The sequence below is a fragment of the Paramisgurnus dabryanus genome, chromosome 7 (assembly GCF_030506205.2).
Source record: "Paramisgurnus dabryanus chromosome 7, PD_genome_1.1, whole genome shotgun sequence".
NCBI classification, from domain to species: domain Eukaryota; kingdom Metazoa; phylum Chordata; class Actinopteri; order Cypriniformes; family Cobitidae; genus Paramisgurnus; species Paramisgurnus dabryanus.
In genome coordinates, this window is record NC_133343.1 from 9,380,495 (window position 1) to 9,488,829 (window position 108,335).

The 108,335-nt window shown below is 37.3% G+C and overlaps 6 protein-coding genes across 10 annotated transcripts; 3 read left to right on the plus strand and 3 right to left on the minus strand.

Annotated features, from left to right (window-relative positions):
* The first annotated feature begins 268 nt into the window (after nucleotides 1-268).
* On the plus strand, nucleotides 269-1,874 carry rprmb (reprimo, TP53 dependent G2 arrest mediator candidate b). The gene has a single exon (XM_065240331.2). The coding sequence runs from the start codon at nucleotides 509-511 to the stop codon at nucleotides 800-802; it is 294 nt and encodes a 97-aa protein (XP_065096403.1). The 5' UTR covers nucleotides 269-508; the 3' UTR covers nucleotides 803-1,874.
* A 2,412-nt stretch (nucleotides 1,875-4,286) lies between these two features.
* Nucleotides 4,287-21,685, minus strand: arl6ip6 (ADP-ribosylation factor-like 6 interacting protein 6). Its single transcript, XM_065240117.2, has 4 exons — nucleotides 21,147-21,685; nucleotides 20,991-21,044; nucleotides 20,765-20,897; nucleotides 4,287-10,383 (listed from the first exon to the last, which is right to left on the minus strand). The coding sequence occupies exons 1-4, from the start codon at nucleotides 21,418-21,420 to the stop codon at nucleotides 10,290-10,292; spliced, it is 555 nt and encodes a 184-aa protein (XP_065096189.1). The 5' UTR covers nucleotides 21,421-21,685; the 3' UTR covers nucleotides 4,287-10,289.
* Nucleotides 21,686-21,987: 302 nt separating this feature from the next.
* LOC135717858 (uncharacterized) lies at nucleotides 21,988-26,642 on the plus strand. The gene is made up of 5 exons (XM_065240116.2): nucleotides 21,988-22,096; nucleotides 22,686-22,836; nucleotides 23,004-23,566; nucleotides 25,323-25,473; nucleotides 25,648-26,642. Exons 1-5 carry the CDS (start codon nucleotides 22,073-22,075, stop codon nucleotides 26,187-26,189), a joined length of 1,431 nt encoding a protein of 476 aa, XP_065096188.1. The 5' UTR covers nucleotides 21,988-22,072; the 3' UTR covers nucleotides 26,190-26,642.
* Nucleotides 26,643-28,673: 2,031 nt separating this feature from the next.
* Nucleotides 28,674-50,582, minus strand: fmnl2b (formin-like 2b). 5 transcript variants are annotated; one of them, XM_065240111.2, is made up of 28 exons: nucleotides 49,755-50,579; nucleotides 47,895-47,978; nucleotides 44,827-44,907; nucleotides 41,842-41,918; nucleotides 41,655-41,738; nucleotides 38,676-38,825; nucleotides 38,479-38,587; nucleotides 38,309-38,385; nucleotides 37,705-37,798; nucleotides 37,465-37,539; nucleotides 37,237-37,347; nucleotides 36,993-37,142; nucleotides 36,780-36,881; nucleotides 36,171-36,519; nucleotides 35,296-35,484; nucleotides 35,136-35,156; nucleotides 34,838-34,962; nucleotides 34,268-34,470; nucleotides 33,936-34,170; nucleotides 33,783-33,851; nucleotides 33,610-33,690; nucleotides 33,400-33,529; nucleotides 33,157-33,320; nucleotides 31,527-31,628; nucleotides 31,341-31,442; nucleotides 30,546-30,669; nucleotides 30,223-30,338; nucleotides 28,674-29,866 (listed from the first exon to the last, which is right to left on the minus strand). In XM_065240111.2, the coding sequence occupies exons 1-27, from the start codon at nucleotides 49,872-49,874 to the stop codon at nucleotides 30,247-30,249; spliced, it is 3,300 nt and encodes a 1,099-aa protein (XP_065096183.1). In that variant the 5' UTR covers nucleotides 49,875-50,579; the 3' UTR covers nucleotides 28,674-29,866; nucleotides 30,223-30,246. The 5 variants fall into 5 exon arrangements, with proteins under 5 accessions (XP_065096183.1, XP_065096186.1, XP_065096184.1 ...); XM_065240114.2 differs by lacking the exon at nucleotides 30,223-30,338 and having other exon boundaries at nucleotides 49,755-50,582; XM_065240112.2 differs by lacking the exon at nucleotides 35,136-35,156 and having other exon boundaries at nucleotides 49,755-50,580.
* Nucleotides 50,583-53,794: 3,212 nt separating this feature from the next.
* On the minus strand, nucleotides 53,795-69,965 carry mylkb (myosin light chain kinase b). Its single transcript, XM_065240110.2, has 17 exons — nucleotides 69,106-69,965; nucleotides 67,770-67,886; nucleotides 67,597-67,662; nucleotides 61,461-61,502; nucleotides 60,821-60,948; nucleotides 60,449-60,605; nucleotides 60,012-60,317; nucleotides 59,867-59,908; nucleotides 59,664-59,754; nucleotides 58,972-59,175; nucleotides 57,551-57,768; nucleotides 57,344-57,467; nucleotides 56,899-57,051; nucleotides 56,519-56,642; nucleotides 56,347-56,437; nucleotides 56,065-56,199; nucleotides 53,795-55,946 (listed from the first exon to the last, which is right to left on the minus strand). Exons 1-17 carry the CDS (start codon nucleotides 69,737-69,739, stop codon nucleotides 55,699-55,701), a joined length of 2,880 nt encoding a protein of 959 aa, XP_065096182.1. The 5' UTR covers nucleotides 69,740-69,965; the 3' UTR covers nucleotides 53,795-55,698.
* A 2,733-nt stretch (nucleotides 69,966-72,698) lies between these two features.
* On the plus strand, nucleotides 72,699-77,570 carry gmppab (GDP-mannose pyrophosphorylase Ab). Its single transcript, XM_065240109.1, has 12 exons — nucleotides 72,699-72,968; nucleotides 73,204-73,301; nucleotides 73,382-73,485; nucleotides 73,816-74,008; nucleotides 74,143-74,202; nucleotides 74,331-74,461; nucleotides 74,643-74,777; nucleotides 74,860-74,957; nucleotides 75,378-75,424; nucleotides 75,514-75,606; nucleotides 75,688-75,856; nucleotides 76,413-77,570. The coding sequence occupies exons 1-12, from the start codon at nucleotides 72,908-72,910 to the stop codon at nucleotides 76,511-76,513; spliced, it is 1,290 nt and encodes a 429-aa protein (XP_065096181.1). The 5' UTR covers nucleotides 72,699-72,907; the 3' UTR covers nucleotides 76,514-77,570.
* Nucleotides 77,571-108,335: the final 30,765 nt, after the last annotated feature.

Below are 108,335 nucleotides of genomic sequence, written 5' to 3' on the forward strand. Positions count from 1 at the left end.
TTACATACTTTTTTTCACAAGCACTATGAGGTTTTTTGGTTGTTCTCAATAAAGACATGAAAGATCAGATATTTTTGTGTTATTATTTTTAGACACATTATGTTTGTCAAAACCCTTAACTTAGATGAAGATCAGATAACATTTTATGACAGTTTGATTGAGAAAACTATGAAATTCCTAAAGGTTCACATACTTTTCCCCGCCACTGTATTACCTCAGCACTGGTTATAAGGACACTTATTTTCGTTTGTGTCAAAGGGGGCGCAATGTGAACAAAAACGTCAGTAAGCAGCTGTGTGAGTTTGGAGTCATACCCCTGCAAACCCGAACCCCTAATAACCTTCACAACAGGTCCGACAAGAACTCATCTTTCTACCGCATGTCTGCCTTTAAAATCTTTCGAGATCTCTTTTGCTTTTGTGACTTTACAAAACCGAAGAAAACTTCGGCCGTTGTTTTTCCACGCACCTGCTCCTGTTATCCAAAGGACCCCGGAGAGTAATTCAAAATGAATTCAACAGTTTTCAACAGCACAGACAGCGGTTTGTTTTCCAACAGAAGCAACGGGAGCTTTCTTTCGTCCTCTGTGGTGACTGACAGCGGGGTCGAGGACGAGCGGAGCGCCTTCGTCATGCGCGCGGTGCAGATCGCCGTGATGTGCGTGCTCGCTCTCACAGTGGTTTTCGGCATTTTCTTTTTAGGCTGTAACTTGCTCATTAAGTCCGAGGGTATGATCAACTTTCTGGTTACGGACAGAAGACCGTCGAAGGATGTTGAAGCGGTTATCGTGGGACCGTACTAGTGCGCAAAAGTTGGATATAGGCACGAGACAGGTGGGACGCGCGCGCTGGAGATGAAAGACTATCCGTATTGCTCTTCAGAAATGTTTGAAAAGTTGCGCTTGAAAATCTGGGACATTGCTTTGATTCATTCATTTTCTTTTAATTAAAGAGAATCCGCCTGGAACAACATACAATTCATTCTGGATTTAAATCTTGCAGACAAAATATATTTACCACTAAAACTACACAACCCCAAGATGAGGGCATTACTGTACTATCGCAAGTTTTGTGGTTTTAGTGAGTTCACTAATGAAAAGATAAGGACACTTTACGAGAAAAGGTTAAAATGAAGATCTGTTGACTGAAACTTAACATAGAATATTCACTAAATGGACACCATTTTTAGGATAAACGGATTATGGGATTGTTTTGAACCACCCCATTTGCCACGAGTAATAAATGAATATTCATGTGATTAATACGCTTGGAACAAACTGCTGCTTTTCTGCCCGTTGAAATTCACGTGGCTGAAAATTGCATGCGTTTTGGATAATGCACGTGGACATTGAAAAGTACGCAATTCAACGTTTAAATAAAATCTTTTACACGGTGTAGCAAAATAAGTAATTTCGTTGGATGCATATTTGTGTTTAGTGCAAAACATTTAGTCAAATGTGATATTTTTGTCCCGTGTTTAAACGTGAGGAGCATTATATTTAAAACTGTATTTTTTGAAGAATAACAAAGTTTTATATTTTATCAAGAAAACGTGAAGTATATTGTTTTACAATTATGTCATGCTATATGTTATGGGCGAATTCTGTATAACGCTGAATAGTTGAACAATTCCAGTGACATAAACTGGCCACTGATAAATGCAATGCTGATATCCATGTGTCAATGTGACCTCAAAACTTCTATCTACACTTTTTTTCAAAGAACTAATGATAATTATATAAAACACCATGTGGCAAGTCCCAAAATATCATATATATCATTAATACACACTCATTTTAATCTTCAGATGTGTGTGTGAAGATTAGTTAAGATAGTGAATCCACGAAAGAGGAAATATGGCCAAATATAGTTATGTTTGCAAGTCTTTGCTGAATGATTACTTAAAACAACAAAAATACGATAAATAGTCAGTTCATGGGGTCATCTGTATAATGTAACATAGGTTTAGACCCCTCTTTTGTAAACTTCCAGGTAACACACACTAACATGACGGGATGTGCTTTCAAATATGTCTTAACACACAAAAAACAAACCTCAAGAATTAATTGAAACTCTTACAAGGACAGAACAACTCAATAATTTACTTCATAATGTAAACTAAGATAACATTCCCACTACCACCATGACGCACGTCCATTAAGCAGTATAGACCATCCTGTTACCGTAACCCTATAAGTTCAGGGCAGTGTTTATATACCTTCAGCATATTTTCCTTACACAGCTGTGCAAATGATAAACACCAGAACCGAAAGTGTCATAAATGTACAAACTTCTGTATATATATGCACACAGACAGTATGTAGACAGCACAGACACAAAGTCTATTCTGCCTTTTTAACATTTAACTACTGTAAAAGTAAGTCAGTCATACTATAAATATTGTTCTGAATGTGCTCTTCAGAATAGTAAATGCAAATTTTAATTATAATTATTATTATTTACACACTAACATTCAGAAATGTACACAATGGGAATTGTGTCTTTGCATTTTATTTACCTTCCTAAGGTATCATCCTGGGATGTTTTTAAAACAGTACTAAAGGGCATCCTATTTATTCTGTGCTTTTATTGACTGCTTATTCATTGTGAATAAATCGTAAAAAATTTAATTACACATAAAATATACACGTCACGAAGAGAAATATGAATGGTGTGTCTTAAATGTGACCCTGGACCATAAAACCAGGTCAATTTGAAACAGATTTATACATAATCGGAAATATAGCAAGCTTTCCATTGAAACGGTTTGTTAGGAAAATTTTCGAAAATATTAAAAAACTGGAATCCGAGGGTGCAATAATCTTAGCAACACACATTTTTATATATTTATGGTAGGAAATTTACAAAATATATTCATGATTTTAAGCATTAAAAATCTTTCATTTGGACCCATACAATGTATTTTTGGCTAGTGCTTTTATTGCTAATATAGCATGATTGGTTTTTGTTTCTGGGTCACATATAAAGCATTGACGATAGCCCCCCCCCCCAAAAAAAAACTTACTTTAGTCTCACTCTAATATTTACTCCCTCTGAGCTTTTTATGTGGAGTCAAGGCTAACATCAGATATTTTTATCTCATTGTAGCCAGTATCCAAGCAACACCCATTATCTTATTCAGCTTGTTCAACACCATATCCAACACAAAGCCAAAACGAGGCAGATTCTAGGCTGCTGTTTATTGAGAAAACGTACTATGTGTTTGGTTTAGTTTTGTGACGATAGCAGATAACCAAGATGATTGTGACGAAGTCTGGTTTAACACAATCGCCAGATCAGTGGGCAAGAAAGACAGATGGAAAGCATTAAGTGAGGGGAAAAAGGTCAAACACAGAGCTGGCCCATTAACTGTCTTGATGGATTTGCTTAGTAAAAATTGCCAGAGCATCAGCTTTATTTTGTTTGAGTTTTTTTTATCAAAGTCAGCCAGACTGACCTGACATTATATACTTTTTTTCTCATCCAATCAGTTTTCTTATGTCAGTTTTGCAATAAATTAATTTGCCTGTTATGTTTAAGGGCAGGGTATAGGTGCTTCAAAATATATTTTAAAGGTACATTGTGTAACTTTCAGAAGGACCTCTTGACAGAAATGCAATATAATATACATAACTATATTATCAGTGGTGTATAAATATCTAAAAAAAAAATTGAGTTTGATTGATAATATTTTTACATAAAAAACAAACACATATCTGCTACGAATGACAATTTAAAGTTTGTTTCTAGTACTTACCATTCTTGGACAATTACACCAAACATGACAGAAGTGCAAATGTTACAACTTACCCCATAAATGGGGTTAATTTTAACAGGCAGGGGGTTAGTTGTAACACTTTGCAGTTTGCAGTCAAATATTTCAATACAATTTTGTCTATATACTAGAAGTGGATATTGTTTATATATCTGTCTATAATAGACGGGTGTCTACACTTTTCATCACTCATCTAACCATAGTTCAATTATAAATGCACACAAAATGTCTAAATATGTGAGAAAAAGCCGCACAATAATGACAAAAAAATATATATATATATGTGATCCAGTCTGTAAAACAATACTAAGTTTCAAAATCAAATTCTGAGATAATGATCATCAAAGTCTGATTTTAGCCATTCATTTCATTATGATTTCAATCTTCTTTGACGTGACCTTATATTCAATCAACATTAAAGATATGAGCAAAAAGAAATTTTGACACACAATTTTTGATAAGACAGGCACATTTATTTTGTTTTCAGCCAGCAATCATTCGTGTGTAGCCTATTTAAAACAACAGCAAGAATTACGATAATGTTAGCGGTTTTCATATCGTAAGTACTAAGGGGTTAGTTGTAACACAGCGTTACAACTAATCCCACTGGGTGAAAATATTTTTAAGCCTACAAAAAAAAAAAATTGGTAAGAGCTGCAGACATATTTCCAAATTATGCTTTTTTAGTCAACAAGACACTGATTAAGATGACATACCATTGGATTTGGTATCTTACACACCCAACTGGTAAACAAAAAAAACAAAAAATGTACTTACATGCCACCAAAACGCTCATTCATCAATAACTCTCTGGAAAAACATTATACCTTTCCATGAATTTTGGGAGCGTCTTTTGGCACTGTGAAAAAAATACTGAAAAAACAAATTGCTCAACCCTGTGCAACAATGTAAACAAGGGCTATTCAAATCTTACCCTGGAGGGCCGGGCACTTAACCACCTGTGATTGCCTGATGATCATGAACAAAGATATATACACTAGAGCCGTTTCTCAATGTCAAGGATCGACGTCCGTCGAACGACTGTTCCAATGTCGAGAATCCTCGAAACTTCAGCCAAGGACTGAGTCCTTCGTTCGAGAAATATCCCATATACAGGAAAGGATGCATATGCGTATCCTTCACGCGCTGAAATCACCCACAATCCTATGCGCGCAGCACCGAAAGCACACCTTTCAATCACGCAATGACGTGCACTTGCTAGCCTGTTCCATTTAACATCTTCTCCGAATGCTTAAGAGGAGCCTCGCCTAGCCTCTGAAGGAAGTGACTTGTAAGGACTAGTCCTGCCAAAGAAGTATCCTTGACATTGAGAAACGGCTTAGATGTCGCCTTGGGGTTCTAAGTATGCGTCAAAACCACCGCCATCTTGGAACAGGGGTCTTGTCATAGGAAGCAGCTAGGTAATGCTACTATCTCCGTCTGTACTTCGAATTCATGGACGATGCCGGACTACGTATGGATGTTAGGCCTGCTAGCACTATGCATTACATTTAGAAAAAGTAGATTTTCTTAATATGAAAACTTTACATTTTCTCTGGACTCCATGCTTAATACAAGTCTGACCATTGAAACGAAAAAAGAAAAAAAAACTAAAACAAAAAACACTGGAAAAGCCTACAATGACACTGATGCACGGCTACCCTGTTTCAAGATGGCGGCTCCGTTTGATGCATTCGTTCCAATGAACTGCCATAGCCAAGGCGACATCTAGTGTAAATATCTATGGATCATGGAGACCTTGATTACATTCAAGTTGCGATTTCGCTCCGGCATGTTTGTACAGTAGCCCTGAACGGACACACTCTACTACAGAGCGTGTTTTGTCACTATATATGTGCTGTGTTTGTCCTGGTGCGGCTACCGTAGCTTCTCTATGCGTTTCGAAAGGGAGTGTGGAGTGAGGCATTGGTTGCCATTCACAATCTCAATGAAAACAAAGCAAATAAGAACAATGAAGAGCTTTAAAAAACAGGTACCCTGTGTATTAAAAAGTAACAATGAAGGTTGCTGACCAAAAATTGGGGACTGAGAATGTGTTGATATGGATATTGCAAATTTCAATTAACAAAATTGCACATTTAAGGGTTGATGCTTCTTGTATATAGCTTAGGGCTTGAGATAAACTTCAACATATACATTTCTTACAATGGGAAAACAGTTGATGGTTTCGCGTATTTTGGTACATTACTAGCCATTTGTATCTTACGGCTCTGTATTGCCATCTCAATTTGGAATGCAAAAATTGCAGGGTGCTTTAGGTTGATTGAGAAATATTTTGTAATATTTTCCTGTGAAATCTGACCTGAGAGCTCAAATGATAAATGATTAATGATAAGCTTAGTGTTGCATTCATGGTAATGCAAGATATACTTTTCTTATATACTTGCCCAGTAATGGATTTTTGTTGAATTTTTACCAAAAAAGAGTTACAAATTGCAGCTAACATAGCTTATATAGTGCATAGCTATTAAATAAGAATGATTAGTTCCATTGAAGCATACAGTTGTGAGGTTTTACAAAAAGTAACAAACAATTTACTTTGTGTTTGATTTGTACTCATTTTTGTCTTCACATCTATGACTATCAGACGGATTTGGAGTCAATTTTGTGAGGGCAAACAGCGAGACGTGGGCGTAATTTTTATTCCGAAAAATGATTACATGTCTCGCTGCCCTTTTGGAAAATCTAGCCTTAGGGTGACAAGTAGAAAGGCTTCATAGCAAATGCTTTCATATCGACTGGCACGCACAATGATGTCTGAACTCTGCATCTGAACTACTGCACCCTTAGGCCTCCACAGAGATCTCTATAAGCACTCAGCCACAAACTGCAAAACAGACGTTTCTATTAGCTTTTATGTCGGTGTGAATTGCAACGCATTAGGATTTTATGTGGAGGCATTTTTCCATCTTATTGGAAATGATCCTGGCAAACACACATGCTGGGGAGACGGGGAAAAATAAAGCAAGCACCAAAGCAGAAAAACTATTCAAATACCAAATTTATTGTTTTTTGCAAAAATATATTTATGCTAGCGTTATTTGACATGATGTTCCACCTTTAGAGTAAGCAATGAACATTCCAGTGTTTTATCATCCCTGATTTTTTATAAATGACAGTAAACAGGAAAACAAACCAGCAAATCTGGTTTTAGGATGAGATATTGTATGCGACAGCCTAAATACGTGAGTGTTTTGCACAGATAAGGGCTGAAAAACAATATAATATGAATCTTTAATACATAGTGTGCCAATATAACTAAAATAATACTTAACCATTTAACCAAATACCCAAACAAACAATCTATAAGCAACAGGTTATCGGGTGGGTAATTTGCCATCACCAAAAATAATTTTAGCAAACGCCAATACTAAAAATAGAGACATGTTCACAGAAAAACAACCATTGGAAATGAATACGTACACACCGGCAGTACATTAATACTCCATAGATGAGACAGACCAGTGCATTAGCGCTAGCTAAAATGAGTCGCTACAGGGCCTGCTAATGTAATGAAAAAGAAAAATAATAATGGCCTGGGAGAGTCGACATCAAATAATTAAAGTCATAAATTAAATCCACACTTGTACACTTCTGACCTTCTCCCAGGCTCTCCACAAAGCTTTAACACGGCTATTCTCCATCAACCCCAAAACAGCTATTGTATTAATGATTTTCCCCATTAAAATGCTCAATAGAGCAGCAACATGCAGCTTTAATAAAGCACAATTCCAAAGGGACCCTGATCTTTGCTGAGCAGAGGTCCTAAAAAGCACATGCAATTTTAGAAACAGCTGGACGACATCTATGTAATGATTCACTGATGAGCAACATCAAAAGAACAGAAGGCAAAGAGTAATGCACTGCTATTGTAATGGTAAAATGTAACAGCAATAATAACAGAAAGCCTTTTAAAATACAATAATAGGGTAACAAAGAGTCCCCGACTATGCCACTGTTATTCCAAATGATATGTAGTCCATTAAGAGTCATTTTGTATCTAAATTAGGAAAAGAGACGAAAGTGGTAAAAAATACTCTTCATGAAATTCTTTTGTTTGTAACATTTTTATATAAAACAAGAAATTAATTTTTGCTATTTTTTAATATTTAAAAAAATATTTTTATATTTAAATTTTTAAAAGAATAGGTCACCCAAAAGTGAAAATTCTGAAATAATTTCCCACAGTATAAAACATAAGTGATGGCGCTTTTCCATTGCATAGTACTCATAGACTGTAAAAAAAAGATGGACGACGCCTGTTCGCTCTCTTCCATTGGTGAAAAGTGAAGCCGCCAGGGTCCCGATATGACGCTGACATCTTGGGTCTTGAGTCTGCGCAATAGCGATTTCGGGACCAGTCATGCGCAGTAGTGAGCAGGTAGGGAAGCCGCGAAGTCAAAACCCCGCCCTCGCTCTCGTAGAATGCGCATATCACACGATATCACAGCTGTCAATCATGACGTTACACCACCGTTTTTATATCATTAAATAACTAACTAAACACAAACCTATTTTAAAAACAAACATTTGAATTTACATCAGCGTGATAAAAACTACAGTAAATGACAGAAACCAGCTTCGGAAAAAAGATAATTGAAGTGTAATTAATTTTTTTAGTTGGTCTCAAGTCCCATTGAATAACATGGGGAGGCGGGGTTTATGACCTATACTGGGACCAGTCACTGGGGGGCGATCGAGACGTTTTGGCTTCACTTTTCAGGGCTTGTGCGGCACGCTTGATAGTACCCCATGGGTTGGGTCGGGTCAGCCTACTTTTGGGGCTTTTCCACTGGGTACAGTACGTTGTACCCAATACTTTTTTAGTACCACCTAGGTTGAGGTTCCAAGCGAGCTGAGCTGATATTAAAATGTGACGTGAAACCACTGTAGATCGCTGATTGGTCTGAGAGAATCGTCACTACCAGCGGTAGAGGTGAGCAATACAGCCTCAAAATTATATTGTGATATTTTAAGAATTTTTGTGGTAATGATATTTATGATGAAGCAGCACTAAGGTGTGATGGTAATGACACAATCACACAGCATGGGTCAAATTTAAACAAAGGAAAAACTAGAGATGAAATGGTATAAAAATTTACATCACTATGACACTACTACCACAGATTTTCAGTAATTTTCACAGATCCCAGTAACTTACGTCATTAGCTTACAATTTAAAATTTTATTATAAAATAATTTTACATGTACGTGCACTTTTGTTCGCATAAACATCAAACAAATAACATAAACATTAATCATGGCACATTTGGGGTCGTGAAATAAATGTTAATCCAGTTAAGATAAAACACAAGTGAATAATTCAGAATTTCATAAAAAACACAGGAGAAATCAGCAAGTCAATGTCTGTGTCTATGGTCTGTATGTTGTGAGAAATCGGGTGTACTTTAGGACCTAGTGGCGGACGATGCGCTTGCGCCTCGCGTCACTCGCTGAAGAACAGTGTTGGGGGTAGCGCATTACAAGTAACGTGCATAACGTAATAATATTACTTTTTTGAAGTAATGAGTAAAGTAACGCATTACTTTTTAAATGTACATGTTAATATTTGAGTTCCTTTTTTTGCAACTTTGCGACTGGTGCTGCCTGTGTTTGTACAGAACTGTCGTGTGACACAGAGGTAAGAATAAACATAATGTGCAAACATCTATTTGTGGTGGTCAATTTTGATTTTGTGGCGGACTGACAAATAAATGAATGTACGGGAAACACTGCATTCCAACGATGCTCGCTCCCACTTATTGAATGATGTCACAGCAGTAGGCAGCGCAAATATAACGACACGCCTATAATCCCTCCCACTCTGAAGCGGTACTGAACTTAATTAAAAAGCTTACCAAGCCAAAGTAAGATGAGCTGACACGACCTGACCCATGACAATGGATTTTCCTATGCAATGGAAAAGCAACATAAGTTACCTGGTTGCCTTAATTGCTGCTAAATCAGCTTAAAAATATTATTTAACCCAATATTTTTACTAATTTACTTATATTTTTGATTCAAAATGTTTAAAGCAATCAGGTAACTAAGTTTAACCAATAAATCTTTGGTTTTCACAGATGTTTTATATAGGGTTTTTTGGGGGGTGGGGGCTTTAGGGTCAGATGAAAAACAAGCAATTCTTTTGTATTTCAAAGAAGAAAGTCATAAAAATCAGTAAAAAAAGCAAATACGTAAATTTTTTTCAGTGGCCCTAAATAGTTTAATTTTAAAAGTTTAAACATTCTTTCTATTGGTAGAGCAAACTCAAACCATTGGTTGAGCCAATAAGGTCAGCCTAGTCTAGTCTAATGTTCAAGGATGAGGTCACCCCAAAGTGAAAAGTGTGTCATCATTTTATGTTTTATGTTTTTTTTGTTTCTACTGACAACCCCCCCGCTCCAGATATTTAAGCAATTTCTTTATTTCTTGTGACGTTTTCAGGATCGCCCATTGATAAAAGGTGAGGTCAGTTGAGGCGTGTGTGTCTGGCGTCAGATGAGATACCATATAAGAGTGAGCGCAGCCACTACGCCGTTGAGTATAGCCATGCTGTAGCCCATGTGGAAGGAGTGTCCGGTCATTCGCCTGCAAAACACACACACAAGCAAATGCCATTACTACACACACAATACTTCAAGCCACAGCTGCCTAATGTACTGCCACTTTTCTTTAGCACTCAGTTTACTATTCCCTGGACTCCAATGTATCCAATGGGGTTTAAAAGCACCACAAACAAAACTGAGGACATGTATGGAGCATGGACCAGTGTATTGATCTTATCAGTTGGTAAATTGTGTGCTTTACTAAAGCATAGATGGTCATAAAAGATCCATTATAAGTCATCCGGATGACCCATGTTACACCTGGGAGTCCTTTTTAATGGATAATATAGTGGTGGTTTTCCGGACAGGGTTTGGATCAAGCCAGGACTAGGCCTTAGTTATATTAAGACATTTAAGTAGTTTTTACAAACAAGATGCACACCATTATTGTTTTTTGTAAGGTTTGAGACACTGATCTTAAGTGAGTGCTTAACTTATACCTCAATACATTAAAGGGATAGTTCGGCCAAAAATGATATTAAACCCATGATTTACTCACCCCCAAGCTGTCCGAGTTGCGTATGTCCATCGTTTTTCAGACAAACACATTTTCGGATATTTTAGAAAATATTTTATATCTTTCAGTTGATTAAATGTAATGTTACGGGGTCCAGCAATAGTCCACGACCTTCAAGTCCAAAAAAGTGCGTCCATCCTTCACAAATTAAATCCAAACGGCTCCAGGATGATAAACAAAGGTCTTCTGTGGGTAATCCGTGCGGTGTTGTTGTAGAAATATCCATATTTAAAATGTTATTAACGTTATAAACTACCTTCCGGTAGCGCCGCCATCTTAGACTCAGGAGAGAGTATTAGCGTAGTGTACGCACTTTTCTTAGTGACATATGACAAATTCGGAGGGCGGGGGCACAGAGCAGCAGCAGAGAAACTCTGTACGCTGCGTAAGCTCTCATCCTGAATGCGGATCACTCTAAGATGGCGGCGCTACCGGAAGGTAGTTTATAACGTTAATAACATTTTAAATATGGATATTTCTACAACAACACCGCACGGATTACCCACAGAAGACCTTTGTTTATCATCCTGGAGCCGTTTGGATTTAATTTGTGAAGGATGGACGCACTTTTTTTGGACTTGAAGGTCGTGGACTATTGCTGGACCCCGTAACATTACATTTAATCAACTGAAAGATATAAAATATTTTCTAAAATATCCGAAAATGTGTTTGTCTGAAAAACGATGGACATATGCAACTCGGACAGCTTGGGGGTGAGTAAATCATGGGTTTAATATCGTTTTTGTCCGAACTATCCCTTTAAGTATGGCAACATTAAAAACATCACATGGGATCTCAACACTCTTGGTTATCACATCAACTAGACTCAATGTCCATAACTTGATATTAAGCATCTCCTGCCTCATTGTTACAGAACAGATATGTTCAAACCAGAACGCCACATCCTCAGATAGGACGGCACAGTATTAGTTTGTGTCTATTAAACCCTTTCTTCTTCCTAAAAGCAAGTTAATGCAAGGTTCATTTATCTTAAAGACAAAACCCACACATTAACAACACACTTTAAACAGACTTGATACAAAACATTAGGACATCAGGCCTTTCCCATGTATCTATGAGAAAAACGGTTTGGGGACAGCTTATAATTAAGGCCATCCATTCGGATAATTTACCGGCGTGAGATCTAATCAGGGAATGACGAGACTAAAAACCCAATGCACCAGAAGAGACTAAACTAATTAGTATTAGCCAGTTCATTCAGCGAATCAATTTCGTGGCGTCAACTCCCTGAACCTCACCTCCGACGGAAGAAGAAAATGTAAAGCTTATCTACTGAAGACAGCCACAAACAACTGACTGTGACCATACATACCCACTGATGGAAAGGTTGGGTTTCTATGGAAACAAATCGATGGGTGCATTATAATAATGTGTGTGCATTTCTGCTCGGAGAAGCAAAACAAAAGTGTCAAAGCGTCTGTGAGCGCACAAGTCATTTGAGGATAAAATGCCAAAAGTCTAATTGTTAGGACCGCCACTGCAGTGCAATGCGAACAGGCATCGAGACAACGCTCGGGGAAGATGATGTGTGTCTACCCCTGCTGTTTTGTTGTGTTGTAACGGAGCCATGCAAGCTAGAAAGAACAAGCGGACCCAGTCACAGTTCTGTAAAGCTATGGCAGGGGTCAGTCAATACCGCCCCATCCGGCTGCGAGCTGGTCGATAGTCTGTTTGCGATCCGAGCTGGCTGTGCAAGTTGGGTTCAGGGCAGGCATCATCAGACCGCTGCTGCGCGATTAGATAACCAACTCGCACAGTGATGGAGTGACCCTGGGTTTTATCGCAAAGCCTCCAGACACAATCAATAACAGTCCTCCCAGCAGCCAATCAGGAGTCTGGTTATGGATTCATAAAGCGAAGCAGAGCTTAAACTCATTTTTGAACTCATAGGAGAGATATTTCAGCTGGCTTCAACGGGCCAAGTCTGTCTCAGGATGCGAGATCTGTCCGAGCAATCTGTTGAGAGCACAAAATTACTTTGTGCATGTAAAACTTCACATAGTACATGATGTACAGTATGGTCAACAGTGATTTCCATAAGGGAGATTTGGGGAATGGGGACAATCATGCTCAGGCACGTTTCAAGGCAACCGTGCATAATTGTGAGAGCCTTATACTATAAACACACCAATGCAACATGCATGCATACAAAATATTTAATGCAACTTTAGGAAAACATGCCATCAGCTCAACCTAGACAAATCATAAAAAGGGTGTTAACAGACTCTATCAAATTCACCATTTCAAATGTCATGAGTATACATTACTTACAGTTAAATGTCAACTGCTGCTGTAAGTCTTTCTGCAAGCAAGTTGTTTTATTCCACAAAATCATCACTTTATCATATTTAGTTCTGTTTTAGGTCACAATGCAAAAATTTATTAGATGCTTTTAGCATTCAGGTCCCCTTTAAACTCAATTTAAAAGCTCTCGTCATGACCGAATCATAAAATCACTGAAATAACTTTTAAAAATGGCAACAGCCCGTCAGCTTTTTGTACTGTACACGTCTCTACCCCTCCTTCCTTCGGTACACAAACTCCAGGTAATAAATGTCAGGAGTACTAAGGTCAATAGAAACATAACAAAACTCACGGTCTGAAGGGCTCACGGGGCAGCTTAGACCTTCACAACACATCCTTCATTTATTCAGTGGGTTGTCACTGAAACCACTAAGGGAGTGTGACTAACGTTGTCATGGCAACTTCTTCCTGCATCTACACTCATTATTTTACCGCAGTGTCATTTGGTTTACTTAGTTACCATAGCGATGGAAAACAATTTTTGCGGTGCCCAAATGATGGATGTGTTAACTGGATGCCAGGTTTTGATGTTGTGTGGGTGCAGGATAGAGAGTACAATCATTATAAAAATGAAAGAACGGGCATTCTTGAAAACTTGTTTGTAGCACAGCGGCAAACTTGTGCACAGTGAGGTAAAGACAACATGTATAAGCCAGATAAGACAAGTCTGGTTTTCAGCACTCAGCAAGACCATCTATTATCACGACTCGCCAGAAAGCAAAAATGTGTGAAATTAAGATGGATAGAAGAGGGCTTGGATTTTGTGTGTCCAAGCTGGAAACTTTCCAAAACATAACTGTAGCACAATTAGAGTGAAAATCTATGGTGTTCTGTAGATCAATGGGCAATTGTCAATTGGTTCAATGTAAATGAGAAATATTGTGATTTTACCTTTATTTTGAGAATGTATAGTGCTTTCCAAATACATGTAAGACATTTATCATGTTACAGCAGGATGAAATTTAACGAGAATAGTTCACCCCAAAAATAAAATCGGTTCACCTTCAAGCCATTCAAGGGCTATATGATCTTCTTTTAGCAGAACACAGTTATTGTTTTAATAATATCCTGGTCCTTTTCGGCTTTATAATAGCATTGGATAGTGCCCCAATTTTACAGCTTCTGAGCTATCGGAGTTTATTCTAGATCATTAGACACGGCTTTGAAGTCATATGTAAGTAGATTTCTTTGAAAGAGAGACCATCAGACAGTAACACAGTATGTTAAGTCTTTGACTGTCTAGCAGCTGCTGTGCTTTCAAACATAGCCAGAAATGGCACAGTCTTTTGATCACTTCCCAAGCCACACAGCTTCCCCTTTTTGGTGATTCCAAAACTGATAATTTGCAAATGAGCTTATGTTTGTCTGTATCCATGTTTAATACAATATGATGATATTTTTGTCAACATGGACCACAAAACCAGTCATTGGGTAATTTTTTGAATTTGAGATTTATACATAATCGGATAGTTTAATAAATACGTTTTTCATTGGTGTTTTGGGATAGGACAATATTTGGCCGAGGTACAACTATTTGAAATATTAAGAAGCCAGAATATTATTTAACATAACTCCAATTGTGTTCATCTGTAAGAAATATGTAATTTTTTATGAATTTTTTTACAATTTCTTTTAATAGGCTAACCTGATTGTGGTGCCTTTTTTGTGGTTGACACTTCCTGAACACATCAGCTATAGAAGTAATCCTATTCACACAGCAAGTCGCAAACACGTCCCAGTAATTGTTTCTGTGATTGCCCTGGTAAAGGGGACCTAATAACATTGCCGTAACATTTACGAAACAAATCCTTTGTGAACCAAAGTCAAAAACAATGTTGTGTGTTTTTGCGTGTTGTAGTGAGGAAGCATGTGTCACCGCAACAAAAAGTTGTCCTTCAGCTCTTTGACACAGGGATTTTAAATACAAATCTACATTCATGACAAGAAATGTCTGTGTCTGGAATAAAGCGGAGGTCAGGGAACTCATCAATAACCACGCTGAAGCAGATATCATTAACCAGCATAATAGAACAGCACGTCATGCGCTAGTTATGATCAAATCATAAACAAAAATGTACACGCGTGGTTTCTCGAGATAGAAATCGCAGATAAGCAGCAAACTTAAGATGCTGAATATAAAATCCACCAAGTGCACGACTGCAAATATAATTTTTGTCACGTGTCTTTGTGTGAACGCAGGCACAGATTCTGGAAAATTGTTGTCAGCGTGAATAAACCAAAATAAGACAATCCCCGGACAAATCACGGATATATTTTCCGTAATCTGTGTGATGGTTTGGATAAAACAATACAAAAAAAGATTAGGAAACTTTTCCCCTCTGTTAGGACATTAGCAGCGGGGGCAAAGAACATTTAGACATATTTGATAGGACTTAGAGCCACACAAAATCCCGGTGGACCAATTGCGGGGCATTTTTTGAATGTTCCGCTTGGTGCTAGTATTCAGGTCTGAAGATGAAAACCAATTACAGGAAAATTGCTTTTCTGTTCTCCCCGAGCTTGTGCTCTCGCCTGGCCAAGTCGAACCAGCGCAAAGAGATGAGAACAATTTTCTATTTTACCAGCTGACAAGCTGCTCAAGCCCTGACAGCTTAAAACAAAATAGGAAAAATGGACGAATAACCCCAGAATAAAGAAACAGCCTTGATAACATGTTTCTATAACTCTTCTACTCTTTCAGGGTATTACACTGCTGAGCCAAACTGGAAAACCGAGCCACTTGTAAAGACGGCCTTACATCAATAACATCAACATTTGATTGATCACCAAACCTTTGAACTTGAGTTGATCAGCCAACTGCCGCATGTAAATTTGCATTAAATGTGACCCTGGACCACAAAACCAGTCTAAGAGGCACTCCACTGTTTTTTTGAAATAGGTTCATTTTCCAGCTCCCCTAGAGTTAAACATTTAATTTTTACAGTTTTGGAATCCATTCAGCTGATCTCCAGGTCTGGCAGTACCACTTTTAGCATAGCTTAGCATAATTCATTTATTCTGATTAGACCATAAGCATTGCGCACAAAAGAAACTAACGATTTTCCTTATTTTTTCCCATTTAAAACTTGACTTTTCTGTAGTTACATCGCATACTAAGACTGACGGAAAATTAAAAGTTGCGATTTTCTAGGAAGATATATCTAGGAACTATACTCTCATTCTGGTGTAATAATCAAGGACTTTGCTGCCGTACCATGGCTGCAGGAGGTGCAATGATATTACGCAGCACCCAAAAATAGTCCCCTTGGTCACTTTCAATAGCAGGGGACTATTTTCAGGCACAGCGTAATATCATTGCGCCTGCTGCAGTCAAAACTCTTTGGTTATTTTTGAGCGCGATGCTAATGTTCTAATCAGATTCAATGGATTATGCTAAGCTATGCTAAAAGTGGTACCGCCAGACCTGGAGATCGGCCAAATGGATTCCAAAATGGTAGAAATTAAATGTTTAACTCTAGGGGAGCTGGAAAATGAGCATATTTTCCAAAAAAGTGGAGTGTCCCTTTACGTCACACAGGTATATTTGTAGCAATAGCCAATAATACATTGTATGAGTCAAATTATCAATTTTTCTTTTATGCTAAAATTCATTAGGATATTATGTAAAGATCATATTTTACAGTGGCTAATGACTTCATTTGGACAACTTCAAAAGGCATTTTTCTCAACATTTTGATTTGTTTGCAGTTCAACCCTCAGATTTGAGATTTTCAAATATATCCCAACAAACAATAAACCAAAGGAAAGCTTATTTATTCAACCATCAGAAAATGTACCCTTATGACTGGTGTTGTGGTCTAGGGTCACAAATCATATCATCGTATTTTATTAAACACAGATACATAAAAACATAAGCTCATTTGCAAATGATCCGTTTTGGAATCACTGAAAAGAAGAAACTGGCTTGGGAAGTGATCAAAAGATGGTGCCATTTCTGTCTGTGTTTGAAAGCACAGCAGCTGCTAGACAAGCTGAAAGACTTAACAGGCTGTGTTTTTGTCTGATGAAAACTACTTACATACCCGCTTCAAAGCCATGCCTAATGATCTAATAAACTCAGACAGAGCGGCAAATATTGAAATTACTACAGTATTTATTTTAGGAAAGAATAAAAATAAAAACCATTGGGGTTTATCCCTTCTACTTAATCCTAAAGCACACGCACAGGGTGAAGCATCAACAATCATCCAGATGGAATAAATCTTACTAAAGAATGAAATGACAGAACCCAAACATTAGATTCAGCTGTACAGTGAAGTATTTTCTTTTGGTTATAAGCTTTTGGTTAGTCATAAAAAAAGATAAAAACAGCATTGGCTATTAAAGCAAGATTATTGAGCACTAGCTTTCATGTGGTGTGAAAGGCGCGTTTCAATAATTTACAACAATTTGACTAATTATTGTGTAATTGCATGCATTTAACATGCATTTTTATTACTGACTACAAATTAAAAGGCTTAAATACTGATCAAATCTAGTAACTAAAATATAAAATGCTGTAATACCAATTAAATAATAGCAATAAATGTTATCATGTAATTGTTCAAGGACATGGACCAGCTTCCTTTTCAACCAGTTACGAAGTGCAGCTGTAGTGTGCCATAGGAGAACTGGCTAAACAAGTGAATTTTTGGTTCTTTGCTGCTAACGCACTGTTGGCTTGCTTTACTGGGAGACTGCTGGGATCAACTTAAGGTTTTGTAAATCTGTTAAACTCGCGTCATTGTTTACTTTGGGGTATGTACCTTTTGCATATCGTTAAAATGTACTAAATCACACCTACACACCAAAGGAAATGTAAAATCGTGAATAGGATAATTGGTGCTCTTAAATATAGCTTTTCTTGTAATTGTCCTGCTAAAAGATGTCACTGTTTTAATTTTATAGGTGTGTGGTGCTTTGGTGCACTTGATACTGATGTTGATACTATTTTTCTATGCCATGATGCTTTAGAGATGTTGATAATATTTCTCTATGCTGTTCACAATGCTGTTCAAGGTGTTAAGGGCTGCATAATTAATCAAAAATTAATCAGGAATACAATTAGAGGGGAAACAATTACATAAATCGCAAAAAGCCTTAATTACAGTTGTCCATTTGTGCTCATTTATGTGGCTTTCAGCAGTATGTTTGGGCAACAAATACAGTTTTAAATCAGAGATTTTAAAGGGGACATTTCACAACTTTTTTAAGATGTAAAATAAATCTTTGGTGTCCCAAGAGTATGTATGTGAAGTTCTAGCTCAAAATATCCTATAGATAATTTATTATAGATTGTTAAAATTGCCCCTTTTGTAGGTGTGAGCAAAAATGTTCCGTTTTTGGGTGGGGGGGTGTTCTTTAAAATGCAAATGAGTTGATCTCTGCACTAAATGGCAGTGCCGCAGTTGGATAGTGCAGATTAAGGGGCGGTATTATTCATTTCTGACATCACAAGGGGATCTAAATTTCTAATTACCTATTTTTTGACATGCTTGCAGAGCGTGGTTTACCAAAACTTGGTAACTTGAGTTGTTCTTTTTCACATTTTCTAGGTTGATAGAAGCACTGGGGACCCAATTATAGCACTTAAACATGGAAAATGTCAGATTTTCATGATATGTCCCCTTTAAAAATGGATAAGTTGATGTGTCTTCTAGACATTCGTTTCAGATTTTTTAGTAACAACATAACAAATAATTATGGGAGTTATTTACATAATAATATGTGACCCGTCACGGAAACCAGTGACACAAGCCTGCAGCACAACTTTCGAGAAAATGAGAAAGAAAGGTTTTTTTTTAAATTTGTGATTTTCGTTTTTTTGCAGAATCTGTTAGTTGAGATCACGAAGAAGCCTCTCCATGTTTGAGATAGCAGTTTTTGTATATTTAAAAGCATGCATTTTGCTGTTGAAATCCACTTGTTTTTCCGGAGATTCTAGCGTGCAGCGGGGGCCGTCATTGTCTGTGTATACTTACTTACTAAGTAGGGGTGTCACGATTCTCCAAATCCTCGATTCGATTACATTTTCGATTCTAAGGTCACGATTCAATTCAGATCGCGTTCCGCCGGACCGATGTTTTTAAAGGCATCTCTGAGAGTTTTTGTCCCTCGCCGACCGGACGTGACATGGGGGCGTGGTAGCATCGACGATCCCATTTTTTAATTCGAAGTTCGAAGCTGTGACTTAATTTAGATCGATTTCGATTTAAAATCGAAATCGTGACACCCTTATTACTAAGGGGCTTGTGTTTTCGCCCAGACCCCCAAAGGGAACAGCGTGACTCTAGCGTTTAAGATGTTTTAACGTTAGATTTAGTCCGAGAGCTTTTGTCCCAACCATTGAACATCTATGTATGGTTTCCATGTCCAGAAACTTAATAAAAATATCATCAAAGTAGTCCATGTGACATCAGTGGGTCAGCTTGAATGTGTTGAAGCATCAAAAATACATTTGCTCGACTTTATGCGGCGCTGCAGTCGGATGACGTCAAGGTACCGCAAGAGCTTTTCAAGAAATCCTACGGAGTAGTTTAATTTCAACTTGCTCTTGCGGTACTTTGACGTCATCTGTCTGTCAGTTCTTGCAGCGCAGCATGAAGTCCAACACATATAAGTTACACAGAGATCGCTGAGAATACTTTATATAATTGGCTACATGTTTTGTCTATCAATCTTTTCCATGGGGAAACGAGCGAGCATTTGGTAACATGTCTAAATATCACATTTTAAATTACCGGAGTGTAACCTCATATACCCTTACATGTTACGATGCGAAATCTGATGTAAACAATAGACTATATATAAATATTTCACGGATTATACACATTTGTGGAAAAAAATGGCTATTGGATGAAACAGACTGGATTGGACTTGTGATCCCCACAAAGGGGGGTAAAACGTTCTGTTTATTTTTGCATGTTGTCATCCAGACTCCTGTCATACAATACATATGATGCTAGAACATCTGTATCTCAAAACGGCTTTACAGGGGGTATGGTTTAGCTAAATGAGATGTAAATGAGCCATATTGTCTCTTTAGGCAGGGAAAAGTGCCAACTCTTCTTTCTCAATTTTCTCGGCATTCTCTTTCTTGAACGTGTTATATTCAAATGGCCACAACTTCTCCAAATCTTATCAGATTTCCATGTGTTACACATCGTTACGCATCGTGTTTTTTCATCGTTTTAAAGATGCTGAACCATAACTTCATGTTGCCATGACAGTGACACACGCGTCCTCACTACGACATGCTCCTTACTGCATTGTTCCTGCTTCTTATTCACACTGAGGGTTTTCCGGGTATCTTAAGGGTTTTCCATGTATCGATCTTATCTATGTTACTAGGTCCTCTTTCTGAGAGCGATCCCAGAACATTTACGAAACGTGTTTGCATTCACACAGGAGCTTGCCTGCCAATTTTACAAGTATTTTCTGGGACCAAAGTGCTCTGTGAATGAGGTTTTAGTTTGATTATGTGGTATGGTGTTTAAGTGTACAATATAATAAAAAGGCTTACTTGAATCTGGCCGAGGAAAGAGGGGTTGGAGGAAACATCCCTGGCTCAAATGAGTCAAAGTAGGTTAGAGTCCATGAGAAACTGCAACACAGAAGTCCAGCAACAGAAGACAGGATCAAAATACTCCAAAACCCTGCAGAAACAGTCAACATGCAACTTTTACAACATGCAGCAGAAATCAGTATCAATGGTATTTTTTTTTAACTTGGACTAAATGAGCACCAACCCATAAGTCTCACTTCTGCTCCATCTTCAGTGGTAACCCTTTCAGCTCTTAAATCTATAAATTAGATAATTACGAATAAAGTTACTTTCATAAAGTATTGCACAACCTAGAAACTCCAGAAATCTCTTAAACAAAAGTGAGAAATGAAATGCTCACCTTTTAATATGATGTACAAAAAGGAGATAAGCACGGCGATGAATGAGACAACGGCAATGCTGCAAAGCATAGAAACAATTCGAGCGGGCCACAGGTGTGTGTCTCTATACAGCTGCTGCCGCCGCCCGTGCGTTACCCTGCGGCTCGTGCTGCTCTCATCTAAAGCTGCATTTATATCCCCAAATGCATTTCTTCGTTCCCTTAATACATTATTATCATCGTCGTCCGAATAAATATCTAAAGGCTGGTCTGTATCCTCAGAAGAATGTAACATTCTGGCTTATTCAAGTTTCTAAAAATTGTTGGCAAGTGAGTCACATCCTGGGTTTTACGACAGTGTAGTGCGTTTCCGTTTCCTAGACAACACGGGAACATGCTAGTGAGTTAGCGAGATAGTTACAAAAACTTTTCTTAACGTTATCATATTATAAGTTCAAATGGTGTGGTGTATGTAAAACATTTATGTTTCAAACAATGACGAATAAATGCCACCGAAAAATAACATGTCTAAGCTCAACTTGTTTTATATACATAAATATAAGCCAGTGAAGTTTCAAAACATCGCGGTTTGTGCTTCCGTTTTGCGAAGCACCGCCTTCTGCAACCATTTTATCCAGTCGAAAGAGTTTACCCACGCAATTCGACGCTACGATTGGATGAAAGTTATTAAGTAATATTAAGCGTTAGACACGTTGTAAATGTTCAAAATCAAAATGAGCTTTATTTTATAGTTTGCTCAGCTCACGGACACAAGGTATTTGTGATTTTGTTGTGTGAGTTTTTACAGGGACTCTGAGAAAGGTCTGTTTGCGGACAGCAAGAGAGAAATGAATAACGGGGTCGTACCTCGAAGCAGGGGGCATAACTTGAAGTTGTCTAATCACACAAAACCACGCGAGATCTCAAAACGAGATGTTGTATGCAAGATGGCAGCTCGCATGGAGGCAGCGGTAAGAATATTTTCCCGAGAAAAGAGTTTAAATAATTGTTTATAATTCATTTATAAATATCATTTTTTAAATACAGTAGTAACACACATCGGTGTTGTGTCTAGAGTTGATAAATTATTAAACCTTAACATTAGTCGCTCTGCGTTGGTAAATAAGCAATATTTTTATAAGGCGTAAAAAAACAAATGACCTAGCTAGCCCGATGAATGTTATTAAAAGAACACATACATCCAACGATACATTAAATAAAGACGGTACGTTTTAGTGTCACCTAGCCAGCAAATGGGGGAAACGGGGGACTTGAATGTTGTGGAGTGTTTCTGATCAAATGTTGAATAAAGTTTGCTGATGAGCCTATTAAAATGAAATCACGTGCTCCAAGTTAGTTTTGGCTGGAATGAACACTGCATGGTCCCCTTAATCATAAAAGTGAAACTTGTGCCACTCTTCAGCCTGAATAGGACAGACTACTTACTGAAATGATGTGGATGAATTAACATTACAACTTTAAAAAACATTACTCTTTTGGAAAGTGTAAATTGTTTTTGATGGAATGCTGATGTTTGTAAATGTTTTAATTTTCTCTCAGCTTCACCCAACAGTTTGTAAGGAAGGCATATTAAAAAAACCCATTTCTGAAGGACAGTACTACAAATGCCAATTCTGTAGCAAAACGGGAGAGTATGCATATGTTGTGGCACATATGCAAACACACGAGAAGACAACTGTTAAACATGGAGGTATTTGTCATTTGTTTATCAGTAAATGTTGCAGATCTTGTAAAATCTACTAATTGTCCACTAGTAATGTTAAGAATTTTATTTCGATGTTAATTTGTGATTTAAACATTGCTATAAGAATAAAGTATTTTAGTTTTTTGTAAACCTGCATTTCTCTTTGATTGTAGGGTATAAAATGTACAGATGCCACTGTGGACGTTACAAAAGCCATCATTATCACTGCTGCTACTGTGCGAGGATTTTAACTCGGCAAAATTTATTTCTGAACCATCTGAAAAAATGTGGGGTAAATAACCCATCAATAGTTTCCTGTGTTTCTGCGCCCTCCGTTGTCTGTGCATCATCAAGCATCTCTGCAGCCTCCAAAGCTTCCGTACCCTCCAGCACCATCTCTGCATCCTCCAGCGCCATTGCAACCTTCAGCTTCTGTGCTCCCTCCAACGGCGTCGTTGCACCTTCCAATGTTTCTGCAGTTTCCAGCGTGTGCGCATCCTCAAGCGTCTCTGCAACCTCCAACATCTCTGCACGCCCCAGTGTCCAGTTCCTTGCAGCTTGCAGGACACCAATTTCCTATCTAACGGTCATAACACTGTCTAAAAGTGATGACACACCTGCCTCATCAGCTCCTACCCAAACCACCTGTATGAGTAACCAAAAAATACTCAAGTCAAGGCCCAAAGGAACTACATGTGCATCCTATAATTTGATTGTGAACAAGAAAAACATTGAGGTACATATTTAAAGATGTCACTGATCGGCAAATACAGCTGTAATAGCAAATCAACATCTTCCATTACTATGAATAAACTAGGGATGTCACAATTCTCAATATAATATTGAACCATTCGGTACGACCTCCACGCTACAATATACACTACAGGCGCTTAATTGTGCTTGCGATGCTGGTGTCATTGTACACACACAATGCAAATTCAACGATTTGCGCGAGTAGATTACGTATGCAAGTCAATGCAAAGACGCACTCACAGAGGGCGATGCTTTTCGCCTCAAAATCGCCAAAGAAATTCAACTTTAAAAATTTTAATCCTGCAAGTAATCTAGAGTGAGGAACGAGATGCTTTGCGTTTGGTGGGTAGACAGCATCAGATTTCACTGCCGTCTTTTAAATCTATAGTTTGTATTCATTATTAGCGCGAGTAGATTACATACAAAGTCTGCGATGGCGCAATTTTGCGTGGGGCGATGCAAATGTGTGCTATTCGCATCAAACACATTAAGCCATTTAATACAAAAAACTAATTTTAAAAAATTGGATACTATTTAAGGCCTGTTCTGTTTATATCTTAAGAAGAATTTTCAGTTTTTGAAAGATAAATTCATTAAATAATTACTTTGGAAAATGTGTTGTGTATTAATATTCACTGCCAGTAAAACCTTGCAAAAGATTTCATTTAAATAATTTAATTTAAAATTATTTCATGAACAAACAAAAAATGTTTAAGTATTAAATGTAAACTAGTCAATTCATCTTCATATTCAGCACAATTTATTAGGCAATTGCCAGTCAGCCAAATTTCATAACCGTGACAGCCCTAGTGAACACAGCATAAAGTGATGTTGCACTTTATGTTTTAAATGAAGGCTACTGTACTGCAGTACGGTTTAGTTTTATTTATAGGTTTAATTATTTAAAATGGCTAATGTAAGTTCATGTTTGTTTATTGTCAGAATTTATCAAGTTTATTTTTGGTTTTACATAAAATAAAAATTATTTAACATCTCACTGTTCCGCTTAAGCATAGACTAATGTAAGTACACTTATGGGTTGTGTCATCCAAACCGAAAACATGGCATAAAACTAAGGTATGTTTTGTACCATGGCCTAACTGTATTGTCGCATCCCTAGTACTTACTGAAATTACGTGGATGTGTTACACATTTACATTGTAAAAGGTCAAAACTTGGATCAACCTAAAGAGAAACACCACAGTTTTTCAACATTTACTATGTTTTTACCTTAACTTAGACGAATTAATACATGCCTGTTTTTTTCAATGCGTGCAATAAATCTTTGTACAGCACGCATTTAGCCTAGCCCAATTCATTCCTTAGGATCCAAACGAATGAATTTAGAAGCCACCAAACACTTCCATGTTTTTCATATTTAAAGACTGTTACATAAGTAGTTACACAAGTAAGTATGGTGGCACAAAACAAGGCAAATTTTTTTTAAGCCAATAAAAATGAGAACTATATGGCACTTAGTTTGCAGCACATTCACGATGCGCTGTACAAAAATTAAAAGTGCACACATTAAAAAAAGATGGGTATGTATTAATTAGTCTAAGTTGAGGTAAGAACACGTTAATATATTGAATAAATATTTAGTTGATAACACTTAAAACTTGAATGAAACACTTAATTTTTTTAAGTTGATACAACTTTTTACAGTGTAAAGAAAGTGTTTGTAAAGTGTTTTTGATGAAATGTTGATATAAAAATACATTTTTTTAATTTTCTCTCAGCTTCACCCAACAGTTTGTAAGGAAGGGATATTAAAAAAACCCATTTCTGAAGGCCCGTACTACAAATGTCAGTTCTGTTGCAAAAGGGGAGAGTATGCATATGTGGTGGCACATATGCAAACCCACGAGAAGACAGCTGTTAAACATGGAGGTATTTGTCAGTTGTCAGTAAATGTTGCAGATCTTGTAAAATGTACAAATTGCCTGTTAGTACTGTTAAGCATTTTATTCCAGTGGTAATTCGTGTACGGTTTTGATTTTGAAAATTGCAATAAAAATAAAGTATAGGAGTATTTTGTTAACCTGCATTTTTCTTTAATTGTAGGGTATAAAATTTACAGATGCCACTGTGGATTTTGCAAAAGCCATCATTATCACTGCTGCTACTGTGCGAGGACTTTAACTCAGCAAAATGTATTTCGGAACCATTTGCAAAAATGTGGGTTAGCTAACGCATCAATAGTTCCTTGTGTCTCTGCACCCTCCAGGGTTTCCGCACCCTCCAGCTCTGTCTGTACACCCTCCAGTGTTTCTGCAGCTTCCAGCGTGAGAGCACCCTCTAGGGTTGCTGCGTCCTCCAGTGTTTCTGTACGCTCCAGTGACCAGTGCTTGACAGCCTGCAGGACAACAACTTCCAATCCAACAGTCATTACTCTGTCTAAAAGTGACGACAAACAGGTCACATCAACTTCTACCCAAACGAGTAACCCAAAAATACTCAAGTCAATCCCCAAAAGAACTACATGCCCATTCTGTAATTTAATTATGAACAAGAAAAACATCAAGGTACACATTCAAAGACGTCACTCATCAGCAAATACAGATGGAAAAGCAAATCCCCATCTTCCATCCCAGAGCATGGACTAGGGATGTCACAATTTCATATCTTATCATACTCCATAAATTGGTCCAGTTACTTAGCTATACAGCCACTTTAATTGTATTGCCTAGGACAATTTCCCCATTGAGGAACAATAAAGTATTTATGATATTATTTAATCTCCTTTTTAATTTAGTGTCATTTACTACACGGAACAGAGAGGATTCTACTTGGAAAATGAATTTACTGCAGCACTGACTGTTTTTAGGAGGCTTTAGGCACTTTATAAGATCTTATTTTTTTTTATCGGATTTAATGTTGCAGCAGTTGCCAGAAACTGACAATTAGTGCCAAAACATATTAGACTGTTTAAATAAAACTTCATTTTGTTGCACTTCAATTTAGCATTTCTCACAATTATTTGTTGTGCTACATTTGCTATTACTTTGTAGCCTAAATAAGGCCGTAATGTTCTTAAAGGCAAACACCACAATTTTTCAATATTTACCATGTTCTTACCTCAACTTAGACAAATTAACACATACCTATCTTTTTTTTAAATGCGTCCACTTAATCTTTGTACAGCGCGTTGTGAATGTGTTAGCATTTAGCCTAGCCCCATTCATTCCTTAGGATCCAAACCGGGATGAATTTAGAAACCACCAAACACTTCAGTGTTTTCCCTATTTAAAGACTGTTACATGAGTAGTTACATGAGTAAGTATGGTGCCACAAAACAAAACGAATTGTTTTTTTTAAGCTGATAAAAATGAGATCTTTATTGTATGGCGTTAGAGAACTTATCACTTCTGACTACTTTTCCCCACGCTCAAACTTCCGTCAATATTACTGCACCCGAAGTCGAAGTGCTGCAAACTAAGTGCCATATAGTTCTCATTTTCATCCGCTTAAAAATCGTCTTGTTTTCTGCCACCATACTTACTCATGTATCTACTCATGTAACAGACTTTAAATATGAGAAACATGGAAGTGTTTGGTGGCTTCTAAATTCATCCCTGTTTGGATCCTAAGGAATGAATAGGGCTAGGCTAAATGCTAACACATTCACAACGCGATGTACAAAGATTAAGTGCACGCATTGAAAAAAGACAGAGATGCATGTATTCGTCAAGTTGAGGTAAGAACATAGTAAAATATTGAAAACTGTGGTGTTTTCCTTTAAGCCTTAAATGTTTACAGTGAGTGAACTTGTTTGATGATGTGTTTCTGCAGATTTTTTGAGAAAATGATGACAGAATTTTCATTTTTGGTAAACTATCCCTTTGAAGTTGTCCAAGTGAAGTTTTTAGAAATACATTATTGACAAAATTTTGATATATTAACAGTAGGAAATTTACAAAATATCTTCTTTGAACATGATCTTTGAAAACCATAGTCTAGTAATTCAAAAAACAATTAAGTCTTAATGTTATAGTTTTGACATATATTAAATTAACCATATTAAAACTCAACTTCCTAAAATTGTGAAACAATGTAGGTTTTACCAATAGCAAATTAGTTACTCTAACTACAATGACTGTTCTGAACCAGTAAAAAAACAAAAAGGGCGAGGGAGACTGTTAAGGATCATGGTACTCTGGGGGTTGCTACCACCTTGTGGCAGTATTACACTGCAAAAAATGACTTTCTTGCTTAGTATTTTTGTCTTGTTTTCAGTAGAAATATCTAAAAATTCTTAAATTAAGATGCTTTTTGTTGATGAGCAAAATGACCCAAGTAAATAAGTCTAGTTTTAAGACAAATAATATACAATTTAAGTGAAATTGTCCTTAAAACAAGCAAAATTATCTGCCAATGGGGTGAGAAAAAAAATTGTGAAATAAGATTTCTTTTTTCTTAAACACTTAATTCAAGTAAAAATGTCTCACCCCATTGGCAGATATTTTTACTTGTTTTAAGCACAAATTCACTTAAATTGTATATTTCTTTCTAAAAACTAGTATTATTTTCTTAGGTCATTTTGCTCATCAAGAAAATACATCTTGATTTAAGAATTTTTAGATATTTCTACTGAAAACAAGACAAAAAGACTAAGTAAGAAAGTCATTTTTTGTAGTGTAGGTTACCAATGTCCATGCAATGTTCATTTCTGAATGTACCAAAGATGTTGAAGACAATTAGAAGTATTTATTTATCAATCCAGATATGTAACCAGGTCTGTGAAAACCCATCTGAAGTCTTTTTTTTAAAACCTAAAATCATGCTAAATAACGTAAATGGTAAATGGACTGCATTTATATAGCGCTTTTAACAGACCTATGGCCATCCAAAGCGCTGTACATGTTGCCTCACATTCACCCATTCACTCACACATTCATACACCGACGGCGGTGTCAGCCATGCAAGGCGCCATCCAGCTCGTCGGGAGCAGTAGGTAAAGAACATTCTGTGAAAATATATCCTTGATATCTTTAATATCGACTGAGTAAGACTATAAGACTTAAGCCTGGATTTCACAGAAAGAGTCACGTATAAAATTCAATTGCAAAAACTTCAATCACAAAGAATGGTCGATTTTAACGGTGCTGGTGTCAGTTTATTTGCACACAACCATTGATTCCAGTTTTAAGAGATCGAAGTACAAAAAAAAGTTATATGTGCCACTAGTGTCTGTTCAAGCTTTCAAGTGTTACGTGCAACCACAGACATTTACCATATGCAACAACAGTGATGAGAGCAATTCAGGTCACAGATTAAGTTGTCTTCACCATCAAATTAAATAATACTGTCATACTAAACAACATAAAAGTTAATAACAATTCAGTGATATTGCAGAAGATGTCGGTTTGTTTCAACAATATGTACAGCACCACAATGGATGAACAATGTAAAAAATAAGAGGCTCAATTTTGTAGCAAAATATCTGTACATTTAAAAAAAACACTTTTTGTCCAATGAAATGTCTTCGTTTTAAAAAAACGGCAAATTCTTTTTCCACAGCTCACAAATGTCACATGAGATAAAACCAGCGGGGAGAGAAAATCTGAATTTAAAATGAGATGTACTGTACATACAATGTCACATCGGTTGTGAACACCTATTAGTAAACATTTTAATCGAAACATTTCATGGGATGTTTCAGTCAACAAAGAGGAGATAATAGTATCAAGTCCAGCTCATGTTCGAACCATCCTCTCGTTCTTCTCCACATTTTTTTTTAAAAGTCAAAGTTCAGTTTTAAAACCACCCAAGTTCAATATTTAAAAAAGAAAAAAAAGTGCATCTTGTTAGTCCTTCATAAAAAGCTGCTCAGCTTGGAGTTTGTACCACACGACTGCTATCTCAAATTGAAACTAGATGTTATTGGTAAATACCAGACCAATTCAACGAGTCCATTCGCCATTTCTGCATTTCTTGTATTTATAATACAATCTAATCTCTCAAACTGAACAGAAAGCAATAAAAAAGATTATATCGCCACATCCACCTTCACTAGACGATGGTAACCTAATAAAAAAAAAACTTCAGTCGATTGAATAGCAGAAATGTAGAATGCCTCTCAACAAAACATTATCCATCCTTTCCTAATTAGAGATTAAATGAAGGAGTTGTGCTTATTTTTATCTTTTCTTTGTATTGGCCTCGAAAGCTGACTAGCAGGTGCTGATCTCCACGTTGAGCAGCTGAAGGTGCTGACCCTCGAAGTTCCTTCTCGCACTTCTCCTCAAAGCGTCGGCCCGTCGAAAGGGTTGACTGCGCAGGTCTGAGGGCAAACAGGTAAATGGTTAGACACTGAACACATGCAGTATGTGGAGATGGATGAGATAGGGCCTGGGTAGTATTTGGGTATTGCTTAGTTTTAGATCTTTCTGAAATGTTTAAGGTGTTTTGCAAGACCATATATGTAAGTTAAAACTGTACTGACAATACACACTGTGGGATTTTTTTGACTAGATTGTGTGCCGAAAACCTCAGTGTCATGCAGAATAAAGGAAGTGTCGAAGGAAGGCATGCCATGCTCGCAATTGTGTATGATGGGGTTACACAGGTTAAAAGAAGAAGTAAATAAAAGAAGGATGAATGAACAGGAGGCGAGTGAAGAGGCGGACATAAAAGCACCTTTCTGAGGGGGGAGAATTTAGTTTAATAATGGAAGTCCTCGGAGAGGGCGGGGTCACAGAAGAACCGCGAGCCACGTTTGGCTGACCGCGCGGTAAAGGGGACGGTCTTCAGCACTGCAGCAAAACAATAGCCAATCACAACACAGAAACACTCAAGCTAGAAGCTCTAAAAGCACAGAATCAAACAAACCTCTAAAAAAGCCTCTAAACTACATCACATGTAACGATACTATAAAAATTTGCACAAATACACACATATTCATTTGTATAAAGCAAAATCAAATTAATCCCTGTGGGTTTAGCGTTCGGCCGCTTGCTTACCCGTGATGATGTCCTCGATGGCTCCATCTTTGCCTTCGTAGACGAGGCGGGTGTCTTTGCCTTGCCTCTTTCGCAACTCGGTTATCAGCTCCTGCTGTTGCCGCTTGCCCTTGTGAGACGGTGACTGGTATTTGTAAAAAAAAAAGTCAGTTAAATGGGGATAAAACATGGGTAAGAGAAAAAATTTATTTTGCTATTTAATAATAAAATAAGTCGCTTGGAGTATAAGTCGCATCATTTAAAAATGCGTTTTGAAGAGGAAAAACATATACAAGTCGCACTGGACTATACGTTACGTTTATTTAGAAAATGATTTCACAAAATCCAAGCCGAGGACCAGACATTTAATCTGGAATGGCAAGTTATTCAACTAAACAATAGCACAGAACAGCAGGCTGAATAGGTGTCCGTACATGTTAAAGTAACATAAACGGTTATTTACACGATAAACAATAGCATACAGAACATACCTGGAAGGCTGAATAGGCAAAATTTACATAAAAAGCCAAATCAATTTCATAAAGGTCCCGAAATCATTCCGCATCACTGAATCCATTGAATTACATAAATACAGGAGCAGCACATAGCGGACTCTCGCGGCTGTAGCCGGTAATGGTTTCTCTTGGTTCATATGAAATAATTTTGACGTATAAGTCGCACCTGACTATAAGTTCCAGTACCCGCCAAACTATGGAAAAAAGTGTGATTTATAGTCCGGAAAATACGGTAAATACCTATTAATTCTATCCGACAATAATGCACTGTAGCAAACAGTATTTCTTTAGTGCATTCTACCTGTTGATTTTCCTGCTCCTCCATCATGGCCTCCTGTTCCAAAAGTTTCTCCATCATGAGCTGCTCCTGTCTCTTCTTCTGCTCGTTCTCCTCATTCGCTTGCTGGGAATAACAGTGGATAAATTAGATCTGTGAAATGAGTGACGCGGAAGAGCCATCTCTACTGTTTACTGACAAGAGACTCACCCTGTAGGCCTTGATGAAGCGAACGAACACAGGGAAGAATACAGAGGGTGGCATGGTCTTGGCGCCCTCCCCGAAAAACTTGACTACCTCGTCATAGGCGTCCTGTAATTACATGCAAGTCAAGTGACCATGGTGTTGCACACTGCAATGCACAATGATGGTAGTTCATGAATCACAGCTTGTGGGATTCAAACCTACAACCTTGTGACTGAGTCAGTCTGGGATTAAATGCTCAAAAATAACATGAAAACGTATAAAAAAAATAAATGTAAAACTGATCAGGGGCCAGTTGTACAAGCTAGACATAAAATAAGTTGGGTGTAAGCACTACGTCAGCTTAAACTACATCTGGCTTTGTGAAAAGATTTTCCTCCTGTTGCACCACGACCAGGCAGCTACGCTCAATGTAGACGACGCGCGTTTCCCTGTGTTTACAGTTAACCAAATTAATAGTTGAGATGCTATTTGCGTCGTTATGGTTACAAACTCACATTAAATGCTGCCACCCAACAGAAGACAAATAAGAGCTTTCCCTCCTATCACACATTTACAAGTGCAATGTCCCTCAAGATGACTGCTAAAGCCCGATTTATAGTCGTGCGTAGGTTCTACGCCGTAACTACAGATCTACGCGGAGCGCAAGCGCTGTGATTGGTCCACCAGAACCCCTCCCGTCAGATAAAAAAAAACTGCGTCAAAGGTATTTCCGTTTGTGACGGTGAAAACAAAGATGAGCCAAGCTGAGGAGTGATTTAACTCAAACTGCATCAAAAGTCGCTGTTTATTTACTTCCATCATTGCTGGTCTTCTCAAATTATACACAACAAGTTGCTGTTTCTTCCTCGTTTGTGGGTTAACTTGCTAAGCTTCTTCTTCTTCGACGTTTCCGCTGCTACTGTGGTTACACGTGTGGTTACTGCCTACCAGCGGTCTGCGTGTGTGTTTGCACGTCGACGACGCAAAAGTATAAATGAAAACCGACGCGGAACCTACGCCGTTCGCGGCTACGCCGTAGGACCTACGCACGACTATAACGAGCCCTTAACTCTTTCACCGCCAGCGTTTTAAAAAAAAGTTGCCAGCCAGCGCCAGCGTTTTTCATGATTTTCACCAAAGTTTAATGCCTTCCAGAAAATGTTCTTCTATAAATATATAAACATACAATATACCAAATGAAAGAACAGACCCTCTGCTTTCAAACAAAAAAAAAACTGTTTCATCCTACCTTCAGTGGTTCTTTTGTAATCAGCTTTTGAATATGGATAGGTTTCTGCAAAAACACCACATTTTGAGCAAAAAGCTGAGATAATTCCATTTTTGTGACGGACTTTTCATAGAGATCCCATTCAGAGCGATCTTTAAAACAGACACGGACATGCAGCCGGTTGCCATATGGCAATACTTCCAGGTTTAAAAAGTTGCGGAAGGGCACCACCTGGTGGATAATAGCGGTATTGCGGAAAGACGGAAAATCTCGTCATTGGCGGTGAAGCGTTTTCTCTTAATTGAGGAGATATCTCGTCAATGGCGGTGAAAGAGTTAAGTGTTAGCGTTTCTGTTAGCGTAGCGTGTTTGTTAGCTTCTGTCAATGACAACCAATTCGAGCCCTACAATTTTCTTTTTCGTCTACCTGTGCAATCCGAGCATCATCTAGGAGTTTCTTCAGCCTGGCCTCATTATGATGGATGAAGTCTTTGAGCAGAGAGTTGTGACCGTGCATGCTGTACTCTCTTTTGGTGAGATCCATTCCCCTCTGTAGCTCCTTCACATCCAGTAGGACATTGTCCAGGGAGACTGCAACAACAGATGAATGAGGCCAAGTGCAGATAACATTTGCATATCAGGGACATTTCAAGGGTCAAAGGTGACATACCTGCAGCAGCTTTCTCAATGTAGTGTAGCTCATTGTAAAAAATGCTCACAATGGGATATTTCTCCTTGACCACATTGGCTATGTAGTGCAAAAGTGTCTGCTTCCTGTCTGTGGACTTGGTTTCCAACAGCTGAAACAGAATACCATTAAAGTGAAAAACTAAGCAGAAGGAATGATGGAAGAAAACAGTTTTGAGAAATTATCATTTACCAGATCCAAGCTCTGAAGCTTAAAGCCATAGACAGCTCCTCTTTTACTGCTGTTCATGTAGTTCCCCAACGCCAAAATAATCTGAGATGAGAAACGACACATGTAGGCACATATTTATTATTAGATCAGATTTAAAAAAGAGACTGCTATCAAAGGTAGGGTGGGTGTCTTACCTCAAGGATTTTTTTCAATTTCTGTGATGATTTGATGGATACAGATGCTGCTATGATAGCATGAAGTTGCTGTAAATAAACAGACAAACAAATAAAGTAATAACTTGATCATTGTTGTTAAAATGATTGGGTTACTCAATACTCTCATCTTACCGGCGTTAGCATCTGCAAGCTGTCATTGAAGTTGCCCATGAAGGCCATGATGGTCATCCGCTGTGGCAGTCTCTCCATTTTGCTGAAGAGCATCATGAAGCGGTCCTCATCGGTGAGACCATCCATCGGCCGCCGCTCCCGTTCGTACTGCCGGAGCGCTTTCACTTCGTTCTCGGTAGGCATGAACCGCATCAAACACTCCGCAAAATCAACCGGTACTGTGCGCAAGTCGAACCTGAGGGGGAAATTAGTAACAATCTTTATGACAGAACCACAAATGAATGAACAGTTATCCTATACAAGTCATCTCTTACATCATCCAAGTAACTTACGTCTGGATTGCTTTGCAGATCTCCTCTGGGCTCTTTCCTGCCTTGCGGAGCGTGATGGCGAGGTTTTTGGCCCTGTTGGCCTCCAATAGTGACACTTTATTTGGACCCTTCTGAGGAGCTTTCTGCTTTTGCATTGTCATGTCGACGGCGGGGCCCTGGGCTTTCGTCTTGAACATTTCCTCAAACTCATCCACATTCAGGTCCTACAAATGAAAATTTGTTAAGCTCTTGAACTGGGTGTCAAGTCAAGATGAAATTAAATGAACCCTTTTCACTTTCTTATAAAGATAGTCCAATCAAAACTTGCCCCAATTGTCTTCCTTTGTATGGACAATATACATTTCTGTGTTTTGCTGAACACAAAGGGATATATTTGTAATCAAGCAGGAAACTGGCCTTATTAATAGGAAAGAAAAATACTTTGGAAGCCAATGGTGCTCAAAAATGGTTTAGGTACAAACATTGCTCAAAATATCTTCCTTTGTGTTCAGTAAGTAATTACATAATTAACATTTTTGGTTGAACTATCCCTTTAAGTTGTCAGAGATCACATATTTCATATGTTCATACCTCCAGGATCCTCTCGTCATCAATTTCATTGAAGACAGTTCCATTGATCTGATTGGGTTTCAGAGCCACCCAATTGAACACTGGCATTCGGAACTTGGTTTTGATTGGCTTTTTAATTTTTACAGCTGTAAACGGAAAAAGATGTCCGTGACTACAAAACAACTACAAAACTGATCAATGAGGTATAAAAAAACAAATACAAACACAGGAACACTTAATTATATGCACAGACACACAACACAAAACGTGATCACGACGGTATGCAAATAAGGGTGATGGCAAATATCAGAAAACCTACAGAAGAGTTTGATTGGTCCATCTTTGAGGGCAGGAAAGAAAGGGGGTAGATCAAAACGTTTAAAAAGCAGAAAATGTGCCAACAGGTACACACTAAAAACTCACAGACGGAGAAAAGTCATATTACACTGACAGATCCACCCTAAAAACACTCAACGCACCTGTCAAGCCCGAGTTGAATATGACAGTGGGAGTACCGCATCCTGGGAGGGGAGGAGCACAAGGAGGCGGAGGTGGGGGTAAGGGAGTAGACATCTCAAAAGATTGACCAGGAGGGGGAGGAGGTGGTGGTGGTGGGGGAGGTGGAGGGGGCGCAGGAGGAGCGATAGCTTCAGAAGGTCCATTAGGAACTAAAGGAGTAAGAGAGAGAGGTATTGACCACAAAGATCACAGTGACAAGCTTGAGCACATCCATATACACTTAACAGAATTACAACCATTACTAAGTAGTCAATTAACTAAATAACTTATTAGAGCCATGGGAGGAGATGCCTATATGAAAAAGGTTTGGCCAATATAACATGCCCCTACTGAAAAATCCAGCTAAGGCCAGCATAAGCTGGTAGCTGGCTTTAGCTGGTTTAAGGTGGCAGTAGCTGGTTTAAGCGGATTCTCCCACCCTGGCAAAACTGGTCAAGCTGGCGAGTCAGCTGGTCTTCCAGCCTGACCAGCCAAGTCCAGCTAGTTCAGCTTAAAATGTTACCAAAACACAGCCTGACAAGCTAAGTCCAGCTAAACAAGCTTAAAAAGTGACCAAAACGCAGTTAGACCTGCTTGCTACACCAGCAAACCCAGCTAAAATCAAGTTCGGAGACCAGCTAAAACCAGCCTTTGCTGGTCATTTAAAAAAAGTTCACATTTAACCCCACTCTTCTATTTTTGTGGGAAATTATTTCTTTAAGCACATGTAAACACAAACATTTGGGCTACCACCCAAGATCTATAATTATTACCAACCCAAAGACAATTAATTTGATAAAACCAAACATGACCCTATCAATTGTCTTATGTGAGATCTGCTGGAAGTGTTACCCACCAGAGGAAACTGTCATAGGTGGCGGTGGTGGGGGCGGAGGGGGAGGCGTTGCAATTGGCCGAAGGGTGCTTGTATGAGAAGGGCTGCCAGAGGCGTATGCTGCACCTGCACAGGCTCCAGCCAGAGCATCGGGGCAGGGAGAAAGAGCCATGGGCTGTGGAGGCGACGGCAGTGGAGACACATCTCCTTCCCCGTCTCCCTCACCCCTCACCTGGATCTGGAGACTGCCACGGCGCTCCAGCTCATGGAGTTTCTTCTCAAGCTTGGTTTGCTTTTGAATGGCCTCGTCTTTCTCTCGAACTATCCGCCGGAGCGTGTGAACCTGAGAGCTGGCGTCCCGGTACACAGCCTGTACACAGAGAACATAACATGTTATGCAAGTGCATTAAAAATTCAAAGGGAATTTTATTGTTAGCAATTCAACCAACTTTGTTATTTTAGACATTTTTAGCCTAGTACAATGCAGTGTAATGGCCAGCTAGCTACTTGAAAGGTAATCGATCCAAGCTATAGAAGCTATTAGGGTTGTGGGTTCAATACCCAGGGAAACTACATAATAATATAAAATGTAGATCTATAAATCTATTGTAATGTTAATGTGAAACTGACCCGTGTGGCATCCAGCTCTTTGTTCTTCTGCATCAACTGTTTCTCGAGCTCCACGATTTTAGACATTGCCTCATTCTCCGTTTCCAAGAGTTTATCGTTCATCTGTGAACATGAGAAACAGACAAAAATCTGATGAAAATAATGAGAAAGATAGAAAGTAAATTATGCTGAACCATTCCAACGTCATATGTGGTAGTATCAATGCGTTCTTACATGCGAGAGATTCTCCTCCAGTTCTTCCACCCGTTCCAGGGCAGCATTTTTGGTCTCTGCATCCTCCAGAAGTGTCCCAACATCAAACAGGTTATCCAAGTAGGCCTGGATCTGCACTTTGAGTTTATCACTCTCAGTGTGTTTCAGCCTCTGTGCAAACAAACACACAAGCAGTGTACATCCAAATGAATTTAAAGATCAAAATATCCTCTGAGCAGCACCTGAACCTTTCCAACGTTTGTACCTCTAAATAGTCATCCAAGGCGAGTTTGGTGAAGTCATACTGAAGATGAACCCTAAAGTTCATGTCCTCTACTGAATGCACCACGATATTGATAAACTGCATACAAGCCACCTGAGTCAAACAGAGAAATGGTGAAATATGACCGGAAGGTTTCAGTTCAGCTGACAGCCTTTCGGTTTGTAAGGCGCTCCGGAGGAGACCAACAAAGCTCTGTAATATAAAACTCACCATGAAATCAATATTGTTGTCTTCGTTTTTAAAGTGTTCCATCAATTTCTCAAACCTTTGGGATTCTGAGCAGACCTGAAAATACGCAAGACAGAATTTATATTTTTATAGCATGCAGGCAGTACAATGATTTTTGAGACATGACGATTTAAACAGAACAACATGACAATACGCTCTTCTTAAAGTCACTTTTTTTGTGATTACTACAAGTTATGCAAGGCAGACTATTTGTTTCTTTACCTCTTTAAAATGGTCAAAAGCAGCAAGGATGATCTCGTGTCCTCCTCTGACCAGACACACAGCGGCCAACAGCTCCAGAACCAGGGCTTTGGTCCTGCACAATGAAGACAAAAGGACACTATAACAAGAAACCAACCGTAATGTTTAATCCTACGAGCTCTGATAACACATTCCTTGTACAACCAACCAAGGTATGCCTAAAAGGGAAGGTCAGATGGTCCTATTGGTTTATAGCCGACAAATTACAGAGGGAATTATCCCACCAATAAAAGAAGCTATTCATAAACATTTTGTTTAGGAGCTTACAAAGTTTTTTTTAGGGAAGCATCTCAGTTACAACAGTTATCTCCTGTTGACTTTAATCGGCACAGCTCATTCACAATTCATCTATTTACAGCTAAAGTTACCAAAGTACAGTCCTCTAAAAAGGCTTTGATCAAATTTAACAGCTAGAGGTTTAATGAAAGCCCTGACTGATCAGAGACCTTAGCTTAGATTAACCATTCCAAAGGATTTGAAAGAAACTGGAAAAACTTTTGTAGGAAATTATTAATTGTTCTTGCAGATACTGGCTAAGGGAAAGGCAGTGTATATTTGTGCTTACCTGGGATTTTTGTTGTTAAGGCTCAGAGCGATTTCATTGACAGCGTGGGGATGGGACATGACCATGTTGAAGCCATACTACAGACAAAAATAAACAAAGAAAAAAACATATTTAATGAAGCAATCAAGCACAGATACTTTTTTCCTGTTTTAATTTGATAATCTGTTCACCTGATAGTTCATAATGGCTCTAAGACACATGATGCAGACATGAACGTCATCCTTCTTACAAACCAAACGGGAATTTTTCAAAGTTCTGCGACTGGGTAAAGTATTAGACCTGTGAAAGCATTACAATGTTAAGGGCTGTTTTAGATATACATACAAAGTAAAAACATGTAAGGATTTGTGTTTGTATTTGTGTCTACCTCATAGAGTGTCGTGTGGATCGTGGTATGCTGCTGCCACTGACCGGTGAGGGAAGATTACTGTCGCCATGGAGATCTTCTATAGACCTGCTCCACGGGGTCTCCACAGAAATCTCACCTGTGGTGCTCTCAGTTACATCTCCATCAAAGCTAATAAGAGAAAGAGAGAGGGAATAAGACTTTAAAGCTTAAGCATACTCCCATGATTTTACTTTTGTCATAGAGGAGGATTAACATTAGGACCATAGAGGAATTGTGCACCCCAGCACTAAATACCCACAAAATTAAAAATATCTTTATAATTGTACTCAGACTATTTTAATAAAAGCTATATTATATTAATTTGTGTATGTATATTTAATAAAATTTGTTTGAAAATTGTCCCAGGCAGAGAAGGACAAGCTTTCATGCTTTCTTCAACATTTGATATATTTAATCATATTTTATTCCAGGGCAACCTAGTAATGGATTTTGCGTTTCTGCTGGCACATCAATGACCTGAAGCTGTCATATTAGTTCTGCACTGGCTGTCACAGAGGTAAGTGATGTTTTATGTGGATCAGACACAAAATCAGGTCTGACAACACTGAAAACACTCTCAATCACTTAAAAAACAGCCATATAAACATCTATTATTATATGAGAGTTAGAGAGAGCTATATTATAGTAATAATCTAACAAAAACCTGATCAGTTTTCAAGTATTGTAGTGTTTATTGTATTAAGATATGGTGTTTCTGCTCATTTGGCGAGTTTTACATTCATTGGTTGTCAAAACGCGATGTCACACAACGCATGACAGGAAATCAATGAGACACATCTAAGGAACCCATTTAATTGATTAGCCCTCTTCCATGTCTAAGAAGTGAATGTTGAAAGTTGTGACATTATAAACGTGGTTGGAGATGCAAAGCGCACACTACGTCTTCAGCTTTTCAACTTTAATGTTTGAAGTCTTCAGTCGTAGAACCCACGCATTCCTGTCACCTTTTCCGATACACTTCTGTGTGCACACCACTTCTGAGACACAGTCCAACTAGTCGCAGATGTGATGGCAGATTTCAAACCAGTTTAAAATCTTCAAGTGAAATTGCGCACAATCTATATTTTTAGATCTTTTCCTGCCCTTGTGTGCAAATCAGAGCTGTTGTTTAAATGCTGTTATAAATGTTTCTGTTGCTATGTGCACAAGATTTTATAAGAACAAGCTTGGTGATTGTAGCTTCAGTTGGGGAGAAACACCTATCCTGCGATCTGTTGGATAGTATTCGCGCCAACAGCATTTATTACAACAGACCAGAGAATGTGAGCAAGGAGTGGAGTGGCATGATTTTGCCTGGAGCATGGAGTTCTTTGAAAGTCTGAGGTTTGTGGTTTTCTCTCACTCCGAGGGCACTCCACTACCGCTCCATCAGGAGCATAAATCATGTTAACGGCCCCTAATGCAACCATGTGCTTAAATCTCATCTAACAATTGAAGGGGACAAAAACACAAAATTTCTGATCAAAATATTGCCTTGATATTTTTCTTCTAGTATTGTGTATTTATTTTACACGGAATGCATCTTCTGCACAGAGGTTTGTGATATACATTTTTTTTACATACATTTAAAAATTCAGTAGTTAAAGGAATAGTCTACTCATTTTCAATATTAAAATATGTTATTACCTTAACTAAGAACTGTTGAATCATCCCTCTATCATCTGTGTGTGTGCACGTAAGCGCTGGAGCGCGCTGCGACGCTACGATAGCATTTAGCTTAGCCCCATTCATTCAATGCTGCCATTTAGAGATAAAGTTAGAAGTGACCAAACACATCAACGGTTTTCCTATTTAAGACGAGTAGTTATACGAGCAAGTTTGGTGGTACAAAATAAAACGTAGCGCTTTTCTAAGCGGATTTAATAGAGGAACTATATTTTATGGCGTAATAGCACTTTTGGGAGTACTTCGACTCGCCTGAAAAGTCCGCTCCCCTTCTCACTCTCATAAAGGGAGAGGGAGGGTGTTACTGCGCCAAGTCGAAGTACTCCTAAAAGTGCTATTACGCCATAAAATATAGTTACTCTTTTAAATCCGCTTAGAAAAGCGCTATGTTTTATTTTGTACCACCAAACTTGCTCGTATAACTACTCGTCTTAAATAGGAAAAACGTTGATGTGTAGCTGGCCATCCGAGAAACAAACTCGGGGGCCCTCTAGTGGCTCGGGGCTCCAAGCAGTTGCCTGCCTTGCCTGTTGACAAGGTGCGCCTCTGCAGACAGACATTCATGTAGCATGCACAGGGTGAAAAGCTAATCTAGGGCATGCTTGGCTATAGGGGGCAACTTGCTTAAAGCCACCTATTTCATTTCTAAAAACGTTATTTTGTTTATTTGGTATAATACAATGCGTTTGTGTGGTTTATGGTTTAAAAAACACATTATTTTTCACATACTGTACATTTTTGTAGCTTCAGATTTCGCTCTCTTCCTGAAACGCACAATTTTTTTACAAAATTCATCGATTTGAAAAGCGCGGTGTCCCCAAGTAGCCAGCTAATGTGTACGTTGTAATTGGCCTGAATACCTCTGATGTCAGCCGGAAATGTGACGCTCCTTACCATGTTTGAAAGATTCGGTCAAAATGCAATGCTAACAGGAGTTAACTTACAGGCTGAGTCCGAAGCGGGAGGAAATTATGATCATGTCGTTCTTGTCTACATCACCAATCCCATGAAATTTACTGTTGCCCACAATCAGTGTGTTTGTTGTATTTCAAGAAAAAAGATTTACATTGGAGACGAGTCATCTTTTTTTTGAGGTATGTATCTTTTGCATATTGTTAACATGTACTAATACACACTTACACACCAAAATAAATGTAAAATCGTTAATCGGACCATTGGGGCTCTTTATAGCAAACATAAACATTACAGGGAAAAGGAAACAAATGGCAGCTAGACAGACAAATATAAAGATTAACAGGGAAAACATCTTACGTGACGGCATACTGGGCAAAGGACAGATACTCCACCAGAACATCAAGCCCTTTGTTCTCCTCATTGAGAAACTCTCTCACCCAGCTAAACAAACAAAAACATTTGATTACGATAAGAATCTTTATTAAGGAATTGAAAAGAAATAGTTCTCCTTTAATAAAACTTATTCATGAATTAGGCCACTCACCCAATGTGATTGGTCCTAAGAGATATCTCAAGTTCTCTTAGCACTTGAGTCGACTCCTGAACTCGCCTCCTAAATTTCTGTGAAGAACAATTGCAGATGTTTAGTTCAGGCCAAATATGAAGCACAAAAAACACGGGAGTTCTTGAGCTGCATGGGATGACAGTTTAAGGATTCTGCATTAAAAAAAAGCTAAATTATGCAGAAAACTTTTCTCATTGTTTGCATACACGCATTCCAACTTTAGGGTTCCTCTACTCATTAAATATATGACACATGCCATCTGGCGAAAGCATGTTTTTTCAAAAATTGACATAATTCTACACAAAACTGAATAAATTTACTATTACAGTTAACTTTAAACTTTAAAACTGACGTGTGCACAGTTAAACTTGTGCCCCTGAATAGCATTGCATTGGCATCACAAAACGTCATGGGTTAAAACCCAGGGAACACACATACTGGAAAAATGTATACCTTGTAATGAAGTCGCTTTGGAAAAAGCATAAAGGTAAATGCAAATATTTCAGCAGACATCATTAAAAGGGCAGCATTGTTATGCAAAAACAGAAGTTTTATAACCAAACAGATTTACAGTTTGTATTAAGTTTAAGCTTACTACCAGGGGCCCGCTTCAGAAAGAAGTTTAAGTAAAACTCTGAGTATGGGCGCACTCATATCCTGCCTAACCAAACCATGCCCTGCACGATTATCATTATGCATCCCTAATCGCGTTAGTTCATTTAGTAAATTAATTAATTGTGCACATTTTATTACGTACACTGTAAAACATTTTTATCTGTCTTGAAGTTATAAAGTCATTTTAACTACATCTTTAAATATTTTATATTTTACACTAAAATATCAACTAAACATTTAAAACATTAAATTGAAACGATGTAAAGCCAATTTGGTGTTGCATTTATTTATAGGGAGTTTATTTTATGTTGGAAGAGGATTATGGAGACACAGAATGAGCTGTATTATTTTTATTGCATTCATTTTAGATACATAAACAGTGATTGCGTGACCAAAAGCGTCCTTTGTTGCAGTGCTATTACATCTGAACAAGTTTTTTACTAATTCTTTTATCAGAGGCCTTGGTGTAGTGGGTAGTGCAGTGCAGACATACTTTTCATGACCCAAGTTCGAATACCGGCTTGGCATATGGTTTTAAAAAAACATTTGTTTTGTCAGATAGTATTTTAAGTCTTATTTATTTTATTAAGCCACATTTTTAGCTGCTCTCATGTTCTTTAAGTCCATGGGATTGCATCTGCATGACAATGAATATAAGGTTCCATAACTTACAGTTTATTTACATCTGATTTAACAGTGATAAAAAAATAAACGCATTGACTCGAGCAGTTTCCCAGACATGTTTAGATTAATCCAGAACTAGGCCTTAGTTATGTAAGGACATTTACATAACTTACAAAAAACATTACTGGTGGGCATCTCGAGACAAAACAATGGCATTTGATATATTTCAAGATACGTCAGTGCAAAATGTTTTTAAATGAAGGCAGCTCAAACATGCATTTAGTCTGGGACTAAGATAAGCTATGTCTGGTAAACCACCTCTTTGTGGTGTAAAGTTATCAACATTTTAATGTTATCTCTCACATTATGTAAATAAGAGTTAGTAACTTAAAATAGCTATGATCTTATTGGAATGCTTGATTCTGATTGGCCAGTCGTGACATTTGCAGGTTTGTTATTCCCAAGTACATTGCAAAAAATTACTTTCTTACTTAGCATTTTTGTCTTGTTTTACATAAACACTTAATTGAAGAAAATATTTCTTATTCCATTGGCAGATTTTTTTGCTTGTTTTGAGCACAAATTTACTTAAATATAATATTTTTTGTCTAAAAACTAGACTTATTTTCCTAGGTCATTTTGCTCATCAAAAAAATAATGTAAGAATTTTTTAGATTTTTTTACTAAAAACAAAGCAAAAATACTAAGTTAGAAAGTCATTTTTGCAGTGTAGTTTTAACAAACATTTTCTAGTTAAAACATTACTTGTGTGCATTTTGAGGCAAAACAAAGGGCACTGACGTATTTTAAGATATGTCAGTGCAAGTTGTTGTCAGTTCCAGTCTGGGAATCCGCCCCCTTAGTGTTCATTACATTTGAACGTCTTATAAACGGGAAAATATTTTCCTTGCAGAAGGTCTGCATTTGTTAAAGATAAACCAATAAAATATTTCAAATCAATATTAAAATGTTCCTTACCTTACTTGTTAGGTAAATAGCCATGTAATAAGCGGGATAATGTATAGACAGCCGGTTGTTATTGTGAAATAAGCCCCTTCAGGGTGATACAAGACCCTCCGCTTTACTTTCTGAAATAACAACCGGCTGTCTATTTATCCCTTACATAACCAAGACCAATGCTCTGTTATGGAGTCAAAATGTCATCTATGCCTGCCCTAAGACCTGGGTTTATATTGTAATAATAATGTTCTAAATAACGTTCAATTTCTTGCAAAAAATGATCGATTGGCTTCACAAGACATCAATATGCCACCAAAAATGTCACGAGGAGTCGTGGGGATTACTTTTGTATTGGATATATCTGTTTTTTGAACTCTCAAAGTGGTGGAAACCGTTGACTTGCATTATATGAATCATAGAGCACTGGGTTTCTGCAAAATATCTGCTGAAGAAAAAAATGTCACCTACATATCGGATGGCCTGTGTGTTGGCAAGTAAATAAACAGCTCATTTTAATTTTTGGGTGTACTATCCCGGTTTATAGATTTCTGGTATTTTATTATATTCACATTTTGAATTTGACGCCTCCTCAGTTTGCATGGCCTCAAATCCATCGAATGTACACTTAAAAATTTAGCATCAGTTTTTCGAAAACTATGAATTAGGACATACTACTCGCTTCTGATTTTCGCCTACTATATCGTATGGTAGTAGGCAATTTCGGACATAGCAACAGACTGTGTGTGCATACTTGGAGGAACTTACCTTTCTAGTGACGGCAGGGTCCAAAAAGCTTCTGAGCTTCTGAATGTAAGTATGTGGAGGATTCTTCACTTGGAACCGTTCCTGTTAGACATTATTCTTGTATTATTTATTAATTTAAACTCTGCTTAGCTCTTCTTGAAGCAAGTTCAAACCCCTTCCCAGCATCAACATGAAACATTTACTGAGCAGACTTTCTTTTCTGTTCAGTCATCTCCTCTGATCTAAATCCCAATCATTCAGCTTCTCACAAAGTCTCCCTTTCAACCAATCACTTCTAAACCACATTTCAGTCGTGAAAGCTTCTTGCCAATCACTGAGATATGATCATACATTATTTAGACATTTCACACCATTTTACCTCAACAAACATTTCCACAGTCAGCCATGTTTGCCTTCTCATACATCAGGGTAGCCATGGTGACATGACTGTGTGGATGTAGAGAGAATGTATTAATATAAAATCTGTTTACTTAGTGGTGGCTGTTATGTCAAAGAAACTTTCTGTGTCTGTGCACGTCATAGCTTTTATACATTTGCTTTTATTGTCAAATTTGATTATATGTGACCCTGGATCACATAACCAGGCATACATTGTATGGGTCAAAATTATAGATTTTTTTAATGCCAAAAATCATTAGGACATTAAGTAAAGATCATGTTCCATGAAGATATTTTGTAAAATTATCAATATGTATAAAATGTATTTATCATTAGTAATATGTGTTCAATTTTCTCAAAGGCAAAGTCTGTCTTTTTGCACCCTTATGGCGCTTTTCCATTGCATAGTACCCTACGGTTTGGGTCAGATCACCTCACTTGGATTGGTTAGCTTATCCATCAAGTTTAGTACCACTTCAGAGTGGGAGGGATTATAGGCGTGTTGTTATATTTGTGCTGCCTACTGCTGTGACACCATACAAGTAAAAGCGTTGTTGTACATTCCCATATATTCATTTATTCCTCAGTCCGCCACAAAATTAAAATTGACCACCACAAATAGATGTTTGCACATTGCGTTCATCACTACCTTTGTCTAACATGACAGTTTTTGTACAAACACCCGTGGCATCAGTCACTGAACCTCATGTAAGTTGCATTTGAGCATATATGCGGACGTGCACGTCGTGAATGTGCCGCCACAAACTGCAAGTCTGGAAAAAACTGGTACGGAGTTCTTGAGTATCAACCTGTGGATGTTTTTCATGGCTAAAAGGGAGTTTGGGAACTTACAGCAAAGCACAGATGACAACAGGTTTACTCGAGACAGCGCAAGCTAGCATAAAGGTAAAGCTAATCTTTTACATTATAGCGATGACGCTGGTAGTGACTATTTTCTCAGACCAATTAGTGATCTACAGTGTTTTCGCGTCATGTTTTGGTATCGGCTTGGTTCCCTTGGAACCCTGACTGAGGTGGTACTAAAAAAGTAATCGGGTACTACGTACTACACCCAGTGGAAAAGCCCCTAAAAGTAAGCTGACCGACCCGACCCAAACTGTGGGGTACTGTGCAATGGAAAAGAGGCATTAGATTCCAGATTTTCAAATAGTTGTATCTTGGCCAAATATTGTCCTATCCTAACAAACCATAGCTTACTTATTCAACTTCAATAAATGTACCCTTATGACTAGTTTTGGGGTCTAGGGTCACATATTATGTTATATTATGACTTCAATAGGGTAGCTCTTTAACATCTAGCCAGCTATGCTATTGAAACGAATTACACCTAAAACTCATTTTAATTTTTTACCCTTGTGGGGCAGGAGTACACTTTAATGTACTTAGAATGTAATTAATGTAGTATTTTCCTGTTATTGGATCACTCTCTTATTTACACTAAATGAACTACAGTGGTATACTGAACTGAAGAGAGAGAATGAGTTTAGGTGAAAACCGAAAACTGACTGGCCTAGTTATCAGAAAGAGAGATTCACTGTCCATCACTTTTTTGCTTCGCCTTGTCGGTCGCTAATTCAATCTCTTCATGCTGAGACCCTGTACATTTTTTTATTCCTGACCTCTCTAACTTGCACATTCCCAAATAACTGATTTCCAAGATATTTGACATCATTTGCGGGCACAAGACAGGGAGCCACTATCAATATGCAAGAGACTTCCAGAACATTCAGGTGAGGTAGGATGTCTGGATTGCCTTAAAAATTTTACAGGAAAAAGAACAATATACTATAAGTAAACGAAACCTTTTAAATATAGACTTCAAGACAATCCAACAACCAGAAGTCGTTCATTTTCAATGAGAGTTTACGATTGTTAAGACCATATGCAACACAAATGATGTCTACCAACTCAAAAAAGTTTAAAGTTATGCAAATGAGCAGCAACAAAATCTCATAACCACCAATTGGAGTACGGACATTTGAGGAATGTGACTCCTTTGAGATGTTGATTGTTATAGACAGGTTCTTTGCCCGTAATCATAGAAGAACCGTTTTTAGTGCCATATAGCACCCGTGAAGCACCTGCGTAGAACCATATGGGGGCCATATAGCACCACTATAGCACCAAATATGGTTCTACATGGCACTATGTGGTTCTACACAGTTTCACAGGTGCTTCACCGGTGCTATATGGCACTAAAAACGGTTCTTCTATGATTACGAGCAAAGAACCACTTTTGGTGCTATATAGCACCATTTTTTTTAGAGTGTGTTATTGGGGAGTTTCACTCTTTAATATGACTTCTCCCTGCCCACTTACAGAGATAAAAAACATATTCTGCATTCTAAGAAGAACTTCATTCATGACATGAAATTTATTAACAGAAGTAGAATAGATTGGTAGATTTATATATTAATTTTAACCAGCAATAGTTCCTAATTGTGACCAAGTCACTGCAAATAGCATTCACAGCGACCTCCAGCGCTAAAATCTCTTTATGTGTGAACACAGAGCTTAAAACACGCTTATATAACAGCTCTGATTTCTGTACATTGTTTTGTGCCCTTAAGAAACTCAGAACTCTGCTACGACAGCTGCAACAAGATGGCAATGCATTGTATTAAATATGACGGACAGCTTACAGAATGGTTTAAAATGGACTCTCTTACCTGATCACAGATCAGCTCCCATTTCTTTTCATTGTCATACTGTCTAAGGAGCCTCACTTTATCCGGAGGAAGGTTCATAGAGTTCTGAGAAAGAGACAGAGTTAACATTATTCTCTAAATTCATTTAACGCATGCACACAAAATCATTCTGCCATCAAAACACACACTTTAAGGAATGCAAAGCTAAACAGCTGGCATATTCAAAATTCCTCAGACATGATGGATTTTTGTGAAGATAAACAATTGATTTTTTTGTCCCGTTAACAAATATTAAAATAACCTAAACATTTTCAGAAGGGCTTCCTCTAATAAGTGCTTCGTATAGAACATCATCAGCACTAAATTAATTATATAAAGGATTATACTGAATTTTGTAAAAATGTGTCCATCCTAAATAGTTTAAGGATATAGACTAAAATATGAAAAATGGGGAAACTTGCACTAAATGTATATAACGTAATTGTGTAATAAAAATCATTTAGTGTGTTAGATTGACAAAATCATTACGGGCAGTTTAATGCACTGCACGTGCAAAACCAAAGCTGCAAAACTGAAACGTACTGACAGTTTCTGATGAACAAGTTCTTTTCTTATGTTCTGTTCTTCTGTCTGTAGACAATAAGCCAGACTCACATGATTAATGAGACAAAAGCTCAGTTTTTAGTGGAAATCAAACAGCCGGCATTTAAAATAAAGACACAGATGCGGCACCCAACACACGAAACAGCGTGGAGAGACTTGGCCAAACTCTATTGGGACAGAATTTGTGATGCAAATCTGTGAAAACGAGGCAGCGTTAACGGATTTGCATTCCCTTCCCTCACTCGCTCACATGCACAGATATACACACAAACACAAATGGAGCGGTTATGCTGATCTGCACACTTCTTACTCAGATTATCTGATGTGATCTGGTTTGTTACCAGTCTCTCTGTCATGTGTCTTATAATCAAATCAGGCAGATAAGTAACTGATGACCCATTCAAAGTGTATTGATTAAAGACCCTTCACATACTAAGCCTGTCAAGAAAATTCAATCTTAAACCTGTCAGATTAATCATTGTAGTTACACGCATGACTAGAGATGAACAAATATAAATGAGTCAGATCAAAGTCATTGATAAAATACAAACAATCATAGAGACAGGCGGAAATACTTTAGTGTTGTCTGAGGTGCAATTTAGGGTCTCCAGGGGGCAATTTATACAACCTTATACTACAAATGCACTTTAATGGACTGTTTTATGGATTCTGATGAGAATAAAATGGCACAGAGTGAATCACATAAAATGAATACATCTCCCAAATGTCAAAAACTCTAAAACTGATGAATCCCAGACCACACCATAGAAAATAATCAAACAGGAGGTGCCAATGATTAAGACTTCAACATGACCATAATGGCATTGTAGTAGGCACATCTAATGTATATGTTTATGTACTTGATAAGTACTGAGACTCTCTGGGCCACGAGTACTCTTAGATCTGTTATATTCAGCACAAAGCAATGCTATTTTAAAGCAAATGCAGTAAATACAGTGGCCTACAAAGCATGTGCGATGGCTTTAAGGACAGGCGCATAGCATATCCCAGATGAAACCCAAATCAAAACCATCGGACATTAGACAAACATCGTCTAAGCTTTACATTTCAGTGACCCAGAAACAGATTAAAAACCCAATGAAACATCGCCGCGCGCCTGCAATTAGTAGCTATCATGCACGCGCAGGCAGCATCAAAGCATCTACACAATAGAGGCGCGTGTGCTGCCAGCTTCCATACTATACTCGTGCACATGATAGTTGCATCGATAAGCCGTTTTAGTGGGAATTATATAATAATATAATCATCAAGAATTACCAATGCAATTGCAAATCTTTCCTCCAGTTCAGCCGGGTCCGGCATGGGCAGTTTTGGGGGTTTGCTACCCCTCGCCCTAAAATCTGTGAGCTGACCATCCATACTTTCTGCGTTCCCCATGTTTTTTGTCTGCTCTCGATTGGTGATGCCAAGCGACGGCAAGTCCGTTCGATAGTTGCAATCCGTAATATAACCGAGAGGCGAAATTCAACCAAAAAGACAGTCCAGGTTGTTTTATAAACGACTAGACAACCACTCCATCGATGCAAACCCGCAGAGCTCAGTAACAGATGCGAGACTTCGACAAAAGCATCCCTGCATTGTTGATCTGTATGTGTCGGGCCCTCCGTTCATTTTCGGTGATGTTGAGCATCTCAGCGGCAGTGGCGTTTATCTGTATCGCGCACGACAAATGCACCGCTGGAGGTTTGCGGCATGATAACGCGCATGGCTCGGACACGCCAGTTAATCCGCGCTGTGTTTATGATAACAGACGGACTTCGACCAAACGCAAACTCCCCCATTCAATCCCCGACACAATGAAGGCTTTCAGCACCGATCCCCCGCTGGGGAGTGCCAAAAAGCCATGCTGAGGAGACGAGGGGGAGGCAATGTTTTGTTCTGTTGCATGCTGGTATTTGTAGTTTGGAAAGTGTTTCCACTATGATTTAATTGTAGTGAGCCATGATTTGTTTTAGGCGGATTGATTAGTTTTACTGCAAATATTCATACGTTTACTATAGTAAAATCATGGCTAATTTCCTCAAGGGCTGTGCCTTTGTTTGTGAATACGTTTTTGTACAATATATACTTAAGAGAGACTTAAAGGGGACATATTATGATACTTTTTTAGGATGTAAATTAAATCTTTGTTGTCCCCAGAGTGTGTATATAAAGTTTTAGCTTAAAATACCTCACATATAATTTATTATAGCATGTTAAAATTGCCACTTTGTAGGTGTGAGCAAAAATTTGCCATTTTTGGGTGTGTTCTTTTTAATGTAAATGAGCTGATAAAATGATGGTGGTTTGTTGAAAATGAAACTCAATTGTGCTTTCAATATTTTTTTCTTTCTCTCTGCACTAAATTGCAGTGCCGTGGTTGGATAGTGCAAATTAAGGGGTGGCCTTATTGTAATGAGACTCACTTTCTATGTCACAAAAATGGGTAAAATGTATGGCTCATACATTGAGATGTTTACCGTGTCTGCACGGTTCGTGACTTTTGCCAGGGCTAGCATCGCTAATCATAGCTTACATTAACTTTTACAAGCAGTGATTTTAATGGATTTCTCCAAATACCATGCCAAACTTTACCTGTCAAGTAGAAACTTCGCGACTGAGGCAGCAGTGGTAAGCCCAACCTGTGTGAAATATTCTCTCAAAAACACTCTGGTCTTGTTTCTTTCTTCAGACGCCTTTCTCTTCTTGTCATACAATTCGTAAACACTTTTTCTCTTGCGACCCTCAGACATTTTGAAAAAAACCAGTGAGAATGCGAGCTTCAATAAATGGCGGTAAACGTAGCCCACCACACATATACACCTGAAAGTGCGCATGCGCAGAAAGCAAACCTAGGGACGAGCACGTACGATGGCCTTACGTAAACATATCATCAGAATGATTGACAACTGGGATGACCAATAGTCTTGATGATCCACCTGGAAAAAGAAAAATCTTCCGCTATACCTAGTTACCGTGTTTAAATATTTTGATAAATTTATTCATGTTTATTTATGTTGTCTGTTTTGGTATTTAAGTGCTTGGAACACCCATCCATTCTTTGTTTATAGTATTATTTTTACTAAATAATTAAGTGTGCTTGCAAAAAGATTTTTTTGGCCAGCTCTAGCGACTAGACCGTTTGACACAGAGAGACCGTTCAAACTTTAAAATGTTCGGGCAGTACCGGTGTAAGTTGCTTGAGAAGATGAAGTCACAGATCGATGTCGTTCTTCCGCCATATTGGATAGAACACAAAACCTTAAAAAAGTTTCACAGGTCACAAATTTTGTCCAAACTTCACGAAAATCGACGTACACGATCCTTGGACCAAGCCTCACAAAAGTTACTAGAAGGATTTTTGATTTTCGGAAGCGTTTGCCCGTCACTGCCCAAACTAAATGTGCGTCAACGTCGCCAAAACAGGAAGTAGTTTATATCTCAGGAACGCTTTCACGTATTGGAACCAAACTTTGAACATGAATTTAATTCTCCAATGTGAGGATGCACAACATCAAAAGAAATTTGTTTTTTCTAAAATTTTACGCCGCCAAACAGGAAGTAGTTTATATCTCAGGAACGCTTTCACGTATTGAAACCAAACTTTGTACATGAATTTGGGTCTCCAATGTGAGGATGCACAACATCAAAAGAACCATTTTTTTCTAAAATTTTACGCTGCCAAACAGGAAGTAGTTTATATCTCAGGAACGCTTTAACGTATTGAAACCAAACTTTGTACATGAACTTGGGTCTCCAATGTGAGGATGCACAACATCAAAAGAACAATTTTTTTCCTAAAATTTTACGCCGCCAAACAGGAAGTAGTTTATATCTCAGGAACGCTTTTACGTATTGAAACCAAACTTTGTACATGAACTTGGGACTCCAATGTGAGGATGCACAAACTAAATCGGCGGCACCAGAGCAAGCACACTTTTGCAGTTCGTCCCGAAATGCATTTTCTAGTTATTATTAAGGTTTTAAGTATTGTAATTAAAAAAAAAAATTCTTTGTTAAGTTTTTTTAAGGAACTCACGCACGCAGGCATTAAAAGCCTGACTTAAAAGATTGGTTCAGATGATAGATACCAAAGATAAATAGCAAAGATTTAAAACCAGATATAGTCTGGGATGATCTAATGTTTGGCGGTAATAGATTCCAGAGTTTCGGAGTATGATCAGTTTTAATATAGGTCTAGGAATTGTTTTAAGTAACTGATTGGAAGACCTTAAGAATCTGGCAGATGTATGCCGTTTCACTAAAACATCAAGATATGTTGGTGTCTGACCTTTTAAGGATTTAATAAAAATAAAATAAAAGTTACAGAACCAGCAAGTATTTGAGAGAATATTTTGCCGCTTTTTGCACTGCCTGTTACCGTACTGCCGCCTGGCTGACTACTGTTTGTGCATTAGTTAACTGTAAAATGTATATTAACACCCAGGAATAGCAATTGTGACTTATGATAATTGTCTATATTAAGGCCAGAGTAAACTTATTGAGCTGTAGAAGTGGCATGTGTAAAAATAAAGAATAAGAATAATAAATTTTTCTTTGGGCAAATGTCACCTCTACAGCTCCGTAATCTAAATCATTATCAAAAATCAGATACTTGTCCTGTATTTTATATATACTCTAAAAATGCTGGGTTATTTTCAAATCAGCGTTGGGCCAAAAAGGGACGAGTGCAGCAGCTGGGTTGAAATAAACCCAGAAAATGTTTATATTTCACCAAACAATACACTGTCAGAAAAAAGTTTTAAAATTTTACCTTTTCTGTCACTGGGGTGGTACCCTCAAAGGTTAAGATTTGTACCTTTTATGGGTATACAACTCATTGAAATATTATACCTTTTGGGGTACAATATTATACCTTAAGGACCTATTGTGTACCTTTAAGGACCAATTTTGTACCAGATAAATGTTGGTGGTACAAAACATTTAACTGTACCTTTAAAGGTACGGAATAGGTCCTTAACTTAAGGTATAATATTGTACCCCAAAAGGTACAATATTTCAGTGTGTTGTATACCCATAAAAGGTACAAAACTGAACCTTTGAGGGTACCACCCCAGTGACAGAAAAGGTACAATTTTAAACCTTTTTTCTGACAGTGTAGGTTAAAACAACCCAGCATATATTGAAAATAACACAGCATTTTTTCAGAGTGCAGGTAGGGGGGAATCTGTGCCATTATATGCCATTTAACCCTCCAATTAAAATACCCATCATCATTATCACATTCATAATTGGAATTCAGAGAGAAAAACAGCAAGCGCTTTACAATAATACAGAGGGAGAAACCCTTTATTTATATGACCATTAGTGAGATAATCATAACCAATTATTGACTGTAATATAAGCCTAAATAAACATTGAATTAACAGAGATTAAAGTAGTCGTACACATCTTTTCTCTGCATTTTTGTTTTTAACTTAAGACCACAATTTTTAAAATACTACTTTTATAAGAAATTTGGGAGGCAAGGGGAAATTAAATTGATAATATGATAAACTCAAAAGTTAGGAAAAAGGGATGAGTCTCAATTCTGTAACTAGTTCATTTTCAGAGAACAGCGTAGAGACTCTCAAGCACATAAAGCCTGTACAGGTTTATAAAGATGGTTGTATTGCAGATAGATTCACAAAATTCACTTCGTTGCTCTGTCATGCAAGTGGTTTAACTAAAATAAAGGCAAAGTGAACTGCATAACCTTTAAAAGTTTAGACACAACAGACAATCACCCAGGTATGCAAGTTAAACATTGATGTTAATGCATAGAAAATCAAAGGTACTAGCTGATCAATTTCATTATAAATTAACTGTAATACGTATGTCAATACAGGGATAGTTCACCCCAAAATTTTAATTCTGTCATCATTTACTATCTTCTGTTGAACACAAGAGAAGATATATTGCTAAATGATGGTAACCACACAGTTAACGGCACCCATAAATCGCTTTTGCACTATTGGGCAAGTGCGAAACAGAGCTCATGAAGCTGCGAGGCTAAAATCAAGACGCGTTGGGACTGTCAGGCCAATAGCACAGTAGCACTTCTGTAAACCCCGCCCTTAAAGTCACACTTCACTTTAAAAAAAAAAAAAAAAAACGAATTTTCCATGATATTGGTAACTTCCAATAGCAGGGGACTATTTTCGGGCACTGCGTAATATTATTGCGCCACAATGAGAGTATAGTCCTAACCATATAGGCCTAGAAAATCGCAACTTTTAATTTTCCGTTGGTCTTAGTACACAATGTAACTACAGAAGAGTCAAGTTTTAAATAGGAAAAATATCGAAACTCTTTGGTTATTTTTGAGTGCAATGCTAATGGTCTTATCAGATTCAATGGATTTTGCTAAGCTATGCTAAAAGTGGTAGAGCCAGACCCGGAGATCAGCGGAATGGATTTCAAAACGGTAAAAATCAAATGTTAAATCCCATTTCAGCATGAGGAGGAAGTCATTCAAAGTGACAGGAGTTAGATCGCATCATCATACAACTATCATAATAGAAGGAACCGAGGTGGTTGTTTGCAAGGTAAAGTAGTACTCATAAAAGTTTGAAACAACATGATGGGTTAATGATGACAGAATTCTAATTTTTGGGAACTATCCCTTAAACTACATTCAGATATATATAAAGGATTAATTATCGTTTAAATATAAAATCTCTAGATATTAAAAATCAATAAAAAGTATCAGCATACAGTTCTGTCTCCAACATTATATTTAAATTGTCTTCATATTGTCATCAAAACACCATGCTAGACTAGTGTACAAAGCATTAAGTGCTTTGTGATTTGTCAATGCAGAACAGACATAAAATGTGAAATGTGCACAAAAAAGTATACTGACAGACAAACATTTACAGACATGGATGATACAATATTAACAAAATGTGATCAATGTGATGGAATTTTGTCCAAATGTCTCAACATCAGTGGGTTGTTATAAAGGTATGTGATGGTCATGAGTAGTTTTGTGGTCCATGTTGTGAAATCGGTTGGGGTAATGGTCTGGACAAAAAAGCACAAGCTGGAATGTCTTTGCTTATAGCAAACGGTTTTCACTCATAAATAGTTTAGCTTAAAAATGCCAGTCAGTGTCCGTAAGCAGAAAAGCAGCACAAGTGTGTAAATATTATAAGAGATTCATAGTTCCCGTGGTATTCCTTCTCAAACCGCCCTTTACTTGCAGCCCACGCTCCCAAATTCACTCCTGTTCGTCCTCATCACCTTCCCCCTCCTCCTCCTGCATAAACTCCACCATCAGTTCAGCGGTACAGCTGGCTTCTCCCAGGCTGTTGACGGCCTTGCAGGTGTATTTGGCGTCATCGTCAGGGCAAACCTCTGAGATCACCAGGCTGCAGTGGCCGTCCTCTTCATAGTCAATCTGGAAGTGACGCGTCTCTTTAATGGGTTGGTCATCCTTGTACCACACGACCTCAGGGTCTGGGTAACCTTCAAGGTCAGATATCACAGCAAATCAGTATATACAAAACAATTTGTTGCCAATCATTACCCTGCAAGAGCAGAACAACTTTCTCTCAAGAGCCTTTCAGAGGTCAAAGGTCATTACCCTCAATCTTGCAGTCAAAGCGAGCGGCACTGCCTTCCACAACCTCCACATCCAGAATGACAGAGGAGAAGCTGGGAGCCACAGGGGTGTGATTTTCATCTTCCAAACATTCAAATAATGGTGCCGGAGGCTCTTCTAAAACACACACACAGCCATTTGTTGATTCATCTGGATAAAAACTATTATGAGCATTAATATTTAATGCACAAATGATAATGGAGTATCATGCCATGCCCAATATTCAATGATGGAAAGAAATCGGCATCAATCAGACATCAGTACCATCAGTTGGAGAAGTTTTCTTCGGGCCTATCCCTCCTAACATTCCCATAGAGCTGAACCTGGAGATGGCTCGCACAGCATTCCCAGTTTTCTGCACAGTTGATTCACACTTGCTTAGATCACAAACAAGAAATCCAAATCTATTAAAAAAACTGTATAAGTTGTCTCTCACCTGCCATCGGCGCCTCAGGATGTACTTTTTCATTCTCTCTTTGGACAGCTGTTTAGCCTCCATATTTTTGGTATCTTGTTTAAGCCAGGAGTGCTCTAAACACTGCGCACAGGTCAGTCTGGCCCTACGGTGAGACATTTGTAGGTTCAAACACTTACAATCCACTTATTACTCATCAGTATGTACTAGTGTGTACTAGTATGTAACAAAAACCCTTTCGACACGTGTGCAGCAGGCGAACACATGTTGAATTCCTGCCCCTTGAAAGAGAAGTCACCGCCCGCCACTGCTAGGCGATACTACTTTGTCCATTAAAGTTCTCCATTAACTATACAATGTGGCTTTACCACAGCAGCCAAAAGTAACACAATGCTGCTTACCTCATGTCCTTTTTAAGTAGACTACTAATAAAGTCTTTGGCCTGATCTGAAATTTCATCAAACGCCTCGTCCTCAAAATCCCAAGTGGCTGAGGTTACATTGGCAAGCGTTTCATTGTCATTATCTCCCATGAATGGAGAAAGACCACTGACCCTGAGGATAAAAAAGAGCAATAGTATTGAGCAATAATCTGTCATTCTGTTATTGTATATTCACAATATATACAAATAAACGAAAAAGTCTGTTTAAATATTTATAATCCTCTTCCAAGAATCGCAAATTATGTTGACATACAAAATTGAAGAATGTTTAGAAAGTGAGCTGGCCTTTAAACCAAGAAACCAAAGGCGATAAAAGTCGTTTCCTGTCCTTGCCGTTTTTTATTATCTTTAGCACAAATTAAGGAGGATAAACTGGAGGGTACAGATGAAGTTGAAACACTCACAAAATGTAACAGATGACCCCAATGCTCCACATGTCTGTTGGGTAGCTGATAACCTCATAGTTGATCACCTCTGGAGCAACAAACTCAGGAGTCCCAAATAAAACCTTCAACGTACCAGAATCCTCTGCAAACATAAACAAAACAGCTGATGTTAAGGATAACCCAAACCTGCGAGAGTATTTATTGTAGCTGTCAACGCTTGTTTACCGAGCCGTCGAGCCAGACCAAAGTCGATGAGCTTGATCTTGCTCCCCGTCTTGTTGATGCACATGATGTTCTCGGGTTTGAGGTCCAGGTGGACGATGCCCTGCTTGTGGATGAACTGGACGCCATCAATGATCTGCAACATGTACTTGATGACCTCTCTCTCGGTCAGTTCGAAATCTTCATCGACGATTCGCTCAAACAGCTCGCCACCTGAGATCCTACAACCAGTGGGGACCGCAATGACATCATCAGGACCAATGCTGATGTTGGTAATGTGTTGGAGTGGTATGCACACTATCCATTGAACAATTAAACAGACTGCTTCTGTGCTTTGAGTGCTAAACAATTTTCTTTCAGTTGGAGATTTAAATCTCGGCTATTTTCCATCATGGCTGCCAAGCTCAGTCAGAGAACATCCATACTCTCTTCTCCAGCAATCCTCTCTCTCCTTCTCTCTATATAAGGACATGTGACTTGTACTTCTCCAATCACAGGATGCTGGATTTTGCATTCCATTCTTGCTATAAACAGCTAAACTGATGAATGATTTTTTAATGGGTGTTAGAAAACATCAATCCAACGACCTACCTGGTTTAAAGACACTGTGTTTAAACCGCAAACCAACTCAAAGTATCGTAAAGTAATTACCACTTTTACCCTTCAAGTCATCTTTATAGATGGTTAGTGACAACAAACGGCTTTTGTGACCCAAACTTAACTTCCCGAAGACTTCTGCAAAGTCCTTCTTCTTCTTCTTCCTTTATTTCTTAACGCCATGCCAGCATCTACGGCTATATTCATGGCGAGAACCAGGTAATCTATACACAAGTTTATTCAGACAAGTTGATTTATACACAAGTTGGGGGAGGGACAATTTGGTATCTCCAATTTGCCTAACTTGCCTGTTTTTGGCCTGTGGGAGGAAACCGGAGTACCCGGAGTAAACCCAAGCTGACACTGGGAGAACATGCAGAAACTCCACACAGAAAGGCCGGGGCTCGAACCGGGAACCTTCTTGCTGTGAGGCAACAGTGCTACCCTGAGCCACTGTGCCGCCCCTGGAGTCCTTCTAGAGTAGATTACAAGCTAAATAAAAAAGAAGTAAACTACCTTCAAATCAACTACTACACTGAGCTAACACTACTGTTTAAAATTAATCTGTGCAATGTTAGCTAAGTGTGTTCTGGCGAGGCTGCCAAACCTCCCATGGCACAGTGGTGATCCATGCTTGCTCCCCTTATCTTTAGGAAACCAAAATGATCTGACAAGGTATTTGTTCCAGAGGTCAGTTTAGCACTAGCCGGAAGGTTAAACAAACACAGGCCAGAAGTTAACTGCGCGCCAGGTGCGTAACCATGGCAACATGTGTGCGTCTGATAAAACCATCTATACTTGTAGGTAGATGAGAATTTGGGACTCACATCTCCAGGACCATGACCATGTCAGATTTTCCCTGGAAGGCATCCACACACTGCACCAGTTTAGGGTGATGGAGGCTGTTCATGATACCGATCTCCTGCTTCACGTTCTCCTTTTCCTTCTGTGAGAACGCCTTAATGAACTTCCCGGCCCAGACCTTTTTGGTGGACTTTTCCACCAGTTTGAAGACCTGACCAAATTTACCCCTTTGAGAGATACAAGGTTGCAATGAGACAGGAAAAACATTAATGATAGGCCTTCCTAATTTCTTCAACTGAAAGATGTTCCTAGGTCAAAATCATTAAATTGGAAGAATATCCCCTGCTGAAAAAACAGCATAGACCAGCATAATTCCCATGCTGGTGCAACGTGGTTTGGTACTGGTCACCACCAGCATATCAGCACCAAAATACAATATATGCTGGTCTTGCTGGTATGCTGGTTTTTCCAGCAGGGATGTTTACTACTAATGTGAGGTTTAGGCTTACAACCAGGGTTAGGTGCTTCTACACCATTGTCATTCATTTATCAAATCTCCTTCCGATGTTAGGGATAAGTTATGGTTAGGGTTAGGTTTTGGGGTCAGGATATGGTTTTTCCAAAAAAACTAATTGTTCTATTGACAAGTTCACTTTGTAAAATCAGGTCAAGTATTATTTTTAATGATGATGGACATAACAAACACTTAACTTACGTTCCCAAGCGGTCCTCAATATCATAGAAATCCTTGACACTACAGTCTTTCTTAATTTCTACATCTCTGTATTCTGGTTCTTTCTCCTCATCTGTGAAATGAACAGGAGATCAACATGACCATGTGACGATAATGTAAGTTTTGAGTTCGGGACGTAATGTAATTGTTAGAGGGATGTTGGGCAAAATAAGCGCTTGTACTACCATCATCAGACACAGTTGCTTCAACTTCCTCTTCCTTTTTCTCTGAAGAAGAATATGAATGTTTGGTACAGACAACATTTTTAATATACATATTATGATAAATAAATAAATGATGATCAAACTGTGTTTCATTATTATTCGTCACCTGTTACTTCCTCCACTCCGACGGTAATAGGCTCAGATTCTGCACTTGGTTCTCCAATTCCATACATGTTAACGGCTCGAACCCGAAACTTATATTGCCGATCGGGGAGGAGGTTTTGGGTGTGGTAGGAGGTGCTGTTGCAGGAGGTAAGATCACTCCATGTGTTTTCCATGGAATTCCACATCTCCAGGTTGTATGACTGGACGATGCTGCCGCCATCATAAGTGGGACCATACCAGGAGAGGGTGAGTGAAGATGTGCGGATGTCAGAGGCTGCAGGAATGCCAGCTGGGGGATCTGGTTTATCTGCAAAACCGTAAAGAATAGGGGGACCACAGGCTTGTAAATAATTTTGATGTACTTGTATGTACAGAACATTACTTTAAAACAAATTTCATCTCAATTTACGTCACATCCTGCTGTTTTTACTTTCATACCTACGACGGTGAGGTTGAGCGAGGATTGCTTGGTGCCAAATTTATTCTGCAGCTCCAGCGTGTAGCAGCCGCAGTGATCTTGATCACTCGCTGTGATTGTAAGCTGACTGCTGGTCTCTGTGGTCTCTATGGAAATGCCCCCACTTCCTGCCTGGATCTAAACAGAAGATATAGGAGAGGCATGCTAATGAAGGTTAGTGGGGAAAATATGACAGTAGTATCCACGTAAATCCATATATTTATATGTATAAATAATTTTTTCTGGCTCACTGTTGTTAAAGGTGGTGTAAGGCTCTGCTAAAGATGAGACTAGGACTGACCAAATGTATACATTTATTTGTATTATATTCACACTTTTTGCGCCGTTCATACCGGCTTTTTAAACTTGAGCCAGGTGCAGGTTATTGGTGCCGTCCCTCCGAAGTTGCATAAGAGCTCCACTTTCTCTCCTGCTCTGATCTTCTGATCTCCAGGGAACTGTAGAAACTGAGGTGGAGAACCTGCATGAATTCATAATTGAACAAATTTAGTGATCTGATAGTTGAGATTTCAATTTTGAAAATGTGCATAATAATTAAAAAAAGTAAGAAATTAATGAATCATAAAAATTACTGGTTATACTAACAATAAATACATATTACACATATACAAATACATATTATGTTAACATGTTATGTTTCTATAGTGAGGGTGGGTCATTTTACATTTGTTACACATTTGGCAGATGCCCAAAGATAATTTACACTGGATTCAAGCCAGGTACAGCATAAGTTTTAATCATTATTATGTGCTTCCTGGGTATCGAACCCATGACCTTTGGGCGTTCACTGAGTCTGTACTTTGTCAAGGTGGTTCTTAGTTTTTCATCTGTCACTGTGTAAATAAAATCTGTCATGGTGTATAGGGCCAGACTCACTGCATTTTATATTTCACATAGTATGAACATTCTCTCTATGTGTTGTTACATAATGTAAAGTATGATTATGTAAGGGACAGTGGAGAGGAATCTTACCCTGTTTGGCGGGAGCTGGTTTCTTCTTTATCCTGGCTTCGTCTGCAGAACACACAGAAAATGTATTAAAAAACAATCTACATATTGATCAAAGAGAACATCTGATTAATGAATATAGCATAATCAGTAGAATTTTTACTTTTTTAACGTAACTTTCAAAGAAACATTAAACATGTTTTTTAAGAGTTTGAAAAAATTAATCCAACAGAACTAATAAACATTAATCCCTTATGATATCATATATTTTATATGTAAATTTATTCATATACTTTAGTTTGATAATAGTTACAACTTAATGTTTTATTGTCAGAAGGGCTTTTCTCTCTTTATTCTTTACACATTCCAGCATGGCGATATTCATGGCGAGAAGCATTTAATACATACGCAATTGATTCACACAAGTTAATCCATACACAGGTTGGGGAAAGGGGAAATTTGGTATTTCCAATTCACCTAACTTGCATGTTTTTGGCCTGTGGGAGCTGGGAGGAAACCGGAGTACCCGAAGTAAAACCACACTGACACATAGAAGGGCTTTAAAAAGGCATTTTATTACTATATCCTAAAAGGACTAAAAGTTATATTAAATGTTTTAGTAATTATTTTGTTATATAATTGCATAAAACATCTCCTTAAAACATATTTAAAAAAAATCTTTTAAAAATGGATACAATGCATATATTTGAGTCAGGAATGTGTTTAAAAGTTTTGTTTATTAAACAACATTTCAGCATATTTAATTTTTTAAAAATGTCATGTTACAATTACCAATTTTCCAGATAAGTTTTAATGCACTCCCTGTGTCATGCTTATTGTTTGTTTATTTATTGGTGGAATTTAAAATTATATGATGAAAATAGAACTAAACCATAGAACTAATATTTGAGAACTATAAACTATAAATTTAAAAGCAATATATATTATAAATATATAAATAATAAAATATAAATATAAACAACCTCAGCTTGCATTTCTTAAAAGTAAAATTATCAGCTAAATTGTTATTATTAAAATTATTAAAATTAAAAAATTGTAAAATAATTATTAAAATTAAAATATCTAATTTTTTTTATTTCTTACACTCTAAAAAACAAACGGTGCTATATAGCACCAAAACAGTTGCTTTGGATCGTAACGATAGAAGAACCATTTTTAGTGCCATATAGCACCGGTGAAGAACCAGTGAAGCACCAGTGAAGCACCAGTGAAGCACCTGTGTAGAACCATATAGTGCTATGTAGAACCATATGTGGTGCTATATGGCCCCTATATGGTTCTACACTGGTGCTTCACTGGTGCTTCACTGGTGCTTCACTGGTGCTTCACTGGTTCTTCACCGGTGCTATATGGCACTAAAATGGTTCTTCTATCGTTACGATCCAAAGCAATTGTTTTGGTGCTATATAGCACCGTTTGTTTTTTTAGAGTGTAGGGCCATTTGTAGCAAGTGCACCCTTTGACTGTTGGGTTGCACCACCTAAAAGCTTATGCATTTGATATCAAAATTATACATGTGTTTGATAAATTATATCTTTTCTAGTATTACATTGATTGCCTACCCATTACATTAAAGCAGCTATTTTTTGTATTTGAGAGAATTCAGCCATAAATTCAATTCAATTTTATTTATATACTGCTTTTCATAATTGTTTAATTGTTCCAAAGCAGCTTTACATTAATAAAAACAAGGGAAAACAGAAAAATAGGACAACAAAAATCAGAAAGACCACCACTCGATGATGTGATATAATGTTTCACTTGTTAACTTCTTAATAAAATGCCCATGATTGTACTACCTTGACATTTGAGAACATCTAATTTAGCAAATTTTTGCTAAAACATTTGTATTTAAAAAATAAAACCCAAAGAGTTTATAAGGAGAGAAAAAAAATAGATTGGATGCAACGTTTATTTTCCGTTTTGTTTATTGTTTGTTTGAAAGCAGAGGGTCTGTTCTTTTATTTGATATATTTGTATGTTTAAATATTTTCAGAAGAAAATTTTCCTGGAAGGCATTTTGTAAAACTTTTATGAAAATCACAAAAATGCTGGCGTGCAACTTTTCAAAAAATGGCTGGCAGGGAATGAGTTAGAATGAAAAGATTATGTATTCTGTATTTGTGACACAAGAACAACTGACATGAATTTTAGGGAGACTGTCGCTCGTGATCAGCATCCCGTGCGGAGAGTTGCTAAGCGGACAACGTTTGCTGGAATTCCCCTAATATGGGCATGCTAAATATAGGATCTCCAAGATCCAGGAAGCTGTGGGTCTCTCTCTCCACTATTTATTTAAGGTCTGATCGCCGTCAAGAAACAATGCAACATGTAAACCCCACTAATACTCCAGCACAGTCCAAACAGAGAGTGGGAGAACAGGGAAAAGCAGAGAGAGAGACAGATCTGCATGTTTCAGCACACCTACCATTTTAGGCCTTCTCTACTACTTCTTCCCTTCTATGCTTCATCTCCTCACTTGGACACACCTGAGGATTTTTCATGAGAACAACGAGAACGTGACGTTCACTTAGCCGCCTGTCTCATTTCATGTGCAAATCACTATGACATTGTTCGTAACTTCATAACTGTAGTGTATAAAGAGCAACTCGTTGTCTCACAGCCTGCTATGCTCATCCAAGAGAAACAAATTCCGTACAACTGGTGTCCTAATGTTCCAAAACACTGCTGGCTGAGTTTATTTTCAACTCTACCATGATCACACAGATTAAAAGTCAGGATCTAGTGTGACCTCTGTGTTGGACAGACAAATATGCAGGACTATAAAAGCAATTCAGTCAGTCACATTGATGGAAATCCTCCAGAGGATGAATGATCATTGTCCTACAGCCATTAGGGAGTCAACTTCTCAAATGACAAATATTTTTTTAAGGGAATCTGGACTGAATGTCTTTTTCTTAATAACTGTGTGCCAAAATTTGCAACTGGACTGTTATCTCATGCAGAAGATTGTGTGTGTTTATTTCTCTGCTGAAATAAATAGCTTGTTCATGAATTTCCACTATGGTTCAAAACACTTTCTGCAATTTTTAAACAAGAATGACGTTCATCACTGTATAAGTTGTACAAGTTGGTTCAACTTAAAAAGGAGAGTTACCTGGTTGCCTTAATATTAATTCAAGTTGAGTTAATTCAACTTAAAATTATTAGTTGACACAAACATTTTTATACAACATTTTTGAGTCAATTAATATTTTTAAGTGGAATTAATTAAGGCAACCAGGTGTACACTGAAAACTTTTTGGTATTGTCAAATATAATAGGTTAAATCCTCATAATTTATACATATTAATGTATAATAAATAAACAATTAATTCATTATATATTTGTTGATTTCTTGTATTATTGAACTGTTTTATACTCATTGCAAATATAGGGCCCTATCTTGCACCCAGCGCAATTGACTTTGTCAGTGACGCATGTATCATTAGTATTTTGCACCGGCGCACAGCGGCTTTTTCCCTCCACAGACGCACGTCGGTAAACTAGGGAATGACCTTGCGCTTCCTGGGCGGTTCAGCGCAAAAAAGGAGGCGTGTCGCGGCGCAAACCATCCCTGGTGCTATTTTGCAGTTTCAAAAAACAATTGCGCCACTGACCAAAAAAAAAACTAGTCTAAAGTCAGTGGCGCGATGCGCGTGGTTCATTATGCTATTTTAAGGGTGCATGCTTGACCATAATGTATAGCGTACACAACGCGCACACACTTTGCTTATCTAATCTACACAGATGCAACAGTTATTTTTGCAAATCATAAATTGTTACAATAAAAAATATTAACACATGAGATAAGGGAAATCATAGTGGTGAGCATTGTGGTGATAGTTTTTAATTATTGTGTGGCTGCGTTAAAAAATTCTCATGCAAATAACGATTAAAATATTTTCATAAGTTTGTTGTGTGGCTGTATTATGTTTATTTTATGTAAATAATAATTAAATATTTTCATAAGAAACCTTAATGTATGTGAACTTGATTTGTAATTGTACTTTGGGGTTGGACCTTGCTTGCGTTTCTTGGGTCCGATTTCAAAGCCCCCAAACCCTGTCAGCGGTGAGGGTGGACGCAGCGATGTCCTCTGCTGGCGTCAGGTGCTGTGGAGAGGCAGATCCACCTCCCGTTACACGGCATGCCCGATTTATGCTGGCAAGCTTGGGATTCCCCCGTCTCCTGACATCATTGTAGCGCTTGCCGCAACGATGGGGATGCCAGCTGATGAGACAATTGTGGCTATTTCCTCTCACGCCTGTTTAACCTACGCTGATTTGGGCGGGTTTCTCCTATCCCCATACAAAACAACTTCTCTGTCTTTGACTGCTCTTACAAGAACGTGGATCTCCTCGGCTGTGAACCGCTCCTGGTGTGGGCCTGATAAATCCATCATAATAATAGCAACCCGCCATGGAACTTGCGCACTTGCGTTTAAAGGGAATGTTGGATAGCTTTCTGATTGGTTTATTTGATGTTACGCCCAAACCACACCTAGAATAATGAACCTACTTCAGACCAACCCCTTATTGATTTCACCTGGCGCAAGAGTTATTTCTCACGCCGGGAAAATAGCAACAGCGCCCAAGATCCGCCCATAAAATCACTTGCGCTTTGCGTTTCGCACTTGCGTTTCAGATCGTTAAAATAGGGCCCATAGTCATAAAAAACTAAAAAAATTTACAAAAGTAAATTGTAATCAAAAACTTTAGAGCGTTCAAGTCAAGAAATGCCCATAATCCCTTATGCCTGAATATTTTGATTATATAGCTTTTTCACATAATTAGAACTGATAAGAAATTTAACTGCTTAAATATTTGTTAATAAAATGTCATAAAGGTTTAAGCTCTTATATTAATGTTGTTTTATTGTAAATTATAATTTTGTGGAGTGACTGTTCGGTGATCAGTGTTTACTTACTGTTCATAAATCCTGTATAGCAAATTTTATTGAAGATCTCTCCATAGTACTGACAATTTATGTCAAAAACGCAGTTTTGTGTTTGTTTTTGTGGAGAATCAAAGTTTATTCAATGACCGACTTATAGTCAGTCATAAATTGTGTGTTATAATGCCGTTTATAATACTAAGAGTAACATAGTAAAAGTCCATACAACTATGTAAAAGAAAATAACAAACAACAAATACATTCTACTCTACAACAGTTTTATTTAATATTTTAAGGACAGCAATGCTTCAATGTTTATAAAAGTAATAGACTTTACCTAAACAATTAAAATAAAATAAAATTAAATTAAAATAAAGTGACATTTACTTAATTATTAACAAATGTTTATTGTATTACTGAGTAGATTTTATTTTATTTTGGTATGTAAGTGGTACTTGAAATTAAAGTAGGACATTTTTACTTTAAAAAAAGTTTGTGCAAATTCTAACAACGATTTTATTAAGTACATTTTACACTTTTTTTTCTAAACTTTTCTAAAAAATTGTTTTTACAGTGAGCATGCCAGCATACATATGCTGGTCTTTTCAAGCAGTACTAGGAATGGTATTAAAGGGATAGTTCACTCAAAAATGAAAATGCTGTTATCATTTACTCCCCCTCATGTTGTACTAAACCTGTATGAGTTTCTGTATTCTGTTGAACACATAATATTTTGATAAATGTAAGCACAAAGTTGACAGTAGCCATTGACCTTCAACAGTTTGCAAACCATCATTTATCAAAATATCTTCTTTTATATAAATAATTTTTAGAATAAAGAATTTTGAATTTTCAATATTGGGTGAACTATCCCTTTAAAACATTCGTTTTTGAAAGATTTAGTGCACTTAGACTCAAGTTAGACCAAGATATAGGGGCAGTTTCCCTGACATGGTTTAGATTAATCCAGGACATGGCCTTAATAGGACATTTAAGTAGATTTACAAGCAAATCTTACAAAAACATTACAGGTGTGCATCTTGAGACAAAACAACAGCACTGATGATATATGTTAATAAAATATGCCAATGCAACGTGTTTATAAATTAGGCAGCTCAAACATGCATTGTAGTCTGTGACTCAGATAAGCCCTGTCCGGGACACCGCCCCTAAGTTTTTATTACAAACAAAGAGCAAGAAGAGCCCAAGCTGTAAACAGGCCATAACAGATGTATTTACTCACTTTCTGTAGTGGGAGTAGCAGAAGAGCTCTTCCTGTTCTTCTTATCTGCCGATGGATCTGAAGGATCTAGATGATGAGACAGTTGTTTTTCAGTGAATTTAAATGTCCCAATCTTGGAGGAATATGGCATTATTGTATCATTTTATGAGAAGTTCAAAAGAAAGAATGCTTACCATCTACAGTAACCATACAAGAACACTCTGTTTTACCATCCGCATTCTCTGCTTTACACGTGTACCGCCCTTCATCCTCTGGTAAAGCCTTGTCAATTGTAAGTGAGCATTTGTCACCTGATGTCAAACACAAGTTAACATTGATTGAGAACTGCATGACTTAAACTTCCTACACATTTTATCTACTACTCTTAGAAAGGATTTACACATCTTTGTGCGTTAAGCTTTTAACACATTATTTGTCATTTTGTGTGATTTTGTAAAATATAACGCAAGTTATGTTGTTTCAATAATAACACAGAGATGGGTGGATTCTGGGACAACGCATTTAGTGTGTTGTTCCAGAATCAACACTAATTTGTTGTTTTTTTTACACATTCGTTTTAAGAGTGTAAATGATATTGTGTACAGATTGACCTTGAATGGATACATTTTTAAAAAATGTCTCATAATGTTGCAAACCTGCATTTTCTCATTATTGGAATAGCATTTGAAAGACTGACAGCCTTATCAACATTCACTTTTAAAAAGTGCACAAAAAAACCATGGAAAAGTGCAAAAAAAACAAACATGCAATGAAAGTAAAACAGTCAGCTTGCTCATTGATTTCAATAAGAACATTTCCAAGGAAAATGCTCATTGGATCTTTTATCAGCAAGTTTGCTTGACTTTTTATTTGACAACTTATATTTTTAAGTTACTTTAATTTATCAAATTATTTATGTGATTAATGTTGAATTGACTTGTATAATTAAGTATTTTTCACAATGTACAGTTAATATGTATTAAACCCAGACTACTCTCGATTGTCCCTATTAGGTTTCTAGTGTAGTCATAAATTCTAGTTTCCAAAATGTTACTTCAACAACAAATAAAGCCCCCTTTAAAAAAAAATTAAATGCATTATTAACAATTTATGATACAAATTTAATTAATTAAATTTATGGTCCAATTAAATCAACCGAAAGAACATAGTGCTTGTTGAAGCAAATGTTCACTAGATAAAGCTTTAGGGGACACCCCCCATCCCTGCGTGATTTACTTTGGAGGGAATCCTCGATTGCTATTTTCAAACTTTCTAATTGTGACCGGGCTCATCTCAATGAATAGGGGTTAGTAAGATCTTAAACCCTCTGTAGATCAAATAACCTCATGTGAAATAGCAGAGATAACACTCATGGCACGGTTGAAACAACCTCAGGTCACATCCAAGCTTTACGAAATCATGCTTCAAACCTGTTGCTGCCATTAAAACAATTTTACAAAAACATCATGTGGAGAGCACAGATGCTAAGCTATGACATGCATGAAAGGATACGTATATCTTTTCTCATACCTTTCTGGGATAATATAATGAACTTTGATGGCTTCACTACTTTTCCATCGAGCATCCAGGTAATGACAGCCGGCACCTGAGAGGTCACCTGACACTCTAACCTCAACCTCTCTCCATCCACCACACTGACATCACAGAGAGGCTGTGAGAACATGGGTGGACTTTTGCCATCCTTCTTTTCTCCATTCACAGCCTTCTTGTTGACAATCTTTTCAATCTCTCCATCATTTTTCTTTATCTCTGGCTTTGGTTTCTCAGGAGCAAACTCCTTTTTGTCAGTGCTGCTATTTATTTTCTCAGTCGTTGCTTTCTCTGTTACAACGGCTTTTTTATCGTTCGCACCTCCATTCATGCCATTGATGCCACTCTGCTTGTCCTTCTGAAGTAAGGATCCTGGTTTCGACAAATTCTGCTCATTCTTCTCCGGTTCTGGTGCCTGCTTCTTGTTTAAGACGGACTTGAAATCCGCAGGTGCGCTGGGGGCGGGTGGCGTGGCAGCAGGCGCTTTAGGAGAAGCGCTTTCTTTCTTGTTGAGCAATGATCTAAAATCAACCTTTGCCGGTGTGCTCGTCTTGATCTCAGACCCTGGTTTAGGGCCAGAGCGGGACTTTAAAGCTGCCCTAAAATCCGTCATCTGTCTTCTTTACTAATCTCCTGGACCAAAGAAACAATTATGGGAAGAACGGTTTCCTCAGTCCTCTCTGATCCTGTGATTTGGGTTTCTTGTGTATCCTTTGGATGGATATGGTACCGTTTCTTGCACGGATTGGAGGTCCTGCTCTGCCTTTGGCTTCCAGTCACTGTGAAACTCTCCAAACTCCTGGCTCAACCCCTTTGGACCAGAATGACAGAGGGAGGGGAGATAGTGACTGCAGAATGCTGAATAAAGAGACATGCAAAGAGAACGGAAGAGATATGTGAGGGTGGGGAAAGAAACTGGTTGTTTAAAAGCTTAGACTCCATTCTATAATAGGTTAATTGGAGACAGGAACATGTTTAATATCTGTGTGGTATCGGAGGGTGGACCGCTATTGCCATATTAGGGAAACACTTCCAGTGCATGTGCATCAAACTAGCAGAACAGAGCTAGGAGGTAAACAGATGGGAAGATAGCACCAGAATTCATAATCAGTACAAACAGAAATAATGACCATCATTGTCGGTACCAGATTTGCAATTGGCTTTATTAAAAGACTTTTGAGAGTTTTATGGAATTTTATTAATCATAATGTCGGAGGATGAACTTGGAAAATGGGATTAATTTACATTTAGGCAATGTTCCTATCGTACTTGGATGAAAACCAGTCAAGAAGTTTTCATTTCTTGGCTGTTTGTTTGGATGTGCCTCACCTTTTCACCTCTCTGTAAACTGAGGACCTTCATTGGGCCATTCTGAAAATGCATCTCACCACTGAGATTTTCGCGTCTCACACAGTTTATATTAAAATGTTACATAGGCAGCCTTATATGGCTATGAACTACTGTGTAATTCTTCTTCTCTGTGTATCTCTGACAGTGTGTGAGCGATAGAGACGACATAAGAACGTCTCCCAGATAAAATTGCTTCATCCTACACAGTTTTGCGATAACTTTCCATAGCTGTGGGCATGAGAAAAATCCTTCAACTCACATGTGCAATGTTTTGAGCATCTTGATTTACAAGATGTGCTACAAACTTTCAAGAATTTTACAGAATACCTATTAGAAGAAGGAAAGAGAAAGAAAGGAAAGTATTTATTTTTGTAGAGAACGCACATTCAACAATCCTAGGACTAACAATAATAATGAGATGTTAAGTCAAGTACAGTACTAAGTACACATTTATTGCATGTGATGCCATGATTGGTAACACACAGCCCTGCCTCATCCTTTATCAGATGTCAGTCTGTCAGTTATGTCTTACATCTGATAACAGCGGTTCATATTTCAGAGTATAGGAACAAACGTGTTGCGCATCAGAACAATGTCAGTAGCTGCTAAACCTGATTTTGAATCCCACCTGGGTCAACATTCCTGACAGGCAGTCAGATTTTAGGTTTAAGATTCATGCTAAAACTTAAGCCTGGGTTGGGTTGCTTGTACTCTATTTATAATAAACTTTCTTTATAGTTTAAGTGTAGGTTATGGGAGGGTTATGGGCAGGAATTGAGTTAGATCTGAATTTTTATCTTTCTTTGTAAGGACCGTTGTTATAGGGACAAACAAAACACACAAAAACATGCTGCATTCAGGATTCCAATGCAGGGTCTTAGTTTTGCTGCCAGCAAGTACTTTTAATGTGTTTAAACTGTGATCTAAACCAAACTTTTATTATACTTTTATCCTTTAAAATCTCAGTCTAATCTTCGAACTCATCATACTTCCAATATAAAAGCAGTTTTTTTAAATGACCAGAACCTTAAAGGCATACAAATGCAATTTCTTAAATGATGGGATTCCCAGTAAAATAAACAAAATTTTCAGTTATTTGAATTATGGCTATGACCTCCTTAATGCACGCGTGCCCACAAAGCAGTGTCAAAGGAATGCAACTACATGCTTTGTGTCTGAGAATGGAGACACGCTCGTTTGAAAAAGAGCAAGGGATACTGTTTACAGAACGGACTGTGTGGTCTTTCTTCTTTTGACGCCAGGACCTTATATGTCCATGAAGTCTTGGAGCTCTGGATCAATCAGCGTCCTTCACACCAGTAGTGAATCAGAGCTTCTGCATAGTGTACGATGGTGGTTCGTATCATAAATAGTTGTAAGATACACTTTTCAGACTGCTCAAGCTACTTCATAGGAAACAGTAGTTGAGAAGCACTTTCTAGTAATATGTGACCCTGTCTGTGAAATCCCGCTACGGTTTTATAATCTAATTTTGATTAGGCTATATTTATAATGTTCTTTACATTATTATATTATGTAGAAAACAGTAAATCACAAAATGTTGATATTATTAGTTGACTAGCTAAAGTTAGTTACCATAAGCTGTATGTAAATCACACCCTAAACAAAAAATCTTGTGATATTACCATGCTGAAAAAAACATTAAAACAATTACAGAAAATTCTAATGGTTTCCATTAAAATACCAAAAGGAACCATTAGCTTTTACCAACAAAGACCAATACACTGTAGTGTGTTTTGGGCCATATTCCATTAAAACCCATAAAATTCCCAATAAAACCAACAAAATGTCTGTGATGGTGTCTATTGTTTTTTTAACAGGGTATTCAACCCATGTCTCGTTCTCAGCTTCGAAAATTGGGTCTAAAGAAAATATTAGGAAATGTATGAGAATCACAAAAACGGATTTCATGATTTATTGAATCTATTTAAAGCAGACTGACTGTCTCACTATATGATTTCCCGGAGTAGAAAAAGCTAAAAAAAAATGATGACAGAAAATGCCACTTTTTGGTGTTCGACTTTATGCAGCAATGCGCATATTGTGACAACCATGACAACCAAGTACCGCGAGAAAACACAGATCTGTATTCTTTCCAATCGCTCTCGCGGTACTTGACGTAACCATACGCCAATCGGTCTGCATGAAGATCACAACAAACGACCAGACGAGAGCATTAACGTCACCATTGTGGGCGGGAATACAGCGCACTTACTTCCGCATATACTGTAGTCAATGGATTTGATTACATTTCAGTTATGTCGAACAAGTGTATGTAGTTTTGCGTTCTGATAAAACTTTACAATCATTCATTTTGTGAACAGAATTTGTAAATACTTAATTTATAGGACGTTTTGAACGAATTAACGTTGCTACGTATAAAAATTCAGCGTGCTATATTTATAATAGGATGTTAAAATCGAATAAAAAGATGTTAAAAGCGATTATCCTCATTGGCGGCCCTCAAAAAGGTAAGACACCTCTTACTGTTAGTAAAATGTTTAAAATAAAGAAATGAATCAGAATAATCTAACAACAAAATCACAGTACGATGACGTGGCGCAAGTGACATACACTTCAATGTTGTGTGAGCGCATCCGACACACGTGACGGAATACATTAAAAGCAGCCGCACACTATACGACGTTGACGTATTCATTTTGAAGTAGTAATGGAGAAAAAATTATTGTCTATTTTGTTTTTCAGGTACCAGATTCCGCCCCCTGTCGTTTGAAGTGCCTAAACCACTGTTCCCTGTAGCAGGAGTTCCCATGCTACAGCATCATATAGAAGCCTGTGCCCAAGTAAAGCCACAAACTGTCTATTAAATTACACATGAGTCGCAGTAAATATATATGTTCTGAAAAAATATCTTTTTATGCAGGTTCCAGAAGTTAAAGAGATAATACTAATAGGGTTTTATCAGCCCAATGAGGAGCTTAACCGGTTTATTTCTTCAGCTCAGCAGGAGTTTAAAATCTCCATCAGGTAAATACAAGACTTCAGTGTCTCCATCCATTCATTCACTGACCACACTTGTCATCTGCAGGGTTACCCCAGTGCCTATCCCAGAATCTTAGGCCACAGGCAGGGTACAATCGCAAGACACACATTCACAAACACACAATCACACTCGCTCTCACACACCTAAGAGCAATTTACTGACTACAGTTCACCTGCATGTCTGTGGACAATGTGGGTAACCAGAATATGGAGAGGAAATTCGATCCAGTCTTGTTGTTTCGCCCTGAAATAGTAGATTTATATATGAGTATTTCAGGGCTTCAACACAAACTATCTTTCTTTTGAACTATATAGGTACCTGCAGGAGTTTGCTGCTCTGGGGACCGGTGGTGGGATCTATCACTTTCGGGATCAGATCCTGTCCGGAGGGCCGGATGCATTCTTCCTCATGAACGCTGATGTTTGCTCGGAGTTTCCCTTGCAGGAAATGCTTCGGTTTCACTGCCAACATGGGGACAATCATTGCGGGGTCATACTTGGAACCACAGTAGGTTTAAATTCAGTGAATAGGAAAGAAGCAATATGATCTTGAGGGCTGGGCGAGCTCAGATTGACATTTTTTGTTTGGAAAAGAGGGGGAGTGATCTTGGGAATTGAATCTAACCATTTGACTCTTTGCAGGCCAACAGAACTCAATCTCTGAACTATGGTTGCATTGTGGAAAACCAGCAAACAAATGAGGTAATACAGATTTACTTCCACTGTCTAATACAACTAATACATGAATATACAAGTTGGGATTAATGTCAAAAATACAGTTTGCTGTACAAAATGCTTCATTTTCAAACGGTATGTTTATTTTCTTTCAGGTGCTCCACTTTGTGGAGAAACCCAGTACTTTTATAAGCGATGTCATCAACTGTGGTATCTACTTGTTCACACCAGATATTTTCGGTTATATTGGAAAGGTTTTCCAGAGGAATCAACAAGAGAGAATCCAGTAAGTGTGACTGATTTAAATTGTCAGTCAAAAAATGGATTATAGTTTTGCTTGGGCTCTGGGTGCCTTTGGAACCCTCCTCCAAAAAAAGCCCCCTAGGCACAGCCCCATTGCCCCAAACCACAATCCCTGTTTGGCTCAGTTGGACCTGTTTGTGCTAAAATTTTTATTTTTTCTATAGAGAAGATATTGCGAATGGCAGGCAGATGCCAGAGGTGATTCGTCTTGAACAGGACATCTTTACAACCCTAGCGGGACAGAAAAAACTCTGTGTCTACAAAACGCAGCATTTCTGGAGTCAGATCAAGTCTGCAGGGTGAATAAGAAGTATATTATCTCCATCGGTCTTTCTGTCACCCCAGAGACACTGTTTTGACATCTTATAATATATCTGACAGGTCAGCAATATACGCTAGCCGACTGTATCTCAACCAGTATCATCGGACACATCCTGAACGACTGACAACAAACCAAGACAGCGGACCAAAAATAATAGGTATGATGAATGAAGTAATCTTTCTGTAAACAATACGTTTATGAAAATTGTAATTGATTTTATAAACATATTTTTTCTATAATTAGTATAGCGCTGAATAGAATATTATTTAAGTTCACTAAAGCAAGGGTCTTCAACAGGTGGTTCTGCCCATCGATTATAGTTTATTATCAAAATTATTTCTGTGAAGAAATGACACGTTTTGACACTAACATTAGAAAGCAAAAGTTCAGTTAAATGTTTTGTTGTCAAACCTATATGACTTTAAATTATGCCATGTAAATAGCAGAATTTTTATTTTTGAGTAAACAATCACTACTTTGTCGCTTTATTCACCAAGGGTTCTGACTTTACGACTTTACGATTATGACTCCTAAGTAAAGCTAAGCTCACTAAACCTTATCTGTTTTTCATCTTTAGGAGATGTTTTTATCCACCCTACAGCTAACATCGACCCTTCTGCTGTGGTAAGTAGAGATGCAACCTCAAGTACAAGGGTTTGTAAGTGCTAAAGATACATTTCTGTATATATACATATTTTTTTCTCTGTCCTCAGCTTGGGCCTAACGTTTCTATTGGCAAGGGTGTGACGATTGGAGGCGGTGTAAGAGTGAGGGAGTCCATCATTTTACATGGAGCTGTGTTACAGGTAAGGGCGTTGTAGTTATGATGCAATCAGACGTTACAAAACAACTGAAATTGACAGGAAATACCTGCGTCTCTATTTCAGGACCATTGCTGTGTGTTGAACAGTATCGTTGGGTGGGACAGTACAGTGGGGAAGTGGGCAAGAGTGGAGGGGACCCCAAGTGACCCTAACCCCAACGACCCTTATGCCAAGATTGACAGCGAGACGCTGTTCAGGGATGGAGGTCTGACTCCGTCAATCACCATTCTTGGTATGAAGCCTTGACAAGCAACCCTGAACACCTTGATTAGCTGCTTCAGCTGTGTTTGATTGGGTTTGGAGCTAAAAATTTATCTTAAAATCTATCTTAAAGCTAAAAATCTATCTTAAAGGGATAGGTAACCTAAAATGTTTAATTCTCTTTTCATTTACTGACTCTCATGTTGTTACAAACCTGTAAACATTTTTAGTGTTATTCATACAGGTTTGTAACAACATGAGCGTGAGAAATTGAGAGAATAATTTTTTTGGGTGAACCCGAAAAGTTTAAATTGTTGCATTATTTGTTATAGAGACATTATGTATATAGACATAAGATAAAATAATATACATGTGTTGGGATGCATTTGTGTGTTTAGAAATTGTAACTGGCGTGATGTGGGTACAATACTGGTGTTCTTCACAAATTAATAAGATGTAATAGTAGATGCATACCAGTAGGTGGAGCTGTTTGCTGTTATATACAAGGAAACATTAAATTTTTCAAAAGTAGTATTTTTCTCCGCATTAAGTATTTTATTAATCCATCATCTGTCTTTTCTTTCTAGGCTGCAATGTAAATATTCCATCAGAGGTCATTATTAGAAACTCTATTGTCTTGCCTCATAAAGATCTCAACAGAAGCTTCAAGAACCAGATTATCCTATAAAACAAAATTCTTCAGCTTCTTTCGGGGGACAGATTATCCTGAAGAGATCTCATGGTGGGGACGTATATTTTTAGAATAAATAGATTTGAGCGCTTTCATGGTAACCTGAGTAAAGGTTCTTCACAGCAAAGCCATAGAAGAACCATTCAGTCCAAGGTTCTTTAAAGAACCATTTCTTTCTTACCTTTTATAATCTAAAGAATAAAGCACTTTTATTTTAAAGAGTGTGTTAATAAACTTGTAAAATAATGATTCACTTTAAATTACTACAATATATGTTGCTGAGTTTTGCACAGATATCACTGTAATGTGTTCAAAAATGAGTTATTGGCTGAATTGTGGTGCCAAAATACCCCTTTGAGCATAGATGGAGTTTGATGTTATTGTATTTTTAATAAACTAAGGTGTATGAATTCATGTGAAATTAATGTATTACACTAAAGTTTACCTTTATCAACTTGCATGTAAACTAAATAAGATGTATTATATTAAAATAGGCTTATATGGGTGGTAAAGCTCAAAAACTATGAATTAGTGGTTAAATGTTTCTTTGCCAGTATATTCCAAAATTTCCCTTTTGGGGTTTTCAGATGGCAAGGGCAACATGAAAAATATTTCAGAGTTTATTGAGTACATATTTTGCCATTTATGTAACTAAATTAGAACTGCTGGAAAGTTGAGATTGTCAGCATTGACATTTAAAAATGTGTTTAAGCTTTAAAAGCATTGTGAAAGGTCTCCTTTAACCTTCTTAGAATATTTTGTGTGTATGGAAAAAAGGTATTGCAGAAATTATATTGTCTGACTGGACAATATTAAAACATATAACTTTCACTAAAAAAAACCCCCAACTATAAAACGTTCTTTTAACTGACATGTATAACAAACTGTAATAAAGTATCTTGAACAACTTCAAAGAAGTCAATTAATTATTTTGTTTATAGGATTAGCCCTCAACATCTTGCTAACAAAGATTATTTTGTTCACTGGACTTAAATATGTTTGTCCAAAATGTGTCAATTATGTGAAATAAAAAAAAGATGACTGTTTGGCTTTATTTATGCTGTTGGTGTTTGCTATCTGTTGTATTTAGAGTTGTTTTATAGTAAATGATGTTTGTTTATGCATGATTGAAGTTTGAGTGTTAAGTTTTGAGGTCTACACTGTACATTTTTTTTTAATGTATTTTATAATTTGAATTAACAAGTAATTTCAACTTTCTTGACTAGTTATGAGTTGGTATAAAATAAAGACCTTACATAATGAACTGTATTGTTTTTATGACCTTAGAATGAGCCGTTCTTATATCCATATAAGTTACTGTGTGTGTCCTTACATGGAAGTCGCTGTCATGTTTCTACAGTAGCCCTAAATGGACAAACTGCAGAGCGTGTTTCGTCCCTATGCTGTCTCAGACAACGACATTTGTCCTGTGGCAGCTATCATATGCGTTTTGAAATTGAGTGGTGAGCTGTTCCAATTCGCAATCTGACCACTAGTTGCTGCTTCAATGTACACATACCACCTTTAATATTGACATACATTACCAATATGATTAAAAAGCACCCATTATCCGATTCACGTCCTTTGTGTATAAGTAGTAGGCCTACATGTTAACGGTATGCAAATATACAAATCCCAAAGTAAACACTGACGCAAGTTGACGTGTTGACGTGACGTGTTGACGTGGACATTTCCAGCCTGTAAGTAGTCTTTGTTTTCTTATTTAAAGAATTTACTACTGACTAACTTAGTTTAACCATTTTTGAGCAGTGCAGAGTAGCGCTTGTTGTTTGTCGTTTCTTTAATCACAAATGCAGAAATGGTTTTAATGTTTTAGTAATCCTTACCTTAATCTGTCATGTTCGGCTCAAGTCACCATGGTAAAGTTGATCGATTGTTTATCTGCGATCAGATTTGGCCTGTATTGATAAGGTAGTAAAAATGATATTAACTCCTGTCAGTATTGCATTGTGAGCTATCTTCCAAACATGGTAAAGAGCATCACATGTACAATGTACAGACACTGCGCTTTTTAGAACGATGAGCTTTGTACAAAATCAACGAGTTTAAGGAAGGGAGGGGATAGAGATGCAAAAAATATTGTACCGCATGTTGAAAATAATATGTTTATTTGAACCACACAAACATACTGTATTACACTAAATACACAAAATAATGTTGTTTTTAGCAATGTAATGGGGCTTTTTAAACTTTTTAATTTTACAGGAAAAGTATACCAAGATTATTTGTCGTGCTAATTTAAGATTTTTTACAGTGTGCAAAACAACCATTTTAATTCAGCAATACCATAATTGCAATAACATTAAAATAACATTTAGTTTACTTATAAGCATCACAATAATGTAGTATAATATTAAAGAAGAGTATCTGTGTGAATCTCATGCTCGCGTTTTTGGGTTTGGTTGCTGCTGTTAATTCCTGATTGCTTGGTCCATGTTTGTTTTGCTGATAACTGATGCTGGATTACCAGATTGCAAACTTTGCACATAAGGCATGACAATTCGCATACTATCTATTCTAATAGTATTTGTAATACAGCTGTATTTTTAATAACTGTTGACATCACTGTCATAAAAAACCTTTAACATCTAAAGAACCTTTTTGTTTCACAAAAAGTTCTTGTGGTAAAAAAGATTAATCAGATATAAGAAGGTAATATTGATATTTGAAGAACTATTGGCTGTGACTAAATGGTTCTTTGGGGAACCAAAAACGGTTCTTATATGGCATCGTTGTGAAGAACATTTTAAGCATCTTTACTTTTGAGAGTGTAGCAATACAACATAAATTTCTTAGAAATAAACACCTTTGACTTTATTAAATTTGCCATTTAGGACTGGATTTTGACATTTTCCCTTCTTTAGAATAAACTAGTAGAAATAATACATCTTTATAAAGATAATATGTAAATCAGAAAGGTGACAACCTTCTACTTCAACTATAAGCATTTTGATTATTCAGAGTAGATCAGGTCAGAGGAGGTTTAATGGCTTCTCTGTGTGAGGATTCTTGCAACTTTATCTGCAACTAGTTCAATCTTGTCAGACACAGTACGTAATTCCAGTGTGGGAAATCGAGTTCTGTGTTCTTATTCAAAAGCTTTTCATGTCAGATTTAGCCACACAGGAAAAATTGCTTAGGTTATGTGTATGTTTATATGTTTCATGAGAGTCTCTGCCTCTCTCTCTAAAAGATACAGAAAGAGAAAGAGTGCGGCTTTAAATGAAATACGGAACATACCCATACAGTAATTGTATTAGCAAAAGGGGGGCATCGAGAAATGTGCATGTATATGTAGAATACCATTTAATAACAAATAAATCTATCATTTAATACCATAATCAATAACAAAAAAATCAACAATGTATTCAGACAAAGATGTAATACAAGAAAGAACAATAACATTAAAGTCTCAAGCACAGAAACACATTTATGCATTTTGCAGGGGCTTTTATTCAAACTGACTAACAGTGAGTTTTATATATACATTTTGGAGTACCAGCAAATGTGTGAAATTTTTGTCATGACAACCAACATTTAATTTTAAACCAATTTTGCTAATTGGGAATGAACAACACATTTTAAAAATATCTTTAAAATGTTATTTAAAGGGATAGTTCACCTTAAAATGACCTTAAAATGACACTATCTGCTGTGTGTTTACCATCATTTCTTAAAATATCTTCTTTTGTGTTCATCAGAAAAAAGACATGCATACAGGTTAAGAACAACATGAGGATGAGTAAATGATGACAGAATTTACATTTTAAGGTGAACTATCCCTTTAACATGAGAAAGTCTTTTATTTTACAGTATGTGTGCGGGTCCCCCCCCCCCCCTCATTGCCATTTTGACCTAACATGTCCAGCCATGTTATGCAATTTATTAAGGTAATGCAACTAGAAAATATTTTATTATTACTTTCAACCAACGCCAAATTTATTGTACAAAACATAAAAATATATGCAAACCATGTGGAATTACAGTGCATTTAAAGTGTATATGTTTGTTCCTTGGTATCAAACCCATGACTGCTCTGCTGCTAACACAAATATTTACTAATTGAGCTTGACAAAGGTTGTGAACATGACGTGTGACGTTTCCAGGGAACAATTAATCCCTTTCCTTCTTTGATGAAAAATGTGAAGAAAATTTTATAAAATATGTAAAAATTTGACCTTTTGTGCACCTAGTTGTGTCAGATTCATATAGTTTGTTTATTTTTTACCCAAATTGCCACTGAAACGGTGTTGTGTCCCATTCACAGATAGAGGTTAAACATGGCTTAAATTCAACAATATAGATGTGAAGTACAAGTCATGTAAGAAAAGAAACTGTGAAATGGCAGAGCTTAGTAAACAAATTATAAGTGCAGTATTAGTGCTAATGAACTGTTTTAGAAAAATAATGTGCAAAAAACAAGATTTTTCCTTATCTGTGAATAATTCCAGACTACGGCTACTGTTAATGAATGATTTTAATGATAAAACTGAAACTGTAAAATGGTGGACCAAGCCATAATTAAAATTGTAAAAGGACTGTTGCCACACTGGTAATCACTGTAAAACAGAGATCTCAGTCATTCTATTCATCATACAACATGAATTTTTATAGGATGTAAAGTGCAAAAATAGGCAACTATGGGGAAGTTTTCCGAACAGGGTTTAGATGAATCCAGGACGACGCCTTAGTTATAGTAGGAGTCAGGACAATTAAAAAACCTATACATTACAAAAAAATAATAGTTGTGTGTGCATCTTGAGACAAAACAATGGCACTTTGAAGGTACATATTGGCAGTTCAAAGTACTTATATGCACACTTTGGGTACAAAGGTGTACCTTTTTGAAAGGGTACTGTCCCAGTGACAACTTTTGTACTATTTTTTTCTGAGAGTGTGTCTAGGAAACTGCCCAAAATATTAAATTGGTTATTTCAGAATTTTTAAACCCTTAATGGTGTTATTTTAGTAAAAACTATATATATATATATGTATATATATATATATATATATATATATATATATATATATATATATATATATATATATATATGTATATATATATATATGTATATATATATATATATATATATATGTATATATATATATATATATATATATGTATATATATATATATATATATATATATATATATATGTATATATATATATATATATACAAAAATATATATATAAATAATGGTAAAATGTTTATGTACACTCTAATAACAAACGGTGCTAAATAGCACCAAAAGTGGTTCTTTGCTCGTAATCATAGAAGAACCATTTTTATTGCCATATAGCACCGGTGAAGCACCTGTGTAGAACCACATAGTGCTATGTAGAACCATTTGTGGTGATATCGTTGTGCTATATGGCCCCCATATGGTTCTACACAGGTGCTTCACCAGTGCTATGGCACTAAAAACCAGTAGCGCCTCACTGCAGAACACGACATCCAGGGGGCGGAGTTGGATTCAGATCCAGGGGCGGAGCTGGATCCAGAGATCCCATTGGTCGGCAGTTTTACCACAAGACACATCATACACGTCGTAAAAAAATTAAATTATTCTTAGGCATAAAGAAAAACTTTACTTAAAAGTAGTGCCTTTAGGGTGAAATGTAAGTTTTTTGCTATAATGTTTTGGAGTAAAACATTTCGGAAAAAGCCTACTACGAGTAATCTTACCACATGCAGTTTAAGACCTATAAATGGATACAGTATAAATATGCATAATTATTAAAATATATAGGTTATGGCAAGTTATTTAAAAATGAATAAATTGAATGTTAATCTTGTATGGACTTTGAACTTGTTTTAACGCATCTTTGCTTACAGCCATTAGGAAACAGTTTCCCTCGTAGATGTTTTTTTTTTATTTGCTAATAAAAGATATCAAATAAATTTGTTTTTATATTTACTCGTATAGGAATAGCTGTGTAATAAGTGGGATAATGTACAAATAAATTCCTTCAGTGATATCACACTGTCGGGAACGTGTCCTTACCTCCCCTTACACCTAACGTCAACTGTGATACTTGGCTGCAACAGCGCAAATGTACTGGTTCATTTGGCGGAACAAAGTATAAAGTGGGAGGAGGTGGATCTAGATCCAACCCCGTCCCCTGGATGTTGTGTTCCGCAGTGAGAACCATCTCATAAAAACAGTTCTTCTATGATTACGAGCAAAGAACCACTTTTGGTGCTATATAGCACCGTTTGTTTTGATTTTAAAGGAACAGTATGTAAGAAATGTATATCAAACAATCATAAAATGGCCCTGATATGTCACTAGACATTAAGAAATCATTTTCATTTTAAATACTTATATCACTGACAACAGTGGTCTGGCCAGGATATTGTCATTTAAAAAGTGGAGTTGCAGCCCTCAACTGATGTTTATGTTGTCATGTTGTGTATTGGCGACCAGTCGTGTTATTGCAGCACCAGTTTTAGCCACAAGATTTGTGATTGCAATACCAGTTTTGGCCACAATCTTACATACTGTTCCTTTAATAAAGAAAACGAATGACTTTGGTTTAAAAAGGCAAGGTCACATAGGCAACAATATATTCACTTTAAAACTACTGCATACACTTGGGCACATGCCTTTGATTGGTTGTATAGTTTGATAATCATAGTAATTCTTTCCTTTAGTTTAATTTTGGAAGCAAGCCAGCTACAGTATATGATCAAACCCATGCAGTTCAGTTTTGAGATATCAGCACAATTCATCATGCTTTATTCTTAGTATGAGATAAGATCACAGGCTTAACCAGTGAATTTATTAGCATGTATCTTAGTGCAGTGCTCCTCATTTATCATCCACATCCTGTGTTTAGATGAGATAGCGTTTTCTACCCATCTTTTAAGCAAGTTTCTATTCATTTACTTGATCTGACAGCTTCAGGGGGTGTGAATTTGTGGGGGGAATCTCCGATTAGGAAATTTACAATCTTTATATCTTTGATTCGAGATCAGAGGGTGTCAGGCATGATTATCTTCTTTATGGTGTAAATAACTTTAGCCCTCACTCCTGTCTCTATTAAAGTTTTAAGTTGTAAGAATTTAGCTTCAATTGCGCATTCTGAATTTTGGTGTCAGTGTCAGTGTTAGTACAGTACATTATGCATTAAACTATTTATTGTGTCGCAAGTTACTTTTATTTGGTGGAAAATTTAAGTTAAACAATTGGTTAAGTTAAACAATTAGTAATGTCAACTTATCTAAGAACAAAACTTAAAAAAGTAGGTTTAATTAACTTGCATAATTAAGTTATTTAAAGGGGCCATGGCATGAAAATGTTAGCATGGCCACTTTGTAGGTGTGAGCAAAAATGTGTCATGTGCTGGGTTAAAAATTTACCAAATGCTGGGTTATTTTAACCCAAGTGCTGGGTTATTATACCCCACATTGGGTCATTTTTAACCCAGCACATGTTCTGTCCAATATTTACCCATTATGCGTCAAAAATAACCAAGCCATTTTTAGAGTGCATGGGCCCTTTAAACTTCAAGCTGCATTTTTACACTGAATCCAAATGCAGTATTTTATTCATTTTAAAAGTTATGTAATAACTTTGGACTGCACCATAGATTAAAAAAACTATATCTAAATGGTCATTTACAGTTTTTTTCAATTGCTAAACAACAGTGAGCACAACTGGAGCTACATGTGCAAAACTCTAACTACAGTCTGCACTACCAAAAGTCACCTGAGCACAACTCTTAACACATGGGTCAAAACAGCTCAGTGCAGCCAAACACTAAACACAACCCTCACTGAGATAACACACACTGTCATTCAGAACACACAAAGAGGAAAAACACTAACATCAAACACCAATACAGAAAATACTAACTTTTTATCTTTACAGTTTCAGTAATGTTTTCTTCAAAGAATGATTTATTTATTGATTTATCACATGATTTATTATTTTTTTTAGAACATCATAATTCTTTAAGGTAAATGAAAATTAGCAGTCTGCTTCAATAGTCTGTAGTAATTTACGGAATTACAGTAATGAGGAAAAAAGGTAGAAACTAAAAGTACATGAAAGGTAATATTTTATATATATGAAATATATATATGAAATTGGAATTTATATGTTTATATAAAATTGCAATCAGCAGTGTTTAAAAAAGGCACAAGGCTGAAATCAATTCTGTTTTGAATGTAGGGTTCACAGTTTTGACAGCAGTGTGTTAGCATTTGAACAAAGTGCTGTAAATCCACAGTGTTGTGCAGGTTGTGGTTAAAGTCATGGGATAAGTGTGTAAAGTTTTGAAAAGTGTGTTCAAGCAATGAAAAACGAACTAGAGTTTGGTCCACATGAAATGCTGCTGTGCAGACTGTAGTTAGAGTTTTGCACATGCGACTCCAGTTGTGCCCATTGTCGTTTAGCAATCAATAAAAACTGTAACAGTCTTTATAGATTATATACCCATACATTTTGACCCATTAAAGACATATGTATTAATATAACAAAGTTGTATAAGCATAACATTATTAATTACATCTTTGATATCATTTGTATTTTAAAGAATGGAACAAAAGTTTTTTGTCATTTGTGCAACCGCTTTGGGAACAGCTGTTTTTCATTGATATGAGTTCCCCTCATAATTGGAGCTTTATGTTAAGGCTGTTGGGTTATCTAAAGATATTAAGCAAGAGTTATACTTGAACTTGCCCACAGGCAGTTTGTTTTTCCATCAGCGGTAATCCTAAATTCAGTCTCACAATTTGTGAGTGGCAGTAGTGCAACACCCCTGCTCCTGTCAGGAGTACCATTTTGATTTAGGTCATGGACTTCATTTGCTTTGTAAGACACTTACTTTGATAATTAACCTGCAACTATGTTTTATGCTGTTGTGATGAGTCAATGCATTTTAATTTGTTAAAATGAAGCTGTAATTGAATCTAATGAGCCATGCAATGGTACTTTTGGCACCACTTTGCCTCATTTCCCTGACAATGGCACTTTTATTTCCTCTCTCTCTTTCTTACACACACACACACACACACACACACACACACACACACACACACACACACACACACACACACACACACACACACACACACACACACACACACACACACACACACACACACACACACACACACACACACACACACGCGCGCGCACGCACACACACACACACACACACACACACACACACACACACACACACACACACATAAATTGTACTGCTTGCATGTGTAACAACTGTTTTGGGTCAATGAATATAACAGTCTAATTGAACATTGCATGCTCGTGTCTAGAATTTAATAGAGGATTGTTTCAGCCATCGCTTTTGCGCTTTCCTCTTCATTAGAGGTATTAACTGCGCTATCATAGAAAGTATTCACCAGTAAGTCTAGGAAAGTAGCAGGAGGTAAGAAAGGGGACTGACTTGACTGTTTCATAACACAAAGCTTTTAAAGATTTAAAATGGAGCATTAACTGCAGCTTTTGAATCGCCTACCCACTGCCCTTCCTAATGGCTCAGTTGGAGGTAGATGGCGAAATATAAATTGTGCCCATCTCTCTGCTGACGAGAAAATAATGTGTTTTAAAGTGGTGACAGCACTTAAAGAGAGAAACATGGGGTGTAAGTGTGTGGTGATGTGTAAGAGCCTAACTCGCGATTTTGCAGTCTGAGATCGGACCTCTTTAGGTCCACAAATGAGCGAAATTCCTTTCACGTTCTATTTAATCTGTGCCAAATATTTAATAAAATCTAAAATTTGCTCACCTAACGATCAATAATGCATTTCATTAGCACTAAAAATACACCACATCGATAAGCATGCTTTTCCATCTGAATGAGCAATGGATGTACCTGTAAGATAGTGGGTTGCTCTATAGACATGCATGCACATCAGACAAGTTGTGGATTGTTATTAGACTTATTTTTTGTCAAACTGTGAGCAGCAATCTGTTTTAAGTGGAAAGCCTTGAAAAGCCTATGCGTTCCTATAATGATTTTATATTTATGTTGGTGGCACTATTTGTTAACAATTAGTTACAGTTTTTTTCGATTGCTAAACGACAGTGGGCACAACTGAAGTCACAAGTGCAAAACTCTAACTACAGTCTGCACAGCAGCAGTTCATGTGGACCAAACTCTAGTTCATTTTTCAATGCTTGAACACAGTTTTCAAAACTCTACACACTTATCCCATGACTTTAACCACAACCTGCACAACACTGTGGATTTACAGCACTTTGTTCAAATGCTAACACACTGCTGTCAAAACTGTGAACCACACATTCAAAACAGAATTCATTTCAGCCTTGTGCCTTTCAAACACTGCTGATTGCAATTTTATATAAATATAAATTCCAATGTCATATATATGTCCAATGTCATATATATATTTCATATATATATATATATATATATATATATATATATATATATATATATATATATATATATATATATATATATATATATATATATATATATAAAATATTACTTTTTATATACAGTTTTTGCCTATTGCTTGAACACTTTTTGCAAAATTTGGCTCATTATGTCAAAATTCTACACACAAGCCACACAGACATAGCACTTGGAGATTAACAACTCACATCCATGCCAAAATGAAACACTGCAATCAAAACTTAGCACTCCTTTCTAAAAATGAAATTCTTGTAACAAAACCATACACACAAGCACCATTTGAATTACTCTTTCATATCACCAGCAACACACTAATCCGCTTTATATATAACACTGCAGCCTTTGTGGTTTTATATTTATCGTAATTTTCTTAGACTCAGTCTTTAGTAAAACTCAAAAGTAGATTTATTTAAAGATATATTTATTTGTTTAAATTTATTCAGTAATCAAACAAGAGTTTTTACCCCAAAAAAACCATTCTTAAAGGAATAAAGAAAAATAGAACCACAAGTCATCACATTTAGCCACAAAACAAAAATAAAAAACAAAACAAATACTGGATAAACTGCTATTGTGGGGTGTTTGTGTGCGCATGTATGTGTGTGGTGGGGGCCTGGGGGGTCTTATGGATCCCTCCCTCTGTTCGTATCTGGGCACAAGACCTCGTCGACATCACAGGCGATGTCCTCGCGGGCTAGGCATCGGGGAAAATATCGTCTTGTGTGCCTAATCCACCCTTGGATGGATCCCACCTCATTGTAACATTACAATGATACTCCTTTACATTCATTTTTGAATAGTACTGTACAGTAATACTGTAATATGATACAGAATCATGTGACACATACAGTAGGTACAGGAGTAGAAACTTGAAGATATACCTGTTCTCCAGTCGGAATGTTCTTAGTATTGACGCTACTGTGTAGCAACTGAGGTTAGGGTGGACTCTTTGCCCAGCCTCCCTCATAGATAGGCCATGATGTCATCCGATACACGTCTCCGCACTGGTCCTCGTCTTTGTCCTCTTCCATGTTCACATCCACGTCCAACTCCTCTCTCTCTTTGTCCTCCTCTTACTCTTACTCGCATTGCCTCCATGCTTGCAAAGTTCTCAGAATGTCTTATCGGAGGCCTATTTGTAGTGCTAAGACTCAGACCGATTGGTGTTCTGTTTTCTGTACAAGTGTATTCAGGTGTGTATGTAAGTGCCTATAATTGCCAGATGACTTTTGGATTTTGAACAGAGTGTTTTCCCAATGATAATAGGTGATTTCGTTTGTGAAAAATGTGTCTAATGTAAGAAAACGTGTGTAGTGTTTCGCAATAAGTGTGCTACAGAATTGCAAACAAAGTGCAAAGTTGACAATGTGTTTACAGTTTTTTTCGATTGCTAAACGCCAGTGGGCACAACTGGAGCTAAATGTGCAAAACTCTAACTACAGTCTGCACAGCAGCAGTTCATGTGGACCAAACTCTAGTTCGTTTTTCATTGCTTGAACACAGTTTTCAAAACTTTACACACTTATTCCATGACTTTAACCACAACCTGCACAACACTGTGGATTTACAGCACTTTGTTCAAATGCTAACACACTGCTGTCAAAACTGTGAATCACACATTCAAAACACAATTGATTTCAGCCTTGTGCCTTTCAAACACTGCTGATTGCAATTTCATATAAATATAAATTCCAATTTCATATATATATTTCATTTATATATAATATTACCTTTCATGTACTTTAAGTTTTTACCTTTTTTCTCATTACTGTAATTCCGTAAATTACTACAGACAACTGAAGCAAACTGCTAATTTTCATTTACCCTAAAAAATTATGATGTTCTAAAAAAAATATTGTGATAAATCAATAAATAAATCATTCTTTAAAGAAAACATTACTTGGTGTGACATCACTGAAATTGTTAAAACTGTAAAGATATAAAGTTAGTATTTTGTGTATTGGTGTTTGATGTTAGTGTTTTTCCTCTCAGTGTGTTGTGAGTGACAGTGTGTGTTATCTCAGTGAGGGTTGTGTTTAGTGTTTGGCTGCACGGAGCTGTTTTGAGCCATATGTTAAGAGTTGTGCTCAGGTGACTTTTGGTAGTGCAGACTGTAGTTAGAGTTTTGCACATGTAGCTCCAGTTGTGCCCACTGTCGTTTAGCAATCGAAAAAAACTGTAAGCTATGGTTACACTGTGTTTAAGCATATGCTACAAGAAGTTTAGGTATTGAGGCTTTGGTCTAAGCATTCGGATTTAGTGTGTAAGCAATAGGCAAAAACTGTAAATATGACAGGTAGAGCTCAGAAAGACTAATTTTGGAAATGAAACAAAGAAGACGGGTTTGTGGAGGGAGAAGGGTGGCATGTAGTGGTCTGATGCTAGAGAGAGGCAGGATTAGCCCCTCAATTATTTGTTTGAATTACAGTATGTACTTTTAGTTTCTACCTTTTTTTTCTCATTACTATAATTCCATAAATTACTACAAACTATTGAAGCAAACTGCTAATTTTCATTTACCTTAAAGAATTATGATGTTCTAAAAAAATCATATGATAAATCAATAAATAAATAAATAATTATTTGAAGAAAACATTACTTTGTATAAAGTCACTGAAATTGTTCAATCTGTAAAGATAAAAAGTTAGTATTTTCTGTATTAGTGTTTGATGTTAGTGTTTTTCGTCTCAGTGTGTTGTGAGTGACAGTGTGTGTTATCTCATTGAGGGTTGTGTTTAGTGTTTGGCTGCACTGAGCTGTTTTGAGTCATGTGTTTAGAGTTGTGTTGCTTGAAGTGAGTTTTGCAGGTGATATGAACAGTTTAGCTCAGGTGACTTTTGGTATTGCAGACTGTAGTTAGAGTTTTGCACATGTAGCTCCAGTTGTGCCCACTGTCGTTTAGCAATCGAAAAAAACTGTAATGCATTAGCTAAAATGAACTAACAATGAATAATCAATACTTCTACAGCATTAATTAATATTAGTTTATGTTAATTTCGGCTGTGTTCGAATTATGTCAAAAATTATGGGGGATCCCCTAGCTAAGCTCCCTCAGCCAAGCCCACCCCCGTCATTATAGGGTCGCCATGATTTTACAAGGTGATTTCAACATGTTTTGTTGGTTCTGGATCAACGTTTTAATCAAAGAAACCCCAAACTCAAACCCTTTTTTACCCCTCAAATTTGTGTAAAATAATAGTTTGAGAATAATTTTTAAAAAGCCCCCAACCTTGTTCCCCCTTAAAAACATTTATGCCTAACACCCCTGTGCGCGAGTATAACTAAAACAACAATGGTGGCATTAAATGCTCATCAACGAGAAAAGCGTGAGTGGAAAATGAACAGATGAAAACAAACATCTCCTTGTAAAATCTCTGAAATCAAATTTGGTATAATTAATCCTCTTAGTTTGACATTCATACAGTCTGTTGTTTTTCATGCTTCACCTGCTTTGTCCTCTTTAAGCTTTTCAACAAACTGAATGCTTTTAAATGAGTAGACACCAGTTGGCTGACAAATTATGCTATGAGTGGCTGCTTTAACGAAATGATCCAAACAAATGGGAATGCGAAAATAGGCAGATTTGTTAGTTTCAATTGCTCCGTCTGTTGAGTCTCTTCAATTAACTGAAGGCATTGTTTCTCACTGTTTTTTTAACTGTTGCGCTATGAGAGCCATGCTTTCATGCTTTTCAACCTACTATTTTAGGTTAAGACTTGTGATTAGTTGACATAACTTATAAAAATAAGTTGAAATTGTTTAACTTCATTTGTTAAGTTAAAGTAACATAAAATATAAAGTTTGGTTCCAAAACGCGATAAGCACCATTAAAAAAAATTTGCTAACGCCAAAATCAGTATAGTATCTGGTCAGTATTAAAAGTAAATTTCATTTTACGCTAAATCCAATATCTGCCATGTTTTCTATCATCATTTCTCCCTTTTTTCCAAACCGTGACAAACGCCAGTCCTCTTTCTCTGCAGAATGCAATAAATCCGCTTAACCAATCACAGCGCACCAATCCATGCATTGTAAACAACAATGGCGGCGCTTTGAATACACATGGAATTTCCTCATCTACTTTGTACTTCATGATCAACAAACAAACAAAAACAAAATAATACTTTTAAAGGCATTGATAAACATGATTATCAATGTCTGTGGTTGTTTTCTGTGGCAGGGAAGAAACTTAAGCCATCAAATTTTAATAATTTTCTTGAGAGGCACTCAGGCGAAGGAAAATTCCAGCTATTACTTGTTCTCACACGACAGCATCAAGCTTCTGTCATGCTAACACATTGACACGAGCTTATGAAAAACTTTTCATTATTTTACTCGAAGTCAAAAAAATCAAGCAGGTCCAAAACATTTTACAGCTGATCGCTGTCAAAAAAGTTCAGCGACGACGTCCCAAGGATGACAGCAGCAATGACAAAGAAAGTATTTTGATTAATGCTATTAATGTTTATTTAACTGTACTATGTTTTGAACTATTGCAAAGGCAGTTGGACAGTTACAGATGATTCAGACCAATCTGAGTCCTTGACAGAGTGAAGAAAGTTGACCTGCTGAATCCATCCGGGTCTAGCCTTTTTTATAATACAGTGCAGGCAGATATGTGATAATCGATAGGATACTACTGTATGTGAAGTTGCATTGACTGAAGGAGCGTACAGGTCATGGGGGTACGTATAGTTTTCTCAACATGTAACAACTTTACTGTGTACTAGCAACTTTAACTTTGGTAATTATACTTTATTTGATCCTGTTCTAGACCTTCATTAGTTCTGGTAACCCTTACCCTGACTAAATAAAATCTACCCTGGGATTTTTCTGACCTTTGGCATAATTTGCAAGTCATTATAAATGCTTCGTACTTGTCTTCGGTCTGTCTCTGTGTTCCTCAAGAGACTGAACCTTTAACCTTAGTATAAGGTCTGAAAACACCACATTTATTATCTTTCTTGTTCTTCAAGCTCTGATAGGCACATCTGTGGAAATATTGTGATGTGTTTGTCTTAATGTTTAGTTAGGGTGACCATACGTGCCATTCTTCCTGGACGCATCCCGTCCAGGATTTTGTGTTCGTCTTCCGGAAGTCGTATTTGTCGACCGCATACGTCATAGAGGATTATTATTATTATTACAGAAAAGCAACCGTTACATTTTAAGGTAAGAATGAAACTACGATTGTATATCTTATGTTTTTAACTGAATGGCGTATGTGGTCAACAAATACGACTTCCGGAAGATGCACCGAAATCCTGGACGGGATGCGTCCGGGAAGAATGGCACGTATGGTCACCCTAGTTTAGTCTCTGTAGTCTGGTCTTTACTCTGCTGTCTATAGTAAACCTGTGTCGAAATCACTTTCTATCTCATAGCGTACTTGTCGGCCATTTTGTAGTGGTGTCTAAAACCTGCGTGAACAACTTCATCCCCTACTTTAGTTTACTCATGTTGATTTTGATTTTACTTCTGATGTTCCATCTTATGTGCTTACTCCTTTTTTCCTACAAGATGGCCGACTGACTAGGAAAATGACAGTTCACAGTGCAAATGTATGTTTATATGCTTGTTTGTTCTTATTTACAGGTATTTTTAGATGAATGTGACAGACAGTAGTTCATTCGCTATAAGGAAGAGTGAAGGAAGGAACAAGCAGTTTTGGGCCAAGCACAAGAGTTGTGTAAGAGGGGTTTTCTGTCAAAACCCGGGCATCAGAGACAGAAATCAATACTCTCATTTTGTGTTACTCAAACCAATTTCAGTTTTATTTCAATTGGGGGATTTTTTGAACAGGACAGTGTAGATGGGAGATGACAGGCAAGGAAACAGGGACTTGAACTCAGGTCACCCAGGTCAGCACCCTGTCCATAATAAGTTATAATAACTAGTTTTTTAAAGTTTTGTTTTTATTGTTCTCAGGACAGTTTTACATCACAGGCAGTTTTTCTAGTAAAAATTCTTCATCGCTTTTTAGAGGGGTAAAATGAGATATGATGGTATGGATGATGGCTGGCATTGGAAAGCTTAGTATCATACATGAAATGTACATGAACATAAAAAAAATGTCACCTGGGCGGACAGTACTTTTTAACCCTTATGTGTTGTTGGGGCCATTTTTGGCCATTTTTGCAATTTTTTTGTCTTAATTTGGCCACAACTTTCTCTGTGTTTCAGCAAATGGAATGATTTTTGGTGACAAATCTTATATTTACACATATTTTAAGAAAATGCTTTGAAATTTTTCAAAAACTTAACAATATACCGTGGGCAAATTTACTACCCTTACGTGTTGTTAGCGGCCAAAAAAGGCCACTAAATTAAACTGCTGTAAAAATTTATCGGATGAAATTTTTTTCACATTTTTTTTTGCATAAATCTGTTAATCAACCTCAGTACTGATCAAAACTACCAAATGTTTGCAAAAATTCCATGATTTTAACTCTTTCATTGCCAAGTTTATAAGTAGTGTCACTGATTTGGGGAAAAAAAACACACAAAATGACAGATTTTCAATATAAAACGTGACTGTGGACTGGATTTTCTTTTACCTTTTTTACAGTCTTGGGCATGCCAAAGATTGGTAAAAACATTGGCTTTGATGCATTTTTAGTTTTTGTGCAGCATCAGATTAAATTTTTTTCTCCCTCATTTATTGTTTGTGGCCATTTTTTCCCCATTGACTTCCATTATAACAACATTTTTTGATTGCTGAGCCATGACACCTTATTACCATGCATTCTTGATTCTTTGTGCCTTTTCCTTTTGCAAAGAGGTAAAATTTGTCATTTTTACTGTTGATCACCATGTGGCACCATTAACCCTTTAGTAGCCTGTGCAAAAAAACAGAGCATAAATTCTGGTCTGTACATTGAGTTATATGGACTATAAAACCATTGTGTGTGTACGAGTGTGTGTGTACGAGTGTGTGTGTGTACGAGTGTGTGTGTGTGTGTGTGTGTGTGTGTGTGTGTGTGTGTGTGTGTGTGTGTGTGTGTGTGTGTGTGTAGGGTTAGTGTTAGTATTGAGGAGAGAGCACCTCCCTCGCGCACCAGTTAGTGCTGCACTGGTGAGAGGGATTTAGTGTCCTGTAGCTGTCCCTCTAGACACAAATCCACAGACACCAGCAGGCACCAGCAGCTCAGGAGTGAAGAGGGGAACATGCAAGTGGTGTACAGAACCAAAAAAAGAACAGTCAGCATTTGTATCCGTTGTGGTAGACACATTTGCAGAGAGCACCAAGTAATATGCTGCAAGTCCTGCTAAAAAGACTGAACACACACACGTACACACCAAAAAATTAGTTTGATTGTTTAGTTCTCCATCCATCCTCTACTCTTGCTTCATTGTTCAGTTTATTTGAAGTTGTTTTTGCATTTTGGTTCATAATAAATGTTGTTAATAAATCTGATGAAGAGAAGATTTTTTACAGATTTTTCCACACAGACGCACACACATGCAAGCACGCACGCACGCACGCACACACGCACACACACACACACACACACACACACACACACTCTCTCTCTCTCTCTCTCTCTCTCTCTAATATGCTGTTATAGTCCATATAACTCAATGTACAATCCAGAATTCAAGCTCTTTTTTTGCACAGGCTACTAAAGGGTTAATTGTGCCACATGGTGATCAACAGTAAAAATGACAAATTTTACCTCTTTGCAAAAACTAAAACCACAAAGAATCAAAAATGCATGGTAATAAGGTGTCATGGCTCTGCAATCAAAAAATGTTGTTATAATGGAAGTCAATGGGGAAAAAATGGCCACAAACAATAAATGAGGGAGAAAATTTTTTTATCTGATGCTGCACAAAAACTAAAAATGCATCAAAGCCAATGTTTTTACCAATTTTTGGCATGCCCAAGACTGTGAAAAGGGTGAAAAAAAATTCAGTCCACAATCACTTTTTATATTGAAAATCAGTGATTTTGTGTTTTTTTTTTCTCAAATCAGTGGCATCACTTATGAGCTTGGCAATTAAAGAGTTAAAATCATGAAATTTTTGGAAACATTTGGTAGTTTTGATCAGTTCTGAGGTTGATTAACAGATTTATGCAAAAAAATTTGAAAAAAATATTAATCTGATACATTTTTACAGCCGTTTAATTTAGTGGCCTTTTTTGGCCGCTAACAACACGAAAGGGTAGTGAATTGGAACAAGGCACAAGGGTTAAAAAGTACACTTTTATACCTAAAATGTGCATATTGGTATACTTGTAAGGTACAAATTGTTATCTAAAAGGTACATACATGGTACATTTTAGGACCCTTTTAAAGGCACCGCCGCAGTGACAACTTTTGTACCTTTTTTTCTGAGAGTGTACTCTGGTTGTTTCTTCATAGAATGTTGGTTTTTTGCATGGATGGCTATAAACCGACTAACTGTAAAAATTTGTTCTTTCTTAGTGCTTACTTGTTCTTCTCTCTGTCAAACAGTCATTTTAATCTAACTGACAAACAAAATTAGTTTCTCCATTTGATACTATTGAGCACTGCAAAAATGATATATTCTTAAAGGAAAAGTTCACCATGATGGCATTTTAATATCACATTATTCGCTTGTGATGAAAGGATGTCATATACATCTGGTGAATTATGAAAGAATTTTCATATTTCCAATTCTTTTCATTTCCTTTAAGCTAGAAAAAACCTTTTCCTTAAAACAAGAAAAAATTGTCAGCAATGTTTAATGAAAATACGTTTTTGCACAATGAAATAATAAAACAAAGTCGTACTTTAAAATATTTTAATACTTTATTTATAAATCCATAGACAAAGAAAGCCACCTAATCAGTTCAAAGTACTGCACTGTGCAGTTTAAAACCGATACTTGGGAAACATAGGGTCAAGGGGCTTTCAACTGTTTTATTGATGTAAGCAGCAATGACCTTTGACCTGTAATGTGAGGTGACCAACAGAAGATAAAACACTTGTGCTCTTTTATGTACGCCAAGCATACTTTTAATGATGCATAATGAACCACTTTTCAATCAGTGAGAGAAACTATCCATCGGCTGTAAATGCTGCGTTGACTAAAAATTATGCTGACCCAAAACAGTCAATAAAATACACACACAGGATCCCACAGGCACAAACACAATCTCATAGCAATTTGTACATTGTATGTATGAATTTTAACTATTTTTTTTCTAATAATTGTAAGTTTTTGTACGATTCACTTTATATTAATTCATGCAAATTATCCAACTTGTGAAACACATACAAATTCCCATGAGATTAGGCAGAAACTTCCGCTAGTCAATAAAGTGGTCAGTTGCCCTGCACAACAAAACCCTACCAGTTTTATCCTGTATTTAATAGACTCATTATTAATCAAAAAACTAACCACTTTTAATTAATTTAATCTCCTGATCTGCATATTGTGATTTTTTTCTTATTATCTCTGTTTTTTGTGCACCTTTCCTGTTGAGCAGTACAGCAGGATTTCTTGTTTCTCTCTTTAATTAACTGCTGCAGTTTGGCCTTCATCCCCCCTGCAATCATAATCACGTATTAAACGCCTATGTTCGCTGTGCAATTTGCTTATATTGTGACATGATTATGTGCTTTTTCTTTTTCTATTTCTTTTGTTTTAATTCTCTAATTTATTTTAGTTGCATTGCACAAAGGTCAGTTTGAGGTGAGTAAAAATCTTTAAAAGTTAAAGACAAGTCCTTCTGCCTTCACCCTCTGTACTGTAGTATACACTGCATCACTTCACCATCTCATTATTGCAAACAACTCCTAATAAAATAAAAAATTAAGTCAAGTAAGATTCAAACTTATCTCACCTCTGAAGAAAGAAATAGCCCATGTTTTGAGTGAGCGACTGAGCCCCCCAAAAAGTTATTTAAGTGATTAAAATTTTTCATTTTTGAAGCAAGAAACAGTGTTAAAAGTGATCACTGGAAAAAGAGGGCCATGACATGAAAATATGACTTTTTCCATGTTTAAGTGCTATGATTGGGTCCCTAGTGATGCTATCAACCTAGAAAATTTGAAAAAGATCAACCCAGTAACTTAGTTTTGGTAAACCATTCTCTACAAGCACATGAAAAAATAGGTCGTTGAAATTTGGCTCTCCTTATGATGTCATAAGGAGCTCTTATTATAATAATCCAACCCCTTAATCCAACCACAGCACTGCCATTTAGTGCAGAGAGAAAATAATTCACAGAACAATTGAGTTTCAATTTCAACAAACCACCATCATTGTGATCAGTGTTTGCACTTGATCTGCACATGTGCATTTTAGAGGACACACCCAAAACGGCACATTTTTGCACACACCTACAAAGTGGCAATTTTAACATGCTATAATAAATTATTTATATGGTATTTTGAGCTAAAACTTCACACATGTGCTCTGGGGACACCAAAGATGTATTTGACATCTTAAAAAAGTCCTGTGACATGGGCCCTTTAACATACTGCCTGGTTACCATTATTATTTCTATGATGTTACACAGTTGTGGACAAAAAAATTGGCACCCTTGGTAAATATAAGCAAAGAAAGCTGTGAATAAATCTACAATGTTTCTCCTTTTGAGCTTTAAGTAAAAAAAAAGAAAATCACAAAAATGTGTTTTATTGAAGTAAAATTGGGGAGGGGGATAACATTATTAAATAAATGTTTTTCTCTAATAAACTGGACACAATTATTGGCAGCCCCTTGAATTATTATGAGTAAACTTTTATCACAATGGGTAAGACCAAAGATTATACTGTAGTTCTGATGTGCAGCAAAAGATTGTTGAGTTTTTTGTGACTGTTTCCACAATCGAGCAATAATGAAGACGTTTAAATCGACTGAAGATGTGGCAAACCTACCTAAAATAGGATGTGCGTCTGTATTATTTTATTGCTCATCAAAAAGAAAATATTAAGTGGAGAAAGACCATCCAAGGATCACAGATCGAGAATTTCAGAAAGCAGTTAAATCTTGGTGTCAGAAAGGGGAAAAATAAAAAAAAATAGCATGGTATGTACGGTATGTACAGTTAAACATTTTGTTATGAAAATCTGACTATTTCCATGTTTAAGTGCTATAATTGGGTCCATTGTGATTCTATCAATTTGGCTCCCCTTGTGATGTCAGAAGGGGATAATACCGCTCCTTAATCGGCACTATCCAACCCGGGCACTGCTATTTAGTGCAGAGGTCAAGTCATTTGCATTTTAACAGGACACACCCAAAAACAGAACATTTTTATTACACCTACAAAGTAGCAATTTTAAGATGTTATAATAAATTATCTATACCGTATTTGAAGCTAGAACTTCACATACGTACACTAGGGACACCAAAGATTTACTTTACATCTTTTAAAAGTCGTGTGAAATGGCTTCTTTAACTTAGGCCTAGTCCTGGCTTTAGCTAAGCCTTTTGTTGTAAGACCAGGCCTAAGATTACAGTATGTGATCAGATTAGGAGTGTGTCCCACCAACATATTTACTGCCACTTTGAATGTTTCTGAAGGCCTGGAGGAATAGCAGCCAGGCAAGGAAAGCAAGATAATGATAAGGGATTTTCAGCACCAATGTGAACAAACTTAATTTCTCCAACTCTTGGGTAGTCACCTGACCAACCTAAAGGCTGTTTGAAAGTCCTTGAGATTTCTCCTAACTTGATCTGCTGTTAACAAGAATGTTAAGAGAAGATTAATACTGGATGGATTGACTACACCGCAGCCCAAAACAAACACTAGAGCAAAGACCAAAATGTGCCACTATTTAAACAACAATAAACAATCATTTATAATAGCATGAAGACATACTGATAACTGTTTTAAAAAAATCTGCTTACATTTAATTATTAGTAGGGTTGCTGAAATTCATCAGGTCTAATAGCTTCCACACTTTTAACTCCAGCGAATACAGTTTCAGAGTAAGTTATTTTGTCATTAAGTTAATTTCAGTACAGCCACAAACCCTCTCTCAAGAAAGCTAGTAAACATTTCCACAGTTATGGCCAAGAAATAAACTGTCAATTTCATGACACAATAAATCACACTATTTGTGACAAATGCATCTAATGGATTAGAAATGGATCCAGTCACTGAAACAGCCATAAACAGACCAATACAGCCCTATGCAGCAAAATAAAAACTAGCTATTGTGAAATTTAAAACAATGCATCAAAAATGTAAAATGGAAATATTGAAACATTCGAGCCATATACATTGCCTTTATTTATTAAATACAAAAAATATGATAAATGAACAAAATATACTAGAAAAAGTGTAAAAATGTGTACCTTTTTTCTGACAGTGTATGATATAAAAAGAGACACTCTCTTAAAATGTATACTTTTATAGGGTTTGAACTAGATGTTAACAAAGTAAACATCCTAAATATGCCTAAAGTTTGAGAGTCAAACAACACGATGGTGAGTTAATAATGGATTTATTTTAATCTTTGGCATGAACTATTCCTTAAAATTCTCTGATTTTGATATAGTAACATAAATCTATTCATGAAAAAAATTATTAATTAAAAATCTACAATTGATATGGATATCCTGTCTGTGTCCATATTTGCGTAACATTTGATGGCAAATGTCAATATAGATCAGTTTGTGTGAAATGTCAAATTATCATATGTTTGGTGATTCAGAGTTTTCCAGTAGACAAAGAAATCTTACTCTAGACACAGTTTGAAGTAACAGGAAAAAAATGGAGAATCAAAAACCAAAATATGGTGTGGGCGGGGGGGCACTAAATGACTGAGTAGTAATACACAGACATTTCTGTTTACCTCAGTGTGTGTGCACAGGTGCATGATTTTACACCCTAGCTTTCGGGCATCTGAGAGTGTCCATCAGTCATCAGGGCATTGAGATGATGCTGTTTGTGTGTTTCTGTGACAGAAAATCAATTGTGTTCTCCCCACAGTGACTGTTTTATAGTCAGAGCAGCATACTGTGAAACTGGGTGTATGCTTTAGTGAGTGACCCAGTATTGGAGCACTCGTCGTTCCTACACTTATACAGATAGAAGAGGTCAAAGATGTTAGATCACTGGTTCTCTTGTTTACTTTTTTGGTCTGTGAACTAGGGGAGAGCAAGGGCGAAAGTGTCATTTTTCAGAAAAACTTAAAAGATGATGTTTTAGACAGTTTTATCTTTGCAAAACATAATGAAATTACATTTTCATTTTCAATTTTATTTTTATGAAATGTTTCAAAAGCAACCCGACAGTACAAACGTACCTTTTTGATAATAAAACATTTTTCAACAGTATAAACACTATTGAACAAAATTAAATTAAATCAAAGTAGAATAATATAAATGTTCAACATGATGCAACAGTATTAGCAATGGGACAAAAGTAACAAGCATAACTTTCATCCTGACAGGAACTCCTTACGTTTAAATTTGTACTTTTATTTTGAAAAATTTGAGGAGGCAAACTTCAGGATGTGTTAGAGCACAAAATAACCTATAGGTTGACCAGTACTGTAACACATGAAACAAGAAACACAACGCGGTATAAGATAAAAAATGACCGCCTTAGCAATTTACTTTTCATGGTTGAAAACTGCTTTCTGGACCTACACGCGCAAAACTGTGACGAATTAATGCGATATTTGTCATCTCTGTCAATGGTTGCGTGCTAAAGTATAGTTTGGAATGCAAATGCAGTCAGGGCTCTGAGAAGCTTTGTTACTTTGGTCCCGCGTTACTTTCGCCGCGGTTCTCCCCTACTTACACCAATGATGAGGAGACAAAATGTTCTTCTTCAAGTACATTGATGTACTGTTAACACTTGGAATAGATAGTAATGTGAAAGACCCAAAACGAGGCAGTGCCGCAAAACAGATTCAGCGGTGGCCGAATGGCAAAAATTGACGTCGGCGGACGGACCGCGTTGTCATCGAAAAGACTTTAGTATGTTTGCGGCAGACAGACGACAGTGCGTTTCTGTATTATTTCTTTGAAAGCAAAACCAGAGGTTTAAAAAAATAAGAACAAAACTCAAGCAAGCATTCTATGCATTTTGTTGTCAAGGTAAGTGCACGCACACAAACACACGTCTGTTTTGGTGGGACATTCCACATAATACGTAATTAACAGCGGTTCACTTCCGCGATTTGGTACGATTGCGCTCACATTAGCAGCGAATCGATCTGGAGTTCACATGAAACGAACCCCAGACCACCCTTTTTAAGCGGACTCGAGTACGTTTCGCGGGTGCGCACCCGAGTTCATAAGACAGCGTTCACATCATCACCTCACAGTATTCAGGACAGAAGCGGTCAAAAGTGGACAAAAGAGACAGATTTAAATACCAGGTGTAAACGTGATGTTTCACTCTCGTCCAACTGTGATCCGATCAATGAAAACACATCTTAATACCAAGTGTAAACAGCCCCATTGTGAAGTATAAGTACAAGTAGCATAAGAACTAGTTATGGAAACGCAAAATTTTAAATAAAAATAACTTAATTTGCAAAGAAGTTTTCATGCTTGCTTGATGGGATTTTTGACTTCGCAAAAAGGAGTAACTGCGAATAATTCTGATATAGCGAACAATCAGCTAACGTTGTCGTTCCCATATGGGCACGATGTTGTGGTAATGCCAACCTGATCTCATGTGAAATCTTACATATTTTACGAGTCGGCTAATTCGTATCAATTCATACGAAATTAATCATGCAAAATCGAACGATTCTCATGAAAAACAAGAATGAAACCGAAGCCCTAACCCCAGACCTAACCCCAACACCACAGAGGTCAAGGAAAACCGTACCAAAACGTACTAATGTGGTTGTATTAATTAATACGAATTAGCCAACTCGTAAAATATTTACGAATTCTTGTGAGATAGCGTTGGGTAATGCCCTTGCTGCTTGTGCCTGAATCAATAATTCTGCATTTCTTCTTCTGTGCACAGCATTCAGTTTGGCAAATGTATAACTTGCCCAATCGTAACTAAATGCAGTCCTGTCTTGTTTCATTTACTGTTAGTTGCTAGGTAACCAATACCACCGTCATTCGCTCTAACAACTTGATGGAAACGCACCTAATTCGCATTTGTTTGTTTTTCTTTTTTTTGCAAATTTTGAAAAGATTCGCTTAACGTTTTGAAGGAAACCCAGCTATTGACAAGGAAACTCAGTGTTGCTATAATGCGATTTTTTTTGGTCCATTTGGCTTTCCATATACTATATGAACATCTGAAGAAAACACAATCTGACTTTAGACCCAAACGTTGCTCCGATTTGGTGATGGGGAAAGTCAATGCCAGTCTGCAGATTTTGCCCAGCTGAAGTTAAGCATGTAATAGTATCAATTTTTCATGTTAGGGTTTTACTATGACTTAAACGGTAAACGGTATTTTCACGCTATTGGATTACATTTGAATATAAACGATTGATAGCTTATGTTTAAGTAATGCTTTAAAAACAATAAATAATTATTTAAAAAATTCATTTTAAGAAACTAAATGAACAATTAAATTAATTTACAAATAAATTATGATTTATATTTTAAAGGTCAAAATAATTAAGATATCTGAGGTTCCAAAGAAATGATTATTTTGATGTGCAAAAAAGTTTATTTAATTTGTTCTGTTCCCATGTTTGAGTTTCTACACTGCTTACCTAAATCTAATATGCAGAAAAAACGCACCTAAAAAACCAATTGTTTATCCAGCTATGAACTGTCACGACTGGGATGCAGGAGTGAGGAAGTTAGGACGCAAGTGCAGGGTTCACCATGAAATAAATAACATTTATTAACAGAACGAGAATAAAACAACGGGCAGGTAACACAGGAACATCCAACAGAAGAAACAGGAACAGACATGAACGTAGTGACAATGACAATGATCCGGCGACAGGTGAGAAACAGACAGCAGTATAAATACACAACACTTAACAGGGAACAGGTGTGATGAATCAGTCCGTGAATTGTCCAGGTGACGTAATCGGAGACACAAACAAAACATGACACGGATCACCGTGACATGACCCCTCCCTCTACGAGTGGCTACCAGACACTCACATAAACAAAACAAACACAAAAGTCTGGTAGCGAGAGTCCAAGGGAGGGGTGGAGGGCTTGGGGACCCTGGCGAAACCGGCAGCCGCCGGGATGAGACCAACAGGAACGGTAGGCCGGACTGCGCCAGGAGAACCGGAGCGATCGCTCCGAGGACCGAGGCAGACGAATTACCCCCCTCTTGGGAATCGCCGACGATCAGCTGCCCCCGGAAGTCATCTCCCATCCCCTCGCGGGAACGGGGACCCTCTCTCGGTAGCCACCCCGGGGAAAAGATCGGGCGTGGTCCGTTCCGGATCCCCCTGCGAGCAGGATGGTGGTCCTCCGAGGGACCGTCGACGACGACTCAACCGTTGGGGGACCGCCTGGGCCGATCCTCCTTCCGCATGCTCGCAGGAGCGAGCGATCGCTCACGGTGGTCCCCAAGATACATCGGGGCTGATGGGGAATGAACCCCGATGTCACTACTCCCCCTCGACGAAACTCCTGGGGGAGCCGCCCTCCGTGAACCCGCTGCGTCCAGTCTGGCCGGATCATTCTGTCATGACTGGGAACAGGAATCAGGACGCAAGTGCAGGGTTCACCATGAAATAAATAACATTTAATAACAGATTAGAAACAAAACACGAGTAGCAAACAACGGGCAGGTAAATAACACAGGAACACACAGTACATGGAACACAGGAACAGACATGGAAGTTACGACAATGATTCGGCGACAGGTGAGAAACAGACAGCAGTATAAATACACAACACTTAACAGGGAACAGGTGTGATGAATCAGTCCGTGAATGTCCAGGTGACGTAATCGGAGAGACAAACAAAACATGACACGGATCACCGTGACATGAACATCCTACATATGTCTCCAATTAGTTGGATCATATCAAACATGTTTGATATTTTAAGTAGACTTTGTAGGAAATGAAGTTTCACAACCCAAATCTGAAATAAAGTACTGACCATGGATGATGGATAAATGGAAGGATTCTTCTTTCAAACGAGCTTGATTTTCTTATTTTGTTCTCTATATTGGCTATTGCGAGAACCTTTCAATTACATCAACCACAACCTGACATCAAGACAAACTGAAATGTGGCACAAAGTGCTTTAGGTACAAAAAATGAACGCGTATAGCTTATTTTTGTCAATATAACACAACAGCTTAACGACATCTTCCCCACTCCTTCTTTTTCATCTTAATAATAGTTCAAGACAACTTCTGTCTCTTTGTGAAATATGATGTTAGGGTATAACATGGACACGTCTGAGAAGACTTCAAAAGAACCCACTATTTATATTGTTCCAAAACACTTATTTCAGAAGTGCTTCAGGCCATTTTGTGTGTTTGATTTAGCATTGTTAGACTTTCTTGCTTCTCTAACCATTATTGCATTGAATAGTTCACCACTTTATCGTTTCTAGCAAAGATTCTCCACAACTGCTGTACATGCTTTGACTTTATAGGTTTGGTATGACAGAGATTAAGTGCTGGAGCTTGTGTTATGTAAGGTCTGCTTTGTGTCTCTGACCCGGTGTCAAAGTCGTTACGAGAGAGGACGCTGGGTGTATCTGGGGACTTGCTGCAAGAATCCCACCCACAGTGGTTTTACAGAGGTCACAGTTCTGAAATCGGTCTCCCCGGACATATGCTTCCTTCTTCAAGACCACAGACTGATTTCAAGGCAGTGAGACAGCGCAGAAGGATGACTCACTTAAAAATGTACAATTTACACCACAAGACGCCTGCGGTACAGTAGTTAGAGATGCGGAAATGGATGTGAAGAAGGTAAGAAGTTACCACCCGGGGGCCTGTTAGTGTGCATGTACGTGTCATTTCGGTCCATTGTTTATTACCCACTAATGCACATCTATGAACCACACACAATCCCCGATGCATTTTGCACACAAATGGGAAATAAAATTGAAGAGCTCAGATGCAAAAGCCACTAACTGCTTCCTCCATCAAAATGATGATGATATTGACTGAATGCTCTCGGCACGTATATAGATGGTTTCATCGGACGCACGTGATACACGTCTGGATCCGAACCTTACTTCCGGTTTCGTTTTTTTAATGGTCTGACTGGTTGCTAAACTGATCTCTTGAACAAATGCCTCGTCGAAAATAACAAATGTTTTGGTTTCCTAGGTAATCTATGTGTTGTTTTGTTTGCTTGTTATATAAATAAACTATGTTTAAAGAATTTGTTGTTATTTATTATTAGCGGAGTTTACCGGAAGTTACGTGCGGACCGCGACAGCGGCTTGTTTATGTTGTTACCGCTGAATTCAAATCTGCTTAATCCCAGCACCAGACCATTCAGAAATACCCATTTGTTGGCAGAATCCACTAATGCCACATTGGTCCTGTCCCAAATGGCGCACTTCATGTGGACATTCGGTCTCATGACCTTAAATTGCGCGTGCTCGCTCAGTCTAAGGATCCTTTGGGTGTCCCATCTGTCATTTTTACACTCTGAAGTGTGCTCATCAGCGCCCCCTTTGCACCCTTGATGCGGTCTTTGGCAAAGTCGGCACTGCAGCAGGCTTTGGGCACTTTACCAACCCAGAAGTCCTTGCGAAAGAGCAATCAGAGCAATCAGACCAATCTGACGACGGATGGGAAGAGTTCACAGAGTTTTCTACCTATTTCTGGTGTGATGCTCAAGTCTGTCCCAAAATACGATTCCGGTGCGCCCTCTTGGACTCACATCAAGGGTCCGTAAGGTCTGCACTACATGATGTCATCAAAGTGTGGACTCTGAGGAAGTCCATAGCGGCGCATTCAAACGGGGCGTAAGCGTTAACGTCTGAAGCGTGGCCAACAGCCAATCACAGTGGCCGCTACACATGCTCCGTTCTTCCATGAACGTAAATGTCTGGCTCTGCCTAGGTTATTTGCATAAGGTGATCTGATTGGCTGACGCACGCGTTGCCGCTTGAAAAGTTGAGAAATGTTCAACTTCTGCTGCGAGCAACGGCACTGATGCGGCGCCGACGGATCCACAATTCAGTTCGGCAACGCATGACATCACCCATTAAAAGTGAATGGGAAGCGTTAACGCTGACGCCCCGTGTGAATGCGCTGTTAGTCTGGAGTGTGCCATTTGGGACACGGCCATTGATGTGGCAATGACAAGGTTTACAGATCCCACTAAGTTGTGGTTGAATATCTTTATTTTTAAATTCTGACTTTCATTTTTTGCAATTTCACTATTTGCATCTTTTGTGATTTTGCAACGGTTTAGATACTCATCCAAAAAAGTGGATTTTTCCACCAAAAAAAGCTTTCATGCAGCAAAAGACAATCAAATTATTTGAATACCATTGAAATGACTAGTGACATTTGTGAAAATATGGCATTTCAATTACTGACTAATAACCTTTTTACTGCCATTAAAGTGAAATTACATTTCTGCAAAAATTTATTTTCCGCAATTTTACCCTGTGTTTACGTACAAACATTCACAGAGAGTTATTTCATGTCAGTCTCTTCTTGTGATGTAATATTTTTCTGATAACTCTGGCGCTAAATGGCACAATTTGAATGTGAATAGGGACTGATCGATGCTTTTAATGTGTAAGTGCCTGGCTATTATCCAGTTTAGGCTGCAAAGCCTTAGGCTAGCAACAACTTTATTTATGCGAGGCAAATTTAAATGCAACCTCTAAAATATTCATACCAATTTCGTACAGACGTGTAGATGATCTTGCTGTTTGATAATCTGCCATTTTGTTTTATAATATGATTGTTTGTGGTCAGGAAGGTCTTTGGTTGGGTTAATTGAATGCTATGTACTTGAATCAAGAGTATACAAACTGCTATTCATCATTCACAATAATAAGGTCAGGATGCAATTTTTCAAACTTAAAGTTATAACGTTCACAGATTATAGATTTTCATTAAGTGTAAAGCTTGCATAATGGTGTGCCCAAGGCCAGAAAATATGTTTTTTTACCAGACAAGATGTAGTTTCATCATCAAACTTTTCCAAAGTCAAGTGTCTTCTCTATGGCTGTTGTGTCCACACAAATTAAATGTGACAGACAGACAGAGAGAGAGATGGAATGCATTTTAACTGACACTACACCACAGGGAAAGTCTTCAGGTCAGCCCTGTGCAGGCTTGTATAAATCAAAGTTGGTTTTGTTTGGCGAAGCCATCTATCTCATCTCCTTCTGTAACCTAAGAATAGATGATATGTGATGGTGCTGAAAGATGTGGGGGCATCCACGGGGGTCGATACAGTTGCCTGGGGAGCTGCAGAAGAAAAACAGACTTATTTTGATGAGTGTGAGCAAATATTTCACAATATATACACATGGCATGTTCAGTCGGCTGTCCTTGTGGCTACTCTGTATCAAAGTATATTGTTTTATCAAAGGAAAGCAGACAATGCAATTATATATCAATTATAAAAAACCCTTTTTAACCCTTGTGGGTTGTTCAAATTAACTACACTTTCGGGTTGTTCGTGGATAAAATCGTCCACTAAATTAAACATCTTTTAAAATGTATCAGGTGAATATTTTTTTCAATTTTTTTTTGCATAAATCTGTTAATCAACCTCAGAACTGATCAAAACTACCAAATGTTTACAAGATTCCATGATTTTAATTGGCAAGTTCATAAGTGATGTCACTGATTTAGGGGAATTTTTTATATAAAAACTGATTGTGGACTGCATAATAAAAATTGTGAGCACGCGAAACTAAACTTTAGATTTTTTTTACTCTAATGTCACCTTAGGGGCTCGGTATGGGCATGTCAAAGATTGGTAAAAACATTTGCTTTGATACATTTTTAGTTTTTGTGCAGCATCAGATTATAATTTTTTTTTTTTTTTGATGGCAAAGCCATGACATCATATGATCATGCACTCTTACTTGTTGGTGGTTTTTGGTGCCACATGGTGATCAACCGTTAAAAGGAAAAAGGAAAAACCACAAACAATCAAGAATGCATGATCATAATGATGTCATGGTTTTGCGATCATAAATTGTCGTTATAATGGAAGTCAATGGGGCAAAAACAGCCACGAACAGCAAATGAGGGAGAACATTTTTTTATCTGATGCTTCACAAAAACAAAAAATGCATCAAAGCCAATGTTTTTACCAATCTTTGACATGTCCAAGACTGTTAAAAAGGTAAAAAAAAAAAATCCAGTCCACAATAACTTTTTACATAAAAAAATCTGTAATTTTGAATTTCCCCCCCCAAATCAGTAACATCACTTATGAACTTGGCAATTTAAGAATTAAAATCATGGAATTTATGCAAAGAGACAAATTTATGCAAAAAAATTGAACAAAAATATTTATCAGCATTTACAGCCGTTTAATTTAGTAGATGTT

Excerpts from the sequence above, each read along its gene's own strand:
- gmppab (XM_065240109.1), top strand. The coding sequence starts at position 72,908 with ATGTTAAAATCGAATAAAAAGATGTTAAAAGCGATTATCCTCATTGGC. Across the intron at positions 74,203-74,330 it reads AAAACCAGCAAACAAATGAG|GTGCTCCACTTTGTGGAGAA; the intron begins GTAATACAGATT and ends ATTTTCTTTCAG. Across the intron at positions 75,857-76,412 it reads TCCGTCAATCACCATTCTTG|GCTGCAATGTAAATATTCCA; the intron begins GTATGAAGCCTT and ends TTTTCTTTCTAG.
- arl6ip6 (XM_065240117.2), bottom strand. The coding sequence starts at position 21,420 with ATGTTACATTCTTCTGAGGATACAGACCAGCCTTTAGATATTTATTCG. Across the intron at positions 21,045-21,146 it reads TTTGTACATCATATTAAAAG|ATTTAAGAGCTGAAAGGGTT; the intron begins GTGAGCATTTCA and ends TCTAATTTATAG. Across the intron at positions 10,384-20,764 it reads CTTTCCTCGGCCAGATTCAA|GCGAATGACCGGACACTCCT; the intron begins GTAAGCCTTTTT and ends TGTGTTTTGCAG.
- mylkb (XM_065240110.2), bottom strand. The coding sequence starts at position 69,739 with ATGACGGATTTTAGGGCAGCTTTAAAGTCCCGCTCTGGCCCTAAACCA. Across the intron at positions 59,755-59,866 it reads AGCAACTGTGTCTGATGATG|ATGAGGAGAAAGAACCAGAA; the intron begins GTAGTACAAGCG and ends TTCATTTCACAG. Across the intron at positions 56,643-56,898 it reads CTACTTAAAAAGGACATGAG|GGCCAGACTGACCTGTGCGC; the intron begins GTAAGCAGCATT and ends GTCTCACCGTAG.
- LOC135717858 (XM_065240116.2), top strand. The coding sequence starts at position 22,073 with ATGGCAGCTCGCATGGAGGCAGCG. Across the intron at positions 22,837-23,003 it reads GACAACTGTTAAACATGGAG|GGTATAAAATGTACAGATGC; the intron begins GTATTTGTCATT and ends CTTTGATTGTAG. Across the intron at positions 25,474-25,647 it reads GACAGCTGTTAAACATGGAG|GGTATAAAATTTACAGATGC; the intron begins GTATTTGTCAGT and ends CTTTAATTGTAG.
- rprmb (XM_065240331.2), top strand. The coding sequence starts at position 509 with ATGAATTCAACAGTTTTCAACAGCACAGACAGCGGTTTGTTTTCCAAC.
- fmnl2b (XM_065240114.2), bottom strand. The coding sequence starts at position 49,874 with ATGGGGAACGCAGAAAGTATGGATGGTCAGCTCACAGATTTTAGGGCG. Across the intron at positions 44,908-47,894 it reads GGGAGCTGATCTGTGATCAG|GAACGGTTCCAAGTGAAGAA; the intron begins GTAAGAGAGTCC and ends AATGTCTAACAG. Across the intron at positions 37,540-37,704 it reads CTTTTGACCATTTTAAAGAG|GTCTGCTCAGAATCCCAAAG; the intron begins GTAAAGAAACAA and ends GCGTATTTTCAG.